The 129,073-nt window shown below is 54.5% G+C and overlaps 1 protein-coding gene across 2 annotated transcripts; it reads right to left on the bottom strand.

The window, feature by feature from the left end:
- Positions 1 to 15,018: 15,018 nt before the first annotated feature.
- Positions 15,019 to 95,820, bottom strand: LINGO1 (leucine rich repeat and Ig domain containing 1). Of its 2 annotated transcripts, XM_033852026.2 has the most exons (3): positions 95,697 to 95,820; positions 81,159 to 81,256; positions 15,019 to 17,870 (listed from the first exon to the last, which is right to left on the bottom strand). In XM_033852026.2, the coding sequence occupies exon 3, from the start codon at positions 17,856 to 17,858 to the stop codon at positions 16,014 to 16,016; it is 1,845 nt and encodes a 614-aa protein (XP_033707917.1). In that variant the 5' UTR covers positions 17,859 to 17,870; positions 81,159 to 81,256; positions 95,697 to 95,820; the 3' UTR covers positions 15,019 to 16,013. The 2 variants fall into 2 exon arrangements, with proteins under 2 accessions (XP_033707917.1, XP_019806779.1); XM_019951220.3 differs by lacking the exons at positions 81,159 to 81,256; positions 95,697 to 95,820 and adding an exon at positions 32,504 to 33,146.
- Positions 95,821 to 129,073: the final 33,253 nt, after the last annotated feature.

Genomic DNA, 129,073 nt, shown 5'->3' with positions numbered 1-129,073 from the left:
CCTCTGATAACAGTGTTAATGGCTCTAATTCACTTTGGTCCATGAAGGAGTCTTTACTGAGCAGAAGCAGGCGCCAGGATTGTGGGAGCGTGAGCTACCATGTGGGTCCTCCAGAGCCCTGCTCCCGGGGAAGAGGGCCATCTGAGCCGCCCTGGACAGCCGTCTCGGAGGCCAAGATATCACCTCCTGCTCCGTCACCACCCCTGGGCTGCAGGGCCCCCCAGTGTCCCTCCTGGCTAGTGAAGCCTTCATTCAGGGAGTAGATGGCAGACAAGGAGGCAGGCTGTCACTGTAATACTTTGTGACCTAGCCTCAGCCTGGTCCCTCCTAGGGTCCAACCTAGGCCTGGAGGTTGTGGTGGGGGCTTGTGTGGCAGGATTGGCCCAGGTGATGCAAGTGTGTCTTTCCACCTGGAGGAAGGGTGCAAAGGCAGCCACAGCAGCAGCCAGAGGAAGAAGGGAGTCAGCCTGGCACCCAGAATGAGGCCCCTGGCCAGCAGGCCCCCTTCAGCTCCCAGTGTGGGCTGCCAAGAGGTAAGGTGGGGCTGTTGGTGGGTTCCCTGAAAGAGGCCTAGGAACTCAGGCAGACAGGCAGGGTCCGAGAGCACAGGAGAACCCTAGCCAGAAAGCACCACCTCAGCTCAGCCTATAATAGGAATGAATCATGCATATGCATGAGACCTCATGACTATTCATATTAGGGAGAAGCCTAAATGCTCCCAGGTTCTGACTCAGGTGTGCTTGGGACAGGGCAGGGGTCTCTGGCTCCACCATCCCTGTGACCCTAGGACCCTGGCTTATGTGGCTGACAGCTGTTGGAGCAGCTGGAGCAGGAACCCCAGTTCCTATCTTGGTTCTACTCCTGTCTCTCCCTATGACACAGAGCAAATCACTGCCCTGCCTTAGGCCTCAGCTATCCCATCTGCAGAATGGGAATAAGTCTCAGCTCAAATACCTCCAGGGGTTGTTCTGAAGGTCAAATCCAGGTAATAGCCATCATGTGGATTGGATTCCCCTGGAAGTTTAAGACGGGTCTTTAAGAGTCAGAGGTTGCCCAAGATTTTCAGTCAAGGTCTCAGAGAAGCAGTGCTGCATATTAACTCCTTTCACAAACTCAAAAACTGTGGCCCAGAAAGGTAGAGAGACTTGACCAAGGTTACACTAGTGGATTCTAAGCCCTGCGGCCTGGTCCTTGCCCTGGTCAACTTTAGGACACTAGGCAGGGCTGCTCTCCCCAACCTAGGCACCTACGCTGTTTCCTGTCACTTCACCAGGGCTTTCTGAGCCATTTGTTCTTTTGTCTGTCTGTTGGGTGGCCTGCAAGTGGGGCTGGCGTCTGCCTGTGAGTATAAAACTGACAAGAGGCGCTGGCAGAGTGTGGAAACTGTCAGCAGAGCAGCCGCCTGTGAAATTAACATGATATCCAAAGCGTCAATGTTTATTTACTGGAAATATCTGGACAGGATGCAAAGCAGGCCTGCAGCTGCTGCCTCGAGGGTGAGGGTGACGGTCACCCCTCCTGTCCCTCCTCACCAGCTACTAGGTCCTGCTAGCAGAATCAGTTGAGCCCCTAGTTGAGACTCCCACTCTCTTCTTGACTTGCTGAGGAACAAGCTCTCAGGGAGAAAGTGTGGCTTCATTTAAGGCTATCCAAAAGTAATCTCCCTCGCGTGCCAGGGTTCCAGTAGTGGTGTGTCCTGGATCTGGTGAATGAGGATGAGTCCTTGTTTTCCATAGCAGCCCTCCCCAAGCCCCAGCTGATTGGGCCAGGTTGAGGTCACCTGACTAAAATGTGGCCAATCACAGGATGTCTTGTGGGAATTTGCAATCAGGGCACAGAGATGAGGTTAGCAGCAGGGAATTGAGATTGGAGATCTTGTTGGCTCCAGGCAGGGGCTACCATCTTGGGGTGGTCAAGCTCAGCTAAGCACACGCTGATGAGTGAGGGAAAAGTCAGCAGAGAGGAGGAGGAGAACAGAGCGGATATACAGAGGGGAGAAGACATGAGAGACCTCCTAGCTCCTGAGGGAGACAGACACAGATGGTTTTCATCTCGGGATAGGGAAGCCTGGTAGTTCATTGTGCAATTGTGTTTCTTCAAATTTCTCTGTAACCTTACATTCAAAGGCACTTTTGGGAGAAAGGGCAGAAATCCACTGAAACTGGCCCTAAGACAGAGACTGACTCTAGGACTTGAGGTGACAAGAAACAGACCTCAGATAAAGTGTGGAATTAGCTGGGAAGGAGTGAAGGGGGTGTCAGTAACCCATAGCAAATGGTAGCAAACCTGCCAATTATGCTGTGCCCATAGTCGTTGGGACCCAGACCTGGGGCCCACAAAGAGCCAGGCTCAAGGAACCACAGAAAAAAAGTAGAATCAGGGACATGCCCTACAGCTTGCCTCTGCTTCTCTCTGCATCCTCTGTGAATTGGAAACAAGGCTCTTGGTAGCTCCCAGGCCCACATTTCCCAGCCTCAACTCCAGAGAAAAACCAATATTGGTATTCTCTGTTTCCAAGTTCAAATACCTTGAAAAGGGTTCTGATTAGCCAGACTTGGGGCAGGTACATACCAATTTCTTGTCCACTCATACTAGCAAGGAGATGTGGGTTGGGTATAGGTTAGCCCAGCTTGGGTTGGATACCTTCCCCTAGGCCGGGGCATGTCCAGAGGGTGGGTTCCATAAGAAGACAGCAGTTCCTAGTCACACCACAAGGTTGGAGGTGTGGGCACCTCACACAAAGCAGGCAGAACAACTGATACCCCACTCCATTCTTTAAGCACAGAGACCTGGGGGCATCAGGCCTGCTCCCATCACCTACTTCTCTCCAGAGGATACAGGTTGGTATCTACTGATGGCAGCTATGCAATGTTGGGCTGAAAGCTTTCTTCTTCTTCCCTCTTTGCTACATGGAAGCTTTCATGGCACTTGAGCTGATTTCCCAACCTCTGCCCCAACCCCCATGACTGCATGCCAGGTGCAGGGATAGGTGGTAAATTACCATTTAGCCCAGTGTCCCCAACTTGATCGGTGACAAGAATCAGCAGAGCACCTTCCCAGACATTTGGATTCAGTTTGGCTGGACTGGGCCTGGGAATCAGAATTCTGGCATTATCTTACCTGGAGGATGACTTGGGAATCACTGATTTAGGCCATGGAGGGTGAAAGTCTCACCTGGCCTAAAATGAGACCAAAGTAGAGGGATAGATGGTACCCACAGGGTGGACTCAGCCCTGGGAAGTCTTTTAAGTGGTGGTCTGCACCTTGGCGGCACGTTAGAATCGTCTGGGGAACTCTTGAGAATCCTGTTACTCAGGCAGCACCCCAGACCAATGAAATCAGGGTCTCGGGGAGTGGGAGTTAAATAGCAGTTCTGTTTTGTTCTGTTTTTAAAGGTCCCCTGGTGATTTCAGTGTGCAGCCAGGGTTGAGAACCACACTGATCTAGAGAAAGCCACACTTTCACTTCACTCACACTCCTACTTACAGACCCCAACCCACCCACAGCCTACAAGAGGTGGCCTTCCCTATCTCCCGGCCCTGCCTCGGCTGATGGGACAAAGGGTAGACCCCTCACGTAATCCCGGCAGATCACAGTTTCTCTTCAGAATTTAGAATTGAACACGAAGGCTGAGTGAGTTGCCATGGGGAGCTGAGGTTGTCCTCTTAGGGGAGCTGGGCTCAGACACCCCCTGACTGGGCAGCAGAGGAGGGGACAGGTGACCTGAGCCGCTGGACAGCCAGAGGCCGAGCCAAGAGAGGAGAGAAGAAGCTTCCTGTGATGGGCTTCCCTGAGACTATATCCTTGCAGCAATCCCCTTGTTAGAGAACATCTTTATATGGGCTTCTGTTCGTTGTAGTGCGGTCAAATCGTTTTGGATACTGACAGCACTGGAAGCTCAAACTTACCCCAGCCCAAGAGCCCCACATCCCCCTGCAGCCTCCACCGTTCTGCTCTGGAGGGCCCAGTGAGGAGCAGCAGGCTGGTGCCTACTGGGCACATTCCACAAGCCAGCTACTTTCCACCAGCTTTGTCTCTAAGCTTCCCAACAAGCCTGCAAGGTGGGAATGATTATCACCGTTTTATGGAGCAGTGCAGTGTTGTGCCCCAGGCTGCCAGGCTGATTAGTGTGGAGCAGAGACATAAAGCCGGGTGTGCCAAACCGCTTCCAGTGTATCTCCCCGGAAGCCAATTATGCAAAGCAGGGCAGAGTGGAGGTCCTGCTGCGAAAGGGGGTGGGGCTGCTGCTTGCCTGGGAGGAGGGGGCTGACCATTTGAAAACAACCCCACTGCGGCCTAGGCCCTGGGACATACACGGGCATGCTCAGAAGCTGGGAGCTGTGATTACTCTCATCGTCCCTGTCACTGTTGTCACACAGGCTACAGAGTGCTTTGTGAACCACAGCCCCCCTCCTACCCCACCTGGTGTGATTCCTCATAACGCCTGGTACCTGTAGCTCTGATCACACTTTTAAAGTGTGTATTATCTGAGTGATTGGCTCGCTGGAGTCCGTCTCCCCCACCAGACTTGAAGTTCCCCAAGGGCAGGAACTTTCCTCATAATATCCCTGGTGCCTAGCCCAGTGCCTGCTGAGAGGAGGTGCTCCATGAATACGTGGAAGGGAGGGAGTGCTCAAAAGCAAGAATTATGACTCCATTTTCTAGATGGGGAAAGTGAAACCCAGAAAGGGGAAACCAAGTGACCAGGGTCAGACAGGGAGCAACCGCTAAGCTGGGCTAGGACCTGACCCAGAGCAGGGGGTGGAGGCCCAAGAAGTGAGATTTCAGGACGGCTGTAGGCATAAGTAATCCTGGACAAATGCATAACTACACACTGAGTGTGGGATGAGAAAGTGGTGATAAGACCCTGAGTGAACCCCTTCCTGCGACTGAGGCCTCCCCTCTCTGACGGGGAACCACCACCCCTTCCAGCACGAGCAGGTGGAATGAGCAGTGGCAGCTCTCCTAGAGGCTGAGAACCATAGGCCCGACCCAGAGTGAGCAGTAGGTGGGCCACGAACTGGAGAAGCTGAAAGGCCTGCAGAACCTCACTACAGGGCCCATTAGAAACCATGCTTGCTTTTAATGTTCCTAAAGAGAGAAAGGTGGGCTTGTCCGCTCAATAGGGTAAAAGACAATTATGACTGGTTTTCACCATGGGCTCTTAATTTCTACCCTGATGAGACAAGTCTCCCTCTTGGACAGGGCACCTGGTATTGGAACGGGTCTGGCTGTGCGTCAGGGACAAACCCTCCATTGCTCACCACCTGTGAGTCTCCTGGTCCAGGGCCCCATGCTTGTTCTGAATGTGCTGAGTGAAGGCTGGGGGCAGGAAGCCGTATTGAGAAGGTGGCATTATATATAACGGGGAGTCCATAAGAAGAAGAATAGTAGAAGCAAACATTGATCGGTCACTTGCTCCGTGCCAGACACTGTTCGAAGTGCTTTGCAGGCATGATATAATTTAATCCTCATAAGTTACACGGGCAAACTGCCCAAAGGCACACAGCTGGTATGTGGCAGAGCCAAGATTTAGACCAAGGTCATCTGGCTCCAGATCCCATGCTCTTAACTTCCTACACTCGGCCCCTTTGACAGGACTGCATCTCTTGGTATGCTTCGTGTTTCAATGTGATTCAAATATTTAGGGGATGATTTTGCCTAATCCCACTGTTTGCAGGCCCTAGGCCAGGGGATTGATTCAGAAGGGGGTGGGGGAGAGGGCGGGGTGGTGGTGATGAGGAAAGGACTATTTGGGGAAGTGACCTATACCATGAGTTGAAGGTTGGCAGAAAAAAGAAGTGGGCGTGTGTGTGTGTGTGTGTGTGTGTGTGTGTGTGTGTGAGATGGGGGAAGAGGGAGGTGGGGGGTAGGGAGCATCCCAAGCAGAGGCAAGAACATGTGGGGAGGTCTGGAGGGGAAGGAACTTGGGCATTTCAGGAAAAGGAGGTCAGTGCAAGCTCTTCAGAACCCTCTGGAGAGAGGAGACCATACTGGGTCATAAAGGCCCCCCCGGAGTCTTTGAGCCAGGTCCCTTCACAAACCTCGTGGGGTGGGCCCCACAAGGCGCTACTGGCCAGGGCTGACCTGCCGCGCCCATCCAGGGGGACCAGCGTCACGGGGATTTATTTCGGGCTCGTTATCTGGGCGCCTCTGAAGAACCCCTACCATTCCTGCCCTCAGCCTAACCCTGCCTTCTAACCCTGTAAAGGAAGAGGGCCGCGGCACAAGGGTCCGGAGTCGGGGAGGGGGATAAAGGGAGGGTCCCTTGGCCACGCTCCTCCCGGCCGGCCCCTCCCAGCCCTTAGCAGGGCACCTCCGCTGGTCTCCTAGGAGATAGCGCCCGGTTCGCTCTCATTGGCCAGCCGCGTCTCGGAAGGCGGGAGCAAGGCTCCCGGCTGCTGTCCGCACGTGCACGTGTGTGAGCGGGCTCACGTGTGTGTGCAGGGTGCGGGGGCATTGAGCACAGGGCTGGTCTGGGCACGCTGTGATCCCAGGAAGGAGGGAAGCCGCGGTATGGGAGGCGGGGTGTGGACCCTTGGGAGGACCCAGATGGTCAGAGCTTGGCTGGGGGTGGCTTATCCAGGGTGCGCCCGTGAGCTGCGGGAGGGGGCTGTTCTGCAGATCTGTGCTTTAGTGTGAGTGCTCGGGTGAGAGGATCCAGTGTGGTATACCAGTGTGAACAGCTATTATCTGTACCAAAGTGTACACTGAGGGTGTCTGCTTGCATAGGTGAAAAGGTTTGTGTGTGGACACATACATTGCTGCCTGTGTGGGAGAATGTGTGAGGCTGTATAGATACGAGCTCTTCCATGTGCACGTGTGCCCACTGGAGTGTGTGTGTGCATGTGCGTGCATGGGTAGCAGAGAGGTGTGCATACTCATGTGTGCATGCTCTGCCTCTGCTGCTCCCGCACCTCAGATCTTTCCTCCATAGACTCTGAGATGTGTCACTCTCGTGCTCAAGCACCCACCATAGCTCCCCATTGCCCCATGGCACCCTACAGAACACCCACCTCGGCTTCCCCCGCCCCTCACGCTCAAGTCGCCCTCTCTCCCACAGGAGCACCGAGAGCCAACAGGAGCGGGGATTCTGTCCCTGGTGCAGGGGAGGCTTCAAGGGCAGGCATGAAGAGTTCAAAGCAGATTTTCTTAAACCTAAGCCAGGGGAACTGGAGCTGAGGGCCTTAGGAGCCTTGGAAAGCGGGGACCTGCCTTTTGTCTCCCCTATTTTCTCTCTCTACACGAATGGTAACCTTCCCTTAGGCCCCCACTGCCTGTGGGACACTGGACTCCACAGCTGTGGGGTGCTTACCAGGTGTTATTCCCTCATCTACCTCCCCACCCCATCCTCCCCTGCCTGCAAGTGTGTTTGGGAAACTTTCTTTCGTGCAGGAGGGCTAGAGGCCAGCTGGAGCGCCCAGCTGGGACCTGGGAACCCATCATAGCCTTTCCAGCTCTGGGCCTCACCACAAAACAATCCTCCCATCTACCCCACACTTTCAGCAGTCCTGTCTGCGCCTGGGCAACTACAGGAGCCCATCAACCTTGCAGTGTCCCTAACCCTTCCAGCTGCCCCGCAGGACAAAGGAAACAGCTGTTCTCCTGACTCCTGGCCAGCCAGGTGCCAGCCAGTGGCCAGGCAGTCCTGCTTGGCGCTTCTGGCTGAAGGGCCTTCCACCAGTCCTACCTCTATGCTGGTGGCTCTACCTGGACTCACCATGGGGCCGAGGATCTTGTCCCACTCCTCATGGGCCATCCTGCCTAGCTGAGCCCTTGGGGCCCACCTGGTCCAACCCTAGCTGTGCAGAGAGGGGAAGTGAGGCAGAGGGGCAGGGACTCACCCCAAGTGGCAGAAGACTGGCAGGCTCCCTGAGGAGGACACAGGAAGACTCCAGAAAGGTGACCTCCAGGGTATGTGTGGGGAGGGGGCTGCTCTGATGACTGGGCCTCTGGGGGCTTTGGCTGTCCCGGCTGCAGACTGAGAAGCATCTGAGGAAGGTTGAGGTGGCCTGAGGCGGCCAGGGCCGGGGCAGGTGGATGGGCCAGCAGACCCCTTGGGCCTCTGTGCCAGGTGACTGAGCAGTTGGTATCAAGCATGGCGAGGGGGATTTATGGGCCCAGGCCAGGGCTGGGCAGTAAACGTTGTTGTGCTAGAGAGGCTGTAACTCTACTTTGCTTCAGCAGCAGTGTGGGGGCAGGGAAGTGAGACGGGAACACCGCTGAGTTCTGGGGTGAACCCTGAAGCTGGAAGGGAGTAGGGAGACCCAGTTGGTATAGTCCTTCCTCAGGCACCTGGGAGGGTCGGCCCAGGAACGCTCAGGGATCGGTGCAAGGTCACACAAAGAAGTGTCTTCCCCTCCCAGTGCTCGGCGCTGGACAGAGCCCAGGAGACAGGCACACGGACAGCCTCACTCTGACCCAGCTCTGTGCTACCGGGGGTGGGGGCAGACGAACTCCCCTTCCCACCCAGGGCTGCTCCCTGTGCCCTTGGCGTGTCCTGAAAGAGGCTCTGGCGCTGACAGGAAATGGAAGGGACAAGGGTTTATTGTGCCTGTCTCTCCTCTTTACGACACTATATATTTTAACGAGCTATGTAAATGTCTGCTAGTTGGAGAGCAAAGTCAGGGCCCCCAGCTGCCCCCCTCCTCTGGGGCTGGGTGCCTCCTGGGGCCAGCCTGACCTTGTGTTTCCTATGGGAAAGCTTTCTGGATGCCACAGTGGTTGCCTCCCTGTCACCACATCCCAGTTCAGCTGAGTCAGAGCTGGTGCTACTACTGATTCATTTTGTGACCTTGGACCTGTCACTCCCCCTCTCTGAATCTCAGTTTCCTCATCTGCAAAACGGGAGCATACACTGGGCATTGTGTGCGTTCTGAGGTGCCACGCCTTAGCTGTGCAACTTCGCACGATGACTCAGCCTCTCTGAGACGCGTGTTTCTCATCATCAAAACAGGGAGACGGGGCTTCCCTGGTGGTACAGTGGTTGAGAGTCCGCCTGCCAATGCAGGGGACGCGGGTTCGTGCCCCGGTCCGGGAAGATCCCACATGCCGCGGAGCGGCTGGGCCTGTGAGCCATGGCCGCTGAGCCTGCGCGTCCAGAGCCTGTGCTTCGCAACGGGAGAGGCCACAGCAGTGAGACGCCCACGTACCGCAAAAAAAAAAAAAACAGGGAGACAGTCATGCTGATCACTGCTTTGGGCTCAGCTTTGGACACTGGGTTCTGGGAATGGTGGACCATTGGGAGGGTCTGCAGTCCTCTCACCTGCCTGGCTTTCTCTTTCCTCCACCTCCAGCTTTACCTCCAGCTTCCTCCTCCTCCTCTGTTCCTCCAGAACATCGTGTTGCTGCATCCCCAGGATTGGCTGTCTCCATGGTGGTGTGTCTCAGCCCAGGCTGGGAGTGAGGGGGTGTGGGACAGGGTGGAGCTGGTGGGGGGTACAGGGACAGCATGCTCTGGTTCCTGCTGGGGTCACATCCAGGGCATGAACTGGCATGGGGGTTGGGGTGTGAAGGAACTGGGAGAGGAGGAGTTTGGGGCTGAGACACTGGGGCATCCCTCAGTCTCCGTGGCCCCCAAGTCCCCAGCCTAGCCTTCCCAGACAACAGAAATCACCTGGCCTGGGCTGGGGCATAGGATGAGCCATAATAGGTTTATGGGGAGGCAGTAAATCCCTTCACAGGCTAAGCAGTCAGTTCCCTCAGGCAGTCAGAGCCAGGGCTTAGTTACATGGCCACTGTTCTCAGACCCCCGCCCCATAGTCCCCAGTTGCCTGGCAGGTACCAGGGCCCAATTGCCAGGTCCTTAGAACAGGCTGCTGGGCCTTGTGTATACTATGCTCTGATCTCAGGGCCCCACAGAGATGCCAGGTAGACCGGGAGCCAGGAGGGGAGAATTGATTAGCAGAAGCTTTGATTGTGACCCCCACCCATGCACTCACCCACCTGTGCCAAAGCACACCCTCCATCGCTGACTCATTGCCCTCCCACAAAGGAAGGAGGCCGCAGGAGGTGATGGGACCATGCCCACTCCACCGCTGAGAAGCCTGAGCCTAGAGTGGCTCAAAGTAGAGACCAGGGCTTCCCTGGTGGCGCAGTGGTTGAGAGTCCGCCTGCCGATGCAGGGGATGCGGGTTCGTGCCCCGGTCCAGGAAGATCCCACATGCCGCGGAGCGGCTGGGCCCGTGAGCCATGACCGCTGAGCCTGCGCGTCCGGAGCCTGTGCTCCGCAACGGGAGAGGCCACAACAGTGAGAGGCCCACGTACCGCAAAAAAAAAAAAAAAAAAAAAAAAAAAAGTAGAGACCAGTCTGGTGCTTGTTTCTGCCATGAAGTACTGGTGCCCTGAGTACGGATCCTGGCTTCGTCACCTACCTGGCGGTGAGCCCCAGGCAACCACGTCTCCTCTCTGAGCCTCAGTGTTCTCATCCAAAAGGAAGCACATGAGAACATCCTTGTGACGGGATTAAATAAGAGATTGTGGGTAAAGTGTCTGGCCTGGTGCCTGGCACAGCCCTTGATAAACAACAGCTGTTACTATTATTGCTATATTAACCCTGGTGCCCCCTGCCTCCTGCTTCTGCTTGAAAGGACACTGCACCAGGGGCAGCAAACTTGGGCTCAAGTCCTGGCTCTTACTTACCACATGTAGATCATCTGTAGCCCTGTCACCATCACTCTCTAAGTCCCCTACTCCTGGGTAAACCGTAGAGGCCTGTTCACAAATGAATAGCTCCTGAAAGAAAAAAGGCCCTGTGGAGGTTCCTATGGAGGGTGACTTCCAACAGCGGCCGCATCGACCCTTGCATCGATGTGACTTTGCAGCTCCTCCCACCCAGAGCTGGGTCTGACCTCCCTCACCTGAATCTAGGTGGGCCTGTGACTTGCCTTGACCAATAGAATGCAGCAAACGTAAAGCTGTGGGACTTCCTGGCCTAGGCCTCAAGAGACCTGGCAGCTTCCGTTTCGCCCTTCTTGGAGCGCTGAGCTACCATAAAGAAGTCCAGCTAGCCTACTTAGAGAGACCACGTGGAAAGAGAGAAGCCTGCTGTCCTCCAGCCCTTCCAGCCTCCCCGGCTCAGGTGACAGACATAGCCAGAAGCGGCCCCGGATCTTTCAGCCCCAGTCCGTTCTCCCCAGCTAACACCAGGCAGAGCAGAGATGAGCGGTCCTTATCGAGCCTGCCCAGATTATGAGCAAACAATAAATGGTTGCTGTTGTTTTAAACCACTAAGTTTTGGGGTGGTTGTCACGCAGCAGCAGATAACTGATACAGTCCTTTAGCCCTTTCTGTACCATCATTACCCAGACTTGGCCTGGATGGGTGGAGCTCCTTGGCATCAGTTGTTGGGACGGGAGATGAGCACCTGACTTAGAGGCAGCACATCCATTGGCTGACAGGTGGCCAATCAGATTGTTTTTCCTCTGGAGACTATGAATGAAAAGATCAGAGATCCTAGCAAGCCAGAATATGAAGGCAGCTGAAGCTGGGGTTTTGGATGGGAGCTGAGGACGACTTTCAGCCCTATGCAGGCTGTCCTGTCATCAAAGGACACCAAACTGGGGAGAGGAGCAGGAAAGCTGATAGACCATGGAACCAGGTTCTGTGAGGGCCCAAATAAGTCACGTAACTCCAGTTGGTCTGCTCTGACCTTGCTCCTTATACCTCACTTCAGGCCCTGAAAGGCTCAAGGTCCCCCAGGACTCCAAATACTTGCCAGGGGTCTACATTGCTCCTCTGACCCCCTCTCCTTTGCTCCCTGTGAACTCCATCCCCCGAAACACACACAGGTTGTGGCCTTGTCCTCCAGGGCCCCAGGGCATGGCCACTCTTTTTCCATCCTGGGCAGTCAGGGCTGATAGCCTAGAGTCTGTTGCCATCCAACCCACACAGCCCCAAGGCCTTTCGTGGCAAACCAGAGGGTATGACCAGGTTTGGTTTCTACCCCAACCCCACTGGAGTTCCAGCTCTTTGGGATTCCCCATTATGTTCCCCACGCAGTTCCTGAGTTCAACCACCACTTCTCTGCTTGTCCATAATGATGTCATGATAATAACAGTGGTCACTGTTGTACACCAAACAGGTGCCACACCTGAGATGGTGTTTGAACCAGGGTCTGCCTAACTCCAAAGTCCATGCCCCATCCACCACTCTGCTGTGTGACTCTAGGCAGGTTACTTCCCCTCTCTGAGCTTCAGATTCACAGTTCTGACGGATAAGCCGGGGGGGTCATGGTGTTTTCTGCTCCCTCTAGTACTTACCCTGCTGGATGCTATCCTTGGCCCAGTCCACTTGCTTGTCCAAGGGTAGGCTCCCAGTCTTATCACCCTTTCTCTTTAAGGTATGCTGTATCCTGAAGGAACAGGCCTGGAGGCTGCCTCTGGTCTTGGTCTTCTGGAAAGCAGGCTAAACTCTCAGGATTCAGTATCTTGCCTTTTCCCCAGTAGCTTGGACCCAGGCTGAAAGGTGAGCAGAGAAGCCAGCTCCCTATAGGGCTTGACGTGGCAGGACACCCTGACTCCACAACCCCATTGGGTCTGAGGCAGACTGCGGTCATGTGGTGAGTAGTATCTGTGCCTTCTCTTTCTCTGTCGGAGGCTGCCAGCCCATGGAGAAAGTAACCTCTCCAGTCTGACTTTCCACGCTATTCCCCCTTAAATCTGCCAGGATTCTTAGCAGTTGAGTTCATTACCCTCTTCTATAGATGAAGGTCCCACAGTTAGGAAGGGGCAGCATTAAAACCCAAGCTGCCTAGCTCCCAGCTTGGGCTTTTCCTGGGGCCCAGGCTCTTTGGCTTGGGCCTACCCAGCCCCCTGACCCGGGGTGCCCACATCCCCGTGAACTGACTCTCTCCCCCATCTGAAAGCAACCTCACAATTTTCTTCTGTACTGAATTTCCTCAGGGGTCCTGTTCCTTCCCAGTAGCCGGGAAGATATTGGCCCTGCTCTTACTAGAACCTCGTGAAGCCCGAGGGATCCCGGCATCCCAGATGGGTTAAGTAATAATCCCATGGGCTGCCTTCTGCGTGAGGTGGGTGCCCATCAGGGCATCCAGGGCTGTGGCGATGGAGAGCCTGTGCTCTGGTCTCTCTCTGGAGATGGGCAGGCCTGTCCAGTTCTTGAAGCCTCATGCGATACCACTGGCCTCTTGTTGCATACAAACCACCCCCATGTCCAAGGACTCCTCTCCCTGCTCTTGAGGTCCCCAAAGTTGTCTCCTGCCAGATGGGGGTCCCCAGGCCTGGCCCTGAGAAGCCCTGAGCCAGGCTTAGGAGTCTGCGGCTCTGGAATTTCCAGGCCCTGGTCCTGTCACTTAGACGCTGCGTGACTTTGGCTAAGCTACCACCCTCTCTGCTCCTGGCTCTGCATCACAGTTGGACCCAACAGTAATCATCATCACCACCACCAGTGGTAGAGGGTTGACTGAGTGCCAGGCACTACATCAACCAACAAATATACCTATGCTCCCTCATTTAACCTCCTAATGGCCAAAAGGCTTAAGATCATCTTCATGTTACAGACGAGAAGACCGAGGCTCAGAGGGGTTAAGAAACAGTCCCAAACAGCTAGTAAGTGCTAGAACAGGACCTCAAACTCAGACCTGACCTCAAACCTCAGGGTCTTATCATCACTAGTCTAGGCTGCCCCCCGACCCCGGGACCAGCAACCTTTTCCACATCAAAATTCTAGGATCCTGTGGGGAAAGGATCCTGTTTCTTCCCAGGATAGAACCACAGTTCAGAGGGCTTGAGGCTTCCCCAGAACCAGGGACAGCCTGGGGTGGTGGTTGGGAGATGAGGGCAAGTGTACACAGACTGCCTGGAGCAGAGCAGGCTCCTGGGTACCTCTGTAAACTGAATGAATGAATGAGTGAATGAATGAATGAGTGCCAACTCCATGCCAGACTCTGCTCGCCCTGCCACCCCACCAGAGGCTTGGTTTAGAAGTTGCTAGGCATGCAGCTACCCAGTTCATGCCAGCATGGGTGGGGGGGTATGAGCCCCAGGAGGAGCCCTGATTGGAGGAGCTGCATTCTTGAAGTTTCTTGCTGCTGAGGGCTAACTTCCCTATTGCATCCCCCGACTCCCAAGTTCAGCTAAGTTTGTACCCATGGGTTCCTGCATTGCTGGATTCTCCCCTAGCCTGAGGGTTAATGGGCAGCAGGGTCACCCTGGGCCCACTGTGGGGCTGAATGCAAGGAGTCCCCCAGTAGAAAGAGGAAACTTGGAGGGGTGAAGCCAAGCTTTCCCGAACCTGGTGCCCCCACCTGTCTGACAGAGATGGGGGGTGAGCACATAGTCTGCTGGCTGAGCTACGGCCCCAGATTCTAGAGCCCATGGATTCCGGAAAAGTCACAAGCTGACCTGTCTGGCTCTTCATACTTCTATCATCACTCAGAGCATCCCTTTCCAGGGTTGAGTTTGGAGCGTCTAGGTTTGGTGAGAATGAACAGGGCCACTTCTGACTCTCCTGGTCAGCTCACATGCAGGTGGCTCCAAGCCCAAACCCAGAGCCCTTCAAAGCCCAGGGGAGGCTCAGAGTAAAGCCTGGTGGAAGATGGGGCGTGACTGGGTTGGTGACCTGGGTCTGGGCAGTCCTCAGGGCAGCCCCAGAACTGCCTTCCTAGCCCCAAAGACTGGGGACTCTACACGGGAAGTGGCATACAGTAGGCACTTGATAAATGCTTATGGCAAGAAGGCTTGGAGAGATCTGGTGTTCCCAATCCCTGGGCAGGTCCAGGTCAAAGCTGCAAGGGGCTTCTGCCTGGGAGGACCCCACACCAGAGGTGGTGGAAGCGATGATGCTCATGGGCCTTGGGACTCCTCGGGGGGTCTAGAGCCCTGGCCATCCAGGAAATGCTTGTGGTCACCGCCAGGCAGCTGTCCTTGGAGAAGCCTCTGGAAGTCCCTGGAGGCGGCCTTCCCCTGGCATGCCCCCAACCCCGACACCATGAAGATCCCTTAGGAGCCCCACCACCCACAGTGAGATAATAATGACCATAATGAGAACAGTCACCCACACATGTGCACAGCACTTTACAGGTTACAAAGTGTTTCACATACATCATCTCATCAATTCCTCACAACAGCCCTGTGAGGTAGGCAGGGCGGGGAGTAGCGTTTCCGTTTATACAGATGTGGAGACTGAGGCCCAGAGAGGGTCGATGACCTGTTCGAGGCCACACAGTAAGTCAGCAGCAAAGCTGGGACCAGAGTTAGGCCTCGGCCCCTGGCTCTCTCCACTGACTGTGCTGTCCTCCAGGAGGACCCCAGCCCCTGTCCAGTCTCAGCCACACCCGAGCCAGGCCCCGCCCCCTGGCAGTAGTGCTGCCTGGCAGCTCAGCAGACAGGCCCTCATCCCCATCGGGCAGCCCTGTCCCCTCCACCCGCTCTCTGCAAACAGCCAGCCCAGAGCTGGGCCCAGACCCACCACCAAACCTGCTCCTGGCGACTGCCCTGGCCGGGTGGGCAGGCAAGTGGGGCTGGAACCTCCTTCCCTGTTTTCCTGAGTGATCCCTCCCCACAGGGGAAGAGAAGAGAAAGGAGGAAGAGGAGGAAGAGAAAAACAAGAAACTGAGTTGGAAGAGGGCCCTGGAGCAGTCAGGACGTCAAAAGTTTGCATTCCGACTAGCTATAGGAAATAGTTTTTTTTTTTTCTCTTTTTATTATTTCAAGTTTTCATAAAAATCCATAATTACTGAAACCCAAGTTACAGAGGAAGTTCGTAACCTTTTTATTGAATTATTGACTGTGCCGTGTCAGCTTCCGACTCCAGTCTGTCAACGTGTGCCCCTGTGCAGGTGGGGTCCCCAGACCTGGACTTCTGAGGTCCTGGTAGAAAGAGGGCAGGCGGTGAGGGCCAGCGGGGGCAGCAGGGGATGGCGTGGGAGGGAGAAAAAGAGTGTGTGTGGAGGGGCTGGGAGGAGGTGGGAAGGACTGGAGAGCGAGCGGATGGCGGCCAGGTCCCTTCCCCTGCCCGGCACGCCCCAGGGTCCCCGCCCCCCCGCCCTGGCCTCAGATCATCTTCATATTGAACTTGCGAGGTGCGTCGGCGGAGCTGATGCCTGCGTCCGACTTGCGGGGCACATACTCGATCTCGATGTTGTGCTTGGTGTTGCCCTTGCCCCGGCTCCAGAGAAACAGCAGCACCAGACAGAAGAGGACGACGCCCAAGAAAGAGATAAAGCCCATGGTGGTGGCGATGATGAGGGTCTTGATGTCGAAGGGGAAAGGCACGGTGGCGCGGGTGCTGTTGGCCTCTCCCTCGCCCGGCTGGTTGGAGATGAAGGCGAAGGTCTTGTTGGGCTGATGGGGCCAGTCGGGCGAGTAGCTGCGCACGTGCAGGTGGGCAGGCATGGAATCGTTGCCTCCCGCGTTGGCCGCGATGCACAGGTAAGTGCCGTTGTCCTGTACCTGGGCGTAGCGCACCTCCAGCGTGCCATCGGGGAAGACCGTGAGCCGCCCGTTGCTCTTGGCCGAGACCAGGTGCTTGCGGGGCGAGAGCCAGAGGATGGCGGGCGGCGGGTCGCCATCTGCCCGGCACACGAACTGCACTGTGTGGCCCTCATCCACAAACACCTGCTGGGCCTTGCGGTCCCGGATGCGGGCACGGCGGCAGGTGAAGTAGTTGGGCAGGAGCACATCAGGGAAGTCCTTGAACTCCTTGCCCTGGACGAACTCGGGCGTGGCACACGTGGGCTGCTGCCGGTTGAAGTTGAGCCGCCAGCGGCGCCGGAACACCCACAGGAGCCGGCAGTCGCAGGCCAGTGGGTTGGAGTCCAGGATGAGCGTCTCCAGGTTGCCCACCGAGTGGAAGGCCGACTCCTCCAGTGTGGTCAGCTGGTTGCCGGAGACATTGAGCACGCGCAGGTAGTTGAGGCCGCGGAAGGCGTAGGGCTCCACCACGGCCAGCTGCCCACCCACCAGCTGGATCTCCTGCAGCCTTAGCAGCTCATGCAGCATGGAGCCCTCAATGGCGTTGATGGGGTTGTAGGAGAGGTTGAGGAAGCGGAGATAGACCAGGTGGCGCACCGCCAGGTAGGGCACAGCAGTCAGGTTGCAGTGCGTGATAGACAGGGACGTCAGGTTGAGGCCGTAGAGACAGTTGGGAGTCATGGTGTCCAAGTAGGGCCAGTGAGAGATCTCCAAGACCTTGAGCCGGTACAACCTCTTGAAGGAATAGTCCCGGATGGCATTGATGTTGAGGTGCCGGAGCCGCAGGACAATGAGACCGTGCAGGTGGGACAGCGCCTCGGTGGGGATGGAGGTCAGGTTGCATTTCTCCAGCGTCAGCTGCTCCAGGCTGTTGAGGCCGCTGAAGGCTCGGTGGGAGATGTAGACGAGGTCGTTGTCGCCGACTTCCAGTGACTTGAGGTTGTACAGGTCCTGGAACATGTAGTCCAGCAGGATGACGATCTTGTTCTCGCTGATGTCCAGCTTGGTCAGGTTACTGAGGCCGGTGAAGACGCCCAGGGGGATGAGCTTCAGGCGGTTGCTGCGGAGCCCCAGCGTCCGGAGGTTGAAGAGGTTGTTGAAGGCACCAGGCTCCACGGCGCTCACGATGTTCTCATTGAGCTCCAGCTCCTCCAGGTGCGGGAAGCTGGCAAACTCGTCCTGGTTGAGCGTTTTGATGCGGTTCTTGCCCAGGTCCAGCAGGCGGGTCTCAGTGGGGATGCCCTCAGGCACCGCCACAAAGCGCTTGCGGTGGCAGAGCACTGCGCGGTCCTGGGCGGAGCACTCGCAGCGGGGCGGGCAGCCTGTGGCTGAGCCTGACAGCACCGAGCCCAGCACCAGCAGGAGGATGGGCTGCCAGCAGGCCAGGAGGGGGCTGGGCATGCTCCTCACGCCCCCCGCCAGCATCCTCTCGCTCACCTGTGGCCAGAAGCAAGCACAGGACAGAGGGCGCGGTTAGAGGGCAGTGTCTGCTGGACCCCCACCCAGAGCCCGCTGTGCCCTCTGCCCTCCTGCCCTGTCAGGATGTCCCTGACACACAGAGAGAGGCAGGGGTCCAGAGTGGCATATGACACCTGCCTGGGACCCCACAGTGAGGTCCAGATGCCCAGGCCAGAGGGCCTCCTGCCACCCCATGCTGCTTCCTCCTTGCCCCTTACCCCACCCAGAGCCCTCCTGAAGGACCCTCCGGCATCCCGGGATCCAGGGGGATCATGGAAGGGGCAGGGTCACTTCAGATGAGCCTGGGGTTGGCACCCTAGGCTGCAGCCACCTCCTTTCCATTTTACATTTTACAGACAATGCAACTCCAGGCACGCACCTCACACCCCACCTGGCACGCTGAGCCTCAGCTTCCCCTGGTGTTCATCAGGGATAAAGCGAGACCTGTTGAGTTGCCTTCAGGGCTCACAGAGGGAATCAAAGGGGCTCAAAGGCTGAGGCCTCTAGGAATAGCCAGCAGAGGAGCACGTCTGGGCCCCAGCGTGCCAGGCAAGGGCTTCTGAGGCTGCTGGGGCCCACCCTCTCAGAACTTCAGCCTGAGCATCCCCAGACACAGACACCATGGCTCCCTCCCCATCAACACTGTGCTGAGCTCGAAGCCCAGGAATCTTGGGCAACCAGCATACCCAGTGGTTCCCGCCAGTGTTTGTGTCACTGCTCCCCAGTGGGGTTTCTGGATCAGTGGAGGGTACCCCCTTCCAGAAAGCCAGGACCCAGCCGTAGTGCCTCCCTGGGGAATCTTTCCAACTCTACCCTTCGTCTGGGTCCCCATGGTGACCCACCCAGGCGCCTGAGCCCAGGCCCCTGCTATTCTTTCCTCCTGGAATGTCCCTTCCCCCGGTGTGTTGAAACCCCATCTTCGAGGCCATTGCTCTGAGAAGCTTTTTCTGATCCCCAGTTGGAAGTGTACTCCCCTTCAAAGACTCCCCCCAGGCTTCATCCGTCTGTCTCTCCGGCTTCCAATCACCCTCCTCCTAGTACCAGGGTTCTGTGCAGCTGCTGGTCCGATGGGGGAGCAGTCAGACCCCCACAGCCCAGGACGGCGCAGGCAGCCCTGGAGGTGCCGGTCCACACTGGGGCAATGGGGACGTGAGGCTTGTTACAGCTGGGTCCTGAGGAACGTGCAGGATTTGGGTGGTGATGACAAGGGAGACGGTGCCAGGATAGGGGTCCAGCCTGAGTACAGGCTGCAGGTGGTGTGAGCGAGGGGTGTGCGGGAGCTCGCCCCCTGATTACTCTCTCCTAGCCCGCATTCAGGCCACTTGCTCCCACTTCTGCTAGACTGCTCTTCCCTCCTCTATCTCTGTTCCAGCCTATGGGAAACTGGCCCAGCATGGTCCTTAGGGGGCTGGGAGGACTAGTCTGGACTCCTTCAAACTCCAGAGGCTGGACCAGACGGTCTCTGGGGGCCGAGCTGAAGCCCTTCTACTGCTAGTGGGGGTGAAGATCCATCCCACCCAGCCTGGCACCCTTGGGGCTCTGCTGCCATCCACATAGCCCACACTCATGGCCCTGAGGGGACCTCACTGTAGGAAGGGGTTGCCCAAGCTGGGAAGGTCCCATCTCTCTGCCCCAGCTCAGGTCCTTCTTCCACCCCTTCAAGCTCCTCCCCACACCTGCACACAGCCTCCACTTCCAAAGCTATAGTTCTTATCATCTGCACTTCAACCCTTACGGCAACCGGGGCTCGGAGAGCTTGTGGCTACCCAAGGACACCCAGCCGGTTGAGGAGGTGGATTTGGGTCCAAGGCTCTGGTCTGTCGGACTTCAATGACAATGCTCCAGCGGTCTCCCAGGACTGACAGGCACTCCCTGGTTGTTGATCGACTAAGTGACTGATTAACTAGACAGGGCTCCCGGTGTCACTGACATGTTACAGAATCTGCAAGGTTTTGTTATTCCCAAGTGCTCTGTCCACCACCACCCCCCCTTCCCCTCAGCCCCTCTCATCCTCTCTCCAGAGTTTTCTGTGGTTTGGCCTCCCCCACCCCACCCTCATCAGGCCATTTTCCACAAGTCACACATGCTCCAGTGACCCACCAGAAAAGCAAACATCCTGACAGTCAATCAATAAGTAATTGGGACGGCAGCTGGGGTTGGCGCGGGTGTGAGCTTGGGGACCGGGAGAGGTAAATAGGACTTTTAGCACCCAGCTCACCACTGCGCTGGGGCGTGGGGTAGGCTGATGGAGAGGGTGCTAAGGAATGAGAGAGGGGATAGCGAGTGCACAGGCTACCTTGAGATGTCGGTAAGACTCTCATACAGACAAGAATCTGGCATACGAAGATTCCACCCCCTTGTCTCAACCTACCCATCTACCTTCTCTCCCACCATTCCCCCCAGGGAAAACACCCAGGTATCCCAGCCTTGTCCAGCACATTCCTGGCTCTAAACCATCTCCTTTTGGAGATCTCTCCCAGACTCACTGCCCCAGCAGCCTTTGTGACCATCCATCCCAAAGGCCATCTCCTCCATGAGGCCACCCCTGATCTCCTCAGTCAGAAATTATCTCTTGCCCACAACTCTGAAGTACCTTAGATTTATTAGTAATGACATTATGTAACTGATGTATAGCACATCTCATTCTAAAAATGATTTGAGCCAATGACCAGAAAAATTATGTTACAAGATGATAAGAAGATAAAGCTAAAGAAGGCAAGCCAGTCAAGAAAGAAGGTCACAAAATCCTATATAATGATTAAAGACGAGAGCTTCCTAGTGACCTGAGCAAAGAGGGAAATGTGCTCCAAAGCCTCAGCACTTGGCGCCTCTCCTGTGTCGTATGTTTAATCCTGGGTCAAACTCCCACGGGTACATTTCTCCCACCTGCTAGAGAGTGAGGTGCCTGAGGGCAGATGATGTGTCTGCAGCCTCAGACCAAGGTGTGGCACGGAAAAGACTCAACTGAATGTTCTTTGACAGGAAGTGTGTGTGCGTGAGAGAGTTGTTGCAGGGGCTGAAGTCCCTCTGATGAAGCCGACCCTGGAGCAGGCCCACTGAGCAAAGAGAGACCTGGTGGATTCAAATATGTTGATAGAAAAGCTAGTTGGCATTGCCCTGTGTGGCAGGCCCGGCAGTTAGACCCCCAGAGCAATGGGCCATACTCCACGGGACCAGGATAGCTCCAGAAGGGCACATCCTCCGAATTGCCTTTTACATGTGACTGTCCTGAAAGATGGGGAAACTGAGGCCAAGAGGGGCTAACATGGCTTCCCAAGCTGGTTCAGCACACTGGGCCTGGTCTCCAGGCCGAACACCCCCACGGGGTCCCTGTCATCTAGGGATACTGGTAGGGTCGTGTCTGACGGGGTCACCAAAACTGCTGAGTGAGCAACGTGCTGCTCCCGCCCTCCTGGCACCATTAATCCTGCTGGTTATTCCTGCAGTGGCCAAGGAGAAGTGTTTTACGCATTTTAATCAGTGCTTTATTTTGGATCCTTGCCCCCTGAAGGGCTTCCCACAAGGGCAAGACTTTAAAAATCGGACCAATAAATACAAAGGAAATGAACATCGAAGGCTGGCTGGTGGGCAGGCAGAGGAGAGCCACGCCCGGGCCACAGCATACAGAGCCGACAGCAGCCTGCGTCCTCCCGACCCCAGAGCAGTGGGAGCAACCGAGCCATCAGACCTGCACTGCAGAGGGCCACCTGCCACCATCACACCCTCACTCACGTGGTGGGGCAGATACAGCCTGGCTCACTTGCTCCCCACACCAGCCACTCCACTGTGTGCCCCTCAGGGACACCTACCCTCTCTGCCCTTTCCCCCCGCTGTGCAGGGAGGGGCTGATTCCAGGGTCCCTGAGGGAACACACACAGAAACTGGATCTTCCCCAGCTGGAAAGTCAACATCCTCAAACCTGCATGAGGAATGAAGAGGAGTAAGGGCTCAGGCCCCAAACTGCAGCTTCACTGGGACTGGAAGGATCTGAGGTCAGCATCCCCAGTTGGGGCCTCACACTGGGGCTGTCCCTCAGGGCTCAGGGTTGAAGAGCATAGCTGGTGGAGACAGAAGGGGCATGGGATCATCCATGGGTGGACTTGGAGAACCCTAAGGGAGGACAGGGGTCATTCTATCTCCTAAGGCAGCATCTGGAGGCCCCTGGGGGCAGGGGCGTGCCTCTACCACGCAGCCAGCCTGGCCCATACCAGCTGGTCAGACGCCTACACTTAGGGAAGGGCTGGGACTAGCATCTTCAGACCACCTGCTACAGACCAGGTTTTAGGCTTTATACGCACTGTCTTAGAAACCCTCACCCAGCATTCAGAGATACTTCCTACCCATTTTACAGATGAGAAAAGCTGAGGCTTCCAAAAGGAAATTCCTTTGCCTTTAGGCCTAGGCTACAAAGCTAGGAAATAGCAGAGCTCCGTTCCTCCTGGTCAGGCTGCCTGCCCCAAGAGCTACCACAAGGGGAGCAGGACTTCTTTCAGACACACAGGCCAGTTCAGAGCCAAAGGAGGGGCAGGCATGTCATGGCAGCGCTAGGGTAAGGCCCCCAGGACTAAGGGAAGGCACTAGTCCTTAGGTAGCTGCATGTAGGTAACTTGCCCCTAAATGACAAAAGCTTTTCCCCAACTGTCAGAAAATGGTATGTTGAACACACTGAATTTTTTCAGTGTTTTCCCACCATACCATTCTCCTTTGCCTGCTGCCACTGTCAATGCTAGAATCTCACCTAATTTGGGGTCGGCTGCAGCACAGGATGGAAGGTTGTTATTTTGGGTTTACAGTATCAATATTTCATGGTGTTCCCACTCAGTGCTCCTCAGGGACCGCAGGCATCCCCAGTACACACAGGCATGAGATCCCTGGCATGGAGGTGCCCACTGCCATCCCCGGGGCCTGTGGCCCCCTGGGTTCTCAGCCTGGCTGTGTGACCTGGGACTACTGCGACAGGCTGCTTCTTCACTGGTAAATGAGGCTGTTATGCACGATCTCATCTTGTCCTGACACTCTACATTCCTAAGACTGGGCCTGCAGCAGGAAGGAGGGAGGAGGGAGGGCAGACTTGGGATGGGGGACTGAGGGCTTCAGAGAGTCTGCCTTGGGCCCCGCCCAACTCTACTACCCTTTCCTACTGATTGTCAAAAGCCCTGGGCCTGTTAGCACATCCCGTTCCCACCGCCACCCCTTGAGGTGGGTCGATTACTCGGAAAGGTGAAGGGACTTACGCTGTGTCACCAAAGACTGGAGGCAAGGCAAGGTCTAGATTCTTCAGGACTTGCCCTGTCCCCAAGCTCCTGCCTGTCTGCAGTCCCTTCTCTGCCTTCAGCTCCAGGGCACAGAGCAGCTGGATCCACTCCATGAAATGATAAAGCACGTTCGTGATACGAGTACCTGTTCAGAGGCAGCTGTGGCCACGTGGCTGAAGGTAGGGTAATGGCAGGGTGGAGTGAGGCCTGTCTAGGAAGCCCCGATGGTCGCTCCATCCCGGGGCCTTTCTCCCACAGCGATGGTCGACCATCTGCCCCATGCCTGGAGATCTCCCGCTCAGCCTTCAGAATCCAGCTCAAGGGTCTTCTACCCCAAGCCGCTCTTTGCAAGTCCCCAGGAAGAAGGGATCACCTCCTGGGGGTCCCTCTGGATCTTGGGTGGCCCTCTGCCAAGCACTGCTGGTGTGTTTACCTCTCTCCCTTCCTCCCTCTGTTACAGCCTCTGCTGCCTCCCCTTCTGGGGCCCCCAGATTGAGAGCCCCCAGTACAGGGCTGGGGCTGCTATAGCTCAGCACTGCCAGGGCCAGCTTCAAGGGCCCCCGACACACAGCTGCTGGGACAGCTCCCCAGCACAGCTCTTGACTCTAGTCTAAGCTCTTAACAGAGGCTTCAAGGAGGAGGAGGAGGTGTCATGTGGGCTCAGGCTGAACTACAGATACATTTCCACCGGCCAAAGTCAGGGGCGGGAGAGGCGGCATTTCAGCCAGGAGAACGGTGCAGGCAAAGGTGTGCAGGGTGGAGGTGACTCGTGTCCGGGAACGTTTGAGAGCATCCAGGGGCTCCTAATTGCCTCTCTCCTACCCCAAATCCTGACCCGGGTCCCTGGACTCCTTTTAAAGATCCTCCATTCTGGCTTTCCCGGGCTAATCCCTGCTGAAGTGTGAATGGCTGATAATGGCTTAAGGTGTGAGCTGCTAATGGGGGCAACTTGGTCTTCCCTGGCCAGTCTAATCCAGCAGGGCTATGCTGAGAGCCTGGGGAAGGGCAGGGGCTGCCCCCTGGCACACGGGGAGGGGGTATGGGGGCAAAGGAAACCCTGGGAGGAGGGGTTAGCACCAGGTTGAGCTCTGGCAGGAGAAATCCAGACCGACTGTGGCCCGCAGGCAGGCAGCTGAGCCGCTTCCGTCTGTCTGTCTCCTCCTGGGCTGGTCTGCCTGTCTTTGCCTGCCCTCTCCCTCTCCCTTCTCCTCCTCCTTCATTCGCCCCCAACGGGGAGAGAAAAATCAACCTGAAAGAAAATTGAGGGCATGTCCTTTGTCGTGTATCATTCTTTATTTTCCTCTTGCTCTTGGTTCTAGCAAAGAGTTGCTGGGCCCCCGGCGTGTCTGTGTGTGACGTTTGTGAGCAGGCAGCCATGTGTGGCCTATGTGGATGTGTGTGCCTGCTGTCCCCCCTCCTGCCACTGCCGCTCCCTGCACCCACCCTCACCCACGGCCACTGCCATCAGCCCCATCTCTTAGGTGCACTTGGAAACTCAGTCCTCTCCCAAAGGTGCTCACCTGGCCTCTCAGCCATGGCCGGGCTGGAGGGTGCTGACTGGGCGCAGTGTGGCTGCCTGCCTGTTTGCTAGGGCCGCTGCCCCTGTGTGGCCCTGGGCAAGCACCCGTGCCCCCTGCACCTAAGGGAGGGTCGCCCCTGCCCACCCCACTGCCTACCCCACTGAGTGCAGCTGATCTCAGGAGCTGACAGCCTTCCACCCAGTTCACAGCCCCAGGCCACTTGTGGGATAAATTATGAAATTTAATGGCAAAGCATCTTAGTGTTTAAAGGCTTCTATGTACAGGCTTTGCTCTCTAGTGGCTGCTGGCTTGTTGCGGAGGAGCAAGGGTGGGGCAAGGCCTAGAGAAGGCTACTTCTGAGCGGGCAAAGGGCAGTGGGCTCTGGCCAGGGCACCCTGCCCTGCTGTGTGAACTTGGGTGAGTCCTGGACCACTCTGGACCATGCCTGCCCTTCCACACGGTTGTTCTGAGGTGAGAGGCCAGTGGGGAAGCTAGGAGCCGGCCTGGGGGAGGCAGGAGGGAGCCACTGGTTCTGGGAAGCTTCCTTGTTGTCTGCTGTGGGCCTGCCTGAGCGGACAGCACTCCTAGTTGGACTGGTGCGGTCCCAGAATTGAGGAGGGGTACACAAGCACCCATGTGGTGACCTGACGGGTCTCAAGGAAAGTGATGGTCCTGCACCCCCATACCTCCCTTCCCATCTCTCTCCAGGTCTGAGATGCCAACCCAGGCCCTTGGGGACAGCAAGATGCCCCCGAAGGACTCTGGCCCCATCCACCGCCCAGGCCAGGGGCCCCTTGGGAGGTGCCTAGCAGAATGCCTGGTTCATCTCCCCTCAGCCCCCCTCTTTCTGGGGCACCCAGGGCCCTCTCCCAGTTGCTCCAGACCTCAGGCTCCTCTACCTTGGGAACAGCTTAGGTTGGCCCATTTCGGACTTTGGAGGCCTGAAAACCAGCCAATCCCCACCTGGGAGGGTCACAAGCCTTGGGCTTGGGAGAGGGGGGAGGTCACAGCCTCAGAAATCCAGGGTGGAGATGGAGGAGCTGAGGGGAGTGGTGGATCTAATGTGGGATTTGAAGGCCAGAGACCTGTGATGATGATGATGATGATGATTGGAAAAACCCTAACAGAGGACTTTTCTGGTGTGCCGGCATTATTCTAAGTACTTTACATATAAAAATTAATTTAACCTCACCACAATCTGTTGAGGTAGGTCCTGTTATTGTTCCCATTGTGCAGATGGAAAAGACAGAAGCACAAGGAGGTTCTGTAATTTGCTCAAGGTCACAAAGAGGTTCTGAAACTTGCTCAAGGTCACAAAGCTAGCAGGATATGAATGCAAACATGAACTTGTTTAATCTTCACAACAGTCCTATTAGGTTGGTACTATTATCCTCATTTTAAAGATTAGATAACTGGGGCCAAGAGAGGTGATGTAACTTGGCCCAAATCACACAGCCGTAAGTAGCAGAGCTGGAATTAGTCCTGAGGCAGTTAGACCACAGGTTGTCCTGCCCACTCTTATATACTGCCTCTCTGATTCAAGTTCAAGGGCTGCTGAGCTGCATGATCGTGGGCAAGTGGCTTTATGCCTCGGGGCCCTAAACTCCTCATTTAGAAAAGGGAATGGCAGATTTTATACTGCTCTCATAGGGCTGGGGGCAGAGAATTCAAGGAGAAGGAAGGGAAGAGACATTTATATGGAGCACATAAACTAAATGCTTTGCAGAATGACCCCACCAACCCTCACCACATACCCTGGGAGGGAAGTACCATTAGCCCCATTTTACTGATGAGGAAACTGAGGCTCCAAGCCATTACTTCACCTGCCAAAGGTCACTGAGCCTGTCTAACTCCAGAGGCATGATAACCCTAGAGACCATCACTCAGATGAGGAAACAGAGGCCCAAGAGCACCAGCAACTTGTCCGAGGCCCCACAGCATCTCAGGGTTAGGGCCTAGGAAGAAGCCCGGCCTCCTGATGGCAGCAACCTTCTCTCCCCAACATCATGCAAGGATAACATAGCCTCTCCGTTCATGCTGCAGCCACGTCAGGGACAGGTGAAGGTTTGCATGATTCTGCCTCAGAAAAGGGAGAAGACTTAAAAACAACCCCCCTGTACATCACAAACCAAGGTCCAGTGAGTTATTTATACCACGGACAGGCAAACTATAAATAAAAACACTTGCCCTTCTCTTGGCACTGACTGTTCAAAGCCCTCTCTGCTCAGCTGAATCTTGGCCAATCTCTTGCCAAAGCCCATTTTTTCCAACCTGCTATGTATACTATGCTCAGTATCAAGAGGTGATGAACCCCTCTGGTCAGACACATACAGGTGGTGTGTTCTGCTCAGGCACAACTGATGCCATCACCTGACTGTGCATTCACGAGAAGCCCAAACTTGGGACGGTCCTGGCATCTCTGCAAATCTCTAAGGTGTGTCCCAAGGCAGAGGGTATAAAGGGTCCAAGTGCACGCCCACAGGGTAGAACCAAAGAGCCATGTGCGGAGTCATAGAGGCCTATTCAGTTCAGTATGAGGAATCAAATAGAAGATCAGACGGCTCAGGATAGAAGATGTACCTTGGTAGATAATGAGTGAGCAGGCTGTCATGAGAGGTATGCAAGCAGAGACCGTGGATCAGGGACACTGCAGGAAGACTCCTCTGCTGGGTCCACACCTCAGCGGCCCCTCTTAGCTCTGAGATACTCCCATCTTGCACCCCAGTAAAGGGAGTTGACATGGCCAGCCCCCCAACTGCATCTGCAACCCTGTGCTGGGCCAGACAGAGGAAGCATGCTGGCCGGGCCCCCACCCGCTCCTGGAGCCACGAGCCGGTTCTCTGCAGAGGGAAGCAGAGGAGGTGGCAGAGAGAGATTAATTCCCTGAAATGGGAAAAAATAGAAAAACACACACACACCACACACCCTAATAACACGTAATAAGAGGTTGGATACAAGGAACAATGCCCTGGTAATGTCACCCTGGCGGCAATCAATTTGGGTGTCACATGAAATAGGCATAATTATTCCGCCAGCCCCGTCGCTCATCTCTAACCAGCTCCAGGGGCCCAGGCCCGGGCGGGGAAAGCGCTGTAGAATCAATTGCTGGTGCTCCAGATTAGCTTGCCAGCACCAGGTTTCTCAGCCCCTGAGGGTAGGCAGGGGCTTGAGGGCCTTGCAAATGCCCAGGAGGCGCCTTGCTCAGCCATCCCTCACTTGCTCAGTGGGCAAGGGAAATCAGGGAGGACTCCCCAAGGAGGTGGGAAAGAAGGAGGAGCGAACATACGTATGTTCATCATTGTTCATTCCTCAGGTCACCACACTCTTAGCACTCACTAAGGCCAAGCCCCACACCAGGTGCCAGGGGTTTATCGGGGGCTGTGCATTATTAAAATAATGAAGCAAAGTCTCCTTCTACCTCCCAAGCTAGGGCCACCCCTGCCCATCCTGTGGGTGAACACAGAGCCACTAGGATTCCTTTGGCTCTAAGTGTGCAGGGACTTAAGCTCTCCTTGCTCCTCCTTCATTCCCACTTCACTGGGGAGAACTCCCTGACTGCTCTTGCCTATCCCTGACCCGCTTGCCCAGGGTTTATACAGACAGCACCTCAACACCTGGGGAAACTGAGGTGCAAAGGGAATGATTGCTTAGTGAGCACCCATTACACACTGGCTGCTGCTGCCTATCTCAACCCCCTTTCCATACACCAGAAACTGTGAATTTCAGATATGCAAATCAAGGCCGTAATATAAGATCATTTTACACTCATTCAATCATTAAAAGTCAAGATGTCTGAGCATACCGAGTGTAGGTGCGGGTGGGGAATAATGGGGATACTCATCTCCTGCTGGGGGAAGCATAAACGGTCCAACCAATTTGGAAAACACTGTGGCACATTTCCTAGTAAAGCTGAATATGAATATGACCTACGGCAATTCCGCTCCTAGCTGTGTGCCCCAGAGACGCTCTGCCTGTTGTCTTAGGGGAAGGGACAAGAAAGTTCACTGCAGCACTGTTTGTAAGAGTAAAAAGGGAAACAACTCACATGCCCATTAATAGAAGAATAAATACACTGTTTATGTTCAAACAACAGAACATTATGCATCAGTGAAAATGAATGAACTACATTTATCATTATTTGTAACAATATAGATGAAACTTAGGCATACGGTATTGAAGAAAAAAGGCAAATTCCAGAGGACTGCACGGTTTCATGTTCCTTTTACAAAGTTCAAAACTAACTAAAACTGAACAATTTCTCTATATTAAAATGTGATTTTTAAAAGGCAAGGGAATACTAAATAGATAATTTAGGGTAGTGGCTGCCAAAGGATGGGGTGAGAAGAAACACATGGGAAGATGCATATCATTATTAAAGTGCTAGTGTTCAGCTTAGGGAGTAGGGTCATGGTGTTCATTATATTAGTAGTCGTAGTAGTAGTAATACTAACTACATTAATTAATTAACAGACCATGCCTGGATTGGTGAGCAAGAGTCGCAGACCAGAGCTCGGGAAGAAGGCATTCTAGACTGAGCCCCATGCTTGTAAGCTGGGGTCTTTGGGCAAGTTGTCCTACCTCTCTGGCTCTCAGTTTTCTCAGCTATAAAATCAAATCTCTGTACCACCTACAAGGCTAAGATTGAGAGCACATCACTGATACAAACTATGAGTAGCCAGCAGTTCTGCAGAGTTTACTGTGTACCAGGCACTGTTCTAACTGCCTTGCATACATGAACACACTTAGTCTTCATAATGGCCCTCTGTTATCCTCACTTTACGGATAAGGAGACTGAGGTCCAAAAGATTAAGTTACTTGCCCACAGTCACAGAGCTAGGCAGTGTGGAGCTGAGATTTGAACCCAGGCATCTGGCTCCAGGTACCACACTCAACAACCTCACTATAAAATGACACTAAAGGAACTGAACACAGGAGGAGGGAACTGTTGTCAGAACAGCTCTACTGGGTCCACAGAGCCCAAGGATATTCATTCATTCATTCATTCAACACATAAATGAAGGTCAGCATCCCTCAAATGCATTTGGAAATGAACTTGCCTTCCCACTGTCTTTCTACAAAATAACCGTCGCTGATTCTGGAATCCTGCTTTCTGTGTCTCTGCCAAATCTTTTACTGCCTCAAGAGATACCCAGTCTCTCTCTCTTCCTGGAGGACCCCTGACTGCCGCAGCCCCCAGGAGCAAATCCCATCCTTCTCTGAGTACCAGTGTGTGCTACTGAATACCCTGCCTTTGCTCTCCCCAACCCCTGCCTGGGGCATCCTTGACACCACCTACCTCTGTCCATCCATTGCAGGCTGAAGACACTGTGTTCCTTCCAGGTAGTTTTTGCTACCAGAATCAGATGCTCCCTGGTGCCTCCCAGCATCTTTCCTATCCCCAAGGCCAGGCAAGGGAGCCCAGGGGATGGGTCCAGGATTGCCCCGGGTGTTCAAGGCAATCCATGGGGGCCATGGGAGGGCCTAGCCCAGAGCAGAGCAGGCAGCTCAGCCAGCATGTGTAGAATAAATGCATGAATGAATTGGCTGGTACAATATTAGGTGCAAACCAGGCACCGTAGCTGCATGGAGGAGGAGGGTGAGTGACGTGGAGCAGTCAGGGAGGCTTCCTAGAGGAGTGGCCAGGAAAAGAGAAGACCTTCTGGGTAGGTCTTCTCACAGCTAGACCAAGAGACCCCCAGCCAGCAAAACCAAGGCTCTCACTCTGAAACCACCACCACCTACAGCCTCCCCTCCCTGGCCCTTCCCTAGTCCCACAGGACCCACTTCCTCATCCCTCCACCTGACACACTGCCTCATGCCTCCATGGGACCCTGTGCAAACCACTGCACTGCTTCATCTCTCAGCAGGAATGCATTTCTCCCACCCTCCGGACCCAATCATGATCCTCTCACCATTTGCTGTGGTGGCACGTGGAGAGCAGTACCAGATGAGCCATCGCTGGTACCAGGGATCCTGTCTGGCTTTATGCTGACCAACCCTCACAAGACTTTTTTTTCTTTTCTTTTTGATATCCCCCCGGAATTCTGGGTTTTAGAAAATAATATCTAGTATAGGAAAAATGGGTGCTCCAGGGCAGGGGATAGGGGAACTGATCCCTAGGAAGAAGACTACTGCAAGGGGTAGAGTGGTCTCTACAATGCCCTCAGCCCACAAGCCATGATACCTTAGCCTTGAGCACCCACCCATCCCCCCAAACCTGGCCCCTTGGATTCGGTACCCACTCTAACTCCAGGCACTGGGGAGCACTGCAGCCTTGACCAAGCCCTACCGAAGGCCCATCTCACACATAAACTGGCAGGGAGTGGGAAAAGGGGCAGAGACAAGAATACCACAGGGGGCCCGCCCTCGCCTTTGCTAAGCCTCCCTCCAGGAGGGGCAGCTGGGTGCTGTCGGGAGCCCCTATCTGGGTTCCGAGGACTTCTTGGCCTCTCCCTTCTGTCACCTAATCCCCTGTCTCCTGCCTCAGGCCATGGGGAGAAAGCAGGAAGGGCAGGCAAGCTGTCCCAGCAGACCAGGCGCTGGCATCTTCCCAGAGGTGTAAGGACTCTGAGCCCCTCCTGGCCCACACAAGGACAAAGGGTCTGGGAGCAGCTGACCCTCCCTTCCCTCACAGCACTCCTTGCTGGATGTGCGGAAGCCCCAGGCTCTCTGCCGCCTCAATGCCCCGGCTCATTGCTCCCTGGGCATGGGAGGCACTGGTGCTGGAGCCATTGGCATAACGACCAGCAGGGCTGAGCCAGAGCCGGAGCCGCGGGCCAGGTTGGACTGCGCACCCTCCAGCTGCCCAAGCCGAGCAGAGGAGGACGGAGGGAGGGCTGGGCTGGCAGGAAAGAGGCTTGCCCAGATGGTGCTGCCCCCACCTCAGGGCTTCCTGCACTCCCACCCCACCAGGGCAGAGCTGTTGCCATCCTCTCAGATGCCCCAACTCCCCCAGCCCGACCCCAGGACCTCTGAGAACAAAGAGGAGATGCCGATGCCGCCACAACCAGGGCTGGATGGAGCTGGGCTGGGACCCAGGGCAAGAGACAGGAGGGGACTGTCCACTGGGCCTGGCCCCACCCCTCCTCAAAGTGGGATCCACCTGGAGGTGCCTGGGGGAGCAGGAAGCCCACAGCCCACCTTGCAGAGGTGGGGGGCCGAGAAGGAGACCTCTTCTTCTCAGCCAGTTCCTACCTCCCACCAGCTCTGCTTCGGAATGAAAAGTGGGGCAGGGGGAAGTGAGAAGCCTGGGCTGAAGACGAAGGGGAGGGCCCCCAATGGTTCCTGGGTCCTCCTCCACCCCAACTCCCTCTCCTCCACTCTCCTAGCCCCTATTTCCCCTTTTCTCCCCCTCACTGGGCAGGAGCTGGAAAGGGGCTGCCCCTTGTTAGGCGAGTCAGGAGGCGCCCAGCCCGTGCCTGCATCCACCGGCTTGGGGGTGCCTGGTGCAGGCTAGGGCTGCCTGGGGGTGTCTGGGGTCTATAGAGAGAGGCATCCACCCAGTGCTGAGCAGGGGGCTTACCCTTCAGGGTGACCAGTGCTCAGAATGGGAGGTGGGACAGAGGACGAGCAGGACTGTGACCCCTCCCCAGCTCAGGGGGTCCCAGCTAGACAACCTGGAATTTGTTGGGTGGGAGGGGCGGGAAAGAAGAAACCTTCATTTCTGAGGCTTCGCTGGGAGGGGGGGCGATCAGATCTGTGACCCCCAAAGCGGGTTTGGGTGACGCTGGGGTGCCCCACAGCCCCAAGATGGGCACAGCCCGGGCCGACGGCGGCCCCCAGGGGCGCTCGCCGTGGGGCTGCCCACTCGGGGCTGGGCCGCGGCCGCCGGGCTCACCTGCATTTCGGGCGCGCTGTCCGTCCGCTCCGCTCGGTCACCAATCGCATGTCTCCCCCGCCAGGGCCCCAGCCCCTGCCCAGCCCCTGCCCAGCCCCCTCCTTCGTCTCCTCCTCCTTGTCCGACACCTCCGCCCGGCAGTCCGCTCGCCCTCGCGGGGCTAGCCGTCCGTCTGTCTGCCCCACGCGGGCAGGAGCCAAGCCGGAGCCGGGGCCGGGGCAAGGGCCGGGGAGTGGGGAGGCGGGAGGCCGGGGCCCCGGCGGGCGGAGGGGCGGTTGCGCTCAGGACTGGCGACGCGGGCTCTACGAGCCTCGTTCTGTGCCCCGGGCCAGCCTGGAGCCGCCGCCGCCGCCGCCTCTGCCACTGGGGCCGGGGTCGAGGCCGGGCGCGCTCCGCAGCGGGGCCGGGGCCAGGGTTGAGGCCGGCGGGCAGCGGCCGCGCATGCTGCTCGGAGCCCCGCGTCGGGAGAGGAGCCGGAGCGGCGCGGGTGGGGACTCCGCGCGCTCCGGGGCCGGGGCCGGGGCCGGGACCGGGACCCGCCGCCGCCGCCTGTGCTGTCGCCGGCCGGCCGTCCGCTCCGGCTCCCGCGCCGACTCCCGCCCGGGCTCCGCGCTCTGCCGCGGCGCGGGGAGGGAGCGCGAGGAGCGAGCCAGGGAGGGAGGAGGGAGGGAGCGAGAGAGCGAGCGAGCTAGCGGCGGGAGCCGGGCGGGGTAGGAGAAGGCGCGGCCGCAAAACCGAGGGTGGGGGGGGGGGAAGTAAGGTGGAGGACTCGGCTCCTTTCAGCGAAGGGGGCGGAGAGGGAGGAGCGTCCCAACCACCGCCCTGCACTGATGGGGCAGCGAAACTGACAAAGGGGAGCGGGCTAGGGGCGTGCCAGCCTTGCGCGGGGGCCGGAGCCTCTGAGCTCCAGCCCAGCACACGACCGCGCTCCTCCGAGTCCCAGGCCAGCGCGGCCGCGGGGAGTCCGGTCTGCGGTCCTCCCTGGGGCTGTGTGCCCACCCTCGCGTGTGGCCACTTGGGTGCACATGTGAGCGCGTGTGTTCACACGTGTTAACTGGGGTCATTGCACACTGCCATGTGGACCGACACACGCACGTGAACCGGCAAGGCTCCCCACCGACCAGGGTTGTTTGGAGGACGGCGTGGGAAGGGTGAGGCCTGGAGCCGCGGTCAAGCGCCTTGTCCCCTCTTCTCGGAATTGTCTGCGAATCCCTGGAGGGCCCACATCCTGGCGGCCTTGGAGCTTGGCAGGTAGAGAGGGAAGCTCCGGGGCACGCCGAAGAAGGCGCGCCAGCCCCGCGGCTCTACCCCAAGCGTGGTCTCGCGCCCTCTTTTGCAGCCTGGGTCCCCGCCCAGCCTGGCTTCCTGTCCAGCAGAGGGCAGCAGGCCGTTCTGGCCAGCTCTGGCCGCGGGCACTGCACCCAGAGACCAGCAGAGGGCAACGCAGAGCCTCCGGACTTGGCTCCCCAAGGGTCCAGGGGATCCTGAGTTGAGGCACATACTCAGATAGGCCCAAGGAATGGGACCTCTCCTCAGATCCACATCCTCCTTGACCTGCAGATACAGAGATTCGGCTGGTGGAGGTCTCTTGGCAAAGCCTGCAGAGTGGGCTACGACCCTTGGGACCTCACCTCCTTCCACTGTACACCCCCTTCCATCTCCTTGAAGCCAGATGCCCTTTAACACTAAGCTAGTTTGATTAGAATAACCATCAATGCTGACACCACCCAGCATGCCCGCCCCTTCTCCACTGTTGGGAGTGCATCACATGAGCACAGTAGGGGTAGGGGTCCCGGCAGGCAGAAAAGGAAACTGAGGCTGGGGGGCACAGATGTGGGGGAGGAGACTGGCCCAAAGCCCTTCAGTCTCTGGGGAAGAAATGGGGAATCCTGCTCCCAGTGCCCTGACCCCCATGGAGCCTGTCTGACATTCACTGCAGTTACCTGGTTAGCATGGTGGGGCCGCCAGTTCCCCCCTCACCCCCGCCCCAGCACCATCTTACTTCTCCATTGTTCAGCCTCACACACAGCCCAAAGAGTCGCACAGACCTTCTGTTCTAGCTCGACAGAGTTTGCGTACTTCTCAGTCTCACAGCCACACCACAGCTCTGAACAGTCATGCCTGGAGAACCATCTCCTGTCTCCTATGTCCATCCTCATCCTAGGCCTAGCTGGAGCCCCCTCCTAGTAAGTGAGGATGCTGTGCTGTGCACTCTACATTCATCCTCCAGCGACCCTGGGAGAAGGCACTGTTGCTCCCCCTGTGACAGAGAGAAGGAACCCCAGGCTCAGAGAGGTTCTGTGATTTCCCTGTGGTTAAACAGCTAGTAAAGCCTGGAAAGGGAATTTGAATCGCCTTCCAGGGCCAATTCCAGCAGGGGGCAGGCTTGGCAGAGGGACTTATAAAAGCTGGGAGGGGAAGAGAGAAGGCGACACAGGAGCCCCCTTCGCTTCAATAGCCCAGCGCAGGCGGTTCCCCGGCCCCTCAACCCTGTGCCGCCTGGACCCCCATCCCAGGCTGCCCAGCTCCCCCACCCCGGCTGTTTGTGAGTTACCCGTGAGCTCCCTCCCTCCCGCGCCGCCTCCTCCCACCAGCCAGACAGGAATAGACGCTCTCTCGCTCCTGCGTAAAGGCTCCGCCAGGCACCCGGCGGGCGAGCAGACCCGCTGCGGGGCGGCGGCGGGGGCGGGGGCTATTCCTGGTGCGGCGGCTGACGCAGACACTGCACGGCCACGGCGTATCTCCGCCCCCGACTCACCTGCTCCCTGCCTCAGTGATCTCGACGGTGAAATGGGGGAGAGCCCACTGCTCCCACCCCCAACCCCCAGATGCTGGCTGAGGAAGTTGGCGTCCTGAGGTGAGGTCTTCTGGGGCCCACAATTGTCCCTCTGCACCTTGGAGGCAGCAGGGATGACCAAAGAGCTGTGTGTCTGGGAGGAATTGCCCCAGAGTCTTAGTTCTCCATGTGAACAGTATCCAAGCCATTTCCCCTTCCGTTTCTCTAAACGAAATGACCCCTCCCAGCATTCCCTGTCTTATTTCACCAATGGGAACAATGGGGAAGGGAAGGCTTCGGGGAGGGAAGAATTTGGAGAAAAGGTCTTTTTGAGGGTCCAGCCTGGGCCTGGTGAGAGTGCAGGTCCCTGGCCTTGTCACCAGAGACCCCATGAAAGGGGGAGGGTGTCACTGGGGACAGGTATCTTTCCACTCCTGTCTGGCGGGGTGGTCCCCAACACAGCCCTCTCAGGGATCCCAGGGCCATGAAGAGTATGGAACATCAGAATGGCCCAGTCCAAGATTTCACTGGCACAACCTGGAGATCATAACCCTGGAGCTTCAGCTGAAGAATGTTCACCCGCACCTCCAGGCCTTTATCCTTACTGGTCCACCTGCTCGGCCTGTCCTCTCCCTGGTTCCCACCTGTGCTTCAAGACCAAACTAAGACCATTTGCATCTATTCCTGTCTCTCCTCCTCAGGCTGAAATGCCCTTAGAGGCAAGGGCCCAGTCTCCTCCCTCTCTGTCCTCAGACTAGGAGCTCCCAAGAGCAGGCCTGAGACAGCATGTTGCTGGCTTCAGGGTGAAAACTCAGCAAGTCCCAGTGAAGCAGGAATTAGTGGCTGCAAGGAGTCAGTCTGCTACAGCCTGAGTGCTCACAACAAAGCAGAGAAGCTGGGAATGGGTTTGTCAGGGGACTGTGGAGGAGGGGCAGGACCCTCCAACATTTATTTGGCTCCTACTGTAAGCCAGGGTCTAAGCTATACTTTACATACTTCATCCCAATTCAAGATTGAGATTGCTATCCCCATTGTACAGATGAAAAAACTGAGGCTTTTGGGAGGGCTAGTGACTTGCTCAAGTTTACTCTGTGAAAGAGGTAGAGCTGGGCTTAGAAGCTCTGTGTGTGTCTGGTATCAGAGCACAAGCCCTGCTCTCCCCCACTGTGGGAGACTGAGGAGGCAGGGCCTAGTCCCCTGTGGCACAGGAAGGAATGGGTGGCACACACAGGCCTGCATGCGTGCCTGCTTTGTGCTGGTCCTGCCCGCTTGCATCCCAGCAGTTCTCAGGGTTTTACAGTGATGATTATTTCTGAAGGCACTTGAAATTAATGACAGCTCTAAAATGGCTGGGACAGTGGAGTCATTACTGAGACCTCTAATTAGCAAGAAAAACGGAGACCTGGAGCCAGGGAGGCAGGTGGGGGCTGGGCAAGTGGCCCTGGGCGTGGAGCAGGGCTGGGGAAGCGGGTTGGAGCTGGCATCCAGCTGGAGGTCTCTGTGGGGCAGGTGGAACCCATGTCCCGCTTTATGCCACACATTTGATTCTGAGCACTCATTCATTTGCTGTGTCATCTTGGGGGGAGTCACTGCCCCCCCCCCGGGTGAAAGTTTCCCCAGTTACACAGTAAGGAGTTGGCCTGGGGGGTCTCTAAGTTCAGGGTTCTATGGGGAGAATAGGATGAAGCCGCAAGAGGGGGCTCTTTGAAAGACCCTGAGTCCCTAGAAGGCTGAAGCCCAGAAGCTGGAGGTCCTATAGCCTCCGGGAGCCACTGAAGAAGCCCTGCATAGCTCTCACAGCCCTCCATGTTGGGGATGCTGAGGCTGCTGGTATAATAAAGTCCTAAAGACTCAGGCTGGAGTGAAGTGGATCAGGAAGTGGCAGAAAATCCATAGGTCAGAGCCCCGTGCTGGTGCAGCTGTGGAGGGGGCAAGGGATGGGGGGACACCTGAGGGGGCCGGCAGGAAAGTCCCCTCTAGGAGGTAGGCCTGGAGCTGTGGCCAGGCTTAAGGCCTTCCTGCTCCCTCTGAAGTCCTTCCCTAAGAGCCAGAAGGGACTCAGGGACTCCAGGGTCCCACCTAGGCATGTTACAGAGGGTCTGCCTGAGGTACCTAAAAGGGAAAGGACTTACTCAAGGTCATTTGTCCAGGTGCACCCTAGCTCTTGGTCTGCCACATCCTTCATGGGGCAGCTGGCACAGGGAGGGGCGCCGGGGGTCAGCTGAAGGAGACCTATTTGCACCAGTGGCTGGCCCAGCTGGATGTGGAGATGTGCTGGTTGACATGGAGGGACACCCACCGTGGGTACAGGCTGAGGCCAAGACTCTAAGGGCAGGGGTGTGAAGAGCCCACCCTCCCTTCCTTGGGGCATCCTCTTCCCTGGCAGCCCCCACTTCAGCCATGTCTTATTTATCATTAACAGCTTTAAGACCCTAGACCCACTTCCTTGAATCCTTTCACCCACTCCCCTTCCAACGCAGGGTGCTATGTGGCCCCCTCCCTCCAGAAGCCTGCTCGAAGCACCTCAGTCTCCTGCTCTTGAGCTGGCCTTTGCATCCTTGGGCACCTCTCTAAGCCTCAGTTTCCTCCTCTGTAAGATGGGAATATCAGTAGAACGCATTTCATGGGGCTGGTGTGAGGATCTCATGACAATGTACAGTCATCCCTCCAGGACTCCCCACAGACACCAAAATCCACAGATGCTCAAGTCCCTTAAAGTCGGCCCTCTGAATCTGTGGACGTGGAAACTGTGGATACGAAGGACCAAAATGTATATCTAGTACTTGATGCTGGGCCTGGCACACAGTAGGTGCTTGATAAACGTAGGTATTTTTATGGTTATTATACTTACTGTTATGGTTGCTCTCTGCCCTCTGACCCTGCAGCCCCTCCTCCGTAAAGACAGGGGTCTACCCTAAGCTGCCCTTCAGCATTCCCATCAGGAGAAGCCTGGACCAAGTTCTTCATTCTCTAAGAACCAGGAACACCCTGAAGGCAGGGACTGTTCTTGTGTCTCCTCCAGTTTCCTCAGAGAGCCCGAAGCCCAGATTCCAGACTCTGCTGTGTGCAAATTAAACTCAACTGAGATCCATTCATCAGGAAGGACCAATGGGCTCCTCTGGAGAAGGGAACCAGGGCATGGCGGGGTGGGGTGGGGTGAGCAGGGATACTCTTGAATCCCCAGCTCTCACCTCCCCTCATCTTGGGGGCCTCGATCACCCACGCCTCCACTGGAAATGTTCCAGCATCCGTGATGTTCACTTATCTAGAAGCAATGTAGGTAGCAGCCTCCACTACTTGGAATTGTACTGAGAACTGGGGGAGGCCAAAAGGCTCCTGGAGGACCCAAGGCAGAAGCCCGCAGAGAGATGAGGTCCCGGGGGTGGCCCCTACTCCGTGTGCTGAGCTTGGTGCCTGGTTGCTGCATCCACAATGGCTGAGAAGCAGGAAATTTGCCTGGGGCCAGTCAGTGAAGGGGCTCATCTGCCCTGCCCACCCTGAAGTCCCTCCAGGGGAATCACTGATGTTCCTGACCTTGCAGTTAGCTCTCCTTAAGAACACAGGGAAGCGTGCACGCCATCAAACACGCACACACGTGCGCGCACACACACACACACACACACACACACACACAATATCCAAATGATTAAATTGAGAGCAAAAACAAAACAGCAAATGTAAAAAGTAGTCTGTATAAAGGGACACTTCCTGGCTCCTTGGGAATCTGGACTCCAGGCTTGGCAGAGCGACTTCTCCCAGGAGTTTGGGCTCGGCTGTCCCCACAGATCACGTCAGGGGGAACTTGAGCTAATGTGTGTAAACAGACAGCACTATTAACAAATCCATTTATTAAGCACTTGTCTTGAGTTCTGTTGTGCAGGAGACTTGTTTATTAACTCGGAACCTGTTATTAACTTGAGCCAAAGGCAGCAAGGCAGCTTGGAAGACGTCCAGCCCTAGAGCCAAGCAGTCTTGAGTTCCAGTCCTGGCTTTGTCTCTAACCACTGCAGGACACTGGGCAAGCCACTTCACCTCTCTGAGCCTCAGCTGCCCTGTGATAGGCAGCCCCGAAGATGGCCACAAATGGTCCCTGCCTTCTGGTATTTACCCGACTTGTGTAATCTCCTCCCCTTGATTGTGGTCTGGACTAACTGACCCAATTCTAGTGAACAGAATATGGCAGAAGTGATGGGATATCACTTCTGAGATTAGGTTACAAAAAGACTGTGGCTTCCATCTTGGGCACCCTCTCTCCATCACTTGCTTATTCACTATGACAGAGGCCAGCTGCCATGTTATTAGCTGTCCTTTTGAGAAGCCTGAATGGAAAGGAACTGATGTCTCTAACCAACACTCCACGAGGGCCTGAGACCTGCCAATAGCCACACAAGCAAGCATGAAAGTAGACCCTCCCCAAGTCCAGCCGTGAGATGACTGATGCTCTGGTGGACGTCTTGATTGTATCCTCGTGAGACACCTTGAGCCAGAGGCACCCAACTAAGGCTCACCCAGATTCCTGACCTACAGAAACTGTGAGATAATAAATATTTGTTGTTGTAAGCCACTATGTTCTGGGATGATTTGTTATGCAGCAATAGATAACTAATACATGCTTCATCTGTAAAATGGGCATAAAAATTCCTTCCTCCCACTATGGCTGGGGGCATTGAGAGAATGCAGGAAAAGTGCCTGCTGCCTGTCAGGGTGAGGAATGACACAGCAACTAGGTGGTTATCTGGTAAAGCTGAGGAGATGCACACTCTATGACCCAACAATACCCTCCTGGGTATACACCCTGGAGAAACACGTCCACAGAAGACAAGCACAGGAATGTTCCCAGGGGTAGTGTTTATATTAGTGAAAAATTGGAAATGCCCTAAGTGCCCATCATGGGGAGAAGGCATAAACAGAATGTGGTATAACCATGCAGTGGAATACTACGCAGCGATGAAAATGGACAGGCTGGAGCCACACATGTCAGTGTGGGTTCTCTCACAAACACAAAGCTGAGGAAAAACCAAAGATGGTACCATTTATATAAGGTTTTAAAATAAGCCCCAAACCCTGTAAATTACGTATGGACATCTGCATATATAAGAAAAGCATACAAACATGCCTGAGAATGATCAACTCCGATTCCAGGGGAGTGTTACCTCTGGGGACAGAGGAGGGGAGGGTGGTAGGGTTGGGCTTATCCTGAACCCCATACTCCAGAGTGTTTACCATGAGCACGCACAGTGGTTTTAAGTCACTCATTTAATACTTTCAACAACCCCATGGGGTCCATTCTATTATTCTCTCTTCTTACAGAGGGGTAAACTGAGGCACAGGATCTCCAGGAATATTTTCCTGGAGTGCAGTGGGAGGCCACGGCTTGGTTCCTCACTTTATTGCTAACTTGGGGGAGGCCACATTACCACCCTGGTCTCGGTCTATTCTTCTGTAGCATGGGAGAGACTTGCCCCCCTTCTCCCTTTCCCCTTCCCCCTTCCTAGGTGTGGATTGAGATGCTGGGAAAGTCTTGATTAATCAATCTGGAATATTTGCAGAGGCCCCCCCCATAAGCCAAGCCTGGGGCCAGCTACATAGTAGGGGAGACTAAAATCAAGTAGGTGTGGACAAGAGAAGGTGTGAATAAGATGGCTGAATTCAACACAGTGCAGTTCAGTTCAATTTTTTTTTTTGCGGTATGCGGGCCTCTCACTGTTGTGGCCTCTCCCGTTGCTGAGCACAGGCTCCAGACGCGCAGGCTCAGCGGCCATGGCTCATGGGCCCAGCTGCTCTGCGGCATGTGGGTTCTTCCCGGACCGGGGCACGAACCCGTGTCCCCTGCATCGGCAGGGGGACTCTCAACCACTGCGCCACCAGGGAAGCCCTCAGTTCAGTTTTGCATTGACTCAGTTCACAAACAATAGTTAAGGTGAAGGACTATTGCTTGAGCACCTACAACATGCTGGGCCCTGTATTAGGTGCTTTTTCTAAATTATCTCATGTAAGCCTCAACCACAACCCAGTAAGTAGGAACTGTTATTATCCCCACATAACCAATGAGGAAACAAAATCAGGGAGGGTGAGCAACTTCCCCAGGTGGCACAGCAGAGCTGAGATTGTCAGGATTTGTCCTCCCTCCACCCTGACCTGCCCTCTGTTTGGTGCTAGGGGCAGAGATGGAGGGCCCAGGCCTTGTTGCCCTCTGGGGATCCCAGCTCAGACCAGGAAGGTCTGGAGGAGTTGGGAGGAGAGAAAGATGTGTGTGGCTGGAGCAATCAGGTCAGGTTTCCTGGAGGAGGGGGAGGGGGAGGTGCTTCAGTGAGCTCATTAATGGTGAAGCAGGTGGAAGCATTCATCCATCCCTTCTCCCATTCATACCCTCGACAAACATTCACTACAGCTTTCTCTGTGCCCCAAAGAGCCCATGGTCTCATGCACAAGACTCAGCGCAGCGTGATCTAGGCTGAGGCAAGGGAAGCATGGGGGCTCGTGCACACACACAGCAGGCACTGGGCAGGCAGGATAGACAACCAGGAGCTGGTGATGGCTGAGCTGAAATCCAAAGGGTGAGTAGGAGTCAACCAGAAGACGGAAGGTGGGGGATGGTACTCCAAGCAAGGAAAACAGCAGGTGCAAAGGCCCTGGGACGGTGGGGAGAGACAGCAGACCCCAAGGAAGGCCAGCAATGACCAAGATGGTTCCAACTCAGCTGAGAAGCGGGTGTGGGGCTGAGGCTGCCACCATCTCTCTCCCAAGTAGGGAGAGTGTCTGCCTGCTGGGTTCTCTAACCAGCTGGGTTCCCACGCCAGCTCAGCCCTGTTGGGCAGGCAGGGCCCCTCTCCAGAAGGCTTAAGAGCAGGGGAGTTCGAACCCTAACGGCATATGTAATTATGTGCAAAAATGAAGGAGCGCTCCGTACTACCTGATAGTGGGAGAGAGTAAATATCGGCAGAGGCACCCGGCTGCATCTCCCCGTCCAGGCTGGCTGGGACCCAGGGCAGCCGCCTGGCCACTAATATACCCATAAATTATTGAAGTTATAAAGAAGAAAGCAGGTGTCGTGTGACACCCATAAACAGCTTGTTCGCTAAGACTAACGAAGGGGCAGCCCGCTGCTTGGCGTTGCGTGGGGTCCCCCCACACCCTCCCTGATTGCAGAGGGAGATGCATGTGGGTGGGTGTGGAGAGAGGCAGAGAGAATGGCTGCCCCCCTCCCTGCCCCCCTCCAACATCCTGACCCACTGTGGAGTCCGGTGGTGCTGGGAGAGAGAGGAGGTCCACAGACATAAAGAGCCCAAAACGGGCCATGAGTTCCCCATCACTGCAGCGTGCAAGCAGAGGCTGGACAAACCTGTCACAGAGGACAAGGAGCCAGAAAAACTCTGAGGCCTGCCCAGTCTGATGTGCTTAGGCCAACTGGGTGCTGGGAAAAACCGGATGCTGAGGCTAGACACACAGGGTGCACATCACAGGAAAGCCACCTGCCAGCTGTGTGACCTTGGGTAAGTCACCCACCCTCTGAGCCACTTTCCATCCATGCTACCTGGGTATAGCCATGCCTATCACGGAGGATTGTGGAGGGGGTCCTAGGAGCATATGTATGTGATACTCTGGGTGCACATAAGCCCTTGTGCATAGGACACTCCTCTACCTCCCACATCCACCCCCAATCTCACAGGGGGCTTCTAATTAGATCAGGCCTAATGAGGCTTCCCTCTGCCAGGCTCTGTTTACGCTTCATTTAAGCCTGAGTCTGGGACATTAGGAGGAAGGGAGGGGCAGCCGAGGAGGGGGAAGGTGTCCAGCTGCCAGGTCTTGGCCCACCCCAGGCTCCACCTCACACAGGGCACCCTCACCCCAGGGGAAGAGAGGAAGAAGATGGAGGGGGTGCTCTAGAGCTAGAGCTGCCAACAGAGAGGCCTCAGGGGGAGTGGGGAGGGGTAGGAGTGATGGTTGGGAACGCTAGCATTTTGCCTCCTTGATGATGAAGAGCTTGAACCTCGCTGTCTCTCAGGCTGGGGGTCTGTAGTCTCTAAGATGCTTTCTTCCAGGAGGTGCAGCCAGGCAGCCTGATTGGGGCACTTGGGTGCCCATGGTGTGCTCAGCGGCCGAGGGCCACGCAAGACAAGAGGAGGGGACTAGGGAAGGTGCCCTGGGGACTAGGGAAGGTGCCCTGGAGAGGCAGCCAGATCGCCCTCCATAACCGGCCTGAGGCCACACAGGGAGCAGAAGGGGGTGACAACTGGGCTTGGCTTCGGGCAACAGATGGGTTCCGCTCCCCAGTCCTGAAATACCCCCATGAGAGCATTCGTTCTGTCAGTGGTTTCCTTCTTCCAGAAGAAAGAAGGGAATCCTGAGAGTTTCTATCAGCTATGCTTCGGGCTGGGCCTCTCCTCCAGGGGTCCTCTCTGTACCCCTTATCTTATCTTGTACAGGCTTGGTCTGTCCCACTGCAGCCTGTTTTGCAGATGCACAGAGAGGCATCATCGCTGCCCCAGGTCACACAGCAAGTCAGTGCTGATGCCTGAAGCTGGGGCCTCCTGCCTCTCCCCACACCTGTTGGACTCAGCCCTGGGAGGAAGTGGGAGACTCACACTGTCACACTGGGTGCTGGGCATTGTGCCGTGACTGTTGGGATGAGCGCACTCTGACAGCCACTGTGGTGTGGCATTCCCAGGAGCGCCCTTCCTGCCTAAGGACTCCCAGCCCTCAGCACCTGCCTATCTATCACCTGCCCAGCGGGGTGGGGGCAGCTGGGGTAGCTGCCTGCAGTGACAGCCAGGTGGCCCGGTCAGAGAGGGATGGAGGCAGTTTGGAGGGACGGTTCTTGGGGCTGGGTGCTCACCTGGGACCTAAGGACATCTCCCCCCACCTCCAACCTGAGAGGGGACATCTTTTGCCCAAGATCATAAGTCAGATGTGGGGGGAGCTGGAACATATCTGTCTGGTTGCAAAGTCTGCACCAAACTAAACGGGGGGAGCATGTAGACGGTGCAGCGGTGTGGCCACTGGCTGGTGTGTACTGTGGGCCGCTCAGGTCAGCCCACAGACCCTCATGGCCCCGAGACCAGCATCAGCCCCTCCTTGACCCCTTGAGGGTCTGTCTCTCCCTCCATCTCTCTGGCTTACCCTCCTTCTCTCAAAGGGTCAGGGGAAAGAAAGGCAGGCCAGACCCCTGGGCCAGTGACAAGTGGATCTGACCAGGCCTCCTGGATGGTGCTGGGAGCTGAGGAGTGGAGAGCAGGAAGGCTGCCTGGGCTGGACCAGGTGGGAAAGCAGGGCTGTCCAGGGGGTCAGGGGAAACACAGGGCCCTGGTAGGACTGGGGGCTGAGGCAACCCTCAAAGGCGAGAAGGACCTTCTCTCCTCCCTTAGCTAGGTCAGCCCTTGATAAGGACTGCAGACCGTCAGCAATAGTCAGCCTACACAGAGGGAAGGAGAGGCTCATGGGGGAGTGTGGAGGGTGGGCACACAGGGAGGAAGGCCCAGGAGCCTCAGGTCTGCGGCACTCCCTCAGGGCCTCTTCTGGCTACGTGGGCCTGCACCTCCTTTCCTGCCATTCTTGAGTGTGCCGTCCCGCCAGGCATAGCCCCGGTGTCAGGGAGGGCCCACCCCAGGAGGCCCCACCCCAAGCTCAATGGTTTAGGGTTTCTACCTTGAGAGGAGCCACAGCTCTGGCCCAGAGGCAGCAAGTCAGAGGAAAATCTCAGGTAGGGATGTGGGAAACCAGGGCATCCCTCCTGAGAGTCTGGTGCCGCCCCCAGGCAGGACGCCTGGGATTTTTGCCCTCCTATCCTTTCTCCCTCTAGTATGGGACTGGGCAGGGGGATGATATATCTGCAAACAGGGAAATGGGTGGGTGTAATGAGTGGGAGAACGTTCTGGAACATGGAACCCTCTGGGCAGAGCACTTAGGCAAGTCCCTTAACCTGCTCCAAAGTGTCGTGAGGATTAAATGACATAATCTATTCAGGTCCCCGGGAACAGGGCCCAGCACATAGTCAGCCCTCAAGAGGGTGCACTGTCGTGACCGTGAGTCTAGCTGGTGCAGGGATGTCTGCTTTGTGTGTGTATTCAGGTTGTTGTGTTATGGTTTTTTATGATAATGGTGTTGTATTGCAGATCTACTCTGTGTGTATCACTGTTAAACGTGATGTGTCCTCGCTGTTGTGTGTGTCAGGGTTAGGTGTCCTGAGCAGGACTTTTCTGCATCTCCCCCATTCTCTTAGCTCCATCAGTCCACAGACAGAAAACCCAAGCCCTCATTCAGGGCTTCCAGCTGTGTGGAGAGGAGCAGCAATTGTGGTCTATACCTGGAGGCCTTCCCTCTCTATCCCTTCTCTGCCCATGTTGTCCTAGAAGCCCACCTCCCACAACTGGCTGACCAGAGCCTGGAGGGCAGGTGGGTGAGGGAGGTACCCTGGTTCCAGGAGTCCCAAGGGCAGACCTGAGTATCTACCTGCTCCTTAACCTGGGAAATGAGGTTGGCACTGATAGAAGCATGAGTGATACCAGGAGGGCAAGAAAGAACCTAGCACATGTGCCCCTGAGATGACAGGAAATGGGTCCCAAAGCAGGGTTGAGCCAGGGGCAGGCTGAGCCCTGGCTGACTTCTCACTGGTCACCCCTGAAGCTGAGGGACACAGCATCGGGCTGGTTCCCTCACTCCCTTCAAGCAACACGTGCAGAGGGCGTTACTGTGCCCATTTCACAGACAAGAAAACTGAGGCTCAGAAAAGTGAGGTGACTTGTCCTAGTCAGTGGAGCCAGGACTAACAGCCAGGTCTGGCCCTGGTGATAGTCACAGAGGTTTGGGGGTGGAAGGAGGAACCCCAAATGGAAACTTCTCCGTGGGGCAAATGATGTGGCTCAGGCTGGCAGCCTGAGGTGCAAAGATCTGGAAGGCCCCAAATAATGGGGGCCCCCCACCCTGAACCAAAACATGGACTCATACACTCAGATGCAGTGTGCTCACACCACCTGCTGGGGTGCGAAAACCAGCCATAAATACCTGCATTGTCGTGGTGGCTCATCAGGCAAGTGGGAAGAGAGGTCTGGTGTGCCCTCAGGAAATTTCAGTGACTCACAGACTTGTGGACCCCCGCCTCCGCACACCCAGACGCTCCTCCCACATGCACACCCCCGAAACTGGCTTGTCTGGGAGCCTCCTTCCTCCCCCAAAGAGAGCGGGGTAGAGAAGACCACCCATCCACTCCTCGACTCAGGGGGCTGAGGGGTCTGGGAGGGAGGAGCCCTGGCCAGCCAGCTTGCAAAGACTCCATACATCCCAGCCCAGGAAGCAGGGGCCAGGGAGGGTCCCAGGGCACACAATGGGGTTGGGAGAATGGGGTGGAGCGGAGGGCTGAGCCCGAGGCCCACTCCTTCTCACTGTCTCTCTCCCCAGAGGCAGCCCAAGCAGAGGTGGAGAGGTGGAACCTATCACCACTCATTCCACCAGTGCCCAGCTCTCTCTCCATTCTTGAACTTGGCAGGGACAGCTTCACATTTAGTTAACACGCAGGAGGTGTGTGTTGGGGTGGAGGGGGTACCTGCACATCCCATGGCTAAAGATAAATTCCAGCTAATGTCTGAAGTGTAGGAAGCATCGTGAACAAATTCAGGCCCACAGCGTGTGCCCTCCCATCCCCAGGCAGGTTGTCCCCTAATGCAGGCAGGGCGGCTGCCTCAGACCCTCGCTCACTTTGTTACACACCTTCACTCACTGCACAGCTTACTGGTCCCCCTGGAGAGCGGGCTCCAGACCCCCATTAGAAAGGCTAGCGGGCTTTCCTTAAGCCATTAGTTAGCTCTGGGAACTGAAGAATAAAGAGAAGCAAAGTTAAACATCTTGCTGATAATTCTCCCCTTGGGGTGGACATTAGTCTGCCTTCCCAGTGGACGAGGAGACAGCCCAGGGTCATAGGATGCCCCAGAAGAGCCTCAGCTTGGCTGGTAGTCCAGGGTGAGTGCAGGGAATGAGCGAGTGCATGACGAGACCTCAGTTTCCCCATCTACACATTGGGACTGCACTGTCTATCCTGCCTGCCTCCTGAAGGGGTCAGAGACACGAGAAGGGCCCTCTGCATGAGCCTGGTGGGGGTGTGATGGGGGCAGACACCCAGCCACTGAGGGGAAGGACACATCTATGGCCCCCATAGTCAGTAAAGGCCTCGATTGTTCCTGCCTGTGCTTTAGCTACATGTCAGGGAAGTGTGTGTGTGAATCAGGCCTGCAGCCCTGCAGGGACCCCACCCAAACACATGGCCCCCACCGCTACCCCACCACACCCCAGTGTGCGGGAGGACCCGGGCACGTACACGAAGCTCCCCGCTCCGGGCACACAGGCTGGCAAACTCTGGTTCTGTCCCCATACGGAGTCCCGCTTCCCAGAGCCCTGCTGTCATGGCAACCAAGAGAGCTGAGTCAGGGCAGGGATGGGGAAAGAGGAGTGGGCTGAGGGAACTGGGCTGCGGCTCACAGCCCACTTGAGAGGGCCAAGTGCCCCTTCCCTCCTCTTTCTCTGTGCCCCCTATATAGGTCACAAATCTCTGAGCAGGTAGAGCCCAGGCAGGAACCTGGAGCTTCCCCCACCCCCAAGGAGACCAGAGCAGAGGCCGCCGGCCCTCTCTCCTGGGAACCGATGCGGAGAGGAAAAACCCACATTCAGGGCAAGGTTTGAGGGCCAACCCCTGGCCCAGACAGCTCCCCCTGCTGAGTCTGCTGTGATTCTGCTCCCACCTGCATCCCCGCTGCCTGAGGTTCCAGCATAAGCGATGTCCTCCTTGGAGCCTCTGAGGTAGGTGTCTCTGTCCTCAGGAGTACCCCAGGAAGGGCGGGGACTTTGACAGTCACAAATGACTGGGCTGGGATTAGCTGACAGTCAGGTAGGGTGTGCTCCTCTAAACTAGGCCCAGAAGAGAGGCAGGCCCCACCACAGATGGTAGGAAAAAATAGAAATGCCTGACGCTTCCGGAACGTTTACTCTGTGCCAGGTACCAGGGCCCTCCTGTAATCTAGGCATTAACTTATTTCATACTCTCAACAAGTCTATGAGGAAGGTGCTATGAGCGTCCCCATTTTACAGGTGAGGAAACACAGGCACAGAAAAGCACAGTAACTTACACAAGGTCATAGAGAAGTAAGTGGCCCCCTGGGTACATTCCAGCTGTAGAGTGTGGAGGTCGGGGAAGGCTCTAAGCTGGTTGAGTGTGTGGTAGGGGACCTAGAATTCATTTGTCTAATTGCCTATTTTATAGGTGCTAATGCTGAAGCTGGGAGGACAGTTTTTCTTGTAGCTTTCCTGGTGGGAGTCTAGGGATGGGCCAGTGCCCTGCTGAGAATCAAGGCCCCTGGAGGCTCCCAGACCAGGCCCTGCTATGGCCCCCATGCTGTCCTGCCCCTGACAGAAGGCACTAGGAAGCCAGAGATGAAAGGGTCCCAGTCCGTTTGCCAGAGCACAAGCCAGGGGATAGGTAGGCCCAGCTCACAGGAGGGTCTGACACAAGATGAGTAGTGGTCAGAGCAGGAAAGGAGGAAAGATGAACCCCAGGGAAGGGAGGAAATCCCAGTGGCTTCCCTGGAGGAGGCAGTCTTTCAGGATTGGTAGGATCCTGACCTTCAGAGAGGGGCACAGACATTCTAGGAGGAAGGAACAGTAGGTATAAAGGTATGAAGGCTGGACAGAGTGGGGTCTGTACAAGGCCCATGGAGTGGCCACAACTGCCCAGCATGGGGTCAGAGTCAGAATACAGTCAGAGGCTGAGTGGAAGCCTGGGAATTCCTCTCCAAGGTCTCCCTCCCCAGCACTGAGGGCAGTGTTTTAACTCATTGCTGAGATGCAACCTTTTCTAAAAAGCCAAAATCCAAAGGGATCCGAGCCCCTCCCTGAAATTGACTAGGAAGACTCACAAAAACAATCCCAGTGTTAAAGATCACAGATGGTTTCTTTCACTAGAGCACATGCTGGGTCAATGGCAGCCTTGCTGAATGCTGTCCCAGGCAGCCTGAGAAAGGCCCTGGCAAAACCTTGCTCCCCTCTCTGCTGCTGTGCCCCATGCCCTCTCTTCCCTGTCTGCTTTGCCCACCCCTCTCTTCCCTCCCTCCCTTCTTTCCTTGTGTCTTTCTATCATTGTTCCTTATTTTATTTTCAGCCCTCAGCACTCTTCCTGAAAGAGAACAGCTGGGCTGCTGGAGTCAAAGAGAAAATATTTTTTTTGACTACTTTGCAGATTCCCCTTCTCATGAAAACTGATGCCACCATTGCTAACTGATGGATGGACGGTAAGATATCTATTTCCTTGTCTCCTTCTTTCCTCCCCCTCTCTGGGCTCTGTTCTATGGGAATCTAGGAAAGACCGGGCAGTCATACAGCAGCTGGGGGAGAAGGGTAGTAAATGGGGATGACTTGGGCATCAGGTGGGCAGCTGGGGCCCTCAGTAGCATCATTAAGCCCATTTTACAGATGAGGAGACTGAGGCCCAAGATCACCCAGATACAACAATAATCACAATACTAACACTAACCATAGAGTCAGCACTTAAGGAGCACTTGCTGCATGCCAGGCACTGTGCTAGACATTTCACATGCAATGAACCTATGAGGCAGATACATTACTGACCCTGTTTTACAGAGGGGGAAACTGAGGCTCAAAGAAGGGAAGTCACTAGCCCAAGACCACACAGCTGGGCCCGTAGAGCTGGAATGTCCCCCCATACAACCATGCCCATTTTCACACTGCGAGCTGCAACCTTCCCCTGCCCTCCAGCTGGCTGCTAATGGGAGAATCAAGATTTGAACCCACACTTGTCTACATTCTCATTCCAAAGCTGGGCTCTACTCTGTGTTGATTGCTGTTGCCAAGAGAACATTAAACAGCAGTTCTAATCACAGGATGACCTGGCCTGATCCTGACCCACACCTGATTCCTCAGGCCAAGGGGTACAGAGCTCCCAGCTAAGCCTGGCTCGTCCTCATGACCTGCCCTGTCCGGGCCTCAGAGACCCTGCTAAGAAAGGGGGAGATTGGACAGCCTGGGCCCTGGATAGCAACACATGAACTGGGGCCAAGGCCCCCCAGGACCATGCTGAGCAACCCATGCCTCCTTCCCAAAGGTTACCTTTTGCTCACTCTGTTCTGCAGGGCTGGAGACCAGGGCCCTGCTCCTCTGGGATCCCAGTCTGCTCCCTGTGGCCAGAAGACACAAGGAGAGGACAACAGGAACCCTGGCCTGGGCCTCAAACCTGCTGTTACACAGCCCAGTGGCTCCCAGGAATCTTGCACACACACCCTGGAGCACCCCTGTAAGGCCAGGTGGCCCTCAGCTATGCATGTGTTATTGTGGGTCTAGATCTGTGTACCCTCAAGTCCAAACTTAGGGAAAGTGCTTTTAAGACACATCCAAGGAATGACTATCAATCCTGCAAGCTAAGAAAGGTTGTTTGGATCAGACCTGGGAGTAATATAGGATAGCAGTCTGTTATCTGCAAACCCAGAGCCCTGCTTGGCTGTCCAACGTAAATGTGTTTAAATAGCAACACACATGTTCATGTCAATGGGAATGTTCTAGGCTAATTGTGGCTGGTGTAAATGTTCATGAATTCAAAGTGAACATGATAGGTGGTGATGCTGTGTTCAGTGTAAATGTCCAGTCTTTGGTAAGACAGAGGACTTGATGAAAAATACATTTGGTCGATGGAAATGCACACGTGGGGTCAGTGGTAACGCACGTGTTCACTACAGATGCAAGCTTGAGGCAAATACCCATGTGAATCTGCAATATGGGGGTGACTATCAGAGATGGAAATCACGGTGAGAAAGGGTGGCACAGGGAGAGGAAAGACCCAGAGGCACGATGTGGAACGGAGAGGAGGATTCTGAGCGGGGAAGAGGGTGCAGAAAGAAGCTGGGGGTAGTGGATTCTGGCTCCTGGGTCAAGGTGGAGAACCAGCTCAGCTGGCGTCCAGACGTGGCTGGGGAAGGCCTCTAGCTGGAAAACAGAAGCCAAGGGAACACGAAGTGCAATTAGGGGACCTTGGAATCCTGTGTGCCCAGCTGGACCCAGGCTGGGCTCCACTGCTCAGGACTGGGCAAGTGAGGCCCTACCAAGGGGAGAGCGGGGAGGATGAAAGGGTGGGGATCCTTCCACCACCACCCCCAACTCTATCATCCCAGGGGGTCAATGACAGAAAAATAAAACAAGAGTGTCAAGAAGCCTTAGTTCCAGCCCTAGTCAGCCAGCAAATAATACTGGTCAATGCACCTAAGACCCCAAGCCTCAATCTTCTCCCATGAAAAACGGAGGCTGTGTTAATACCTCCTGTGCGGTTCCCACACGAGATAGGATGTGAAAGGGCTTTGAAAACTGTAAAGTGATGTGCAATGTGAGGTGGAGGAGTCCTGGTCCCTGGGGCTTTGCTGTTGATTGATAAGCACCAGGGAGGCCAATTTCATGTCTACGTGGTGTGTAAGCATGTGCACAGCACGTACACACATGTGTGTATGGTTTTTTTTAACATCTTTATTGGAGTATAATTGCTTTACAATGGCGTGTTAGTTTCTGCTTTATAACAAAGTGAATCCGCTATGCATATGCATATGTTCCCATATCTCTTCCCTCTTCCGTCTCCCTCCCACCCTCCCTATCCCACCCCTCTAGGCGGTCACAAACCACCTAGCTGATCTCCCCGTGCTACGCGGCTGCTTCCCAACTACCTATCCACTTTACGCTTGGTAGTGTATATATGTCCATGCCACTCTCTCACTTTGTCACAGCTTACCCTTCCCCCTCCCCATATCCTCAAGTCCGTGCTCTAGTAGGTCTGTGTCTTTATTCCCATCTTACCCCTAGGTTCTTCATGACCTTTTTGGAGACTCTGCCACAGAGGTTTGAAGTGAGGGGGAAGAGAAGGAAGTGAGATTTCAGGATAATCTTAAAAGCAAAAAAAAAAAAAAAATTTTACGTGTCAAAAGGAGTGGGGAGGCTTAAATGGCTCCCAGGTGGGACACAGAATAAAACAGTCTTTGCTGTTATTTTTCGATTGTCTCCACGCAGGGAAGACAGGCAGAGGGTCGCCATAGCAACTCTGGGCATCCGGCAGGGGGCAGCCTGGACTCTGCAGGTTTCTCTGGGCTGAACAGAGTGAGTCAGCCCAGCAGATGCTAGAAGGTGGGGCTGGGTCCAGTACTGCACCCTTGTCCTGGAGGTCACCAGTTCCTTCTCTTCTGGAGGCCACCACGATGGACAAACAGGAGTTGCCTAGTGGTGGGGCCAGGCCAGGTTGAGACTGGGAGCTGAGTCTGAAGGTAGAGAAGTCTCAGGATGGGGAGGGGATGAGATGGGGATGCTGAAGGATTGCCAGAGGCAGCAAGGGAGTCCCACATGGTGGTCACAGAGGGGAGAGGCCATGCATGGCTAATACAGATGATGGAATAAGGATTGGGAGATGGAGTAAGTGTTGGGGGGTCCAGGTGCTGGAGTGGACAGGGCATGGTGTGGAAGCTAGTGGCTCTCCCAAGCCACCCCTGAGCCTATGTTAATGGAGGGCAAGTAGTCATTTTAGAGGCTGGGTCTAGAGTGAATTTGGCCTCAGGGTTGGGCTTCAAAGGCAGGGGTCAGGCAGGAGAGAAATGTGGATAAGAAAAATCCTGATTGGAAAAAAGTAGCTATGGTGGATTCATGCATCTGGGTACGCACAGAGGCCACTTTTAATGGAAAACTGAACTGGGGGGAAGAGAGAGTCCTACATTTGTGGAAAGTAGCTGGGAGTTCACTACCTCTTTTATTGTGTATCCTTAGTGCCTGACTTCAAGAAATACTTTTTTGAACAAATGAATGAATGACAAAGGACTGAATGTATGGTGTTCAGAAAGCTACATGGAAGCTCTAAGGAGGCAGCTGACACCTTGTCTCTGATCATTTGCAGGCTGGTATTGAAAGCTAAGCAGCAAAAGAAGCCAAGCCAACCTAAAAATACAAATGAGGAGGTTGCTGGCCCAGGAGATCAAAGGACTCTGAACATCACGTGGCCCAGGGCACACCCAGAGCGTCTGGCAACACAAATTTGGAAAAAGGGGTCACAGTTCCTTCTTAAGGTCAAATGATAAAAGCCCAAATTTGTATCAAGTAGTGACTGATAACAGTCCATTTCTACCAAGAAAGTACCACATTGTACCCACGTGTTTAGATTTCTTTAGGTCGTGCTCTAACTTAATAAGAGCCATGATTCTGAAGCTCGTGCTAACCTCACGGCTTGAAGTCCTGGAAGTCACGCTTTCCAAACAGCTTCAAATGAAGAACACATACAAACTCAAAACTTCTTGATGGGTAAGTAATTCCGGCTAGTGGAAATATAGATTCTGGGGCAGGGTCGTGGCTGACCCCTTCACCCAATGAACTGGCTACTTTTGCCACAGTCTTGCTTCAAGGGAAAGAGGCTTTGAAGTAATTTGGGGCCTGAGGTCTTTGGATCTCTGGGTCTGGTCAAGCCCTCGGGGACTCTCAGCTGAAGGCTGGGCAAGGTAGCCTTGGGAGACCTCTCAAACTCGAGAAGTCAAGGACAGCCACAGAGCAGTGACTCTAGAATCCATTTCCCACTCATGCGAGAACCCTGCTCCCTGTCCTCACCAAGGAGTTGAGGAGCTTCCCCCTCATGAGGGCCCACGTGGCTTCTGAAAAGCAGGCAGAATACACCATGGAGTCAAAGGGCGTGAGCACACCTCCTGGACCCACCGGCTTTGGGCAAAACGTTTGCCTTCTCTGTGAATCAGGGAATCAATGGGACAGAGCACCCCTCAAAGAGCCACTGTGAGGATTGAATAAGACGATGAATACTCGAGTACTTCATTAACAGTAAAGTGCCAAAAAGAATTACTACTATTCTTGTTGCTGTTATTGATTCACTGAGTAGAAGGGGGGGGGGGGTCCCTTCCTACAGTCCCCGGGGATTCAGAAGCCTGTCTGGGCCTTCCAGCAGCATCTCTGCTCTGCACTATGAAATCTTGGCTGACAGCTCTTCTGTCTTCCTGGACAATCCCAACATCCCTTGCCTGTGGCTGCAGCTGGGGAAAGTGTGTGTATGTGTGTATGTGTGTGTGTGTGTTGCTAGAACATGGAAATCACCTTTCTCCATGTAAATATATCCTCCAGGTGACATCTGTCACTCACACCCAGTCCAGATGCACCCCACCTCCAAGCTATTGCTCCTGCTGTTCTCCACCTAGAACCTGCTCCCGCTCCTTGTCCAGCTAAGTGGTTCAGGGTCCAGATCCAATTCCTCCTTCACCAGGGAGTCCTCCTGGATTTCTCCAGCCCAGTAGTGGTCAATGGCAGGACCAGGGAAGAGAAGGCAGGAAATTGGGCTCAACCTATAGCCTGTCTGGTTTGTGCCATGGCTGGTAAGGAGTGAGCCTGCCTGGAGGGAGTGTGTCTCTGTCTCACTACCTGGTCTTTGCCTGGTTACCTGCCTATCTCTTCCTCTGACTGTGAGCTACTGCAGGGGAGGGCAGGGTCTTACTGGCCCAGTGAATATAGGGTGAGGGGTAGGGTAAGGGAAAGCCACCTCACTTTGGGGAGGGGGAAATGCTGGTTGGTAAAGAAGTTCTCAGAACCCTGATGTCAGAGGTGGGGGCGGGGACCTAGGTCAATCCCTTCATTGGAGGAGACTGAGGGCCAAAATGAGAAAGGGACATGACCAAGGTCACACAGCCTTACGTGGCCATGGACTCAAGCCCAAGTCCTAAGTCACTGTCCCTGCCCCAGCTCTTGGTTACTCATCTTGGACTCTAAGTTGGATGTATGGCCTCCAGCCAGGGGGGGGTGGCACCTTCCTGAGTGATGAGGGAAGGTGCTGAGTGAGAGGAGGGGTCCTCAGCCTGGTGGGTCACGCAGACCACCCCAGGCCTTCTCCATGTCAAATGCAACATTTGTTGAACAGAATTGAATTTACTGTTCAATTGCAGGAGGTGTAATTTGATCTGGGTCTTATAAAGTCCTTAATAAAGTCAAGGTATTACTGGTATCTCCTGTTTTTTTTCATTTGTTAAAAGAGGCACTGGCGGGGGGGGGGGGGGTAGGGGGTGGGGAGGGGTGCTCAGCTGGGAGTGAGGACATCTGTCTGCTTTCTGCTTGTCCTGGCTCTGCTGCCACCATGCCATGTGCCCCAGAGGAAGACACCGCTCTGCTCTGTCCCAGAAGCAAAAGTCTTCATCCTCGGGCTTCCCTGGTGGTGCAGTGGTTGAGAGTCCGCCTGCCGATGCAGGGGACACGGGTTCGTGCCCTGGTCCGGGAAGATCCCACGTGCCGCGGAGCGGCTGGGCCTGTGAGCCATGGCCGCTGAGCCTGCGCGTCCAGAGCCTGTGCCCCGCAACGGCAGAGGCCACAACAGTGAGAGGCCCGCATACCAGAAAAAAAAAAAAGTCTTCATCCTCAAGGTGGGGACTGTCGGTCAGCCCTGATGACATCAGGGGAGACAGCCAGAAAAGGAAAGGGGGTTGGATTCCCTATGAGTTGGAAGTGCAGGGGAAGAGAGCTAACAGTTATTAGGCACATTCTGTGTGCCAGGGTCTCCATTGTATTAGCACATCGTATGCTCATGGCATCCCTGTGGGGCAGTGCCGGTGGTCATCAGTAAGCAATGTTTGCTAAGATCTCAGTTTTCTTCTTTCAGGCATGTGGTAAGGAAATGTACTTCCCTATTGCCTTTGAAGCTGGGCATGGCCATGTGACTTGCTTTGGCCAATGAACTGTTAGTGGCAATTACCTGTGTCGCTTACAGGAGGGAGCTTTAGAGCCACTGCCAGCTTGGCCATGCCTCTTCCTGTTGCTACGGTATCATGGGTGCACATGTTGAAATGGGGGCAGCTCCTTCAGCCTAAGGTCCTGAGTGACCATTAAGAACAGACCCTCCCTCCCCCTGTCACAGTCATGCAAGAAATGCACCTAAGCTGTTTTAAGTCTCTGAGATTTTGAAGGTTGTTTGTTATCGCAGCAAAACCTATCTCGTCTGACTGTTACAGTGCCGCTCTGTTTTCTAGATGAGAAAACCGAGGCATAGAGAGGTTCAGTACCTTGTTGGGGAACCAGAGTGAGTAAGAAGCAAATTTCGGTCAGTCTCAATGTACCTGATGCCAAGACCATGCTCTTCCTAAGCTGGGGTCCTGTGTCTGCCCCAGGCTGGCTGGGTGTGGTCAGACTCCAGCCACTGGGGATCGGGGCCTGCTTCTCAGCATCCATTTCTCCTCATTTTCCACCTGCTGAGCAGAGTGTCCCTGTAACCCCTCCCAGTGGCCCATTGGAGAGGCCGGACTGGGGCCTTTCAGTCTGTGAGGGCTGGTGGAGGTCAGAGGAGAGAGGCTTGGAGAGGTCATGGATAGGGTTACGAGTTACGCAGACCTGGGTTCTAGTCCTAGCTCTGCTACCCTAGCTGGGTGACCTTGGGTAAGTTACTGTCCTTCTCTGAGCCTCAGTCTTCTCAGGTGTCAAATGGGAATAATGCTACTTCCCTAGTTATTGCAAGAATGAAATGAGATGCAAAGATCTTGGCACATAGTAGGACCTGATACTTGGGCTCTGTTATCACTGGAGGCAACACCCAGAGCTGAGGCCACGCCAACTCTCCACCTCTGCCCTCCCCACCTCCTCAACCGGAATAAAGCCAGACTTCCCTGCCCTGTTTTCTCTAGACACATCCTAAAGGAAGCTTGCCCCGTCCTCTCACAGGGCCCTACCAGCCCCTGGAGGAGGGAAGGATAGCTCTCTGTAAACCCATTTAGAGTCAGAGAGGAGAGGCTTTTCCAGCATCACACGTCAGGAAGTTCTGGTGGAGCTGGTGTCACAGTGTTGCTCAGTAGCCCCATTTTCCAAGGGTCTGGAGGGGACTTCCCGAGAAGGAAGGCTGGCCGCCCCAGATACGCCAGGCAGGGCTTCCAGGAAGAGGAGCTAGGGGAGAGCTGGAGATTCAATGGAGGTGACGGTCCTGCCTTAGAGCTGCCCACATGGCCCGGTTCTGCCCCCAGAGCCAAGATCCCTAGTTGCCATCCCAGCCTCTTTCCTGCCAGCTCACTCTTCTTGATCCGGATAGCCCCTCTCTATACTGCTGCCTACCTGGAACATGGCCACAATAGGTCCCACCACCACGCCTCTGCTCAGGGCATGTCCCCCTCCAGGCTCAGGACCACATAAAACATCCCTATGTCCCCAGCAAATGCCAGAGATCATGTCCTGAATGACCACACCAGTGGCAGCTACCACTTCATGAGACCTACTCTAGCCCCGGTGCTGTGTGCACACCACAGGAACCCTTCAAGGTAGGGGCTATCAGCCCCATTTTACAGAATGAGGAAACTGAGGCTCAGGGAGGCTCATTTACCGGAGGTACCACAGGTATGAAAAGAGGGAGCTGGACTCACAGCCATGTCCCCAGAGCCTGTACTCTTAGCACACCTACCCCCTCAATCCCTGACCAGATGGATGGGTGGAAACAGTCCTCTCCTTTCAGCTCCCCCAATCCTTCCGAGCCTCACCTCCCACCTCCCACCTCTGCACGGTTCCCTGTTCTCCAGGCAGCCTTCCGCATCTGCCCTGGCCATGTGGAGTTCCACGACCACCCAATGAGTCTAGGATGTACTCCGGTTAGATTTTGATGCCTGCCCCTGACCAGGAGAAGGGCCCGAGTCTTCTACTGTCTCTGCCCCAGTGTCACTGTCCACAGGGTGAACACTCAGGAGACAGGGATAGGATGAGGAACCCAGAAAGGGCCGCGGAGTTGATGTGAACCCTCAGGCAGTGCCCAGGGCTACATGTTCTAAGGGAAAGTTTTACCCAAGGCCTGGACAGGGGGTCATAGGGGACACCAGGCCTGTTTTGGCCCTGGGCTGAGTTCTGGGGAACACAGGACCCCAATCAACCCTCAACAGCCCCACAGAGCTCCCGCCCTCCTACTGCTCCCTCGGTCTTACTCCGTCTCTCCCTCCTTGCCTTTCCCACCCCCCTCCCCTGCCCTTTTTCCCTTCCTAAAAAACACAGAGAAATGGGATTCAGAAGCCTACACCGCCTGCGAAGTATGGTTCAGCCTCCCCCAAAGAGGAAATGCCAGCATGCGGGTTCTCATGGCAACCCCAGCTCCTCCCTGCCGCAGCCGCCCTGCGCCCATATGGTGAGATTCACATGGCATTGACTCAGCTGGGCCCTGGGGTCCCAGGCCTAGGCCTCAACGGAGACTATGTTGGTTTATTCGGCTGCCTTGGGCAGAACCTACCCTCCTGAGCAAACAAGACCACCTCCTGCAGGGACTCTTTGGGGGTGCTAAGTCCTACCCAGGGTGCAGGGAGGGGGGGCAATATTCAGAAGCTGCCTCAGCCCTGGGGAGGGGGCTTTTCTGATCTGATTCAGACTTTGTTTCTCACCCTTAAAGGCAGAGCAGAGTGGGCTGGCCTAACAGGGTAGGAGGGAGCTCCCTTGCCTCCCCCTTCCCTCTGCCTTTGCTCCCCGGTACGTTCCCTGGACTTTAGGATTTCCATGTTAGGCGTGGATGGATACAGGAGACAGTATGGAACTGGGGCTTGTTTCTTGGCTCCTGGCAATCGTGCACCAGCTACTCGCCCCCATCCCAAGACACAGCACGGGTACCCAGCAGCTCTGGTCTCTGAGCTGTGGAATGAGGAAGCACGGCTTGGGCCCTTGCCATGGCTGAGCTGCCCCAGGGCACTGCCCATTCATGCCTCTAACTGCTCTCCACGCCCAGGGCAGCGCCTACCAGCCTACTATGTGGACTCATGGTTTTCCAGGCCAGTTAGCATTTCCATGACTAATGAAATGGAAGCTAGTGCCAGGCAGGCTTGGAGACAGCAGGGCAGGCGGCTGAGAAACAAACCTTCCAGGGCCTGGCACCCACTCTGCTTCCTTTCCCAGGGCCCTGCAGGACAGACAAGCACAGCGGTGCAGTGGAGGGACGTCTAGGTCCCTAGTACTGCCTGGATCCCTCTACCTGACCCTGGAGCAGCTGCCCAGAACTCAGATCACCTGCAAAGAACCACCCTGGGGGGGTTAGGTGTAGTGGGAGTTAATGGGGGGACCAAGCCCCAAACCTGAGGGGAGTGAAGGTTGGGACCCACTTAGTCTGGCTTCATGAATGTGGCTCCCTTCACCATCTTGGGGCCATTCTCCCTGGATGCTCTAAACCCAAAACTTCCCTGTCTTGATCCCTCCTGTATTCCCCCATTTCTAATCCCCTCTCCCCAGACATTTCTATGAGTGTCAGAGTCAGGGAACCCCAAAGGGGATGGGCCTGTGCCCTTAGGGGCACATAGTTGGGGCCCAGAGAAGGTCAGAAACTATACAAGGTCACACAGCAAGTCTGGTGTCAAGTAGCCCCAGAAATAGGGCCCCTGCCTCCCTGCCCAGTGTCCTCTTGGAGTACCAACCTGCTTCCTCTCATTCTCCCTCCCTCTCAGCTGATGGGAGAAAAGGAAGGAAGGATGGAGGGAAGGATGGGTGGATGGGTGGATGGATGGGGGCGGGGGGAGCCGGGAGCAGGGATTCAGGAACAGATGGGCTCTGAGGCTCCTCCGCAGGGGCTTGGGGGAGGGGGAGGAGGCCTGGAGAAACTGGAACTGTTACAAAGTTGCGAGTTAAAACATTCTTCACACTCCCGCCTCCTTTACTGTTCTGATGCAGCAAGATGTGACAAAAATGTGTCCGATTTTTAAAAAACCGCACACACACACAAATGCCAGTCTCCATCTCCGCCGCCCGCCCAGGCCTGGGCCATCTGTTCCCCGGGGGTGGGAGGGGAGTGGGGCTCGGCAGTTGGTGTCATCACTCTGGACACCCCCAGTCCTAGGTCTGGACCAGTGTCCTGGTCCAGAAATGGCCCTCAGGTAACGGCGGGATGTCTAAGAAGGTGAGCGCTTAGATCCTTGCTCTCCCCCCGCCGTGCTGCCCCACCCTGCTGCCAGGCCACCGCCAGCTCTGCCCACCCTGCAGTCCAGCCCATGCGCAGCCCCTCACTGAGCTGGGCACGGCCCTTCCTCTCCAGTCTGCTGCATTTGGATGCACTGGGGCTGGGAGCCCACCCTCATGGTATCGATGGGAAACCGAGGCCAGAGAGGAGGAGGGGCTTGCCCAGGTCCAAGTCCATGCCCCTCATTCATTCACTCAGTGAATGAATGTCTTCCAGCAGAAGGGTGGTGAAGACAAGAAAACAGGTGGGCCTGGCAGCAGGGCTGGAGGGGAATTAAGGTGACCAGTCATCCTGATGTCTCTGGGACTGTCCTGGTTTTAGCTTTAGAGCTTCTGCACCCTGGAGATACCTCGGTCCCAGGTGGACCGGGATGGTACGGACCACCTGGTGGCTACTTTTAAGCTGGGCATAGATAAGCTGAGTCGCAAACATGGGGATTCAGTGTGAGGGTCTGGGACGCGGAGAGAGAGCGGGTGGGCTCTAGGGGGAGGGAGTAGGCAGATCCTAGGGCCTTGTGGGCCCTGGAAGGGAGTAGGGGTTTTATTTGGTCACAGAGTCAAATTTTATCGTGGTCATAGAGTCAAATTAGGGAGCAGCTGGTGCAAAGGTTATAGCCTGTAGAGAATTTTTTTAAAATTCATCAAGGCTGGAGACAGTGGCTCGAGTATGTGAAGCTGGCAGAGACCAGATCTTGCCAGGCCCCCGAAGCTTCCCAAGGGAACGGGGACTTTAGCCCGAGAGCGTCAGGGAGCCACTGAAGGGTATAAAAGTAGGGGCTTGATGTGGTCAGATTTGCAAGTAAGAAATCCTAAGGCCCCAGGCTGGTCATGCCTCCATGTAGGGCCCTAGAATACCACACATCACTGTCCCCACCCCCAAATGTAGGAGAGTCTGGTCATCCTTCAGGGCCCAGCCCAAATGCCACCTCCTCTGAGAAGTCTTCCTGACTTGCTGAGGGAGGCAGGTGCAATCATGCCCTACTCTGGGCTCCTCCACCCTGAGGCCCCTCAAGCATGGTTCCCAAGGGAACCCTCATCACAGTGGCCACCCTGCCAGCTCCCATACATTGTCACACTAGCCCCCCCAAAGCCATCTGACCAGATCCACGTCCCAGATGTGGACACGGAGGCTCAGAGAGGGGAAGTGGCTTGCTTGAGACCATACAGCATTTGGTGGTTGAGGTCAGTTCAGAGCCATGTCACTTCTTTCTGAATTCAGAGTCCCTGGGGCCCCGCCCACAGGGCTGTGGGGATGAGGAAAACAAGGAATAGATGAGCGGTCATTACCAGGGAAAGCTGGACGGAATGGGCTGTGGGATAGGGCAGCTGGCTGTATGGGAAAAGCTGGCCACGGCTGGGAGATTTATAATGGAAGTCTCCCAGAACAATTACTGAATTACCAGGCCACCTGACCTTGCAAGCTGGCAGGCAGGAGAGGCGGAGGTGAGGTGAGGGGGTAGCCTAGGAGCAAGTGTTCAGCTTCCTCCAACGGGGGGTCCCCAGGGGAAACAGGAGACCGCCTGGTGGAGAGGGAAAGGGGTGGGGACTGAAATGCCACCATTAACTCACACTTGTCTGTTTAAAGTGGTGAGGTCCCTGTCAGAATGCAATAAGCCCTCCTCGCCCCGCACTACAGAGTTCATCAGGGCATCCTTCTGGATAGGAGGATTCAGCACAGTTATTTCTCTGCTCTGAGTCTCCGTCTCCCCATCTGCAGAACGGGGATCCTCATCCCAGCTCCACTCACCCTGTAGGGTTTGTTTGAAGCTCACATTAAGTCAAGCTTATAGACGGGCTCTGGGTCATGTCCAGCCTACTGTAGGGTCAAGTGTGTGGCCAGAGGGCCGGGCAGCTGCTCGGCCACAGGAGACTCGGAGGGGTTCAGAGACCACGGAGGACGTTGCCTTTGACTTCTCAGGGGGCCTGTGAGATGACCCTCAGCACCAAGGGACTTTCTAAGGGATGCTCTGAGGTTCCTGCAGGAAGGCTGCCAACCCTGGAGCACCAACCTCCCAGGTGTCTCCTGGGAGAACCGTGAGCCCCCAGGGAGGAGCAGAGACTCACTCTTGCCCTTGCAAGGCGACCTCAAGTGAATGCCTGACATGGTTTGCAGTGCAAACAACTGGACTCTCTTCTCTGTGCCAAGTGGGAGGTAATCCCTGTACAATGGGGATGTACTGGTACTTCTCTGTACACCTGGGGTAGAGGTTTGGAGGAGGCAGGGGTTTGCCGTCTGCTCCCCCATTCTCCTCCTGCCCCTCAACACTCTTCCCCTCAACACTCTTCCCAATTAATTTGGGTTATTAGATTAATTAAATGGCTTAATACAGGTTTTTAAGACTTGTACAGTGTTAACAACAGTGCCTGACCCACAGTAAAAACTGTTAGTGATTATTATTGCTATTATTATTAACACTATTACTCTAATGCTCTTCTGTTCAAATCCAAATACCATAGGCAGGATAAGTTGCTACCAATCACTCACACCTTAGTATGAATTAGTTTAAAAAACCATCTTGCTTTCCTGCTCAACCATCTAAGGTCAGCTTCTCTTGGGATGAGGGTAAATCTGGAGCTTGTCGTGTGGGGGGCACATAATAAGAAAGACCTTGGCCTCTGAGCATTGTACTTCAGGGTGATGTCGCCCAGGTCTTCCTAGCCTGCGTGGGTGGAGAAGGTAAAGAGTGAAGGGTGAAAAGCCTTCAAGGGCTCAAGAGTCTGACCCTAGTTCTCGACCAAACCAGGAGTCTGGTCTGGTAGCAGGGAAATCCACAGAGGTAGGGGCGAGATGCCTGCCTGGAACACAGACCTCTTCCCAAGACAGGCAGGAGGGAAGGCTGGCAGTAGAGGGGAGGCACTGAGCTGTGCCCAAGCCTGGCTGCCTGCCCGCCACTGCTCTGGACACTGCAGGGGGAGGCTGGGGAGATGGGGATGGGTTGGAGGGTGATTATGGGCAAACAGAGTAGAAAATGAAGCCCTTCAGATGGCAAATGAGTTTAACAGAAATGAGATGGGCAGAAACTGTGATGAGAATGGCAATGCTGGGCAAAGGTGAGCTGATTCTCAAACAGGCCTGGCTGGGAAGGCTGGGGTAGGTCAGCTTCGCCCCTTGCCCTCACGGGCTAGCCAGGCCGCGGGGGCCAGTGTGCATGCCCCCGTACCCACCTGGAATGAAGAAGGTAGAGGAACCGAGGAGAGGCAGTAGGGCCTTTGGATTAACAAGATCCCACAGGAGTGGCAGGGTGAAGTTAAAGCATGAGGGACTGTGGTCAGACTTGCAGAAGAAATTCTCGGCCAGCACAAGGAACAAACTGAGGAGTCTGGTGTCCTAAAGGCAAGCGTCGGCCTCTCAGAGGAGCTGGTCCCAGCTCTGCCTCAAGGGAGCAAGAGAAGTTCCCTTTGCTAAGAGTGTTCAGTTGTGGGAGACCCCTCACCAGGAGCAGGTCTGTCTCCTATGCGCAGGCACTGTCCCTCCCTATACATAGGCCTTGGAAAGGCCTCCCTTTGGGCCTCAGTTTGTGCATATGAAATGGGGATAACAGTGCCTACCCTGCCAGGCCATATGAGGCTCCAAGTGAGACACAGTGCAGGTCACTCCATTCCCCAGCTGGGCCACCATCCCTGAGGGCAGGGCGGAGACAAGCCCTTCTCTGGCCCAGGGGAGTAGATGTCGTTCGCCGGGTGAACAGTTGGTCACATCCTCACACCACTCTAGATCCTACACCCCTTTCCTCCCTGACCTCCCCACCCTCTGCTCCTTTTTGCCCCCTATCCTTCTCAGAGCAGGCTGAGCAAGCTGGGACAGGGCGGCCCTCTACCTTCGCTGGGCCTCGATTTCCCTGTCTGCACGATGGCTATGCTGACTCAGATGTTCTTACAGACCCTCCAAGGGCCAATGGCTCTGGGCAGGGAGAGGCTGTCCCAGATTCTGCCTCAGTCTTCACGGGTCATTCCTACCCGGGACACTGCCCACGCTGCATGCGGCCCAGCTCTCCTTCCAGCCAGGATCCTGCTTGGCCCTCTGAATGGAGGCGAGAGGAGAAGCAGAGCAGGGGCAGGAACCACCGCCAGCACAGTAACTAGTGACGGGGCCGACAGATTGAATTATACCTTTTGCACTTCCTTACCCTATTGATCCGGGAGGACTCACACGTGTAAGCATGTGTGCGCCCCTAGCCCGGGGGGTTCTGGGGGCTCCAGTGCACGCGCTGAGCCAGTCAGCTTATCAGGGGATGACGTGCTGGCAGCTCGGGCCCTCCCGGTGGGAACTGAGCTTGCCCCGGCCGCCCCAGCTGTCTGGCTCCTGCCCGAGGGGCCCTGAGCCTGTGCTGGCAGCTCAGCCTGGCCAGGGCCGTAGAGAGCAGGAGCGAGGGAAGGGCCCGGGCGTAGTGAGAAGGGAAGAGGGATGGGCCTGGCTGGGGCCCTTGGGAATGAGGGGGCAGGAAACTCTTTTCCACAGGTTCTCAAGGAGGGGCCAGGCTGTCCAGGAGCCTAAATAATGCCACAGGGACCCCAGTGTGAGAAAAAAAACCCGAGTCCTGCCCTGGGGCCCCATCTCAAGAGGCCATGCATGACCCTGCCCTCACCTCTCAAACCTCCACCCGCGCCACCCTCTCTTCCCTGACCCTAGTTAACTCCTCTCACAGCCAGACCTGTGTTTCCCTGAATGCTCCAGCCCGGAAGTCTTCACTCCATAAGTGGCTGGTGAGTCAAGGGAGGCCAGCCACCCTCTCCATGGCCTCAACAACAATCCCTTTAGCCCCTTCTAAAGATAGATGGTCTCTGCTGCCATATTTCAAAAGAGTTTTTAAGTCCATGAAGCGACTCCTGAGCCACCCTGTGCACATACACACGCAGCGCAGATGTGTTCTGACACATCCACACAAGTGACACCAGCATTTCAACAGCCAACCCTCACATGGGACACACGCCCTCTGAAAAGAGACGAGCATCCCGGCGGGCTCTGGGCCTGGAGGTTCTGGGACAAGCTGAAGCCCCCGCAGGCAGGCAGCCACCGCTCCCCACACCTGGCAGGCGGGAACTGGCCTCTACGGAAGCTGGGGGTGGCTGGGGTCCCCCCTTCCACATGACAGCCCTTTCGAGGATCTGTCTCACCTCCATCTGCATCACACCCTGAGGCTAAGGCTACCCCAGTGGCATTAGGAAGTCTTTCCTATGTCTAGCTTAAATGAAATCAATTCTCTGTCCTTTCACTAAACAGACATTCTTGGGCAGGCACTGAGTACCCCATGGTCATGCCCTGGTAGAAGGAAGGAGAGATTTGCTGGGTCACCTGAGAACTGTGTGCCAGGGGCAGTAAGAAGGAAGTGGCTTTGGTGTCTCCCAGGGGTGGAGGTAGGGGAAGGCGTCCAGTGTCCCTGGGTGACTTAAACCACAGCAATTCCCCGTGATCCAGTTTTCCCAGCTGAAGAGGAAACACCCCTCCCCGCTCTGCCCCCAGTCCAGTGAATGTCTCCCTGAGCTCGCTGGGAGTGGCGAGGCTCCCACCCTGGACTTAGGTCCTGTCTCAGACATTGATTTAACTTAGCTGAGTCCATCCTGAAATGGCAGTAATGTCTAGCCGTTTATCTGTCCCCCTTCTCTTGGAAACCCCTTCCCACCCCTGAGGCATCCTACCAGACCTCAGACCCTGCCTATTGCCTGAAACTCCACCACTAGGGGTCCCTCCTCTGTGTCAGACATTCTCTCCATGAGAGTGCTATTACAGAGGCCCTAGCTCCAGCCAGGCCTCCCCAACCACTCCGCCCCTCATCCCCAGAACCCAGGGGCTGAAGCTGGAGGGTCCAATGTGGGAAGGGAGAGCTTCTGCCACCCTCCATGCAATCAGCAGAGAGTGGCAAAAATGAACTGTGAGTCCCGGGGCCGGGCTGGGGAAACACTGAGGCCAGAACATGAGGTCACCTGAACAGAGAGGCCCAGGGAGGGGCCAAGAGGGGTGAGTCTGGGGTCCCACCACAGGGCATCTGAGGCAGGACTGAGACAGGCCTTGGTCTTCAGACCACGGTCTGAGTTTGCAACACTGAGCATCTGCTGGGGAAGGTGGGGAGATGTCACGGAGCTTTCCCTGGGAGACTGACCCAGATTTCTCTCCCTCTCTCTCAGCCACATAGGAACACCGGGTATGAGTGTGTGTGCGTGCGTGTGTGCGTGCGTGTGTTATTCGCAGTCCTGGCAGGCAGAGGGGTGGTGGGAAGGGAGGAAGCTTGCTGAAAGCTCTGGGAAATGAGAGAGAAATCCTCCCCAAATCCCTTGCTCTATCGCTAATAGCTAAAGTATGCTCTTGACAACAAGGTGAAAGGCTCAGAATACTCGGGCCTGACCTTGCCACCAGGAGCTGGAGCCCCAGGCCTGGCTGTTGGGGGAGAGCCCAGGCCCTGCGTGGTCAGGGCTGAGCCTTAACCCCACCCTTTGGCCTCTCTGACCTCTCCTTCCTGGGCAGTGTCCCACAGGTCACACTGATGCTGCCCTGGGAGGCAATGAGCTCCCCATTATGGGGGCTGTACAAGTGGCAGGGGGAGGGCACCTACCTCTCAGGATCCCATGGCAGGCACTTAGGGATGGGTAGGGAGGGGCCGAGCACGAAAAGGAGCTGGATGGCCCCTCCCAGCGTGAGCTGTGCCCTTGATGCCAGGTCTACCCACAATGCCTGTCCCCAAGGGATTAGACCTTAGCACTCAGGGTAGGGCTTTGTGAGGGGAGGGCAGAGCTGGGCCCAGGTCTGGCAGCGGGAGGTTCGGTAGCTTTCTGGCTCCGGTGGAAGGAAAAGGGTTTGTCCGGTAGGGCTGCTGGTTGTGGCCGGGGGCTGTGGTGTACACATACAGATGCAGAATTGTACTCACAGGGTCGCGCTCCATCAGACACACACACATGACAAACACAGAGACCCGCATGTGCAAACAGGGAGCAGGGCTGTACACTCAAGTATGAGCTGGTACACTCACAGGCACACAGTGGGCAATGGTCGGTTCCCTCGTGGGCTCTTCTGGGCCCCATGAGGCATGGGAGAGAAACTTTCCCCAGAGACTACTAGGGGCTCAAGGTAAATCCTTGAAAACCTTCCTGTGATAAGACTCCAGAGGGAGGTGTCCTCCTCTGCCACATTCCAGGCTCCTTGCCAGACCTCTGCCCTCAGCAGGCCCGGCACCAACTCCTCTCCAGACAGGCCTTCTCTGCGCCCTGCACGGCGGCCACCCTGGCTCCATCCTGAACCCTGAGAGCTGGGGGGTTTGTCCTTGCTGAGGACCCCAACATCCCTCTGAAGGGCAGGAGGAACCCTATGCTCACCCACCGCTCGTGTGAGACCCTGGGCATGGCCCTGCCCCTGTGGAGCCTCAGTCTCCCTTCTGCCCGATAAGGCTGACCCCACCGGAGGGGTCACTGTGAGGACTGGTGGTGTGGCACTGATGGATGCAGCCACAGCCATGGGTGCCCTCCAGGCCAGCTGGAGCCCAGAGCACCTAGTTCCTGAGCCCGAGGCAGCCTCCCAGCATGGTCAGGATACCCTTTGTCCTCACGCACCCCCTCCACAGCGGGCTCAGTCACCACCCATGGATGCTGACCTGTCCACGCCTCACCCGACACCAGGCAGGAAAGGAGCAACGCTGAGCTTCCCCGACACGTGGGCTGGGCCTGTGACAATCTGCAGAAGCCCTGGCCTCTGTCCTCACACGCCCTGCAGTGCATCTCTCCAGCATCTGCAGGAGAGAGGAGGTGCACCCGTCCTCCCGACAGCTCCCTCAGCCACCCCTACCCTGTCTCCACAGCCAGGCCCCCTTGGGTATTCTGTAATTGAACTTCTTGCCTTTTCCTGAGTCTGCCTGGCCCTCTCAGACTCAGAGCCTTTGCACAGGCTGTTCCTTTGCTGTGATGACCTTCCCTCTCCATCAGTCTGAAAACGCTTCCCTCTCCTTAATGAATCTATTCAAATGTTTCCTCCTCTGTGCAGCCTTCCTCCCGCATTGTGCCCATACCCACATGATGCTCTGGTACTGTCTCCACGGGGCAAGTCTTAACCCGGCACTGGTCAGGTCTGGCTATGCTCTTGTCCTGACTGGATGTGGGCTCCCCCAGGGTATGGCCAGAACCTTGATCTCAGCATGCTTAAGGCTCTCCTTAGGGCCTGGCACTGAGTACCCAGCATCCAGCAAATATTTATTGAATGAATGAATGAACGATGCGAACATGTGGACATCCTTACCAAGTCCCAGCATAAGCTGAGACACAGCTTTGAAGGTCTCTTTCAAGGGGGTAGATGTGCTTTAGGGAGTCTCACATCTCCCTCATTCAGCAGACACCACCAGCAAGGCATACAGTGTATGAAGCCTCCATCCTCGGCGAGTGCACAGTGCTCCTGAGAGCAGCAAAGAGCCCTGGGAGGGGAACCATCTACATGACGCAGAGCTCCGAAGAATATGTTGTTGCCACCACTACCTCATTTGCCGACTATGAGCACCTGCTGCGGGACCAAGGACAATGTGGTCCCTGCCTGCCCTGGGAGCTCATGAAGTAGAGGTGCAGGTGGAAGAAACGACTTGATGGGCTAAAGCTAGAGGCAGAGGAGGGTGGCTTGGGAACCACACATCCTGGTTCACGCTGCCCACCTCTTAGCGGCCCTGTGATCTTGGGCAGCAAGCTTAATTTCCTTGCATCTCAGTTTTCTTCATCTGTAAAATGGGGATGATACGTGTATTTATCCCATAGGGTTGTTTTGAGGATCAAATGCTTATAAGATGCTTTTAACAGTGCCTGGCACAGAATAAGCACCCAAGGAACAAGAACGGCCACTATTATTTGTTTTATCATTAGTTAGAAGCAGCCCTAGACCAGGCGTGCAGAGAACAGGCAGGCTGGCAGCAAAGGAGGTGGGGAGATGTCTAGGGCTGAGTAAATCAACCTCAGCAGAGGATGTCTGGTTTGGCTTTCTCTGCTCAAGGAACCAACGGATCTAAAGAGATCTGGGTGGAGGGACCCTGAGAGGAGGAAGGAGGGGAAGGCTTCACTGAATGGACAAGTAGTTTCCCAAGGGTCTGGGAGTGCTAATCTTAGCCCTTTTGCTCAGAATGTACACGGATGAGAGAAGGTGTGCTAGGACCTGCTGGAAGGGGCTGTGTTTGCCTTGCCGTGGAGGCCAGCGCCAGCAGGGGGATGCAGATCTGATGTGGCAGGACTGGGGGTGGGGTTGGGGGGCATTCTCCCAGCTGGAGGAGAAAGAGGGCTGAGGAGCTGCTTTCCCACCTCTGGGGAGGCTTCCTGAGATGTGGGGGACCTCAGGCTGATGCCTGTGGACTTTCCCAGGGGTGCGGATGCCTCTGTTTAATCCAAGCTGTCCTGGCAGAACAGGGAGGGGCGAGGGGGCATGGGGTAAAGGAGGCAACCTGGGAAGCGAACTCTCTTGGGGTACACGGGACAAAGGGTGCTCTAGTGGGCTGTGCTCAAGGAGAACAAGTGCCTGGGAGGAGGGAAGAGCTGTAGACCTCCTGCTCAGCCTCTCACTTCTCTTTCTCCCTACCTAAGGCCACCCCCCCCCATCAGCCATGTCAGTGTGACATTAACGAGCTGGAGCTCCTCCACTTGTCTGCCAGATGGAGCCTCAGCCATGGAAGAATTGCTAATTACAGCCACAATAAGGAAATATCAATGATGGACGTCAATATTATTGCCTCTGCGTCCCTGCCTGTTGATTTGGAGATGAAAAGAGCCCTGTGGCTGTCTCCCCAGGACAATGTTGAATGATGACAGAGGAGAGGAGAGCTCCATGGGGAGAAGGAGCACCCTCCAGCTCGATTCATTCATGAAACTGGGGACTGTTTCCTCTGGGCAGGGTCCCCTCTACCAAGGGCCAGGGCTGCGGCTGCAGGCAAAGGGTTCATACACAGGGAGGAGAAGCTAGTGATCTTGCTTGAAGCCCTGGTTCACCACGTGACTTCAGGCATGTCTTTTGCCTCTCTGGATCTCAGTTTCCACAACTGCCAAATGGGTACAATAATTCTAGTCCTGCCTATCTTGTGCAATGTGGAGGAGTAAATTAAGTGCAAAAGCAAGGGTTGAGAAGGGTGACCTTCAGTGCAAATACAGGGGTTTTAAGGGCCAGAGGAGACAAGTGGGGTTAGGGTTAGGGGCTCGGGGGCACTGACAAAGAGACAGACATGTCCCAGTTCAATGAACTCTCAGAAGCAAACATGCTCCTCCAAGCCTCCATCAAGCCCTCAACACTTGGTGGAAACAAAACAAACGATAAGCCAGAGAGAAGAGAGGCAAAGCTTGACTCTAATGCGCAGCAAACCAGCTGACCCCTCTGAGCCCCCGAACTTGTGAGGACTTCAAGGCTTTCAGTGCAAACCCACAACCCTGAGTGCCATGCCGGTCACAGGCAGAACTCACACACAGGGTGGACTTTCACCCACCAAGAGAGTCTCATAGGCAGCCTCCCCAGAATCAGAGAACAGGGCACAGTGGAGAAGCACCTTCAGAGACAACCCAGAGAGCCGTGTGAAATGCACTGTCCGTGCCAGGGTGCATCACAGGCATGTGTAAGCACGCACCCTCAGAACACACACGCACGGCCAAGTTCATAAATGAATGTGCAGAGGCGACACAGGCAAACACACACCCCACACACGTATGTACGCAGCGTCCTAGGCCCAAAGCCAAGGTTCTTCCTAGTCCATGAAAAACTCTCCCTATGGAGAAGGAAATAAAAAGCCCCATGTGGCCTTCTAGGCATGCGTGGCCTCTCAAACTGTGGCCAAGCCAAGCAGCAGTGGTTAGGTGCCTGCTAAGCGAAGCCCAGCATGGCCTGAATATTTCACGGGCGATTTTGCTTCACAGAAAATCCCTTCTTTGCCTCCGTGCATGTCAGGGTATAATTACCCATCAGGTAGTGGAGCAGAAACCTGGGAAGATGTGTGCGCAGCTCCGAGTCTGGGCCCCTCGCTGTGCCTCTGCCTGCAGGCCTGGTCCAGCCTAGCGGGGCCCATCCCACCTCTCACCTGCCCCCGAGGGAGGGAAAATTGGATGCCATTTGGGACATGGAGTGTTCTGGCTCAGGGTCACCTCTGCGCTAGGTTCTCGGACTCGGCCCCTAGCTAAGGAAGGGCCGCAGTCCCCCATCCTTTTGCCCCTCACCCCACCCTGCTCTCTCTGCAGGGGCTTAAGACCACTGGCTTATCTCACTCCCTCATCTTCCCTCTTCTCCTCTCCAGCCGGTTGAACTGTTTGCAGTTCCCCAAACAAACGACAGAAAGAACAGAAGAAAAAAGAAAACAGAGAAACAGAGAAGACTGAGAGAGAGAGAAGACAGACAGGAAGTAAGCGCTAGAGGAAGGGAGAGAGGGTAGCTCAGCTGGCCCCTGGAGCACCGCCCCCCCACCCCCCCCAGGGCTCACCCCTCAGGGAAGAGAAAGAGGAAAAGGTTTCACACCTCTTTGCTTCTGCTTCCTGCTGGAGCACTCTCCCTCACTCCTTTTGCCCTTAAAAATGTCCACTCAGGGGACTTCCCTGGTGGCGCAGTGGTTAAGAATCCGCCTGCCAATGCAGGGGACACGGGTTCAATCTCTGGTCCGGGAAGATCCCACGTGGCCAAAGAGTAACTAAGCCCGTGCGCCACGACTACTGAACCTGTGCTCTAGAGCCTGAGAGCCACAACTGCTGAGCCCACGCGCCTAGAGCCCAAGCTCCACGGCAAGAGAAGCCACCACAATGAGAAGCCCTCGCACCACAACTAATAGTAGCCCCTGCTTGCTGCAACTAGAGAAAGCCCCCACACAGCAACGAAGACCCAACGCGGCCAAAAATAAGTAAATAAATGTATTTTTAAAAAAAGTCCACTCAGGACTTCCCTGGCAGTCCAGTGGTTAAGACTCCGTGCTTCCACTGCAGGGGGCTCAGGTTCGATCCTTGTCAGGGAACTAAGATCCCACATGCCGCGTGGTGCAGCTAAAAGTTTACAAAAAAAAAAATGTCCACTCAGCCTAAATTAAGCTCAGGTGATAACTCCTCCAGAAAGCCCTCCCGGACCTCTCCCCAGGTCAGGAGCCTTCTCTGGCTCCTACAGCCCCCTGTGTTTCTCTCCATCACTGTTCTGTAATCAACGGCTGAACACCTAGATGCCTACAGGGACCAGAGAGGAAGTGACAGTGAGTGAAGAAGTGCAGGTAATGCAATCGGGAGATGGGCAGGACTTGAGAAGTAGAGCGCACACACCCTGCCTAAGGCATCAACACCAAGCCACTTTATGGCCCATTGGTTCCACTCCTGGGATAAACCCAAGAGAATGGAAAACAGGTTCCCACAAAGACCGTTACACAAATGTTCATAGTGGCAGTATTCCTAATTGCCAAAAAGTGAACGAATGGATACACAGTGGCAGTATTCCTAACTGCCAAAAAGTGAACGAATGGATACACAAAATATGGAATATCCGGAGAGTGGAATATTATCAGGCCATAAAAAGGAATGAAATACTGACACATGCTACAGCATGGATGAACTTTGGAAACATTGTTATGTGAAAGAAGCTCGTCACAGAAAGCCACCTCTTGTATGAGTCTATTTATATGAAATGTCCAGAACCGGCAAATCCATAGAGACAGAAAGGAGATGAGTGGTTGCCAGGGCCTGGGGGATGGAAAGAGGGGGAGTAACTGCTAATGAGTACAGGGTTTCCTTTTGAGGTGAGGAAAATGCTCTGGAATTAGATACTGATGATGGTTGCATAATCTTGTGAATACACTAAAAAAGACTGAATTGTACACTTTAAAATGGTAAGTTTTATGGTACGTGAATTATATCTCAGTGAGAAAAAACAAATTGTTTAAAATGGAACAAAACCTATCCATAAGCCACATCCCTGGCTGGGGCCTCCAATTTTCAACCTCTAGTTCATACATCTGTCTCCCCCATAAGAATGGGGATTCGGCCCTACCTGAGGCTCCTCGGTGGTCCCCAGAGCTGGTGCCCCAAGGGCAGGCACTTGAGCCACAACAGTGACCACAGCAGCATGTTAACCCAGGCCACATTTTGTGCTTTGGTCCAGAGTCCCTCCCTCAGACAGCTCTGGTCCAGAGTTACAGACGTGTCTCAGGTAAGGCCACAGAGGCCCAGGTTCAGGATTGACTGAACTAAGGTCACATGGAGAGTCGGGGGCAGAACAGAGAAGCCAGGCCTCCCAACCCGGTACAGGATGACCAGGGCAGCTGGTGGGCAGAGGAAGGTGGACACAAAAGCATGGACAGCTCTGCCGCTGCTTCCTGCCTCAAGGCCCCCCAGATTCCCCAGGCCTCAGAATCAAGTGCACCTACTGGATCTGGCCTCAATCCCCTGGGTCCCTAAAGGCATCTCAGCCACTGCGGTGAGGCCCCTGCCCCTCGCTCCTTCCTCAGCACCCCCGCCCCCCAGGGAGCCCAGAGTTGCTTCCCACAATTCCTAGGCACAGCCGGCACCATGACCTAGACATCCAGGTCCTAAGAGGCCCCGCACGGCTTGCCTGAACGCTGTGGGTTGCCAGGGGCAGAGGCTGAGCCTCCAGTGCAGAATGGCTTTCTGGTAGGGTGACCAACCGTCCCAGGACTGAGAAGTGTTAAAACTGGGACAGTCCTGGGCCAAATGGGACAGTTGGCCACGATGCCTGAGAGGGCCCATCCCCCTTCTCTGCTCTGGTAGGAGCCGCAGAGAGAGGGGGCTCCTTTCCTCAGAGGCCTTTCTCCCCTTCCTCTCGTTCTCACCTTCTTGTCTCGGCCATCCTCCCTCCCAGAACCATCCCTCAGCAGAAGGGAATCCTCTCTTTCAGCTTCCCCTTCAGGTCCCTCAAGGACAGCAGGTTTCTAGCACTAGCCCCGTGAGCCCCTGTGTTTGTGGAGATGCCCTGAAGGCCACTGGGTGGACGGGAGGAGGCGGGCAGGGTGAGGCCCTTTACTCCTCCTTCAGTCATGGCCTCCCTGTAGACTGGCAGGTCCTGCAGGGCAGGAAACTACTTTTTGTTTGGTTCACAGATGTCTAGAACTAGTCACCCCTCCCCTCTCCTGGCCTTCCCCAGCCCAGATACACATGGAACAGGCCCCCCTTCAGTGTCCTCAACTGGCTGTCAGTTAATCCCTGCAGAGGTGTTAACTGGTAATTAAGATGTTAGCTGTAACATCTTAGTTGTCTAGACAACTAGGTGCCCATTTGCTGAGTGAAAGATTGGGTCTATTTTCCACTCTAGGCATCCCTACTGCAGGTTTGAACTGCTAAAGAGGTCTTCAGGTGGCCACGGAGGCCTCCTCCATCTGACCCCTCACACCTCCCAGCCGCCCCCCAACTCACTGACAGGCCCCACCTCCAGCACCTCCAGAGACCCCCAGCCTTTTCTCCCATAGGTCCCCTTTCTGGAGCCTCTCTCAGCCTGTTCCTAGGGATCAAGCTCAGTTCCTCCCCGCCTGGAAGTCCGACTTCATCACTACCTGCCCCTCCCATGAGGCTCCCTCCCCCCTCCCATGAGGCTCCCTCCCCACTTGAGCCCTTGAGCACCTTAGGGAGGGTGTGCAGGTGAGAAGGAGGGAAGAGCTGGAGGTGTGCCTGACTGCAGGTTACACAGGACTCGGGCCAGCCTCGAGCTGGAAGCGTATCTGGGTGTCTCCGGGTCTGTCTGCCAGCAACTGGGTACAAGGCCAGCATTGGCTGGCAGAGGAGAGGAGGGGAGAGGAAGGGAGAAAAGCGGAGAGGAGAGACAAGATAGGGAGGAATAGGGAAGATGAGGGAGCTGCTCCTAGCCCCGGAGTCCCAGGAAGGCTAAGTCAGAGTCCAACACAGTGATGAAGCAGCTGGACAGCCAGTTACATGGGGACACAAATATCCCCCAAAGACACAGATCATTCCCCCGCTGTTCAGAGTGAAGTAAAGGGGGGAGGAAGCCCCTCCTAAGCCTGTTCATACATTGACCCTTGAGCTGGTCACACACTGAGTGCAAATCCTGTTCACACAAGGAGCCCTGACCTTCTTCCCACACACCCAGACCCCGGTCCTCACACACTGAGCCCAAAGCCTGCTCACGCCGAGTCCCGACCCCCCCCCCCCCACAAGGAGCTGCAGCACTGGTCACACGCTGAGCCCTGACCCTAGTCACACGGGACCCCCGACCCTGATCACACAGGGAGCCAAGACTCTGGTCACACACCAAACCCCACTCTGGTGACACAGGGAGCCCAGACCTTCCTGACACATGGAGCTCCAACCCCCATTGCACAAGGAGCCTTGACGCTAGGCAAACACAGAGCTTCGTCCTTAGTCACACAGTGAGCTTGGACCCTCCTCACACACAGAGCTGCGACCGAGGTCACGCACAGAGCCCTGACCCGCAGAGCAGACTGGCTCTCAAAGATAGAGAGGAGGTTCCAGAGGCATCAGCCTCTCGCCTCCCCCAATTCCTCAGGCCTGGGTGACAGATCCAGTGTTTGGGTGCCTGAGACAGAGCCCAGCTCTGAGCGACTGTTGGCAGCTGGTGCCCAAGGTGGATCGTGGTGGCTGATTTCCTGACTTTCTCGAGACCAAGACTGAGCAGATGACAATCTCCTCTGTGTCCAGGACACAGCACGTGTCTAGTAGACACCAGGTCCTCTAGGAGCCCCAGCCCCAGGCTTCCGTGGAGAAGCTGCCATGCCCCCTCCCTTCCCCTCCCCACAGCTCTGCAGAGCTGGCTCCCTTGCTCCTCTCCCCCTTCCCCTCCCACAAGGATCCAGCTCCACCTCCCTCTTTTCCAGGAAAAAGCTGTGAATTGCCAGGTACCTGTCCCCTCCGCTTTCACCCCTCCCCTCTCCTGGCCTTCCCCAGCCCAGATACACGTGCAACAGGCCCCCCTTCAGTGTCCTCCACTGGCTGTCAGTTAATCCCTGCAGAGGTGTTAACTGATAATTAAGATGTTAGCTGTAAACTTAACGTGTGATTCCCTGCCAGGAGTATTTTGGTTTTAACAGGTTGCTCTTTGAAATGGGAAAACCTTCAAGTTCCAGCCAAATGGCAGGCGGGAATGCTGAGCCGGGGGGTGGGGTGGTATTTTGTGTCTGGAGCCCGTCCAGCCTTCCTGAAACCCAACCCCTCTCACCTCCCCTGTCACTGGGATGGATAGAACACAGGCATGGGAGCCAAGAGAGCAGCCTCCCAGGCTGACTCCACCTGCTAAGAGTTGACGCCGCGGGACACGTGATGAAACCTCGCTGAACCTCAGTTTCCTCATCTGGAGACGCGTATATAGAATACCAACCTTGCGGAATTGTGACAGCACATAGGAGGCCCTCAACACTGTAGAGCTCCCATCATCCCTAACTTCCCTTTGTTTCTTCCTTCCACTCCTCCCACCTCCTCACACTCTAGCCCGAATCAATCTCCAAGTCTACCTATTCTCTGGACTTCCTAAATCTTTCCCCAGGCAAAGATCAATGGAATCGAACAGCAAGGCCTGGACAGACATGAGAGCAAGAGGACATTTGGCACAAGATAGAAGTGTAGCTTCAGAGCAGGGAGAAAGGACAGCTCACTCAATAAACAGTGTCCAAACAACTGGCTAGTCATTTGGGGAAAAACCATGTAGATCCCTATCCTCAAACATTCCGAATGAACTAGGTATTTAAATATTTTTAAATATCATAAAAACTAGAAAACAACATAAGAGAACTTTTCAAAACTCTTCAGTGGGTAAGGCCAGAAACTCTAAAGGAAAATAGTGACAGACTTGACCACGGGACAATTTAAAACTTTTAAGGAGTTAAAAAAAAAAACTCCATAAATTTAAATGACAAAAAAACCCCCACAAAACTGTGAAAAAAAAATTTGCAACATATGACAGGCAAAAGGGTTAAATCTCTTACCCTCTTACAAATCAGTTTGCTCTTGCAAGTCAATAAGATGCATTGCACACACCTTCCCACCATCACTGAACCAAGGTCCCCTGTGACCTCCCCACTGCTAATGCATGATCAATGCTCAGTCTGCATCTTACTCCACCTTATGCTTGAAACATGTCTTGCCCTTGGCTTCCAGGATAGCATACCTGGCTCTCTTCCACCTCATTCATTGCATCTTCTCAGTCACCTTTTCCGTGCCTCCTCAACTCCCTAACTTCGGACCAAAGGAGGCTCCAGGACTAGTTCTTCTCTTTTCTACCTATACTCAACTCCCTTGATGCTCTTATCCAATCCCATAGCTTTAAATGCTATCTTTATGCTGATGACCCCATATTTGTATCTGCAGCTCAGACCTAGCCCCTGAACTCCATCCTCACGTATCCATCTCTACTCAGATGTCTACTAGCATCTCACACTTTACATGTCCACAGCCAAGGCCTGCTCACAGGTATGCCACCTGGGCAGTCATACTGGGCCCTACACTCAGAAAGGTCCCAGGCTTAATTTAATGCTCTACTGTCACCACTTTGAAATTATTAATATTATTTTTTAAACAAAGGGCTACCCACTTTCATTTAGCTCTGGCCCCAAAACATTATGTAGCCAGTCCTATCCACAGCTGAGCTCTTCTCCTCCCTTACACCAAACCCACTTCTCTGCCCCATCTCTGTTGATGGCAGCTCCATCCTTTTCCCTACTTGGGCCAAAACCTTTGGAGTCATTGTTATGGACTGAATGTTTGTGTCTCCCAAAATTCATATGTTGAAGCCCAACTCCCAATGTGATGGTATCTGGAGGTGGGACTTTTGGGAGGTAATTTGGGCTACATGAGGTCATGAAGGTGGGGCCCTCATGATGGTATTAGTGACCTTGTAAGAAGAGGAAGGGACACCAGAGCTTGGTCTCTCCGTGTGCACAGAAAGAAGTCGCGTAAGCACATAGCGAGATGGTAGTCATCTGCTAGCCAAGCAGAGGGTCCTCGTCAAGAACTGAGTCTGCCAGCACCTTGATCTTGGACTGCCCAGTCTAAAGAAGTATGAGAAATATATGTGTGTTGTTTAAGCCACCCAGCCTATGGTATTTGGTTATGGAAGCTTAAAATGACTAAGACAGTAATCTTTGGCTCCCTCTCTCTCTGACACACACACACCACCTCATCCAATCTGCCAGGAAATCCTATTGGCTCCACCATTAACAAGCACCCAGAATCTGCCCACTTCTCCCCACCTCCATCAAGACCCCCTGGGCCAAGCCCCCACCATCTCTTCCCTGGATCATTGCAACAGTCTACTGACGGATCTCCCTGCTTCCATTCTGGCCCCCTTCACAGTAGCTGGAATGATCTAGTTAAAATGAAATTCACATCATGTCATATCACTATTCAGAACCTTCCATGTCTCCCTGCTTTCCCTGCTTCATTCTGAGTAAAAGCCAAGGCTTTAGGGTGGCCCACAAGGCCTTGCGTGATCTGGCTCTTGATCCCTCTCTGGTCGCACATCCCACTCTCTCCCTCCCTCACCCTGTTCCAGCCACACTGGCCTTCTCACTGAGCCCTGAACAGGCCAGGCCTGCTCCTGACTCGGGGTCCCAGACATTTGTGTGACTCATTCTCTCGCTTCCTACAGGTCTTTTCTTTACTGCCACCTCCCAGTAAGGCCTTCCTGACTACCATATTCAAGTCACCCAACACCTCCCATCCCCTCACCTGCTTTATTTTTTTCTCCTTAGCACCTAATACTTATACTACACGCACTGTATTTCACTTGTTTATTTTCCCTTGGCTGTCTCTCCTTCACTAGAGCCCGTTCCATGGAGCAGCAGGGGATTTTTTTCATCAATTTTGTTCACTGTTAGGTCCCTAACCAAAACAGTACCTAACACGTAGTAGGTGCTCAATCAATGCTTACTGAATAAAGGGACAGATGAATAGAAAACTGAGCTGAGGGCGTGACATACATAGGCAATTCACAGATAAGCTGAAATGGCCAAAAAATGTACACAGATATGCTCAACTTCATTAGTGATCAAAGAAATGTAAAAGAAATCAGTTTTAACTATCAGATTGGTGGGGATTTAAGTGACTGATAATGTCATGGTTGGCAAGGGTGAAGGGAGGAGGCCTCTTGTACACGATAAGTGGGCACAAGTTTCTGCAGGTCGATCTGGCCTATGGATCAAACCTTGAAATGTGCGTAACCTCTGACCCAGACAGTCTACTTCCAGAAACATTCCCAAAGGACCCATAACACAAGTGCACACAGAGGTACGAACTGGGAGGTTCTCTAAGTGAGGTTTTTAAATAGCCAAACACAGGAAACAATCGAAATGGCCACCAACGGGATTAATAATTGATAAAATGATTTAAAGACCATCCATACAATGGGCGTAAAAGGATAGAGAAGAAGGTTAGAATGATTTACACCATATATTAAGTGAAAAATCAAGTGACGGGGCAGTATATCTAGTGTGATCTCATGTTTTTCCTTTTAAAATATGTTTATAAGGACACAGAAAAAAGACTGAAAGGATATGATATGTGGAACTAGTTAGCAGTGGTTAGCCCTGGCGAGGAAGAGATTATGAGAAGGGGTTGAATTGCATGCTTTAAATACTTCTACACTGTCGATAGATAGATAGATAGATAGATAGATAGATAGATAGATAGATGATAGATAGATAGATAAACACATAGAGAACATGTTACCTGAACAGTTGGAAAAATGACTCCGCCTAAGGAGAAGACACTTCCTTTGTCTCCCCAAATGTTGAAGGATGCAGAAATAGGACATTCTAAGCCCTCGTGATCTGGCCCTGCCTCATCCCTGATACCCCACCACCTCCACCCCAACACCCTCAGCATGCTGGGTTCCAAGCTCACGAGACCGTTTTCTATTCCTAGATCCTCTCACAGCTCTGATCACGGGCCCAAAGGCCTGACCAACCCCGCCCAGTGACCGCCTCGGCCGGAATTCTGCTGTCAGAGAGCCAGAGGGGAAGAGAAGGACCCAAAGAGCACTCTTAACAGCCAGGACTGCTGCCCCAGCGTCCAGCAGGAGCCCCTGGTCTCTGCCCCAGGGACAGCCTGCAGGACCTGGGAGATTAGCAAATACCATTGATTGTGGCCTGAGTAGACTCGGCCGCCCTTGGCTCCAGGGCACCCTCCACAGGCGCTGGATGCAGCTGATCCGGGGGGACCAAGGTGAGCCCAGCACAGAGGACTGAACGGAGGAAGAGGGAGCCTGGGGTTTCAGCTCCCACTAGGGTTGCCAGATTTAATAAATAGAATTGTATGTCCCATGCAATATTGGGGACATACTTATGCTAAGAAAATGATTTGTTGTCTTTCTGAAGTTCAGATTTAACTGGACACCTTATATTTTTCCTGGCAAGCCTAGCTCCCACCACATCCCAGCCCTTGGGGAACCTGGCCCCAAGCAGAAAGCCTCCCGCCACCTGGGGCTCCCAGGAGCAGCAGAGAAATGTCCTCTCTCAGACCCAACGATCGAGGGGATTAAAAGTGAGCAGGGCTGTTCTTGGTGCCGGAAAGAGCACCTCTGCTCTGAGGGTGTCCTGTAGAGAGCAGGGACCTTTTGGAGTAAGAGCCACCACTCACAGAATCACAAACATCAGGGTTGTGAGTACAGCGACTCTGGCAGGGAAAAGCCAGTGACAGCAACGGGTGAGAAACCTCAGATGCAAAACCTCCCACTGCCAAAGAAATTGGCGGGTGTGTACCGCGAAGGCTCCTTAACAAACTGCAGACAGCGAACATGTGAGAGCCAAACGGGGGGCCTCTCAGTGTCCCAGGGAGGCGGCCTGGTGAGGATGGCTTGCTGCTGGAGTGGCCCACTTCTTGGAGGTCTGGGAACTCCTCCCCAGGAGGCCCTGCAGTGACTGGGGACTTCAAACCCCACGCTGTGCCCCTCCCCATTGCCCTGACACTGGCCCATTCAGCCGGGGCGGGGGTCCTTACACTTAGAGCCCTCCCACCCAGTGCAGGAACATAAGGCAGGGAGAGCCCCCCTTGATCTCCCCCTACCTGGGTTAGACGGCACCAGGAGGCAAACAGATGGTCCTCTGGGGGCCCGAGGAGTGGCAGGAGGAGAAGCAGCCTGTCCGTCTCGGTCCCAGCATGCACTGTGGGAAGAGCAGGAAGGTTAGTGCGGACAAAGATGGGGCCTCTGCTACCCGGGCTGGGCCCGCCTCGGCATGGGTCCCCCAAGGCAGATCCTGACCCTCTAGCCCAGCGGGCTCAGCACTGCCTCCCACCTCAGGGATGGGCCTTGTGGCAGTGGTCTCCCTACCGTCTCCCAGCCCCCTGGACTGCCCTCCCAGGCCTGGTGTCCAAGGGCCTGTTCGAACCCCTCCCTTCTCACCATCTCACACTGTCTTCAATAGGTCAGGCCCATCTCAGCGAGTCTTGTTCAAAACACACACACACACACGTACACACACACACACACACACACACACACACACACACACACCACACACACACCAGAGGCAGCTCTACCTCGTTCTCTCTGAGGTTCCCTTTGCTACCCGCGAAGTCTGTCCCCTGCCTCCTGGAAGCTTCACTCACATGTCCTCACCCTCAGCACCCTCAACCCAGGATGTCTGGCTTCTGTCCCACCATTGCCCACAATACCCTCAGCAAGGACCCCCACCTGCCCGTGCCAGTCCTCCTGCCCCAGCCTGCTGGGTCTCTGGCTGGCTGGCCACTCCCTCCCGTAGGAGGCTCCTGACACACACTCTCCTCATTTTCATCGCACCCCTTCATCACTCCTCCTTACACATGGTCACAAGCTGCTGTTTCCATCCTCCCCTCCCTTCTCCTCCCTGGGCCATCTCACTCACACCAGTGTTTCAATCACCCTCTATCTATGCCCCCCAGTAGCTCCCATCATGCCCAGAGGAGAGTGGAGGACCCTGACCTGTCTCCCACCCTCCCCTCTCCTCCCTCAGCTCCAGCCACAAGGGCCGCCCCGCAGTTCTCTCTGCTTCCCTCCAGATCCACACAGGCCTGGCCCCTCCTCGTCCGGGTTCAGCTCAGGACACCTCCTCAGAAAGCCTTCCCTGACCACCATGTGCAGGAGCCCCTCCTTACCTGTGTCACACTACCCTGATTGACTGATTTCTCATTTGGTTTTCCCTGTCTCAACAATCCCACAGTGAGCTTTATTGCCAGTCAGGTTAATTGAGGTATAATTTACTTGCAGCAAAATTTACCCTTTTCAGATAACAAATACTAGTGAGGATGTGAAGAAAAGAGAAGCCTTGTGTACTGTTGGTGGGAATGTAAATTGGTGCAGCCACTATGGAGAACAGTATGGAGGGTCCTCAAAAAATTAAAAATAGAACTACCATATGATGCAGCAATTCCACTTCTGGGTATATATCCAGAGGAAATGAAAACACTAACTCAAAAAGATATATGCACTCCTGTGTTCACTGAAGCATTATTCACAATAGCCAAGATACGGAAACAATCAAAGTGTCCATCAATGGATGAATGGATAAAGAAGATGTGAGATATATATCTATGTAACAAAATATTATTCAGCCATAAAAAATAAGGAAATCCTACCATTTCTGACAACATGGATGGACCTTGAAGGCATTATGCTAAGTGAAATAAGTCAGACAAATACTGTATGTGGAATCTAAAAAAATAAAAATAAAAAAACAAACTCATAGGAAAGGAGATCAGACTTATGGTTACCAGAGGCAGAGGGTTGGGGGAGGAGGAATTGGAGGAAGGTGATCAAAACTTCCAGTTACAAGATAAATAAGTTCTAGGGACATAGAGTACATACAACATGATGACTATAGTTAACACCACTGTCTGTTATATAGGAAAGTTATTAAGAGAGTAGATCCTAAGAGTTCTTATTACAAGGAGAAAACACTTTATCTCTTTTCTTCCTCCTTTTCTTTCTATTGTACCTATATGAGATGATGGATATTAGGTGGTAATCATTTCACGATATATGTAAATCAAGCCATCATGCTGTGCGCCTTAAATATATACAGTGATGTATGTCAATTATTTCTCAATAAAACTGGATCAAACTTTACCCTTTTTAGTGCACAGTTCTAAGCTTTGATAGCTGCATACTGCGTGTAACCACTATTGCAATTAAGATACAGAACAATTCTATTAACCCCCAGATCCAAAAATCTCCATGAGCTGTCCCTTTGTAGTCAACTTCCCCCACTCCCTACCTCTCACAACCACTGAACTGTTTTCTGCCTCTATACTTTTGTCTTTTCCAGAATGTCATACAAATGGAATCATCTATATGTAGCCTTTTGAGTCTAGCTTTGTTCATTTATCAAATAATGCATTTGAGATTTACCTGTGTTGTTTCTTGTACCAGAATTTCATTCTTTTTTTTTTAATTGCTGAGTAGTATTTGATTGTTTATCCATTCACCAGCTGAAGGACATTGGGATATTTTTTTCCAGTTTTTGGTGATTATGAATAAAGCCACTATAAATATTTGCATACAGGTTTTTGCATGAACATAAGTTTATATTTCTCTTGGGTAAATACCTAGCAGCAGGATTGCTGGGTTATATGGTAAGCATATTTTTAACTTTATAAGGAACTGCCAGACAGTTTTCCAAAGTGGCTGTACCATTTTGCATTCCCACCAGCAACATATAAGAGTTTCAGTTGCTCTGTATCCTCACCAGCACTTACTGTTGTCAATTTTGCAAGAGTCATTGTAAGAGATACTCAGTGGTATCTCACTGGGGTTTTAATTTGCACTTCCCTAATGACTAATGATGATGAGTGATTTTTTTATGTGCCTGGTTTATTATTTTAGTACCATCACTATTTGAAAGTACCATCTTGATTTAATTATTTCTGTTTATTTTCCATTTCTCCCATCATATGTGAGAGCAGGGACCTTGGCATCTACTCCCCCGATATCTAGAAGATTATCTGGTACTGGATAATGATGATGATGATGATGATGATATCGAGCATTTATAGAGTCCTTATCATGTGCCCAGTGCTGTTTTGGGTGCTTTACAAATATTAACTCATTTAATCCTCATAACCACCCTAAGAGAGACAGATGCTATCCCCTTTTTAAAGAGGAGAAAACAAAGGCAGAGAGAAGTAATTCACTGGTAGCTAATAAGGGACTGAGCCCAGCTTCAATCCCAGGTCTTCTGGAGTCAGAGTCTACAGTCATAATCAATACATTACCTGGCCCATAGCAGCGACATTTGCTAAAGGAATGAAAGTGTGGAAGAAAGGCAACAACTTCAATCCAGCATGCCATGGACTGAATGTTTGTGTCCCCCCAAAATTCATATGTTGAAACCTGATCTCCAATGTGATGGTATTTGGAGGTGCAGCTTTGGGGAGGTGATTAGGTCATGAGGGTGCAGCCCTCATGAACAGGATTAGTGCCCTTATAAAAGAGACACTGGAGAACCCTGTCACCCCTTGTGCCATGTGAGCTCACAGCGAGAAGATGGGATCTATGAACCAGGAAGCAGGCCCTCACCAGATGCTGAATCTTCCAGCACCTTGATCTTGGATTTCCAGTCTCCAGACTGTAAGAATTAAACTACTGTTGTTTATAAGCCACTCAGTCTCTGGTATTTTGTTATAGTAGCCTGAACAGACTAAGACAGAGTGGCTTCTAGACGCTGCCTCTTGGATTTTCTCCCTCCAAAGCTGAACTCATTCTCACTCTCAATCCTGCTTCTCCTCCTAAAAACCTCATTTTATGTTGGTATGGCAGGTGTCCAATGGGGATAAGAGGGGTGAGGCTGAGTCAAACCTGGAGCCTGATGGTAGAGGGCCTGGGCCAGCCATGGGGCTTATTCATTCGCGGGGACTCTTCCTCAAAGCTTTTCCCATCAGTCCCTCCCACAAACCCTGGGCCTCCCCCGGAGGAGAGAATGAACAGGAAGTCATGGCCTTGGCAATTCTGAAACCCTTGCTCTGAGAGCACACCATAAAACCCCTGCTACAGATAACTTTACTGCTCACTGAATGTCTGGGCACGTTTCCTCCATGCCCTCCCCCACACAGAATGTCCCCACACTTCCTCAGATCCTTCACAGGTAGTTGAGGCCATATGAGAAGTTCTGGCCAGTGGGCTGTGAACAAAAGTGATGTGTGTCACTGCTGGGCCAATGCATTTAGGAGCCAGTGTGTGCCTCTACCATTTTCTCTTCTTTGCCCCAGTGGCTGAAGGAGGCCACAGGTTCCAGATGGGGCAGCTACCACATGGTGGAGCTTCTGTCAGCCTGGGTCCCTGCGTGACTAAATGGACCAGAGGCTGCCACCCTCCCCACTTCCCACATCGAACATGTAATGTGAATTCGTATGGTAAAGGAAGAAAGAAGAAAGGAGCCTTGTCGCATTAAATCACGGAGAGTTCAGAGAGAGCTTGTTCGTGCAGCACATCACTATGCTACCTACACCCCCACTGGCCACATGGGGGCGTATGGTTTGAGAACACGTTTGGATGACTTTCTGGGTGACAGAATTAAGCTCCATTTGGGAGCCCCTAAATGACTAGGATTTCAGTGGGGGATGGAATATCTCAATCACCAAGTTGAAAGGTTCCCCATTCGCAAGGGAAAGGGGGCAGTTCCAGGCCCTTTGGCAGGATCCACTAGCAGGACCATCCCCATCTGGGGAAGGGAGGTGTGAGCCGAGGCAGCTGGGAGCATCTCCATGAGAGCTGGGGCCTTGGCCTACATTCAAGGACTTGAACTTGACTTTAGAACAAAGGCTGGAGTGTCTTTAGAGCTTTATCCCTGACTCAGGTTTGGGACCAGCTCTCAGAAAGGCACTTGGACCCCAAACTGGTCTGTCCTGGATGGACAGTTTGGGGTTGGGGAGGGGGAAGGAAACTCCAACAGGGCCTTGGAGCCGCAAATGACAATGCACTGCAAGCTTAATTGTAGGTTTATATTTTGAACTTACTGACACTTTAGCAATGATCACCTTGAATGTTGTATGCTCCTGTGGGACAACACAGGGAATAGGGAGAAGAGGCCTCCCCTCAAGATAAGAGTGGGGCGCTGGTAGACAATCTGAGGGGAAAGCCCTTAGTTCATATAAAGCCCCTGTGACTTCTTGCCTTTTCCAAGAAGTAAGATTTGGCTACAGTAAAATACACTGTCTCCTGCCACACACCCTCCAAACTGGTACAATACGGCTTCTTTGAGGCCATTAAAAAGACTTCTTGAGAACGAGCGCTGGATGCCGGTGTCAATCCTTGTCTACGTGCATCCAAAGGCCTGTGGTTTTGAAATGGGGCCAGGGTAGCTGGAAACTGTGGCCTTGCTTGGCACCCTGCAGGGGTACTGGGGTGGGGACTTGGATCAGAGGCAGGGGTGGGGTTGTTTAAAGTGTAGAAGCCCCTTGGGCAAAGGTGGACTTGGTGGAACCCAGGGACCTGGGGACAGGGGCTTCTAAAAGAGCAGTCGTAAGAAATCCTCTCTCAGAGCCTTTGGGGGTGGGGGGCCTGCAGTTGGGTGTGGCTGTTCCCTGGGAAGGACTGAAGCAAGTTTTGCCATCATTTTGGCTAAGAATAAAAGGGTGTGACTGGGCTTCCCTGGTGGCGCAGTGGCTGAGAGTCCGCCTGCCGATGCAGGGGACACGGGTTCGTGCCCCGGTCCGGGAAGATCCCACATGCCGTGGAGCGACTGGGCCCGTGAGCCATAGCCGCTGAGCCTGCACGTCCGGAGGCTGTGCTCCGCAACGGGAGGGGCCACACAGTGAGAGGCCCGCGTACCGCAAAGAAGAAAAAAAAAAGGGTGTGACTGATACAGTTCAACTGAAAACAAAATCCCCCAAAGAAACAGGCAATAACTGCTCCATTCTTTACCACGAGGGTTTATTTACTTGGGGGGTTATTTATTTTTTTAATTTTATTTATTTTTTTGGCTGCATTGGGTCTTCATGGCTGCACGTGGGCTTTTCGCTCTAGTTGTGGCGAGTGGGAGCTACTCTTTGTTGCGGTGCGCGGGCTTCAGTAGTTGTGGCACGCAGGCTGGCACACGGCCTCTAGGGCACAGGCTCAGTAGTTGCGGCGCCCAGGCTTAGTTGCTCCGCGGCATGTGGGAATCTTCCCGGACCAGGGATTGAACCCATGTCCTCTGCATTGGCAGGCGGATTCTTAACCACTGTGCCACCAGGGAAGTCCCTATTTGGGGATTTATTTACTTGGGGGTTTATTTTGATGATGAGAAATCCATAATGATAAGTTTGGTGATTTCAGTGAGTTTTTTTAGCATAGGAGAAAATCTAAATTGGGTGCAGACCTGAGATTTTAACCCAACTTGGACACCTTGCACCTACCCTCATGACCACAGGATCTGCTTAGATATGCTAGCGGTAAGGAACTGTGCCCAGAATTTGCTGTGCTTTCTGCTTTTGTTTCCTACAGGCAAGTTTCCTGAGAATTACTCATCCTGGGGTCAAGGATCCAGCGATGGCTTGTGGCTAGAGTGGAGATTTGGCTGGGCTGGTGTCAGCTCAGACCCCTGGCTCGAAAGTAAACTTGAGGATCCCCACTCAGGGAGGAAGGGGTTTTAGATTTGGACCTTATGGTCTGGTATCCAGCGGCCTGGGCAATGTTGGGATGAACGTATTGGCTCGTGGAGAATGCCTGACTAGAACTGCTTGGGGGAGGATTCCGTGAGCGCGACATGAATCGTTTTCCCCTGAATGGTTTTTGCTGACTGACTGGGCTTTAATTCACTGTCTGCTAAGGGTTTTGGGGGATGAAAACAGAGGAAGAAGTTTCAAAGGCAATTTTTTTTTTTTTTTTTTTTGTGGTACGCGGGCCTCTCACTGCTGTGGCCTCTCCCGTTGCGGAGCACAGGCTCCGGACGCGCAGGCTCACGGGCCCAGCCACTCCGCGGCATGTGGGATCTTCCCAGACCGGGGCACGAACCCGTGTCCCCTGCATCGGCAGGCGGACTCTCAACTACTGCGCCACCAGGGAAGCCCAAAGGCAAATATTGAAAGAAGTTCCTGTGGGGAATTGAGGAAGAGCTGGCACAGGAGAGAGGTGGCAAGTGGAGGGAGGATGGAGAGGGATGGGAGAGGGTAAAGGGGCACAGACATCACCATCTCATCGCAGTCACCATAGACAGCATCCTGAGAGCTCCGCCCTCACTGGGCTAAGCACTTCCCATGCAAGAACATGTTCAATGCCCACCAGCACCCTAGGAGGTGGTACTGTCACTGTGTGCATTTTCAGGATGGGGATACCGAGGTACAGAGAGGGGGAGTAACTTGCCTTATAAGGAATGGGGCTGAGTTTCAAACCCAGGCAGTCAGGTTCCAGCACTCATCCTAAGAGTCCCTGATGAAACTGGGTTGGTCAGGCTAGAAATGGATGAAAGGCTCCTCAATGCCATTGGCAGGAATTCTGTCTGTGGGGGGTTAGATCTAAGTTGTCCAAAATATCCCCTTTCTGACAGTCACTAGCTCTGTGACCTTGAGCGAGTTACTTACACTGAGTCTGCTTCCTTATCTGTAGAACATACTTTATATGGCAGTAAAGATTACAGAGCATGTGTGAGTGTGTGTGTGTGTGTGTGTGTGCGTGTGTGTGCGCGCGTGTGTGTGTGTGTGTGTTGCCTTGTACAGTACTCGGTAGAGAACAGGAATTCCACAAAAAGTAGACACCCCTCCTCCCTGCCATGGAGCCACAGCACAGATGTGCTAGTCTCCAGAACTTCCAAGCATGGACATGGGCATGGACCTGTATATTCATGTATGTACTCATATATCCACATGTCCCTGCCTGGGGGAGCACTCACGTGCACAGGCATGCATTTCCCTCCCTGGTCCTGTCCCTAACTCAGGCTCGTGGTGCTATCAGCCATGCAGTCCGCAGCCAAACACCCAGATGTCACTCTCGAGTCCTTTCTTTCCCTCTCTCACCCTCACATCCTCTCCCCATAGTCAGCCAATTCCTGAATATTTCTCAAACTCCTCTTCTCCCGGTTCTCCCTCACTCCCACCCCAGCTGGCTTGCAGTCCTCCCTCCACCCACCCTCCACACAGTGGCAACCAGAATGACCTTTCCCAGTCACAAATTTGACCTCACCCCCGCTCTGCTTAAAAGCATTCCAGGAAGCCTGGCCAAGCAAGACGTGAAACTCAGAAGCCCTAAGGAGAAGTCTGACAGATTTGACAGAATAAAGATATCAAGCTTCTGTATGGCCAAAGATACCATAAACAAAGTTAAAAAGACAAACAGCGGACTAAGGGAAATATTTCCAACACGATAACAGACGAACATTTTAAAATTCCTAATATACTAAAAGCTCCTTTTTACCAATAAGAAAAAGGCAAAAAGAAAAGAAAAATAAGCAAAGGATGTGAATAGTTAATTCACCAAGAAGAAAATACAAATGGCCAATAACCACATGAAAAGATGCTCAGCCTTACTGGGGAGAAGGGAAGTGAGTGTTGAAACCACAGTGAGATGTTCTCCTGGATCGGCAAAAATTAAAAAGCTTGATAATGTTCAGTGAGAGGATGGCTGGGGAAATGGCTACCTGCAGATGCCAAGGGTGGCCCAACCTTTTGGAAGAGCAATGTGACAGTAGCTATCAAAATTTAATAAGCATACCTTTTGCCCTGGCAATTCCACATCTAGGAGTCTATCCTATAGAAAGGCTTACACGTGTCAGCCAAGGTATATATACAGGGATGTTCACTGAAGCATTATTTGCAAGAGTGAAAAATTGAAGACCACCCAGATATCCATCAACCCAGGACTAGTTACATAAATTACGTTATGTCCAAACAATGGAGTATTAGGCAACAATTAAAAAGAACATGGGAGATCTGTATGCGGTGACACTGACAGATGCCCACAACACACTGGTAAATGGAAGTTGTAGAGTAATGTGCATCATACAATTCCATTTCTTTTTTTAGATAATATACAATAAGTATGTTTATAAAAGCACAGAAAAACTTCTGGAAGGAGGCATACCAGACCAACAATAGTGGGACCTCAGCAAAATGAGATCTAAGGGCAAAGAGGGAACTTCCCTACTTAATAGGACACACTTCTATATTGTTTCAATTTTTGCATGAGCAAACATTGCTTTTGTGGTAAAAAAAAAAAAGGAAAGGAAAAAAGAAGAAAAATACTCCATCCATGGCCCCTCACTGGCTGTAAGAGAAAGTCCGAACTCCTCAGGGTGGCCCCTAAGGTCCCTCAGGACACAGCCCTTGTGTGCCACCAGCCTAGGTCTCCCCTTGTCCCATTCTTTGCCTAAGTCTAGATAGACAAGCTCAGCTCCCTTTTAGTCCCCCAGACTGCCCCTGGGCCTCTGTCCCTGTGGTTCTATCTTCCCGCAGTGTCCTTTCCTGCCTCCTGTGCCTTATCTTTCGAGTCGTTTCTCGTGTGTCGCCACCTTCTGGAAACTCTCCCTGAACATTCCCCCGCACTCTGCCTTCTCTCTCCCTCCCAGCAACGGTGACAGCCAAACCAGGGAGCACACATGTGTCTGTGTCGGGGCTGTGCTGTATGCTTTGCATTGTACTGATTCCTTCAATCCTCATAGCAACCCTAGGAAGGTCTGTCATCACCTCATTTAACAGATGAGGAAACTGAGGCAGAGAGGGGTTACCCAACTTGCTCAAAGTCACACAGCCAACAATCAGCAGAGCCAGTGAGTGGTGCCGGGCAGGGCACCCGTGCAGCCCCGCAACAGCGCTCAGCACAAAGTAGCTATACCTGCCAGGCTTCAAGACTTGCCTGGGAGTCTCAAAGTTGGGGTTTGTCTTGTTCTTGCCCCCAGAACCTGGGCAGGTCAGGCGTGCACAGGGAGGTCTGCTGGGCCCGGAAGCCAGCCCCCAACGCCACCCAGCCAGGGCTAAAGGAAGTAGCTGGTCTCCTCAGGGAGCTCGGGCGGCGGTGAGGAAGGGGGCTGGGACCAGCGCAGCTGGGGGCCAGCTGACCCAGGACTGCTGAGGAAAGGGATGGTTTGTGGAGCTGCAGCCCCACCCGAGGCGGGGACCCAAGCTACTCCCCGCACACCTACTGTGTGTCAGGCCCTGGGGGTAACGGGCCAGGGAAGCCGGGGGCCAGGAGACTACTCTGCCCTCCACGTGCTGTAAAGCCAGACACATGGAGGCCAGGAGCCTAAGAGAGGGACAGGCCAAGAGCCGTCGGAATGTGCTCGCAGGAGCGGGGGCCTGGCTTCTGATTGGGATGAAGCAGACAGGGGGTCTCCATGAAGGAAGTGGCACCTGGGCCCAGCCTAAAAAGATGAAGGGGATCTGGGCAGATGGAGTTGGGAAGGGAACTCCGGGGGGCTGGAACGGCTGGAACAAGGGCCTGGGGTTGGGCAGGTGTGCGGAGCGTTGGGGAAGAGTCACTGGTCTTGGCTGGAGCACAGGACAAGTAGGGAAGCAGCAGTGGATGCAGGGGTAGGGGTGCTGGGGGCCCTTGGAGGGGGCAGCTGCCTGCAGGTGAGGAGGGGGCACTCTGGAGCGGGTGGATTGCCTACGATCGGAACCTGGCAGGCAAATCCACATTTGCAGTTAGCTGCAGGACAGTGGCTTAGCTCTCCACCTCAGTGCCCTCATCTAGAAAGTCATGCACCTTCCTAGACTGCTGAGAGAATTCAATGAGACAGTGATTTGAAGCACCTGGGACCCAGGGAGGGGAGGATGGCCGCGTCTGGCGGGGGCGCCGTGCCCAAGGAGGCCAAGGTGGCTCGCGGGGCATCTGCCCGTGTGATGTGAACTTGTGGGGGCAGATGAGCCACAGGGCCTCCCAGCCCAGCAAAGGTATTCACATACTATCCTTGTGTTTAAAGTATAAACTCCAGGTAATGTCATTTCACACTCTGCACCTTAAAGAGACAAGAGAGGCAGAGCCCCACGATCTTGAGCGGGTCCCTGCTCCTCCCAGGGCCTCGGTTTCCCCATGCAAGTGGTAGGTGACTGGTCGGGTGGCTTCTCCAGGGCTGGTTATTCAGAAGGGGTTGAGCCATGGAAGGAGGGAACTGGGGGGGCGGGGGGAGGTGCAGAAGTCCAGAGGGGTGGGATTCAGAGAGGGGAGGAGCGGGGATGGAGGAAGGAGAAGACCCTCCTTCCTGGGGCTAGTCCCCTACCCAGCCAAGGCCCTCCTCACACCCCCTACTCCGAGGCCCACCAGCCCCCGCCCGTGCCCGGGTCGTATTCACTCAGTTCGGGGTGGAGAAGTTGGAAGAAGAGGAGCCCCTGCCTCCCAGGGCAAGTTACTCGCGGGAACAGTGGTGTGCAGGCCCGGAGACAAGTAAGACCTGCGACCATGCCCCACTGGGCTACTTCAGGCGGAGGGTCATTAGGCAAGTCCCCACACGTCTCCATTTCCTCTTCTGTGAAATGGATAAAAATGCTTTCCTTGTAAGTACTATTGCCAGCCCAGTGCCCAGCACACCACCAACCTGCCCCAGAGGTGAGGCCTTCGGCTCACCAGGAGCTGAGCACGCCCTGGGGGAGTCACAGCCAGCTCTTGGAGGCAGGGAGAATCACTCACCCTAGGCACCCCCAAGGCCCCCACGGGTGCCGTCCTCCTCATCGCTCACAGGGACCCTATCTTAGCTGCTTCCCCGCTGGCCCATCTCCAGCACCTCCCCCTCCCACTTGCTGCCAGAGGAAGGCTCCAAGTGAGGCCCACTTCGACTCTGATCACTCGGCCGTCGTTGAATGCTTGCTTGCCACCTCCCCCACCAGCCCTGTGGGCAGGAACCACATCTGATTCATCTCATCCATTGCAGAGTGTGGGGTCTGGCACAGGAGTCCTGCCCACAGGCAGCAGAGCTAGCAGTGGGAACGAACAAACACGACCATTCACCCCTCCCACCCGGCACCTGTTGCTCTACTGAGTATCCGTGACAATGCTGGGCTCAGTGTGGGGCTGGGGTCAGAGCTTAGCGTGGGACCAGGATTGAGATTCAGTCTGCACAAGATCGGGCTCAGTGTGGGGCTGGGATCAAAGTTCAGTCTGTCCAGGAGCAAGGCTCAGTGTGGGGCTGGGGTCAAAGTCCAGTCTGTCCAGGATCCAGGCTCGGTGCGGGACTGGGGTCAGGGTTCAATGAAGGAAGTTTTCTACCCCCTACTGTGAAGGGCTCAGGACTTCTCCCAGCCTTACCCACTGCTTTGAAAACAACATAGCCTATCCCTGGGGTGCTGGGGCCTGTCTTCTGAGTCTCCACTGTGCCCACCCTCTACTCAGGCAAGGCCTGTCCTCTGCTCCACCCCAGGCAGCTATGCCGGGATTGCCATACTCACTATGCCCCAGCCGCCACCTGACTCCTACAGAAGAGGCTCAAGGCAGGAAGTGCTTCCTTGCATCCTTAACTGGCCTTCAGAGACACAGCAGGACAGTCAGCCTTCTGGCATGAATGCATTCCTAAGCCTAAGAGAAGCGGTTTGTGAGTTAGCGCAGATTTTTCTATTATCCACCCCACTGTCCCCACTCCATTAGCCCAGAGGATCCAGTGCCAACAGAGGTCTGGCCCAGGTCTGGCTGAACATGAAGGTGAAAGTGTCAGCTGGTACATGGCCGTGAGATATGCCACCCAAATACCTCCTCCTATCACAGTGCCTGAAATCCCTCCTTTGTGCTCCTTGCTTTAAGTAACTCTTGCTGACCCTCCTCGGAAACCTCCATCCTGAATCAGTTTTCAGCTGGGTGCGGGGACTGCTGGATCCCTCAGCCCTGGGCGACTCAGGTCTAGCCCAGGTCTGGCACTCACAGGGCTCAGAAACGGGAGCTGAATCAGAGACTGGCCTGAGTGGGCATCGGAGCTGGGCAGGAGGCTGCGCCCGCCCCTCAGCAGCCCCACTCACCCAGCCAAACCCTCTACGACTACTCTGCCTGCTACTCTCAAGCAGAGGGTCAAGCTGGTTTGCTGGAAAGACACATGGTTCTAATTTTAATTAATTAAAGAAAAAAATCTAATCACTGCATTAAACTTCTCATTACTCCACTTGAATACCCTTTAAGTAAATTTAATTACCAGAGGGTTGGATTTCCTAGCCTCTTTCATTAGCTTCTGATAAGATGAGGAATGGGAAGGGAAGAGGGTGGGAAACAGAACAATGCCATTTTTAACCCAAGGAGGGCAAGGTGGGCGTTGTACTGGGGCTACCACGGTCAGGCTTTGGTGCCGCCCTGAGGACAGGCTTGGCCTTGGGCCTGGGGAGACCCCCACCCCAGCTGCTTCTAGAAAGGAAAAGGCCTAGCATTTGGCTGCAGTCAGCACTGAATGCTTCATTTATGGCCACTCTTGGTTATTTATACCCCACCTCCTTCTAAAAGAGTTTGAGGCTGCTAAGAACAGCACAAACTGAAACATAAGAGAAGAGATCAGAACAAGGGAAAAATATGAGAGAGAAGAATATGAAGCCAATGGCAAGACTACTGAGCAACTGCATGCCACAGCATCCTGAGCACTTATCAGAAATGGGCCACGAACCAGCTATGAGCTTCCTAGCAGCCAAGGCAAAGAGAGCAACACATCTTGGCACTAATGCAGTAACCAATAGAGTATTCATAAGGAAATGCACACTGAGCCTCAGGCTTTCCATCTGTAAAAAGGGTGGAGCTGGCGGATGAACTAAAGGAAATAACCATTGGCTGGAGCAGTCAGCAAAGGTTTCCTAGAGAAGGAGAGACCTAAACTGGGCCTTAAAAAAAAGGATAGGGCAGGGGCTTCCCTGGTGGCGCAGTGGTTGAGAGTCCGCCTGCTGATTCAGGGGACACGGGTTCGTGCCCCGGTCTGGGAGGATCCCACATGCCGCGGAGCGGCTGGGCCCATGGGCCATGTCCGCCGGGCCTGCACGTCCGGAGCCTGTGCCCCGCAACGAGAGAGGCCACAACAGTGAGAGGTCCGCGTACTGCAAAAAAAAAAAAAAAAAAAGCATAGGGCAGACTCATCTATAATAATCATTTGTTATTTGCCTCCCCCAGTTGGAGGCATCTCTTCCTGCCAGCAGGACCCTGAGCTTCCTTTGGGAAACACTCTCCCCCTCATTCCTGGTCACATGGTTGGGGAAGGACAGACCCTTATCCCCAGCCCATCCATGTTTCCAAGCCCTGCGGACCCAATTAAAGGAGCAGGACGATCTTAATCCTGCCAATAGGGCCCAAGAGATCAACTCCAGGACTTTTATTTGTCCTATCAGGAAAGCAGATTTTGTCTCTAGCCCAGACCCCAGATTTCAACCTGGTAGCATGTTGCCCCAGAAACTGCTGGCATGTGAAAAGCCACTAGGAGTGGAGCCATCACCAAAAAAGAGAAGCAGAGACATACAGACAGAAAACAGATCCTGTTCACATTGTTGAAACCACTGGATCAAGCCCTGCCTGAAGCCCAACCTACCGCTGGACACTTCAGTCACATGAGCTGATCATTTCATTTTATCGAAATACGATTTTTGCTACTTGCAACCAAAGGGATCCTGACAGAGACAGTGTTCAGAAATGTATCCTTCCTGTTCCAGAGAGCAAGACGGCTCAGACATCCCCAGGAGCTAGGGAGTAGGCAGGGTGGGTGTGCCACCTACCGTGACCGCTATTGCGCCTGCTGAGTCCTGAAGCTTGAGGAGTCCCTGCGGCGCAGGCTGAGGTGAGGAAGAGGCGTGGGGGCGGGTGCAGGGGCTGGACAGGGCCAGAGCCCTGGAACGCCGGCAGGAGGCAGACTCAAGGCAGCCAGGACATGGCTGTGGGGTCCCTAGAAAAAGGAGAAGCAAGAGTGAGCAGTACAGTTCACATGGGGGACAGAGGGGCACAGGGCGTAAGGCAGATGGTGGCCACACCTTGACAAAGGTGAGACCAAAGTCAGCCAAGTTTACCTTCACCTCCTCACATCTTGTATCTCATTTCCCCTATTTACTGCCCCCTTCCCCTGGAGTACCTTGAGGCTGTAGGAGAGCATCTGTAGAAGGCCTTCCCTCTGAAGAGAAGGGAGGGCTCTGGGGCAGGCATGGCTGGAATCCATGTGCCAGAGTGTATGTGCCTGGTGTGGGGAGAGGGCGGGGGAGCTTCACCCTCAGTACTGTGGACCCATTTCTCACAGTTCCTCTCCCAGTGCGTGCCCAGAACTAGGTCTAGGGCAGCCAGAATAGGACAAAACTGAGTGAGGCAGCCGCCTCCTTTGATATCTGGTCTGGACTTCTAAAAGAGTCCTAGAGAGGACAATGCTTAACCCAAGGGCATGAACGGTGGCGTTCCAGGCATAGGCAGAGAGCAGTGCAGGCCCTCCAAGTGCCTTCCTGTTTGAGGAACCAGGAAACCAACTACTCTGGCTTCACACCAGCCTCCCTTGGGCACTGTCCCTGGCTGGGGGGCCACCCCTCGAGGGGCCCACACTCTTCTGCAGCTTCTCTCTGAGACCGAGCTGGGACCTTTGGGGAGACAAAGAGGGTGAGGATATTTCAGACTCAGGACACTGCCAGAGGTCCTGGGCTTTGGAAAGTCACTAAGCCTCTTTAGGCCCTTAATGAATCCTCTGATCTAAAGGATGCTGGCTTTCTTCCCGGCTCCAGAAAAAGGCATGATGACAGAGATCTTGAATCACAGAACATTGGGCTGATTGGATCTCTAGAAACGTCTCTAGACCAGCACAGTCGAATAGCGCTTTCTGCAATGATGAATGTGTTCAGTACCTGTGCTGCCCGATACGGTGGCCACTAGCCACACGCGGATATTGGAATGTGGATCGTGACACTAAGAATCTGATTTTTTTTCTTTTCTTTTATTCATTTGTATTTAAATCAAAATAGCCACATGTGGCTAGTGGCTTCCACATTGAATAATACAGCCCTGGACCAACGCTTGCCCTAAAAAAATTTCTAAATTTTTTTAGAAAAACACATACACAAAAACGAAAACATTCAAACTGAAGCTATTGATGCATCCAAGAGACCTCGACTGTGAACGTAATCCACCTCCTGGCAGTCCCTGGCCACAGTACCCAGAGGAAACTGAGGTCCAGAGAGGAGAAGGGATTTGCTCAGGGTCACATAGAGAGCGGCAAAGGCAAAACCCAGAACTTAGGTCCTCAGACTCCTAGCCCCTGCTCTCCACGGCACCCGCTGCCCTTCCCATGGTGGCCTTATGTTCTCCCATCTTGCTCAGCACTGTCACGGAGTGTCTTGCTGCCCCACTACCCAAGCTGCTGCTCCTGGGGCAGGGTATCAGGCCGCTTTTGAAGGGACCTAACTCTCCCAGACACTGCTGCTGTCCCATCCCCCAGCACCCCAGCAAAGCAGCCTCAGTGACTAGCCCTGAGGTTGGCTGGGGAAATCATCTATCAGAGAAGAAGTGCTCTGGGCACAGAGCTGTTCACTGCAGGGTTACTAATAACACCAAAATGCTGGAAGCTGCCTAAACATCCCACACTGGAGATGACAGAGTGCATCATGACACCTCTGTTGGATAGAATATTACACAGCCATTAAAAATGATAAACACAGGGCTTCCCTGGTGGCGCAGTGGTTGAGAGTCCGCCCGCCAATGCAGGGGACACGGGTTCATGCCCCAGTCCGGGAAGATCCCACATGCCGCGGAGCGGCTGGGCCCGTGAGCCACGGCCGCTGAGCCTGCGCGTCCGGAGCCTGTGCTCCGCAATGGAAGAGGCTGCGACAGTGAGAGGCCCGCGTACCGCAAAAAAAAAAATGATAAACACAGAGACTGGTAGCAGCACAGAGCAATGTTTACCTAACAATATTGAGCAAGAAAACAGAAAATGGATGAGGGTGGGGCTGCGTTGCAGCAGTGTGCAGGTCTCTGGGCTCACGGAGTCCACTTATATCTATTACCCCCAGCCCGCACCGCAGCATCACGACCGCCAGATTTCATAACCATTCTACAGATGCAGGAGCTGAGGCTTCAAGAAGCCACACACATATGCCAGGTTACATGGGGAGTGAGGGCAGAGTCGGGGCTCAAACTCTTGATTTCTGACTCTAAGGACAGACTTCCACTGCTGCCTCTTTGTGCCATGATGGTGGCATTAATGGTGCCCTTTCTTTTCTATTAATTAACTCATCCTGTTTAACAAAAACACATTCTAAGTGCTTTACAAATGTTGGCCCATGTGGTCTGTACAACAACTGTACGAGGAGCAATTTATACTCTTATTTTTGGGATCAGGAAACTGAGGCACAGAGGTCAAGGGCCACTTCTACTTCCCACATGTTCTGCAAGGTTCCAGTATTGTCTTCACAGGAAAAGGGTAAGGGGGCAGGGAGGGAACAGCTGTTGACTTGGAGCAGTAGAAATACAGATGTGTGTGTGTTTTCCCTTTTTAATTGCATGGAAATTCTTTCTGTAGCAATTGAAAGAAAAAAAATTCCAGAAGTAAAACATGGTATCAAAAAATTTTTTTAGAAAAACACATACACAGAAACGAAAACATTCAAACTGCAGCTACTGATGCATCCAAGAGACCTCGACTGTGAACGTAATCCACCTCCTGGCAGCAACGCTCACGTCTCCAGGCTCTCCTGCCAATTTCCTGACCTCGGACTACTCCCTCCTGCCTGGGTGAGATCCTCACCTCAGAGGGCAGCGGGGAGCAGCTCTGTACGGAGGTGGACTTCAATAAACACCTCCTGGCACCCCTTGGCACAGCACAGCAGGCCAGCAGACAGGCCTCAGAGCGCCAGCTGCCTGCAGTGCTGCTGTCGCTGGCCGGGGCTGACCTCAAGAGGCCAAGATATCCAGTCCTCTGCCTCCAGCCCCAGGCAGCCCCATTCTACAAGTGAAGCAACTGAGGCCCAAAGGTAAAAGACCTCGTCAGAGGTCACACTGCTACTGAACAGGGAAACGAGTGTGTGCACATGCACGTGCATGCATACAGCCCACATGTGCACATGTGTGTCTCCCATATGTGCAATGCTTCAGGCCCAGGCACCCTCAAGCCTATAATTAAAAGGGCAGGTGATCCCCGGCTTATACACACACACACACACACACCAATTATTACATTATTAACTGCTACCATATCCACAATTGTATTTCTATTTCTCCTTTACATTTTTCTCTGTTATTTTCATTCTGTCACCAAATACTTATTGGGCACTTACTATATAGTAAGTATACTATAGGTGCTGGAGATACAGTGGAGTACCCCTCATGGGGATGGGGGGCACAGATGATAAGCAAATAAATAAGCAAATAAAGGAACAAGATAATTCCAAAGAGTGACAAGTGCAATTAAGAAAATCGAGCCTGGTAATGTGAGAGAGAGTACCTGGGATGAGGCTAAGGGGTCACTCTAGCTGGAGAATCAGAGGAGGCCTTTCTGCAGAGGTCACATCTGAATTTATACGTGGACGATAAGAACTCAGTCACTCCTAGAGCAGCAGGAGCAAGGCAAAGAGCAGTGTGGGGGGCTTCCCTGGTGGCGCAGTGGTTAAGAATCCACCTGCCAATGCAGGGGACACGGGTTTGAGCCCTGGTCCGGGAAGATCCCACATGCCGTGGAGCAACTAAGCCCGTGCGCCACAACTGCTGAAGCACGCGCGCCTAGAGCCCGTGCTCCGCAACAAGAGAAGCCACCGCAATGAGAAGCCCGCACACCGCAACGAAGAGTAGCCCCCACTCGCCGCAACTAGAGAAGAGCCCGTGCGCAGCAACAAAGACCCAATGCAGCCAATAAATAAAATATTAAAAAAAAAAAAAAAGAGCAGAGCTGGGAAGGAGCCTGGAGTTTTTGAGGAGCAACAGCACGCGGAATGAGATGGGCAGAGGTAGGGGCAACAGCAGGAAAGGAGGCCACAGAGGGAGGGTGGACCCTGAAGGCCAAGGTAAAGTTTCGGACTTCATCCCTAGTGCAAGGAAGAGTCACCTGGGAAGTGCTGGGATGTTTTATTCATTGTGAAAAGTTCCTTTGGGCTGCTGAGTGGAGCCTGGATTGAAGGGGAACAGGCACAGGAGCAGGGGACCAGTGGGCTGACTGTCGCAGTCACCCAAGACAGGAAGATGAGGCTCGGGCTAGGGTGAGGGAGGGACCAGACAGATGCAGGATATATGTTATAGCAAAAAACAACTCATCGGCAGTTAGTGGATGAGTTGGATGTGAGGAGGTGAGGGTAAGAAAAAGGAATCAAGTATGACTGCTAGATCTTCTACCACAGACACGTACTATTTTTACTACCAGACCCCCCCACAAAAAAATTTAAATAACTATTAAAAAATAACAGCAGATGAGCCACCAGGAATACTGCCACCCCACACACACGCTGAGTCTCACACACACCCCGGGGAGCATCTTTCTTCCCAAGCCCCTGCTCTGTTCTCTGGTCCTATGCGTGGCACACAGGGAGGGGCAGAGATTGGGGCCCACCCTCAGGCTGACAGGAGACAAGATTGTCCAAAAAGACAGGACAGGGCGGGACGAGGGAGGGTGCAGAGGGGCTGGCCCAGAGCAGGCCCCCAGCACATGCTTGTAAAGAACATGCTGGTTGAACCTGAAAAGTTATACCAAGGGGTGTGGGGACTGGGGAGGTAGGGCCCAGAATCTGGGAACAGCAGGAGTTTGAAGCTAAGACAATCCTGGGTCTGAGTCCTAGCTCCACCTCTTGCTCTCCGTGGGACCCTGGGTAAAAGCTACTTCACTTCCCAAGGCTCAGATCCCTCATCTTCCAAGTGGTAACCACAATCCTCCCACAGAGAGCTGTGATGAAGACTCGCTGAAATGATACACGTCAAGAACTGGCATTTATAAATATTAGCATCTCTCCCCTTTTTAATAAAAAGGGGGCTTAAAAAGCCAATCTAAGCTTAGACTGCGAAGCTTACATCTATTCCAATAGAGAGTCTAGAAGTGCTGCCCAGACGCCAGGAAAGACAATAGTAAGTTTGAGAAGTTCACTACCAAAGAGTCCTGCGGGACAACTGCATGTCCTCTCTTGGCTGCTCAAAATGATGACATGCGCTCCAACCAGCCACGAGCGAGGCCCCCGTGACATCCCTGATGGATGAGACAGAAAAATATGGGCTGGGCTCCTCAGTGGTTAGCTACATAACCATGTCCAAGAATGCGGGATAGCGGGTCAGACTGGTCCCTGGGGTGGAATCTCACTGGCATCAGCAGAGCTGGTCCTTGGCCCTGCCTGGAACGACCTCTTTTGGCAGACACTAGGATGGAGCTTCGAAAGTAGGTCCAACCTTGGAGGGGTCAATTAGGGAGGCAGGATCCCCTGTTCGAAGCCCTCCACTTGCCCTAGGAAAGGGCCAAAGTGGACAAGAGAGAGTTACTAGGCTCTGGCTGAGTTCTGTGAGTAGCTCCGTGAGTGGCCAGGGAGTCGTGGCCTCTGTGGAGCCTGGTGGCCAGGAGACGTGGGGGCTGGGTGAGCCAGTCACTCCAGCTCTGGAGACGGTGTAGCCACCTCCAGATAGCCATGTCAGTCGTCAAGGTAACTGTCTAGAAGATTTTTGATACAGTGGGGTCTGTTCACAGGGGCTTGACAGGAGGAGGTGGGCCTGGAACCCGTGTTCCCTGGGAAAGCCTCGGGGGGCCTGGTCAGGACTTCAGGTTCCTGATAAAGACACTTGGCATTTATGGGCCCAGAGAGCAGAGCTAGGCCCAGTGAGAGAAGATTCCAGGAAGAGAGATCTCTCTTCAGCATGAGGAGTAGTGAGCTCCCTGTCCCTGGGGGCATGCAAGCAGAGTTCTAGAGAACATATATTTTGGGTAGGGATTTGCACTAAATGGGAGGTTGCCTTCAGCCACGAGGTTCTTTAATTCTATTCACACATGAATCAGGGCTAGATTGTGTGGATCAAAAAGGGTTTTACAGAGAGTGAAACGAAGGCAAGATAATGGCCACAATAATAGTTGTTATTATTATTACTACATTATAGATCACCACACATTCCCATCTATTCTCTAACTGGATCTTCTGCCCACCCCATGAGGAACATAGGGCAGGATGATTAACCCCATTTAGCAAGTGTGGAAATTGAGGCCCAGAGAGGGAATGGGACCAGCTCGAGGTCCGACCAGCACGTCAGCCCCAGACCTAGGGGCCTTCCCCTCCTGCACTCCAGTGGTCATCCTGCCACCCCTGCCTCAGAAGGAGGGAACAGGAATCTCCCCTCCACCCTGGGCTCCTGTCCAGCTGCCACAACTCCCCATCCCTGAAGGTTAGAGGCTCTCTTTGCACACCACCCCACTGAAACCTGGGAGGGGAGTCCCAGCCCAGAAGCCTTCTCCTCCCAGGTTACAGAGGCCCTGCTCTCCCACCCTTTTGTCTCATTCCCCTGGTAGTACTGCCACAGTCCCTTAGGTTGGATCCTTCAAACCAGACCCAGGACCAGACACTAGGCTTTGCCCAGGAAATGAACTCGAGGAGAAGGGTCCCTCCCACTCAGCCTTATTCTTTGCCTCACCCCTATACAGGCAGCTTGTATCCAGGGGGAACCAGAGCCCACCTGCCAGGTATCCCTCCTGAACACCTTCCCTTTTCCTAGCCGGAGGGTCAGAGAGAGGGCATCTGGGCAGGAGAGGTGGGAGCGTCAGGAGGTAGGGAGACTGGGACCACCGAGGCAGGAAAGCTGCCACCCCTTAGCACCACTCCATGTCACATCACACACTGAACCCCAGGATATTCCTGTGAGCCAAGTATCAGCATCTCACTTTACAGATGATGGAATGAAGGCTCAGAGAGATTAAGAACTTGCCCAAACTCAAAATATTAAACCGAACAGAAACAGCCTGTAAGTTCTAGAGCCAGGATTTGAACCCAGGACTGGCTGATTCGAAATACCCTGTGCTTTCCATGCTCCCTGCCGCCTCCACAGAAGTGCAAGGAAGCTCAAATAGGCAGCCTGGTGAGCAGATGAAAGAGGGACAGGGGCGGCAGAGAGAGGAAGACAGAAGGCAAGACAAAGACAAGACAGAGAGCAGCAGGGACAGACGAATTGACAAGTGGACCCTGCAGGGGCCAGGAGGCAATTGCAGAAACCACCGTCTTGATCAATGAAAGGCCCTCCAGTGCCACCTCTGCAGCCATCTGCTCCTCCAGTTTAGCTACTGGTCTCCCCTAGGTCCTTCCCAGGATGCCCAGGTCCAAGGAGCAGAAGAAACCTGCCCTAGCAGCCCCCAGTCAGCGAGGGTGTCAGGTCAGATCCCTGGGCCAGGGAGGCGGGCAGAGAAAGTAGGGGGCCAGTTTTATCCCTGGGCAAGGCCATCTGCCGGGCCTCTGTCTGCCCAGGCCAGGCTGGAGGGTCCAGCTGCCCAGACCGCCCACCAGGTACAGCATACCCGCTGGCCCCACGTGGCTGTGGGAGTGTTCCGGGCTCGCCAGGGGTTCCCGTGCCCCACTGGCAGCTGAGCGCAATTGGCCTGTCCCCAGAGCATGCAGGGTTTAAGCAACAGCCTCTCAACTGAATATTTAAGAAGAAAAATACCTTTGTTTTTTTAAGAAAGAGAGAAAGGGAGAGAGGAGGAAGCCAGCAAAGGAGGGGGAGGGAAGGAGGGTGGGAGAAACCTACCCCATCACCGCAGTCAAGGTCACAGGCATCCTTGTGGGGCAGGTGCAGGCAAGGAGCCTTTAATCTGGGAGTTCAGGCTGAGGAAACTAAATGCTTGAAGCCGGAGTGCGTTACTGCCCTGAATGATCTGTCGGCTTCTATTAGGCTAAATATCTCTGTATCATGGGGAATTATCCTCTGAAAAGGCAAACTGCCGGCCTCTCCAGAAAGGGGGCACGGTGGGAACTTCTCATCATGAGGGCTCTTCCACGGGGGTGGGGGGAGGGAAGAACAGGACCAACTAGGAAAGCCACCCCCCCATCCCACACCCCCTCCCCGGAAAGTCATAGTCACCAGCTGTGTGATGCTTGCGGCGGGTGCCAGCATCCCGCCCCCTCCTCCCCAGACTCTCCCTCCACTAAGGAGTCTGAAAAGATGCTAGACGTGGAGTCGAGGCCTGACAATGCCTCAGTGATAGCGGGTGACCCTGGGTGAGTTCCTGCCCCCTTTGAACCTCTGTGCCCCTGCCTGTTAGATGGAGCTGATGATACGAACCCGAAGGCTGTGCGGTGGGGGTGGGAAGCTGGCACAGAGCCAGCACAAAGTGGGCACCCAGGACAATTTTGCTCACGCTGTTCTGCCCACGGGTGAAACCCTCCTCTTCATCCCCTCCTCCTCGTCCTCACTGGCCCCCATAGGCACCACCACCTCTGCCAGGAAACCCTCCCTGACCGCCCCCCCACCCCGGGTATCTCCTACAGCCAGAACCCCAGCTTCTGGGTTCTGCCATTCTCCAGTGGTGGTTTACACGTGGGCCCTTCAGCCTTAGGGATGAAGCATTTCCTCCTTCCCATCCTCCCCAAGCCCTCTCACATGCAGGACTGGCACTCAGGACTGCCCAGATTTGCAGGCTAGTAGGCGAGGGCTGGAGGAAACCAGGATCAGGCATGGACTGGGTCCACTGAAGGGCATCACTCACGGTAACACATTCAGCACCAGGGAAGCCGGGCCCGGAAGCCAGAAATTCCAGGCCATGAGTCTGCAAGAGCAGGGTGGCAGGCAGACCACCTGCAGGCTGGCCAGGGCACAAGGCAGGGCTGGGGCCAGGTTAGAGGAGCGTAGAGCTGGGACTCAGTGCTGGGTTCCTGGCACAGTACTGAGGCGCTGGAGGTGCTCAGGCCAGTAAGGGTCTCAGGGGTCAAGAGGAGCAGGGCTGACCAGTGTGGGGAGAGGCAAAGGTCAAATGGCTCTAGCTGGGTGGGGAGCAGGAACGCCCGCTGAGTATCATGGCTGCTCGTGTCCAAACAACACTGTCCGACTCTGCAAAGCCCTTTTAAATCCATCAGTTACTTTGATCTGCCCAGCCCTCAGGGATTAGTTACTTAGTTCATTAATTCAACAAGAACTTCTTGAGTGCCTACTCTGTTCCAGGCATTGTTCTGGCTCACTCAACAGAGGGGAAACTGAGTCCCACAAGTGCTGCCCAGGAAGTTCCATGGCCACATGGGGTGGGCAGAAGTCCAGGGCTGCTGTCTGTCTCCATTAGTGACAGGTGCTATAGGGCTTCTGCTACAGCCCAAGAGTCTGCAGGAATGATCGGGAATGACCACGGGCTGGGGGATCCAGGTAACCCTCCAGAGCTGGGGAATGAGCAGGGGCGGGAGCCAGACGGGAGCTGTGGAAAGGGGAAGCCTGATGGGGGTGAGGGGGGGATCACGGTGGGGGCAGGGAGGAGCCTCAGCCTGCAGTGAAAACTCCTCTTCCTCTAAGGCAGGGGTGGGAAGCCAGAGAGAAAGTGTGAGGGGACGGAGGCAAGTTCACGATGGAGTTCTCCTCCGTGGGCAAGAGGCTGGAAAGGGCGCAAGAGGCACAGGTGAGGAATGACAAGGTCAACAGCCCCACCTAAGGAGACGAAGGGGCACACAGGCAGGGCCAGAGGGTGAGAGGGGTCAGAGTGGGCACATCAGGAGGACCCAGAGCTGGGCTGAGCCCCCTAAGATGTCTGAGCTAGGGGAAGGGCAGAGGGCAGGGAACCCCAGCAGGGAGAAGCAGGCCCCATGACTGCCCTAGCAGGTACCCCATACACTAACCTCAGGCTGCCCTGTGCTCCTGGGGCACTAAGAACCTCCTCAGAGGGTGGGCTCCCGAGGGCCCAGCCACAGCCCAGAGCAGCCCAAGTGCCTCCAGACTCTCCCTGCCGCTGATGGGAGCCACCTGGGTCAGCTCAGGGGCAGCTCTTCCCTTTTGGTTCCTCAAGGCCAGCCCGTCACACGGAGCATTCGCCAGCAGGCTCCTCACTCCCCTGGGCCCTACTCTCCTCATCAGTAAACTGAGGCAGACCCCACCTCTCAGCGGTCAGGTCAGGAAAGCACTGCCCCGTGCCCGGATGCACACACAGTAGGTGCCCGTGGATGGCTGCCCCCTTCCCGTCCCTTGTGGTGGAGTCTCCTCTAGTCCTCACAGCATCCCCAGTGTCTCACACACACTTTGCTCAATTCACTCTTACTGGACTGAGTTCAACTGCCAACAGGCAAGTAGAAATGTAGGGAGGTGAAAATTCTGCCCACTGGACCCAGTGGGGAAGGGGCTGAGAGGAAGGAGGACATCACAGAGGGACATGGCAGATGCCCCCAGGGAGCAGACATGAGGATGAAGCAGAGGCCCAGGTTGCTGGGGCAGCAGAGGCCCTGCTCTCAGCGCACGTATTAGCACTCCTTAATCATTTAGCAGGCCGGCGGGGAGCCCGAGGCGGGGAGTGAGGGCTGGGGAATGGGGTTCACTCGAGTGGAGGGTCCCTGGGCAGATGGGCCTCCTGGGCCCAGGCCTCCTCCTAGCACCCATAGCCTTGTGAGCTGCTCCTCCAACTCACCCCGCCCACCTCAGAACCTACCCCACTGTGTGTCGGGCCCTAGCCAACCAAGAACATTGGAGAGAAACAAACAAGTCAGGAGGAAGGAAGAGCCACTTCTGGGAGAAGGGGCACAATCTGGAAGGCTTTACAGAGGTGGTGGCTTTTCAACTACTCTGGGCCTCACCTTGCTTTTCTGTGAAATGGGACTGCTATACTACTAAGTACTAATACTACTACTACTACTAACAATAATAATAATGATAGCTTAAGAATTTGGAGCGCCTACCCTGTGCTAGGCTTTGTGTGAGCACTTTGTGCCCAGAGAGACTGAGGTGGAGCTGAGGGCAAGCCCGCCCCTCTCCTAGACTCTCTTTGGCTGGACCAGCTGGTGGAGGGTTGACTGAGGTCTGAGCCTCGGGCCAGCTGCAGGCACGGCGGTAGGTGAGGTGGGTGTCACCAGTGGCCAAGGTCTGCGGGTTGCCCCATGTTTTCAGCATAACTCCAAGTGACCACTCCTGAGCCTGGGTGAGTGGGGTGGGGGTAGGGGTTGGGGGAGGGAACCTTCCAGAGTCAGGTCAGAGGTAGCAAGGTCAGAGGTTACACAGTGGCTATGGTGGCAGCTCAGTCTGGCCATCCCAGTGTTTAAGACGCTGGTGCTGAGTATGGCCTATACCTGCAGCTCCCCCCGCCTGTCTCCCACAGGACCCACCTCACCTACATGCCAGGTTCCAGGAGATCTCGGGCTCTAAGGAGGCACGGTGGTGAAACTGCACAACAATGTCAGGCAGTAGATGTTATTATTCCCACTTGATGTGGAAACAGGTTCCGGGGGATTATATTATACTTGCCCAAGGTCACAGATGGGAATGGCCAGGCTGGTACTCACACCTAGGACTGTTTCTAATGAACAAGGAGGTGCCAACGGCTGAACAGGCTCATGGGGCTGAAGTTGGAGGGTATCTCAAGCAAAATCAGTAGGCCTGAGAGAGGTCTTTGGGGGTGAAGTCTTCCTGGCTCCCCTCCCAGTGGCTTCAAGTTGTCCCACGCCCAGGACTCAGGGGGTCAGGCAGTTTGAGAAGATGAAGAGGTAAGAGGCAGGGGAGGGCGAGGGATCTCTCTCCTGCGGCTTCCAGCAGCCCTCTGCCTCATTCCACCCCTGCTCAAAGCATTCGTCTCCCTGGTGAGATGGGGCACCCTGGAGGCCTGATGTTGCCAACAGGGCTTGAGAAGCACCTTCGTATGAGGTCAGGGCGGGTAAGGGTGTGGTTAAAGAGAGATGAAATTCAACCCAGAGCTAGGATAAGGGGGCTGAGGCTAGGTGGGCGGTGGGGAGGCGGTCAGGAAGGCCCAAGAGAACAGGTGTCCATTGCCTGGACTCCCACTATTTGAGTCCCCAGAGGTATCTAGTTTCCATAAGCTTTGAGCCAGGGAGAGGCACCATCTAAGAATACTGGCAGTGGGAGGTAGGGCCCTGAGGTTCTGGTCCTCCTCTACTTACACGCTGTGTTTCTTGGCACAAGTATCTTCCCCACTCTGGTCCCCAGTTGCCCCATCTGCAACACGAGGTGTCCAGGCCTAAAGGCTGGGGGACACGGAAGGGGAGTGGAGACGCCCCAGACAGGCCACCCCTCTCAATGCCTGTATCAACTGTATGCAGGCTGCGTGCTCAGCACAATCCTCTGTGACCTTCCTTTATCCTCTCAACAAGGCTGTGACGTAGGTTCCGGTACTCCAGTTGTCTAGGTGAGCAAACTGAGGCTCAGACATGAGAAAGGACACTCCAAGGCTCCAGGAAGACAGGGGGAGCTGAGGAAAAGTCCTGTGAGTGCTGTTTTGTTCAGCACCCTGGACAGCTGCCTTCCTGACCACCACCTGGTCACCTCCACCACACACACACCCTTAGCTATGCCTGCTTTTCCCAATTCCCTCTTCCTATACAAACTTCACCCACCTTCCCCTAACTGCTCTAGCTGCACTGATCTCTCCCGGGCTCCCGGCATGGCTAGCATCTGTGCTCACAGCACTGAGACCTAGCTCAGTAGCTCTTGCTCCCTTTTACGTCTCTGACTTACATCTCATTCTCTCAGCAGCTCCTTGAGGGCAGGGAACCATCTTCCTCTCTATGCCCCAGTCTGGGCACACAGAGGGGACGCCACTGGCGTTAGATCAGATGTGGGTGAGAATTGGCTGGAAAGCTCTAGGCCCATCACTTCACTTCATTCACTGAGTTTCAGATTCCCCAGCTGGGAAATGAGCTGATCCTGTCCACCTCACAAGCCTGCTGGGGTTTACACAACAGAGTGCAGATAAGCCATGCCAGGGGCTGCTGCCTCCCATGTCAGTGTGGCTGCCTGCTGACCCCACTTCAGTACTCTCCCGGGACCTCGTTCAAATTCTGGACCGCTTCTCCCCATGAAATATTCTAAATGACTCACAAATGGGCAGATTCTTATCGCTGAGAAATGTCTGAGGCTAGTAGAGGAGTCAGGAAAGCCCAAGAGAATAGCTGGTACAGTGCTCGGAGTCCCACTATTACAACTGATTCCTTTGTGGGCTCATGAGTGTTCAGTTTCCACAATCGTCTTGAGCTTGAAGGAGGGAACACCTAGGAATACTGACGGTGGAGGTAGGGTGCTGGGGTTCTGGTCCCTCTTCTCTACTAACATACTGTTTCTTAGTACAAGTGTCTTCTCTTCTCTGGCCTGCAACATGAGCTGTCCAGGCCTACAGGTGGTGGAGTGGCCCTCTTTGCACCACTTCCTAGAAGCAGAGGAGGAAAATGCCTGTAGGGGTGATGTCAGAGGTGCTGGGAAGGACCCTCTAAAGCTCTCCAATCCAGAACCATGATGCCCAAAGGCCTCCACTGGGATTGCCATGCTCCTTTGTCCTCTAATAGGGCAAAGCCAAACCCCTGGTCCTTATGGGACCCAGCAGACTTACTTACTGCATCTCCTAGTCCATCCTCAGGCCCAACTGACTTACCCAGGGAACTTCAGCCTGAGGAAGACTGAACTTACACCCCCAATCTAGATGGAAAAGGGAATAAGATTCTATGGGGGGACCTGGGCAGGAAGAGCTCTGCTGAAGGCCCCTCTCTGCCCCAGGGAGGGATGCTGAGGGAAAGGGGAAAAGGGACAGAGAGTTTTATCCTGGCTCCATCACTCAACTAGCTGGCTGACCTCAGGAAGTTGCTTTTCTTCTTTGAGTTCTAGTTTCCTAATCTATAAAATGGGGGAAATAATCACACTATACAGTGTCCAGTAGTGGCAAGTTCTGGAGGAACTGTAGACATTATGACCAGATTCCTGGCCAGGGCTTTGGTTCTTTCATATCAAGCCCCAGAGTGGGTGACATCAGCCTTGGGCACGTAAATAACAGGGCCCGTGGGGGAGATGAGTGCTGAGAGCTCAGAGGAAGTGTGGATGAGGTGGGTACCAAACCTGCTCCAGCAGGGTTCTACCTAGAGAACCAGTCTGAGCCCTGACCCTGGACACACACCGGGTCCCAACCCTGGTCACACTGAGCCTTGAACCAGTCACCAGCCACTGCAGCCAGTCCCCACCAGAGACCAATGTCATAGTCAGCCCTAAGGAGGGCTGTCGGGCTCCCATCTTCTTGTAGAAAAACTGCTGAGTAATCTTCCGTCAAATGAACTGGCTCATCCCTGGTGGGGAGGAGGCGGGAGCCTGTGGGCTCTGTGTGTGCTCCTGGCCTTTTGCCCCTCTGTTCACACCCTCCCCACACCTTTCCCCTATGCCACTGGCTTTTGTCTGAAGATGCCCCACACACACCCCAGCCCTGCTTCCATCACCCTGGCCATGTTTTCCAGGCCCCCTGACGAGTTTTGTCCCCTGATCACAACCCCACGACCCAAGCTCTTGGTATGTTTTGCCACTCTGACCTCAGAAGGTGGAGATCCTGGGATGCCTGAGGGAAAGGGCCCCCGGCCTCACGCACTCACTGGGCTCACTATCCAGGTGGGGACACTGAGGTCACTGGGGGTAAACGGCAGCCTCAGGACTCCCATCCTGGTTCTGCACTTTTTTTTTCCCCGCCCTCCGGCTGCCAAATGGCTTCCCTTCTCTCAGTGCCCCACCCAGCCAACAGAGGAGGGGCCCCTGCAGATGGGAGTCAGGCAAACCCCAAGCATCCAGGAAGGTAGCAGGAAGTGGCAGAGCCTCAGGGAACCACCCTGTGCTGGGCTCCTCTGTCCTCGGAAAGCCCCAACTCCTGGCTAATTTTGGACATCTCAGGCTGAACAACTGAAGAGATTTTCCAGATCCTCCCTGGCGTTATGGGGCCACGGGGATGAGCTGCCCCCTCCCTTCCCAGGGCAGCTGAGGCCTCCCGGCCAACAGCACTACAGTGTGATACTAGGGGGAGAGTGTGCCTCTGAATCCAGACAGGGCCCTGGGTGAGGACCAAGGTGGCGGCACAGGGAGATGACCTGCCCACCCAGGCCTGAAGTCCCACCACTGGTGACTCATCCTTTTGGGTAAAGCACTGCCCTCCTCAAACACAAGACTAGGCAAGGGTGGGGAGTCACCCCTAGAGGTGATGGCTCTCAGTACTACCAGCTGTGAGCTTCAGATTCCCACATAAGCGGTGGGATTATGGGAATGATAATATGTCAGTCACCTGACTGTTACCACTAATATCCTGACATCCTTGCCATGTCCCCCAGGATGTCCCACAAGCCCCTCACCCCCCATCTTCCTCCAGGCCTGCTCCTCCTCCTATGCTCCTGCCTCTGTGAATGTCTCCACCGTCAACCCAGCAGCGCAGGCCAGAAACGTGGGAGCCCTTGTAACGCCTCGTGACTCCTCCCGCACTCCCTCCCCCATCCCACCCAGCACAGTCCTAAAAGTGTCTCCAGTCCAAACGCGTCTCTGCACCTCCGTCCAGGCCAAGCCTACCACTGCCTGCTGGAACGCCACCCTTTGTCCTTATGCCTCTCCACTCTGTTTCTCACATGGCCGCCAGGGCAGTATTAGTGAACCCTAAATTAGATTAGGTTCCCTTCCCTCCTTAAAACCCTCTGGCAACTTCCTCCCTCTCTTAGAGCAAAACCCACCCACCCTCCTCACCATGGTCCACAGACTCTGCCTGACCCACCCCCACCGGCTTTGTTCCCCTCACCCCACAAGCTTCCTTCCAGCTCCTCAAAACACCAAGGTTCCCCCAGGCATGGAATGCTCTTCCCCACTCCTTGCACACAGCTCCCGCCCCCTCATCCATCTGATTATGGGATGAGACACCTCCTAAGGAAGCCCTCCCAGACTGCCCCGTCTCAGCGGGCCTGGAGCCTTCCCCACCTCCGCATTCTCTATTATTCCCTTGTACCACTTGTCACAGTTTGCAATTATACATCTATTTGTTTGTTTACTTGTTTATTGTCTGTCCCCGTCCCCACCCTAACAAAAGCTGTGAGCTTCACAAGGGAAGGGGCCAGAGCTGCCTTGTTCAGCCCTGGATCCCCAGTGCCTCGACATTGTAGAGGCTCAGTAAACAGGAATGCCCCCTGAGGTTCATCACCCAGGAGCCGATCAGAGAGTCCACTGGCTTCCACAGCCAGTTCCAAAAGCCATATCTGGAGTCTCAGAGGAGGCCTTGGCAGGCACAGACACCCAGAAAGGTACGATGCTGCCTCCCTGGCTGGTGCCCACAGCCTCTGCTGTGCCAAGGTACCATGCAGATCCCCTGTAGGGGGCAGTGCAGCGAGGGACGGAGCAGGGCAGGACCTCAGCAGCTGCTGAGACCGTGCCAGGGGCTGGCTCACAGCAAACCATCTCAGCGGGAGGCAGGCAGTGGGCAGGCATGTGGGGAGGGATAAGATGTGCCCACACGTCCTGATGCTCCAGAAAGGAGAGCGAGACAGAGAGAGAAAGACAAAAAAAATCCAAGCTCGCCCCTCTGATTGTTACTTCTCAGCACTGGGCTCTGGTAAGCCCCTGAGCCTGGCCCTACCCACAGCAGCCTCGGCCCGTCAGCCCTTTGTGGCTGACCCCTGCTGCACCCAGGCTCAGGGCTGTGGAGGCGGGGGTGGGGAGGGGAGTGGCCGGCTATGACTGGGTCTCACACACGGGGTTCCTGGAACTCAAATCATGGAATTGAACTGCTAGAGGTGCTGGCAGGGCAGGGAACCAAACAGCATCTGTCCCCTGGCATCTGGGGTCCAGGCATCTCCCAAGCTGACCCCTTCAACATCCTCCCACACTGATCTTCCTCAAAATTCAGATTCCCGTTTTCCTGCCAGCAGACCATGGACGTCCAGTCACACCTTTGCATCTTCCTCTGCCTGGAAAGCCCTTCCTCCTCTCTCTATCCAGATTTCGATCTGATCAAGTCCCACTTCTTGCAGGAAGCATTCTTGGACTCCCCAGCCCCTGGGAGCTCCCAGGGAGCAGTACTCTGTTCCCATCATTGTTTCTGCAGGTGGAGGTCAGCACACCTGGGAGATGGGATGGAGACCTGGTGAGTATAGTTGGAGTGCTGGCAGCAAACCAAGGCCATGTATGTGGTGAGCGTCCAGCACCTCCTGCTCCTTTGCTAGTCGTGTTCTTCTGAAAGGAGGGTGGCGGTTGGGGGGAGACACCCTCCACCCTCAGATGAGCCTCAGTCTTAGAGCCAGGCGGGATCCCTGCCCCTAAGATTCGCTGGCCTGATGAACGAGATCTAGCCACGAGGGCCAACCCTCCTATTATCCAATCATTGAGCAAATCTGCACCAGGCACCTGGCGCTGCTTGGGCACTAGGGGTACCAGAGTGAATAAGCCCGGCACGGTTCCCTGCTTGACTACTGGGAGAGAGGACCGCACAGATAACATTCCTTCAAGCTTGCCTGCTCAGGGCCCCCCAGGTCTGGGCGGTGCACAGGTGAGGGGAGGGAAAGCTTTGTGGTGGCTGTCCAGGGTGCTGAGAGGGCTCACAGTAGGGCCACCTAGACCAGACTGGGAGGGCTCAGGGATCCTGGAGACAGATGTCCTGGAGGAAGCATGTCTGTGCTGAGATGCAGAGTGGGACAGAGGCTACGGGAGAGGTGTGGTGGCAGGGAGGGTCTCGGGCACCTGGCACTAAACCCCAGGAGCCCTGTCCTCCCACTCAGGGGCCTCCTCACCCAGACTCCACCCCCAGCTGCTGACCACCTGGCCTGTGGGGGGAGGGAACTTGGTGTCTCCTCATAGCTGTCCTAACACTGATACAGCAGCCCCCCTCCCGAGAGAGCCACTTTGCCAGGCTCCACGGACATCACTGACATTTCCACATGCCGCCATCTCCTGGCTGTGGCCCATCTAACTAGTCAGTGGGGGCTAAGGCAGTCCCTGGAGCCTATCACAAAGCCGAGAATTGAAAAGTTCAGGATGGCCAGAAGGCTCCATGGGGGGGGTGGGTATCTCCAGTGAGGGGCACCCTGATGCCCTCTCTTCCCTCCCACTGCAACTCCCCCAATATGCTGGTGACCTCAGGGGAGGGTGAGGCTTAAGGAGTGGCCCGGGCTGTGCCCACAGCTCTGGCCTGGGCACGACTAGGAGGGGAACCAAGAAAAGGGAAGTAATCATCCCTGCAACCAGCCCCAAACACACACACACACACCCCTGGGCTGGGGAGGGTGGACAGTGTATGAGGGAGGAGAGCCACACCCACCCAGGGCCACTGAGGGATGCTGGGGAGCCATTCCTCAAGTCACCAGAGGGGCCACTCGGTCCAGCATTAAGCAGAGAGGAGAGGGAAAGAAGCCCCCACGGCCAGTCTCTTCTGGGAAAGGAAGCAGTGTGGACTCACTTCCCACTACGCGCCAACACCAGGTGTTCCACGTGGGCAGCCATAGCCCACCTCACTACACCCTTGAAGCAGAAACGATCCTGACCATTCTGCAGGTGAGGAAGTTCACCTCAGAAATATCACATGACTTGCCCACGGTCACACAGCCAGCAAGAGAGGGGCTTAAAATCAGGTCAGCACTGGGGCAGCAAGGGGTTTTAGCCAGACACGAAAGAAATCCTCCGAAAGGTTGGAAAAAACTTGATGATTCCAGGAAGGCTGGAGTCCCTTCTCAGAAGGCTGCTGGGGAAGACTGGGTAAGAGGCTGAGGGCAGGGACTGGACCTATTGACCCCCAGGGTCCCGCCCCACCGTGATTTTCTTTGACAACTGGGCAAGCCGCACATACCTCCTGGAGGGTGGGCTCGGGAAGAGCTAGGCAGCCCCTGAAAATGGCTGGGGGAGGCTCTGACCATCGGAGCATAGGCCCCCATCCAAGGCCGCCACCCCCAGCCCTGGCCACTCTGCAGCTCTGCTCTCTCTATGGGAGGCTCTGACCTCCTGAGGCCACCAACAGTGACAAGGGTGCCCAGATCCCAGAAGAAAAGGGACTGGAGAGGATTAAATGGGGGAGAGGAGGAGCTCAACCCTAGTGGCCAAACCAGCAAGTGGTAAACCCTCTGGAGGTTTGGACAGCGCTGGGCACCAGCTCATCCAGAACCTCCTTCTTGTGCAAGATAATTACAGTTCTTCCTGTGTAATGAGATGGTTTTTAAAGGCCATTCAAAAGAAATTTCCTATAATGAGGTGAAGGGGTTTAAAGTATTACACATCAAGGCAGCTGGTAATTGGTGGGACCTGGGCTGAGTCCTGGAGTGGAGTGATGGGAGTTCCATGTCTAAAGGCAAGAAGATGAAGAACCTAGGGGCAGGACAGGAATAAAGATGCAGTCACAGAGAATGGTCTTGAGGACACGGGGAGGGGGAAGGGTAAGCTGTGACAAAGTGAGAGAGTGGCATGGACATAGATGCACTACCAAACGTAAAATAGATAGCTAGTGGGAAGCAGCCGCATAGCACAGGGAGATCAGCTCTCTGCTCTGTGACCACCTAGAGGGGTGGGATAGGGAGGGTGGGAGGGAGACGCAAGAGGGAGGGGATATGGGGATATATGTATACGTATAGCTGATTCACTTTGTTACAAAGCAGAAACTAACCCACAGTTGTAAAGCAATTATACTGCAATAAAAATGTTAAAAAATTAAATAAATGAAGGCGAGAAGAGCAGGAGGAGGGATGCCAGAACCTGGCAGGTAAGACGGACACTCTGCCAGAAATGTTCCTGCAACAGCAAAAGGTGTCCCGGAAGAGCAGACAAGGGCATGGGAGGCTGATAGAGCTGGGGCTGGGCAGGGGATAATTTCTGGGGGTGGGGTCACAGGGGTGGCGTCAGGAGAAGGAAAATAAATGTACTGGTTGAATTGTGTCCCCAAAATTCATGTCCACCTGGAACCTCAGAATGTGACTTTATTTGGAAACAGGGTAATTAGCAATTGCAGACATAATTAGTTAAGATGAGGTCATACTGGATTAGGGTGAGTTCTGATCCAGTGACTGGTGTCTTTATAAGAAGAGGGAAATTTGGACATAGACACACAAACATGAAAGAATGCCCCGTGAGGAGGGAGGTAGAGATTGGAATGATGTATCTACAAGCCAAGCAATGCCAAACAACCACCAAAAGCTGGGAGAGGCAAGAAGTGTGCATCCCCAGAACCTTCAGAGAGAGCACAGCCCTGCCAACACCTTGACTTCAGACTTCTAGCCTCTAGAACTGAGAAGATAAGTTTCTGTCGTTTTAATCTACTAGGTGTGTGGTAATTTGTTACGGCAGCCCTAGGCAATTAATACAATGACCATTCTAACAACTGCACCTATCCAGCAATTAAAAAGGCAGCCTCGGGCTTCCCTGGTGGTGCAGTGGCTGAGAGTCTGCCTGCCGATGCGGGGGGCGCGGGTTCGTACCCCGGTCCGGGAGGATCCCGCGTGCCACGGAGCGGCTGGGCCCGTGAGCCATGGCTGCTGAGCCTGTGTGTCCGGAGCCTGTGCTCCGTGGCGGGAGAGGCCACAGCAGTGAGAGGCCCACGAACCGTAAAAAAAAAAAAAAAAAAAAAAAGGCAGCCTGAAAAGTGGTGAGCACCTCACCTCTGGAGGTGTGCAAGCAAATCTGGGAGTGTCCCCATTCCTCCCGACCCCGTACTCTGAACAGATGCCAGGGCAGGTTCACACTTAGTCCCCCATCTGACCTTACTGTATGCAGTCCAGAGAACTGGGTAGGAAAGAGTTATCATTCCCATCCCACAGATTTGGAAACTGAGGCCCAGAGAAGGCAAATAACCTGTTCAAGAGCACAAGGTAGCCAGTCAGTGCCGACCACAGGCCTGAAATCCTGGAATCCTGAATGCCAGTCCTGGCCTTTTTCAGGTTCATGACCCTGAGTCTTCCTTCTGTGCCTCCCCTGTCTCTAGACTCAACTGTAGTTCAACACCCTGAAAGGCAGAGAAAGATCCACCGTCTCCCTGAACCCAGATGTTCCAGACTGAAAGTGACATCACTGCTGAAAGCCTTGCCCAACTCTAAACGGAAACTTCTCAGCAGCACTGTTGGCCGTTGCATCCTGGTGCCATCACTAGCCTCTCACACAGCATTCAGCTAAGAGAGGGAGGTGCCGAGACCCTCACTGAGCACCTACTCTGTCAGTGCAAAGCCCTTGGCACAGGGTGGGGTGGGGCTGAAAACCAGGGAAGGCAGGTTACTGAATCTCCTTGGGGACCCAGAGTCCATGCAGATGAGACCACCCAGCAAGACCCCATAGACCAAGTGTGACCTCTGGCTGGACGTCCTAGGTCCTCTTCTGGGGCCTCCGGAGGAGGAGCTGGACCTGGAAGTTGAAGGATGGGAGGCGACAGTATGGCCTTCTCCAGCTCCTTCCAGGCCCTGAGCCCCGGTGGACTGCACCGCACCCCAACCTGCATCTGGCACGTGGCTCCGTCTACCCCAGGAGGAGCAGCGTGGAGGCCCCCAGCTCTGGCACCAAAAAGGAGCATGAGCGCAGCCAAGCTCACCAGCCAGGGCAGCCAGCTCTTAATGCTGGTTAGCTGGCACCGCAGAGCAGAGCCGAGGGCCGGGAGGAGTGGGCTTTGAAGTCACCTGGTGTGAACTGTCCTGCGGGAACAATGGGCCACCAGCCGGTGGAGAGTCTCGGCTCTTTCTAATTAGGTGCCTCTTTGAACACGGAGGCATCAGATTAATGAGGTTTACAGAGCTCAGTTTCATGGCGTGGCCGGCTGCCTCTGTTCTCTGATCGCAGTTTGATGCCAAAACCTTGTTCTCTAAATCAAAGTTTCTCCCGAAACTCTGCTTTCTGACGTGCCTTGGGTTTCTGCTGGGTGTCTAAAAGCCTTCACCTCCATCCCATCACTCCCAGTGCCAGCATTTGTTTCGCTGAAGAAGACTTCACAGGGCTGTGACACCTCACACAGCCCGCCTGGGAGAGGCAAGGGGCGGCTGGGGTAGCCCCATTTTGCAGAGCTTGCTGGCCCAGTGCACCCCGGGGCCAAGAGCCCCCCTCCAGCCTGCAGGCCCCTCCGCTTCAGCTCTTGGCGGCTTCAGGCGTGCTGGGCCATAGAGAATCCACTGGCCAATCTCCCACTGTTGGCATCTGTTCACAAGCCTTAGGGACAACTGGTTCACCAGTCTTGGAGAAGATTGAGACATCGCAGGAGCCAGCCTGCAAGGCCTCGCCCTCCCACCTCTTCTGCTCTAGCGGAAGCCTCCTCCCCTCCCCCGCTCTGGGCCTTTGCTAGTACAGCTCCCCTCTCCTTGCCCCCCACCCCCAAATGCCCCTCTCTCTAAACTCACACGACCCTTCAAAACCCAGCTACACCCTTGCTCCTCCTTCGCCACCACAGTCACCAGACTTCTTTCGCCCTCCGAGATCTCCCAGCCCCATATCCCTGTCACCTTGAGCAACTGTTCCTTGCCTTGTATTCCATTGTTTAATGCTACTACCTTGACTCATTATTTTGTCCTGTCTCCCCTGTGAGACTGTGGCACAGGGACAGGAACAGTGTCTGTGTCAACTCTGTGTCCCCCACAGTAAAGACTGGCTGATAATAAAGGTTCTACCCGCCCTTGGCACTGTGGGATACATAGAGAGGAAAGATACCATCCTGCCCTCAGCTTCCCCATCTGCCAAATGGGAACGAGACCCTCATCCTGCTTGCTTCCTGGGGCTGCTGGAGCATCCAGGATGACCCTGACAGAAGCATGTGTTTGGGGGAAGTGGGGCAGTGCAGTGGGTGGGGTACCCCTGGAGCAGGGCGGTGGGCTCTGGCAGGGAAGCTGGGAACCACTGGGGCTTGGACAAGTCAATGCCTCTCTCTGAGCCTCAGTTTCCCTATATGTAAATAGGGTTGGCTCCAGGACTCACAGAACGTGTGCATTAACTCACTCAATCCTCGTGCCCACCTCTGGAGTAGACACTGTTACTAGCTCCGTTTCACAAATGAAGAAAGGCCCAGAAAGGTTTAGAAAACAGCTTATAGGTGGCTGGAAGCAGGACTCAAACCCAGCAATGTGCTCGCTCCTGAATCTACCTTCTTCACTACTCCACTGACTTTCAAGGGGGCCCTGGCTAAGCTTCCACAGAGCCTATAATTTATGAAGCTTGTTTAACCTCTCTGGGCCTCTATTTTCCCATCTGAGGGGTGGGTGCACAGTGACACTCTGTAGATGGTTTCTGCTAGGCCAGGCAAGGCTGGCGTGCTCCCTGCTCCTCTGAGTCCCTTCCAGACCTCAGCTCCAAACCTCTCCCACCTAGAATTTTCCTGCCCTTTGGATGCCTACCCCATCGGGCTGTGCCTCGCCCATCTCTTCCTTCCAACTTCCTGGCCACCCCTCCTCACCCACCGAAGGCTCCCATCTCCCTCCGAGTCTCAGCGCTTGTCATCCTCTTGGTGGCTTCACCACGCTAGGGAAGACCAACTCTGGGGCTCTCCGTTCCCTCACCTCCTGCCTCCAGTGACTTTTGGTTTCCATGCCCTCCAGCTTCCATCCCAGGCTGTAGCCTGGCCCTTGTCTCCACCACAGCTTCTGACCAAGCCTCCCAGCCCAGCCCACCTGTGCCTCTGCTTGGCTCTCTGCCACCACTGAGACCTTCACACCTCCCTCTCTCCCTCACTGCTCTTCCATCCTCACACTCTTTGCCTAGCTTGGGTTCCACGGTCCATCAGTATAATAAATCCTTCAAGCACATTGCCCCCCTCTCTCCCTTGGCCACACTTTCATGAAACCCATGTCTGGAGGAACCCAGTTAGCACCCTCTTGACACATATAGCTGGAAAGTCAAATGTGATTGGAAAAAATGAGCCCACCATGCAGGCTGTGCCCTCCGTGAGCTCAAAATCTCAGAATTTGAGTGGTCCCAGGACTGCCCAGCAGTGCCAGCTTGTGTCACGGGCTGGCTCGCTTTCCTGCTCGCCAAGACGGCAATGTCTCCCCTACCACACTTACCTCATACCTCCCATCTCTATCTGACCCGTCACTCTCAACTGAGCCCTCCCTTCAGTCTCCCTGAGGAAGCAGAAGCCGGCAGATGTGAACTCCCTCAACTGCCTATGGCAGATTCCAGAAGCCCACCTGCTTCTGCCTGCATCCCCTCTTCCTGCCTGAGGAGGGGTCACGCTGCCTGTCGAAGGTTGGTTGCTCCACTTGGACTCTGAACCGATCACCTCTGGTCCCAAGAATTTGGTTCCCACCACGGTGCTGTCTCTTGACATCACCCATCTTGCCCTCTACTGGATCCATCATCCCCACCCCCAGCAGCAATCATGTTCTGGTATCTCTCGTCCTTTTAAAACTCCTTCCTTAATTATGCTGAGTTTAAAAAAACTCAATCTCAGAAGGTTCTATACTATATGATTCCATTTATATAACACTCACAAAATCACAAAACTACAGAGATGGCGGATAAAGTGGTGGTAGCTGCGGGGGAGGGACGGTGGGGGAGGGGAGGGGTATGTGGTAGCACAGGGAACCTCGTGCTTATGGAACAGTCTGTCTTAACTGTGGTGGTGGTGGTTACAAAGCTACGCATGCAATACAATTACACAGTACTGATGCACACGCACACACACGCACATGCGCGCATACACACACACACACACACAACTGGGAAATCTGAATAAGGTCTGTGGCTTGTACCAATGTCAGTGACCTGGTTTGATATCTGATGTGTATTACAGTTATACAGAACATCACCGCTGAGGGCAGCTAGGTAGAGGGTGTCCGGGACTTACACATTCTTTGGATTCTCCTGTGACTCTCCCCCTTCCAGCCCCCACTCCATCCACTTCTCTTCCCCTCTTCACAAAATTTCTAGGAAGAGTCAACTACACCCTTTCTCCCTTTCTCTCCACCCATTATCCTCAGCCCACTTGAAGCTGGATTCGTTCATCCCTTCACAACACTTCTCTCATCCAAGCCTGCCATGGCCTCCGTGTTGTCAAAGGAAATGGCGGTGTCTATGTCTCCATCTTCCCCACCCTCGCAGCATCCTCGACCATGGCCGACTTTGCCCTTCTGTCTGGAAGCCTCTCCTGGCTTCTGAGTTGCCACACCATCCTGGTGTGGAGCTTTCCTTGCTCTCCCTGGATATGCCCCGTCAGCCTCCTGTGCTGGCTCTTTCACCTCCATCAACTCTCCACGTTGGTGAGCCCAGGGACCAAGCCTGGGTCCTCTCTCTCCACCATCCACATCTCTTCCTGGGTGATCAGCACTTATGTCTATAAACACCACCTACAGCTTCTGGTTCCTGCATCTCCATCCCCTGCTCAACTTTCTCCCTGAGCTCCAGCCTTATGAACCCAACCATCAGTGGACATTTCTGCTCCAGGAAGCGGTCAGAACCAAACTCCTATCTGAATCCCAATTTCAAACCTCATCTGGTCCTCCGCATCTCAGAAAATAGCCACAGCGGCTGAAGTCAGAAATCAAGGCGTCCTCCTTGCTTCCTTCATGTCTTTCCCCCAACTCCCAGTTACGCCTCCACAATGGGTCTGGAATCATCTACCTCTCCCCATCCCCATGGCTACCATTTTGGCCCAAGCTTCCATCACTTCTGCCTTACCCTGTTTCCCCTCTTGGTCCCTCCTACAGCAGCCAGAGAACTCTTTTTAAATCCTAAATCACATCAGTCACTCCCCGGCTTAACCCATCAAGAGCTAGCTGGACGTTGCCCCTTGGAAAACATCTCAGCTCCTCCCCACAGCCCCAGAGTGCCATGCAAATGCCCTCATGTGAGGCCACCTCCCTCCCACCACACAGTCTCCTCTTCCCAGCTCAGGGCTCTCTCACAGGTGCTCCCTCACCTGAGAGGGAGCTGGGCCTCATCTCACAGGTGACCCCATTCATCCCATCACTGCACCATTAGCAATTTCGAATCTCCTGTTTGCCTTTATTTTGTTTGTCTTCCTCAGCCACCAGCCAGAGGGAGTTTGCACGTCAGTGCCTGGTGCATGGTAGGTGCTCAGTAATGCTTGTTGAGTGAATGGACAAGAGCTCCCTGGTCTCCTCCAGCAGCATCCTCTCTCCCCTGAGGAGGCAGGCTTGTCTGCACATGGGGGAGGGTGCATGTGTCTATAAATATCCACATACTCCACTCTCCCCAAAACAGTAACTGTTACCCAGATGACTTGATGACATGATAATTTCCCCACGTCCTGCTGGGAGCTGCTTCCAGCAGTAAAAGTTTGCTGTTTTATGGCCCCAAGAAGACATCAGCTGTAATGTGCTAAAATTATAACCTAGTAGAATCATCTGTTTAAATACTCTGGAAACCAAATACTCGGGGCTGAGCACTATTCTGGATTGTCCTGGATGCCAGTGGTGGACCTGGTTGTGTGGAACACTGAACGCCCGGGACTGGGCACCAGCCTATTCTATAGGGTGACCGTGGTCACAGGTGGAATGCGGCGGTGCTGTGCATCACGTCCGGCACACTGCAGGCACTCAATATAGCGCAATTTCCATTCCTTTCACACGTCAATCGGGCCCACTCAGCATGGGCCCGTTGGGCAGGGCATGGCCGAGGCGGTGTACGGTGTATAAGGGATGAGTTATAGCAACTGGATTTTAGCTGAGCCTGAATATCACGGTTAGAGTGCAACCATGTGAAAATGACATGAACTGTCCTGAAAGGTAGTGAACTCCTGTCAGTAGAGGTGTCCAGCAGAGCAGGACACTGCAGGGGAAGGGTTTGGACCGGCTGCCCTTCTCCAGCCTTGCAGCACTGGGACTTGAGCCACGAGTGGAGGAGAGCTTCAGGGTCAAACAGACACGCATTCAAATCCCACCTTTGCTACAGACAGCTTGGGTGACCCTGGGCAAGTCACAACTCAGTGCTCAGATGTAGTTTCCTCATCTCCACAGAGAGGTAACATATACAAGATGTCTGCATGTAGTAGGTGCCTACTAAATGTTTGTCCTTCCCCTCCCTGCTTCCCTCTGAATCAATGTAAGCACAACCATCTGGGCCTTGGGACTCTCCAAATATTCTTCCTGCCCTTGCAGGTCCACCCTCCTATCTACCTGAACCCTAGTATTGGCACCACCTCCACCAAGAAGCCTCCCCAAGCTGCTCTGATAGACGCTGAGCTCCTCCTCACTTGCAAGCTGTGTTGCACACCAGATGTTGGAGGCTGGTGGGTCTGGGCACATGTGCCTACTGCATCTCTGGTCTCTCATGGTTTGGGGAGGGGAGCTTGCTCTGTGTGCGTGTGTCTTAAACAATGACGACAGTAAACATTTACATTGCACTTACTACGTACCAGGCACTTTACAGGCAACTAACTCATTAATGTGTACAACAAAATTATGAGGGAAGCACTATTTTATCTCTGTTTTACAGATGGGGTAACTGAGGCTCAGAGAGGTTAAGTGACTTATCCAAGGTCACACAGCAGTAAATGGCAAAGCCAGAATTACACCCAGGCGGTGTGACCCCCAGAGTCTGTGCTCCTAACCTCGACCAGCACCATTCAGCCTCTCAATGCAGACGTGGTTCCCCGTGTGAGCTCTTTCACAAGTCCTGCAGAGGGTCAGAGGTCATCTTAGGTGAACAGTGGTGGTGCTTCATGACCCTGGAGGCCAAGACACTTGCATAAACACTCACACACAAACATATATACAGATGCAGGCATTAGTGAACATGCAGACTCATGCACAGAAAAGGAATGAAGAGCCATCACTACCAGTCCCTCTGCCCGAGAGGCTCTCACCTCTCCCCTCCCCAAGCCACCATGGGCAGGGGAGTAACAGGGGGAATCTCAGGCACTGCCCACCTCTGCTGTCAAGTCTATCCTAGATGTTAAAAATCAAATCCTCATCTGCCCATGTGGTGAGATCCATTTCTTACATAGGTGGTGACCTGGAAGCTTAGAGAGGCTCCTGTTAGGTCACACGGCAAGTCAGGACAAAACTGGGCCAGTGCCCAGACCTAGGAAGCTCTCAACAAACGCTTTCTCACACCATCCCAGGGTCTCCTCAACAATCTCCAATTCCAGGCATCTCCTCTATTCCTGCTTGCTTTGAGCAGGACAGAAATAAAGGACAGAGATGAAGAGAAGACAAGAAGAGAAAGAGGGGAAACAGAGGCAAGAAGGAGAGAGACTTGGGAGAAGAGAGGAGAGGAGGGGAGCAGCGGGAAACACTGAGCAGTGAGCTGCAGGGAGCCCGGCTCAGCTCACCAGCCCCCCTCGCCCGCCTGAAGCTGCCCGCCTCCGAGAGGAATACAGCGAGGCGGGGGTTAACTCTCTGCCGTGGAGCAGAAAATGAGGTTCCAGTTATTAGTTGATTTATTGCTCTGTCCTCACTCTGCGCTCAGGTCCTGGAAGGAAATGTTCCACTCAAAAGCATTAAGCGTCTTCAAAGAGCAGAGGCATTAAAAATTGAAATCATAAAATAGACACGTAAATACAGTGGAGGTGAGAGGGGGGCAGCCTTCTAGGCAGGCTGAGGTAGGGGCGGCAGGTCCAGGTCCAAGCAGGCCTGTGGGGCCGCCACACGCATGCAGGGGCCGCCACACGCATGCAGGAGCCAACTGTGTCTGCTGAGGCGAGGGGGCGGTCCTGCCCAAAAGGGGAGCACGGGCATTGCTCACAGTGCCTGAAACCCCTCCATCAGCACACCGTGTCTTAGGGGTCGGAATTGTCCCATCTTTGAAAACACATTCCCTCTTGGTAGAGGGACAGCCCCGGGGCCTGTCAGATAATAGGAGGAGAGAGAAGGGAGGGGAGGCAGACAGACTGCAAGTGCTGAGTTGACCCCACCTTAGCCAGAGTGCTGGTGGGAAGAGGAAGAGGCAGCCCTGGGAACCTAGGGCAAGCGCAGCTTCTTCTGTGCCAGGGCCCAGGCTGCTCTGTGCGAAGGGAGCCCCAGCAGACAGGCATCTAGTCCCAGGCCCTCCTCAGTGGTGCTCAGACCCCACTGCACAGCCGGGCTTTGGTTGGGCCATGTGGGGACTGGCCCACCCCCAGCCACGGCTGGGCCTCAGGGGGAGTGGACGAGGAGGGTCCCTGCTCTGCCCTCAGTACATCTGGGCAGTGGAGTCACGGGGCAGGTTATACAGCCCATGCTCTCCCCACACAAGGGCTAGCGGGCCGGACAGCTGCCAGTGGGGTGCAAGGCCCACCTAGAAACCGGCACCCAAGAGAATACTCACTAGCATCCTGAGGGGGCCGGCTCCCAGCACAGTCCACACATACACACAAGCACACACGCACACGCCTATGGGGCAGATCCTGCCTGAGCAGCATCTGTGATCCTGGCCTAGGCAGAGGTGAAGAATCGAGGCCGAGAGACAGTGAGGCCAGGCTCGGAGTCACACAGCACGTCGCTGGAGACCCAGGCCCAGAACTCAGATTTCTGCCATCAAGTCCCCGCTCTCATCCCCTTCCAGCTCAGCTTTACTGGGAGTGGGAAACAAGTGTCATCCCCACCTCCCCCTCTTCCTGCCCTCCCTCCGTCCCTCCCTCACTCCATCTCTCATCCCTGCACAGCAACAACTATCCCACTTTATTAGGGAATGCCCCCTGCTCCTTACCCCCCAGCTAACCCTCCTCCCCCCACTCTCCCCACTCCCACTCACCAAGGCCAGGATGGGGTCATCCCCCAGGCTCACCCCTCAATCCTAGAACCACTCCTGGCCCGGGCACCTCTTTCCCCCATATGTAATTTTTCTTAAATGGGAGCTCATTAATTATCCCTATGTTTTCCAGAGGAAATAAAGAGCAATTAGAGAAATAAGTGGTTCCTTTTTTTTTTTTTTTTTCGGTATGCGGGCCTCTCACCCTCGCAGCCTCTTCCATTGTGGAGCACAGGCTCGGGACGCGCAGGCTCAGCGGCCATGGCTCACGGGCCTAGCCTCTCCGCGGCATGTGGGATCTTCCTGGACCGGGGCACGAACCCGTGTCCCCTGCATCGGCAGGCAGACTCTCAGTCACTGTGCCCCCAGGGAAGCCCAATAAGTGGTATTTTTATTCTCCAGCAGACTCAGCAGCACGGTGCCCCATCCCATCCCCGTCCCGATGGCCAGTCCAGCCGCCTGCCAGCTCTGCTCTCTTGCCCTCTCTCCCTACATCCATCCCCACGTGTATGTGAGCAAAGTGCCTGCCACCAGGCCACCCAGCAGCAGGTCGCCTCTTGGAATCTGCGTGAAGAACCATAAATTGCTGAGAAAGGGCCTCCTTCCCCGCGCAACAGAAGGTTAGAGTGTTAAAGAGAACAGTGAAACTGTTTTTATTAATCAGAACTGCTATAAAGAAAGCATTTTAATTAACATAATTATCCCAATTGAGAAAAGCAGTCCTTACCCCATAGATACTTTTCAGACTAAAGATGCAAGCTGTCACAATCAGTCACAATTAAGTAAAAGCGAGCCACTTTCTTCTTCTTGCGCTCCCTTCCCCTCTCGGGCACCCGCTCCTCCCTAGGTTAGATCTCAAAGTGGAGACAAGGCAGATGTCACACCTTCAACGCACTCATGCTCTCACACCCCGGCTGCCTCTTGAGCTGCATTTCAGAGAGGGTGTGCCCGCCAGGCCAGTGGGCCCTGCACCATGACCTCCTCTCATGCCTGACCTCAGAAGGGCCTCCCCACCTCCTAGGGAAGGAAGGAGACCCATCTCCAAAGGCACCCACCTCACCCCCTGCTGGCTGACAAGTCCTAGAGCACTGTCCCTCCCGGACACCTGCAGGGACTTTCCTGGGTCAGCAGGCCCAGAAGGAATAATTGGGGAGGACAGCCAGTGGGCACCCCAGACCATCACCCTGGTCCAAGCTACCAGCCCCCTCTCACCTGGATGTTCACCTTCACCCCCTAACTACATCTCCAATCCACTCTTGACTCCAATTCAGGCCATTTCCCCCACAAAACAGCCAGAAATCTGTTCATACCACAAATGTAAGTGTATAACCCTCCTCGGCCCTCATGGAGGCCTGGCCCAGCCCCCTTCGGCCACATTTCCCACTACTCCTCCCCTGGCTTTCTCCACTCCAGCCACACTGGCCTTTCCTCATCCTTCTCAGCTCACGTGCTATTCCCTCTACCTCCTGCCCTCATCCCTCCAGCCACCACCTACCACCCTCTCAGCTCACATGTTCATCCTGCAGTGCTCAGCTCATGTGTCACCTCCTCAGGGAAGCCCTCCTTGACCTCCTGGACCTGGTCCATCCCCTCTTAAATCCTCTCACAGCACCGCATATCCGCCCCTTGCTAGTGTGCACACGGTGGCTTTACAACAGTGCTGTGATTCTTTATCTAGCCTTAGTCTCCTCTGTTCAACTATAAACGTCATGAAGCAGCCAGACCCTTTATTATTTTGCTTGGATTGTATTTTTGTTTGGTCACTGTTGTGTCCCCAGTGTCCATCACAGTGCTTGGCTTGTGGTAAGTACTTAAGAAATATTCGTGGAAGGAAAGAAGGAAGAGAGGGAGGAGGGAAGGGGAGGGAGCCCCGGCCCACGGCACTCTCTAGGAGACTGTCACAGCCCCCGTGTCAGCTGAGGGCATTTCGAGGAGGTAAGGGGTCACCCCAACAAACTGTGAAACTCTCCACTCCCCTCGTCCCATCTGGGCGTCATTACTCTCCCCATTTTACAGATATGGACACTAAGGTGTAGAGAAGCAGGATATGCCCAAGGTTACAGTGAACCAGTACAAGAGTCTGGGCCTGTCTGATCTGAGAGTGTCTGCTTTGAGGTGGGATGAGGAGGGAGGAGAGAGAGACAGGACCACCCACTGTGGATACAGTGTCCCCCTTGGGCTTGGGGGTGCCGAGAACTGCTGGGAGCACCTCTTAGGATGTGTGACCTGGGACTTTTCAGCCCATCTGAGCCTTAGCTTCTCCATCTGTGAAACGGGTGGTCTGGAGCAGGGAACATCCTCCGCCCTCCACCCATGACTCCCACTCCACCCCACCCTGACATCTAACACCCCCAAAGCTTCAGACCTCCCTCCTCCTCCCCCACAGAGCTGGCGATGCTGACAAACGCACCCGCTCACCGAGTACGTGCCACCCTCTGTGGCCACACAGGGAGGGTGAAACTGGGAGCTTGCTGCTCCCGAAAGAGCACCTACAGTGTGACACGTGCATAGGTGACACCACAGGTGTATTTTACCCCAACATGCTTCAGTTTCCTCCCTGAAAAGGTGCTTATTTTTCAGTACATCTTAAATAGGAGCCGCAAAGTGTATCGTCAGCTCTTTTTAAATGGCTTGTTAATGCTCCTGTAAGGCTCAGCACTGGCCGGAGGAGACAGCTCACTCCCGGTCCTGGTGTGGCCTGGACTCCCTTGCAGCCTGCGCTCTGAGCACACAGCTGTGCTGAGTCTTGCACCGGACTCTGGCATGGCCAGGAAGCCCAGGAACTAGACACTCCCCGACAAAAACATGCCCAGATCCCTGCTGGGGTCACAAGATTTGGCAACTCTTTGGAAATGGCTAGGAGCAGAGTTGGACGCTGCCTGGCGGAGGAAAGAGGAATGAGCACTGGCTTTATAGTCAGGTGGCCCAGGTTCAAATCCCTTCTTGGCCACGTACCAGCTGTGTGACCTAAATCCAGTTGCCAAACCTCTCTGAGCCCCAAGTTTCCTCATCTATAAAATGGCAATGCTAACGCCTACCTCAGGGCTTTTTTGCAGACTGAATCAGGTAACACATACCAAGTGCGAGGTAACATTCAATTTTTAAGGTGTGGTAATGGCATTACGGTTATGTTTCTTAAAGGGTCCTTACCTTTTAAAGATATACACTGAAACATTTATGGATAAAATTATACGATGTCAAAATAACCCAGTGGTGGTGGGTAGTAGGTGGGTATAGAGGAAACCAGTCTGGTCATGAGTTGATGCTCGATGATGAGAACGTGGAGCTCCGTAGACTAGTCTCTCTGCTTTCGGACAGGTTGACATTTTCACACTGAACCATCACACAGGCATCCACTAGGTGTTCATTAAATCCAGGAGTGCACTCTCCCGGCCGCAGAAACCTTGGACCCCTTGTACAGCAAGATTCAGAGACAGGCGGCAGTAAGACAACAAAAAGCACCAGGAAGGCGCATGGGGTGGGGGGCTAAACCTTCATAGAGGTACCCCCAGAGGCTCCTGCAGTCCACAGAAGGAGAGACAGGCAAGTGAGGGGCACCTATAACCTGGAAACTTGGGATCCCAGGGGAGTCAGGCAGCCTCTGTTTCAGGTCCGCTGTCCCAGCTGTGTGACCCAGGGACTATGG

Source organism: Tursiops truncatus, chromosome 2 (genome assembly GCF_011762595.2).
Source record: "Tursiops truncatus isolate mTurTru1 chromosome 2, mTurTru1.mat.Y, whole genome shotgun sequence".
Classification (NCBI taxonomy): Eukaryota; Metazoa; Chordata; class Mammalia; order Artiodactyla; family Delphinidae; genus Tursiops; species Tursiops truncatus.
This window is presented reverse-complemented; position numbering and strand designations above follow the sequence as displayed.